Below are 144,179 nucleotides of genomic sequence, written 5' to 3' on the forward strand. Positions count from 1 at the left end.
TTTAAGATATGATTTCCACTGATGACCAGCAGAATGAATACCAAACAATGTAAAAGCTTTCTTGGCTGCATTCAACACAATATAGTCAGAAACTTTAGAATGAGCACCTTTCTGAATGGGAATGAATTCTCAATGGGTTAATGTGAATGAATTGGCTGAAAGGGCAATTATATTGTTTGCATTGCTGAGAATCCCCAACAAACTATTCATTTTAAATATATTTTATCCTGACCACCCACCTCACTGCAACATTCACCTTTCCCACTCCCTATCCTCTTAATTAGCATAGCAGCAAAGGAGCTTTATTTGGGGACCATGCCCAGGAACACAGGCTGCAGGGACTAAGGCCACCAGAGATGATTCCAGGCATTTTGGGCCCCATGCCCCTTGCAACCAACCAGCTCTGCTATGGGTCCTTCCCAGATGTAACTCCATTGCTGGATAGTCAGATCCAGGGCTCCAGCACTTCAAAGCCATTCAAGGCCATTTCATTCCCCTCCCAGAGAACTATGTTATACACCAAGAGTTTTACAAAATCCAAAATAATTTTATTCACTTTTTCAGATTTTTGCTTCCACAAGGTGTTCAGCAAACATGCTAAGGCGACAGAATGTCTAGTAGGTCACGACATGCAACGCTGACCATTCAACTGATGACAGCAGTGACCACGCCCACCTGAGCTACCAGCCCCACAGCACAAAGGGGGTTTGTGGGAACACACCGAACCACACAGCAATCAGCAACCTGAGGTAGGTCTCTTTACAGTACAAAAAACTTCTACGCCAGTGTGAGACACTGATTAGCAAGAGCTGCTTAAAGTTGCAGACTTTGGAGAGAGAAAGAGACTGTGCGACAACTGCAGTGAGAAAGGAAAACAGACCCACAAAACCCTGAACCCTGTCACTGAACTGTGGAGGTGTGGGAACAGGCAACTGAAAAAGTACCACCTAAAAAAGCAGCAGTTGGCTCCAGGGCTTGGAACCAACAGGTCTAGGAGCTGGAGAGCTCTGTGCAGTGGCCAGCGTTAGGAACCTGAGGCAGTGGGACACTCTGTGAATAGACTGATTTTTGTTTAGAAACAACAGCAAAAAGAGGAAGGCAGGAAAGAAACTCCCCCCACTCTGAGGAATGTTTCTGTGATTCTTATTCCTGTTGGAGGGAGGGAAAAGGAGCCTGGGGCTGTGCACCGATGCTCTCCTAACAGAAACATAAGTGACACCAGGACAGAAGGCAGGAGCCCTGAGAATCCACGGCGCTCTGCACGGCCTCCAGCAGCCCCGCCCTGCTCCACCTGCCCTGGAGTAGGTGGGCAGGCAGCACAGGGGCCCCGGAGAGCCCACTATTGCCACACACCTTCCTTTGGACACCCAGAAAACCTGGCACCATGAAACCACCAGCCAGAGAAGAACAAAATGCTATCCTTCCTACAGTCTAATAGCAAAACCAGATCTCTAGTACAGCAAACTGTACAAAAATGATAGAAAGGAATATGCACTGTTATTAGCACAGTGCTTATTTTAATATAAAATAAACAGCTTACATTTTCACTGTAAATATAGGCTATGTACAGAATTATATATAGATATAGCTACACGTATAAAGCTTCATTATAGGCCTCTGATACAATTATAATAATGGTTCCCTGAACCTTTTAGAGTGCAAGTAAGAACAAAAACTAAATTCTGTTTACATGAATATGGAATAAATACAATAATCAAAATAGGACTCTCCCTAAAAGTGAAACACACAAGCCAATCCTGAACTGCTGTGCGAAAGATAAAATCGGGAAAGGCAAGGTTTCGGCAGGAGGACGCGATGAGGGGCCCGCCCCAGGCAGGGAATGGCAATGCTACAAAGAAAAGGGACTTCGTCAACGAGGTGGAGTTAGCCCTTGACAGCGACTTTGTTCTCCGCAGCAGCAAACATGGCATAGAACCGGGAACTGTCATTGGACAGAAGGACCGATGGGGTGTCAAACTCCACCACCTGCAAAAGAAGGAGATGAAGTCAGGATGTGACTCTGGGACAGTCAGAGTGATTCAGAGGATCTATCACTCAGGAAGGGAGGTAGTCCCAAAGCCGCCTGAAGATGGAATCGGGACAATTCACCTAGCCCTGACATGCCTTGTTTTTTTTTTAAACTAACCAGGGTGTAAGGGAAAGGTCAGGGACAATGGCATCTAGACCTCCTTCATATAAATCCCAGTTTTCAGCCTTGGGAATGAAAGAATCAATCAACAGATTCTATAAACTACAGGGGGGAAAAGTCACAGCCAAGTTAAGGGCACACCAGATAAATGTCATTTCAGTATGCAAGGTTATCTCACCCTACAGAGAGGACCAGGGAGAGCTCAGGATGCCTGCTTGGGAGGGGAAAAAGGGAATAAGGAATGGACTCAGTCAACTGTCCATTCCTATGATGGACATCTACGCAGCCACTGCAAATCACACTGCAGTAAAAAATGATTTGCTGGCAGAACCTGCCGCCCGAGACAGGATGAAAATGCACATACTCACTTTCCCAGCCTGCCTTGCCGCAGGGCAGAGGCATGGGACACAACCCTGGCCAAGGAGACATATTATTATTAATAGAAGACAAGTTACCCATTATAAATGGCTTGTTGTTTCTGCCAAATCATTAATTTACTTTCATCCCAGGGGCACACAAAGGAGGTATTTGGCCAACATAAATTTACTTAAAATCTACTTGTGCAAAGAACTGTAGTACTAAACACTGCAGAAACCCAAAGATATGGGTATGGCCCTGCCCTTGGAGGCTTTGGGCCACATCTTCAGGGAGAGGCAGGTTGTGAGAAGGGAGATACGGGAGAGGGAACAAGGGGAAAGGGTGTTTTAGGTAGAAGAAACTGAGTAAAGACAGGTGAAAAAGCTTAGAGGATGCAAAATTGTCTACAGCCAAGAGCACCTGCAAGGGAAGAGTGGAAAATAAAGAAGGCCAGGCTGGGGCCAGTCTGTGGGAAAACCTAGAACAACAGGATAAGAAGTTTGGCACCACTGCGTGACTGCAAAATCAAACATGTGGTGGCTGGTCTCAATATGCCTCGGGTAATTCTTGCGTATGTGAATGAATCACTAAGTACATGTGCCCTCTGACTTAAGTCTGCTCATAGCAACAAGAATAAGTAGTAAAGTAAAATGAAAATCCCCTAAGAGTGTGTCTGATTCGATCTCTTGATTGGGAGAGCTGTATCCTTCCCAATAGCTGCCAGAATAGGGTTGCTGTGACAGCTTATCTGAGTGCCCAGAACCACTTGAAGATGGCAGTCAGCCCATCCCTGCCAGGGGCCAGTCTTCCTTCCAGACAAGGCTGCATGCCAAACCAAGGTCCCCGAAGAGCTAGTACCTGTCCCTGGGCCAGCACCATGATCCTATCAGAGCCTAGAACTGTGTGCAAGCGATGGGCAATGGTCAGCATGGTGCAGTCTGCAAATGCTTCTCGGATGGTCTCTTGAATCAGTAAGTCTGTCTCCGTGTCCATGGCAGCTGTGGCTTCATCTAAAATCAGAATCTGCCAGGGAAGCAGAGGAGAAAGAGAGAGCCAATAAATTCCTTAAGCATTCTGTTTAATCTAGGTTTTACTAACATGTATTTCATTATTTACATTTTATACCATATGTTGATTTCTCCAAATAGGTACACACATATGTAAAAATATCCTTTTGCTTAGAATTGATATAACTTCAAACCCACGTTTGCCTTGATTTCCGCAAACAGCATATTCGTATAATACTGATCTAGTCAAATACTTGCCCCTGCTTTCTCTGTGCTGGTGAACATGTATTATACATTAATCTTTTTGGATTTGCCTTTTCCTGTTTGTAAAATGAAGGGGCTGGATTTGATGACCTGAAAGTCTATTACAATTTTTAAATCTTCCAAGTCTATGGTTTGCAGCACTACAGCTACTTGCTGGCCAGAAACAAAAGTCATCCTTGGATGCCGAAGGCTCTGGGAAGTTAAAAATGAAACAAACAAGCCCCCACCTCCCTGCAAACCTGTATGACCAAATTGTATCAAGGTTAATTTACAAACATCTCTGGTCATACTCTTAAAAGTGCCACGGGGCTCCAAGTCAGAAGTACCTTCCGACCCGTGCCTCAGGGAAAGGCTACACTGCAATGTTCCCATTCTTCTCCGTGGCTCCCCCTTCCCTGCCAGCCGCCAAGCTGCCTTACCTTACAGTGGCGGAGCAAGGCTCTCGCTATGCACAAGAGCTGCCGCTCCCCGACTGAGAAGTTATCTCCGTTCTCCATCACTTCAGATTCAAGTTTCAGAGGTAGCTGAGCAATCTAGGGACAAGGCAAATAGAGATTAAAGGGTAAAAAACTACACTCAATTTTTCAAAACTCCAGAAACAGATGAAAGAATTCCTAGCCAAGAACCTGGCTCATCTAGAAAGAAGGTACAGGCATGATGATCACGTGTACTACGACCCCCACTTTCTAGGGTGGTCCACGTTTCAAACCCAACATTCTGTTAGCTTCATACCACCAAAATATCTCAGAAATTCCAATACGAAATGGAGTAAGGAAAACTACTCTCCTTCTGAAGTCCAAAGCTGTAGGCCTATGGCTGTCAAACTTTTCTTTTTGTAAGCTGCAGAATCTATTCTTCACCAGAGATTGTTTGAGGAAGCCCAACATGAAGGAGAGAAAAGCAGAGTTTATCTAGCTGAATTAGGGCAGGACCCTGAGCTCCAGGCACACTAGAGACCGGCGGTGCCAACTGCAGACTGCGGCTGCTGAGTTACCCTGCAAGGGCTGCGACCCAGACGCACACTGCGCCATCTTCTGCACACTCGATAAATAGCAGCTCTTTTGCATATATGTGGATGCTTCAGAAGTATATTTTATATTGTTATGATTAACAAGACAGAGATTAACTTAAAAGTATTACTGAATTCTGAGTTGTCATTACTATCTTGTCACTCGACAGATAGTACAAGGCCAAGATGACCACGGGTGGTGTGGGAGGTGGGGCCGGGAGATGTCAACTTTTCCCAAGTTTCTGAAAGGCCTGGGAAGCCTGGCTCCAGAGTCCCCTTCCACAGATGTCCTGGAAGCGGCAGCCAGTGCGGGCAGGGGAGCAGCGACAGCACCGCTGTGTCCCCCCCTTGCAATTCTAGCACAGCTCCCCTCGGCTCTTCACTTACACATTCTTTCATGTGTGTCCTTTCTAGGGCATCCCAAATCTGGTCTTCAGTGTACTGGTTGAAGGGGTCCAAATTTGATCTAGGGAGAAACACAAAAATTTCTCAGTGGTCCAGCATTTAAGTGACCTAATTCCAACAGCTGCCTGTGCACAGAGAAGGGGGACTCGAAACCCTTAAGGTCGCGGATGGCTCATTCCCCACCCTGCCAGAGACAGAGGCTGGGCCTCCCTTTCTTTTTATAAAACTTGATTGAACTTTTATTATCTTTATTATGTAAATAATATAAGTTAGTTATAGAAATGTTTAAAAATACAGATATGCAAAACACAAAACAAAAACCAGTACATGGTTTAATCACCTCTAATGATGCCCCTAGAAACAAACACTGTTAACATTCTGGCATATATTCTTCTAGATTTTTTTCTACTCATTTATATGTTAAAATACATCTATTTATGTACAAACTTAGAACTGAACCAATAGTATCTTCCTCAAGGAACTCCAGGATGGTATCAAAAGAATAGGATTTGAAATGTTAAAGACAGGAGAAAAATATCTTTGCCTAATATTAAGGATGAGGGTGGAGAATTGGTGGTAGAAAACTGGGATGTTATAGTAATTTTGAGTCTCTTGTCTTGATCTAAACATAGCATTTGCAGGCTGTCATCTGAAAAGCAGTAAGAGTAATTTGCTTTGCTCATAAAATTATGCTTGCACACGGGAGCTAGGGAAATCTATGGGAGAAACATGAACTTCAGCTCTACGGCACATTTGTCTCCATGTCTGGGGTTACTAAATACAGGCACTCAAAGGCAAGCAGGTCATCGTCACTGAACTCTTCCTGAGAGGAGAGAGGCTGTCTGTCTCTCTGCTCTGGGCCTGTCGCATGGGCTTCTCTGGATTGCCGGGAGACTGTGGCCCTGCCCTCTTGGCCTTCTTGCCCCCGTGCACATGTGGCTCCTCACCCTTCTGCTTGTGAGACTCTGGTCCCTCAAAGGCACTGGAGCCAGACTCTATCAGTTCCAAGCTGGGGCCTCGGCCAGTTAACCCAATCTTCCTATGCTTCAGTTTCCTAGTGTGTAGGACGGGGATAAGAGTACCCACCTCTCAAGGTGGCTGCGAGGACCACATCTGACCTGGATAAAGCACAGCAGCACGTGGTCCAGGTGTACTCTGGGTGTGAGAGCTATTATTGCTGTCACTATTGTTATTATGGCTACAATTCCTTCTTGTCCTTCAGGTCTTAAACAGTGTCACCTTCAGGAAGTCCCCTGCCCCTTGCAGCCTAGATCAGGTGTCCCTGTGCCCACCTGTGTTACGGCACTCGTCACTGTCATAGTCTCCCCACCCTCCACCCCCGCTGGATCTTATTCACGGCTGTGTCCCGCGCACCAGCACACTGTTTACTACTTTGTGTATGTAGAAGAATCTATTCCTCCCATCCTTATTAGACTTCTTGATAAGAGGCATTATAAGTCACAACTTATACGTCTCCTGTAATAGCACAGGCCAAGAGCAGCGCAGTGGAAGGAGAGTGTGCACACACCGGATCCAGGTAGACTGGTCTCAAATTGCGGCTCTGCCTCTGACATCTGCATGACCTTGGACAAATTACTCCTCAATCTCCTTGTCTGTACAGTGGGGACAGAGTGACACTACTAGGTAGGTTGTTGTAAACATTAAGATAGTATATGTACAGAACCTGAACACAGCAATTACTGGTATCTGTAAACTGACAAGGTACATGTGGGCATGTTAGATGCCTAGTTTTAAAGCCTGGTGGTTTTCTGACTCATACTCAATGCATTTTCCAAGTAGACACAATAATCACAGGATCCTAGATACAGGATCTGCAATAGTTCTGATAAAGTCCTGAGTCGAGTGCTCTGCACAGAGTAAAACCTCAATAAGTACATGCTCAAGACTGAAGGAGTCCATAATGTTGGTGCCCAGAATAGCAATGTGTGGATAAACTCCCTTCGACTTAGCCTGGGAAGTGTTCTCTAACACTGTACAGTGATGCCCAGTAGTATAGGTTGAATTACGTCTCCCAAAAAGATATGTTGAAGTCCTAACCCCCAAGACCTAAGAATGTGACCTTATCTGGAAATAAGGTCATCGCAAATATAATTAGTTAAGATGAGATCACATTGGAGTAGCAGAGCAGGGTAGGCCCTTATAAGAGACTGGTCCTTATAAGAGATGGCCATGTGACAGCTGAGTCACACATGGAGAACTGTCACATGACAATGCAGGCATAAACTAGAACGATACATCCATAAGCCAAGGAATGCCACTGATAGCTGCAAACTACCAGAAGCTGCAAGGCTCCTCCCCTACAGTTTTAAGAGGGAGTGTGGCCCTGCTGACACCTTGATTTCAGTCTCTGGGCCAGTGGAATTATGAGAATAAATTTCTGTTGTTTTAAGCCACCCAGTTTGTGGTACTTTGTTATGGTAGCCTTAGGAAACAAATACCTATAGTGAGTTCATCAGATACCTCTTATTAGACAAACTGCAAATACAACAGTCTCCCCTTATCTGTAGGGGACACATTCCAAGGCCCCCCAGTAGATGCCTGAAATCTCAAATAGTACCGAACACTATATACTATGTTTTTTCCTATACACAGACACCCATGACAAAGTTTAATTTATAAATTAGGTACACTAAGAGATTAACAACAATAAAATAGAACAATTCTAACAATATAGTGTAATAAAAGTTATATGAGTATGGTGTCTCTCACAAAATCTTTCTCTAGTATATCATATGTTTGGACTATAGTTGGCCATGGGTAACGGAAACCACAGGGGGTGAAACCACGGGTACGGGGAACTGCTGTATGCAAGGCTGCAGTGGCCTGCTCACAGAGACTGCCCCGTCAGATTTTCTATGGGTGAAGACTCAGCAGATACACTGACAGGCTCAACATTCAGCCCACCTAGGCCCATCACACTAGCGAAGGAGCCTCAGAAGACTCGCCAGTGGGTTCCAGATGTGAAAGGAATACTGACACGCATCAGGGCAGACCAGAATCATCTCACTCAGGGACAGAAAAAAACACACCCTCATTAGAGAAGCCAGATGGTCCTGAGTCCCACCCACAGACAGAAAGCAAAGTTATGCATCCATGGCATCAAGAGTGTTCAGTTAAGGAGATGGATAGGAAAAAAGTACCTGAACATGAGGGCAGTTATTTTTAATCATCAGAACCCCTGGAGTCCTGATGTTGCCAAAAGTACATTTTCATCTTTTGTTCTTTGCATTTTATTTTTAGCAACAGCCTAAGCTAGCCTATTGACCACTGCTAAGTGAAGCCAAGAAGCTGAGAGGACGCAGCAATTCACTCTTGGTATAGCAGACACCGTACTGAACCACGCTGTCCTCTAAGCTGCGGTGCAACTCCTCAGCAGCCTCGGTCCTCAGAGCAGATGTTGGGATTCACATACCTTCTTCTACCAGGAAGCTAAGGGAAAGCTCAGAATAGTTATTCAGAAATATTTTGGCTTTTAGTTGTTAAGAGTACAAATAAAGTGAAAAAAGTTAAGAGGAAAAAAGTAGAGTAAATGAAAAATTACTAGAGAGAGCAGCAGAAATTGTGTAAAAATTTTTTGGAGGATGTGGGAAGCAAACGATATTTTGCAGATGGTGGGAAAAGAATTATAACTAAAGGTCGAGACGCCTGAGGAGGCAAGCCTAGCTGGATTTTGGAGAGAGGGAATGTCTCTCTCAAGGTTGTGGTTAATAGTGGTGTCATGGTATTAGGTCATTAAGTATGAAATGTCCAATTTCCTTAAGCACTGAGTTTGACAGTTGTTATCTCTGACATTTGCACTTGGAGACTTCTCGTTTTATTTGTATTATGAAGGTACATCCTCATTCTTTCAAACTCAGTTTATGGCTTGTGATTATCTTTCAAATTTTTTTTTCAGCAATTTTTGTGAAACCATGGATAAGTCAAAAATCTGTGTTACTTTTGAATGTGAGTTCTGTTGTGGAACCAATGCTACACACAGAACATGAAATATCAGCAAAGTGTTTGGGAAAGATGTTAATGAACGCATAGTTTGTCGATGGTTCCAGAACTTCCGTTCTGATGCTTTTAATCTTGAAAATGAGCCATGTGGGTGACCTGAGACCAAGCTGAATAATGATGAGCTGAAAGCTGAAATGGAAACAAATCAATCTCAACCTACATGTGAATTAGCAGCAAGGTTTGGTGTTACTATTCCAACAATACTGGAGCATTTGAAACAAATGGGCAAGGTAAATAAGCTGGACAGATGGGTACTGCATTAATGAAACGAGCATCAGAAGAGAAATCTTCTCGAAGGTTGCCTTTCTTTGCTGTCACAACATAAGGGCAAACCATTTCTACATCGTATTATTATGTGTGATGAAAAATGGATTCTTTTTGACAATTGCAAGCGTTTCGCACAATGAATGGCTGGATAAAGACGAGGTGTCAAAAACACAGTCCAAAACCAAATAATTATCAAAAAAAGCTAATAGTGTCTGTCTGGTGGTCCAGTGCTGGTTTTACCCACTACAACTTCATGAAACCTGGTCAGTCCATTACAGTGGATGTCTACTGCAATGAATTGTATGGAATGGGGAGGATGCTTGCGATTAAGCAGCCAAGATTGGTCAACAGAGACAGAACAATCCTCTTGCAAGACAACGCTCGACCAATGTGGCACAAACAATGTTGCTCAAGCTACAGAGGTTGGACTTGGAAACTCTTTGTCATCCACCGTATTCACCAGACCTTGAACCATCTGACTACCACTTCTTCCAGGCTTTGGATTACTTCTTGCAAGGAAAAATATTCAATTCTGAACAAGCTGTGGAAAATGCCTTTTGCGATTTCATTGCCACTCAATCTCCAGAATTCTTGGCAACTGGCATAAACAAGCTACTGTGAAGATGTCAAAACTGTGTTGATAGTTTAGGCACATACTTTGATTAATTGTACTGCTTCTTGTTTGAGATATAAAAAACTAAACTTTTGGCCAGGTGCAGTGGCTCACACCTGTAATCCTAGCACTCTGAGAGGCGGGGGCAGGAGGATCGCTCGAGGTCAGGAGTTTGAGACCAGCCTGAGCAAGAGCAAGACCCCCATCTCTACTAAAAATAAAAAGAGGGGGTTGGGGGCAGGGGATGGGTGTATGCCTACATGATGAGTGCGTTGCACACCATCTGGGGAATGGTCATGCTTGAAGGAGCTGACTTGGGGAGGTGGGAGGTGGGGGGAGGGGATGGAGGTACGACTACATGGTGAGTGCCAGGTGCACTGTCTGGAGAATGGACACGCTTGAGGCTCTGACTCAGGGGGATGGGCAGGACATGGACAATGTATATAACCTGAACTTATGTATCCCGATGATGAGCTGGAAAAAAAAAATATATATATATATATAAATAAATAAATTAAATAAAAAATAAAATATAATGGTACTGTACGATTTCCCTCCCTGATTAATGCAATTGAAGAATTGAATAATACAAAAAAAAAAAGAAAGAAAGAAATTAGCTGGACAACTAAAAATATATATAGAAAAAATTAGCCAGGCATGGTGGCGCATGCCTGTAGTCCCAGCTACTCGGGAGGCTGAGGCAGGAGGATGGTTTGAGCCCAGGAGTTTGAGGTTGCTGTGAGCTAGGCTGACGCCATAGCACTCACTCTAGCCAGGGCAACAAAGCGACACTCTGTCTCAAAAAAAAATAAAAATAAAAAACTAAACTTCTGGTTTTAAATCGGACATTTCATATTTAATGACCTAATACCTACTTCAGAAGGCAGCGCAGTGAGTGGGTGAGCAGAGCCCACACTGCAGCCAGCCAGCACAGGTTCAAATTCTAGCTCTGCCACTTGTAGCCGTGTGTCTTCGGGCCAGTCATCGACTGTCACTCTCTGGGTTTCAGTTTCTTTGTCTATAAAATAGACATAATAGTGGTACCTACCCTTGTGAGGTTTTGAGTATTTGATGAATTAAGACAATTAAAATGCTTAGGACCATCCGTGGCACATAGTAAGTCCTCAATAAGCTTAGCAACTGTTATTGCCGCTGTGTTGTTCTTTAGAGCAGCAGTGTCTGGCACAGAATGACTTTTCAACATATGCTAGATGCCACCCAGGCCTCTTCAGACAGTTATTCTAGACTTGGCATTACCTTCTGACATAGAGACTAGAAGTTTTGCAGGATTCCCAAGTTATACAGGGACTGAGACTGCCAAAAAAGGAAAAGGGGACTCCCTTAAACAACTGAGGAAGAAAGAGTAAGTTAGAAACAACTGAAAGGCCTTGAGATGCTAAAAACCTGCTTCAGCAAACTTGGAGCAACTTCCATGCCACCTAGAGTACAGGATGCTTCTGTCTGAAGGTGTTTCGGCTCTAGGATGAACCAGTCAGTTGTGGACTCAGTTTTTTTTGCTGTGATTGTGAGTTGAGAGCTAGTGCTGTTCCTCCAAAGTAAGAAAATTTAATGAGCAGATCAAAAGGAGAGAGGGCATCCAAATAGGAAGAAATAAGAACAGTGCTTCACGCTAATGAATGGATGCCGAGCAGAAGGGCTCCTGGTGATGAGAAGGCTCCCATCAGCCCCAGGGACCAAGACTCAGAGACAGACTAGCGTGACAGCTGGGCACGGCCAGTCTCACCACCAGCCTAGCCAGGCTGCAGACAGTCCTCAGGACAGAAAGCAGGGAGGTTAGGCCAGAGGCCAGCGCTGGGCTTTCTGGGACCTCGGGGGAAAGCGAGAGGAAAGCAAAGCAGTGCCAGGGCTATGAGAGGGAGGTCAGCAAATGTGTTTAAGGCCTGGTGGAGAAGGGGCCTCTCTTCTCAGGGACAATTATCAGGGCAAAAGGCAGAGGAAAGTGACAGGCCACAGAAACACAGGGCTGAGAGCTCAAACAGAGACGGACAGAGGAGAAAGGGCTGGGATACAGGTATTGGAGTGGACTGACATTTGGGCTAATCTAGGGAGGGGTGTGGTCCCAAATCATCTGGGCCATGACTTATTTGTATGCAGAACTCAGAAATGTCTATCTTGTGACTTTCTGAGTTTTGTTTGACTTAGATTTTACTTTGCTTTCCCTCTCAGAGTTCCTTCCAAGTTTTAATAGCTGGCTGGTATCTCAAGATGCACCCGCCCCCAGTGCTGGTTAATGGTGGTAGAGATACAGTTTCCAAGTTCAGACTCTCTGGGAGGCAGGTGAGGAAACAGCTGATCTACCCTGCTGTTGCCTTGGGAAACTCATCATAGGCTTTGCATCTGCTAAGAAAATATACCACAAGCTCAATATTCTTTGGGATCTATAAAAACCTGCCCCACAGGGGTGGGGAACCTATGGCCTTCTGGATCCTTGAGTACTGCCTTTTGACTGAATCCAGATTTATTAAGAGGATATTTGTTCTGTGAAGTCTGGATTCGGTCAAGGGGCCACACTTGGGGATCTGGGCGGCCATGTGTGGCCTGGAGGCCGCAGGCTCCCCACCCCTGCCGGGGGTATAAAAGGAGAAGACAGAAGGTCTGGGATTTAATTTTTCCTCAGTGTCTACTACTGACTGAAAAGCCAAAATTAGAGCTGGCAGAAAATTAAACTTAAATGACTTTCTTAGTTTGCTGACTGCCCAAACAGCCCTCTAAGCTCAGGATCTACAAACTCAGGAGAGCAGCACACCAACTACTGAGCTGTCCATGAAGCAGCACACATTTCTCTGCAGGTAACAAACGGTCCCAATTCCACTGAAGCTACAGTTCCAGGATGTTTACAAACACCAGCTGCATATCACATGCCCATGGTCAATTCTTAACCACTAACTCCAGAAGCCCCCAGTTCACAAACCCAAATGAAGTGCTATAAAATCTTAAAATTTAACTGAGGCTTCTTGATAGCAGCATTTTCAAGGAGTCTAAAGTTGAATGTGCCTCACTTCTAAATGACGATGAAACAATTTTTAAAAATACATAGTTCTTTTGGACAGAACCAAATATTATACGGCCGATTTTTTTTCAAAGGTGTTCCCATGGCATCTAAAAACAGGATTATGGGAAGAGCAGATTTGGCAACACTTTTTAATTTCTTAATTTTAGACTTAAGTCTTTAGTAAGTTCTAATTCTCTTCTGATGTCACTTGTTTGACCTTGTTACCTCAGTACCCAAAGGGAATGATTTATTATCATCAATAGTACACGCTGTCCAAATTCAATTAGAGAAATGCCAAAATAAACACACCCAAGAGTGCTGGCTGTACATGAATACAGATGAGCATTCAGTTTATTTGCTGCTATGGACTAAACGTGTACCCCAAAAATTCATATATTGAAACCCTAATGTGATGGTATTTGGAAGTGGGGCCTTAGGGAGATACAATTAAGTATGTATGACGAGGTCATGAGGGTGGGGCCCTCATAACGGAATTCGTGCCCTTATAAGAAGAGGAAGAGACGAGCCCTCTCTCTTCTCTCTCCATGTGCACAGACTAAGATAAAGCCATGTGAGGACACAACAAGACGGTGTTTGCCAACCAGAAAGAGGGCCCTCACCAGACACCCATTTTGGAGTTTCTAGCCTCCAGAATTATAAGGAATAAATTTATGTTGTGTAAGCCACTCAGTCTATGATATTGTTATATATAGCAGCCTAAGCTGACTCTACCAAACCTTCTTGAATAAATGAGATCAAGTGCTATTTCCAAAGAAGAGGGAGGGCCTAGTTTTAAAGACAAGTCTGAATACTGCCTATGGTTATTTGAAATTAAGTTGGTACCAATTTTTCTGGAAACTACTAAAAATTAAAGAAAACATGGCAATGTAACTTTTAGAATGATTTTTTTAAAAAGTCCAATCTAGCTCAACTATATAGTTAAAGCTGTTTTTATTTCCAAAGAGTGGCACTTTGAATAGAAATGGACACAAATTATGGAAATCCATTGTTTTTAAGAGGCAGAAGCTTAAGGCTGGCCAGGTGTGGTGGCTCATGCCTGTAATCTTAGCACTCTGAGAGGCCAAGGCTGGAGGATGGCTTGAGGTTAGGAGTCCAAGACTAGCCACAGCAAGAGTGAGACCCTGTCTCTACTAAAAATAGGAAAAATTAGCTGGGCAACTAAAAAATAGAAAATATTAGCTGGGCATGGTGGTGCATGCCTGTAGTCCCAGCTACTCAGGAGGCTGAGGCAGGAGGACTACTTGACCCCAGGAGTTTGAGGTTGCTGTGAGCTAGGCTCATACCACGGCACTCTAGCCCAAAAAACAGAGTGAGACTCTGTCTCAAAAAAAAAAAAAAAAAGCCAAGTATAGTAAAGATAATAGGAATAAACAGATTTCCTTCTTAGTTACTATTTTAACAAGCCACAAAGAGGAATTTTATCTTAGGCATGCTGGCAGATTTCAGAAAGAAACATCATTCCAGAGTAAGTATCAAAGGTGGGAGAAGATACTGGACAATTCCAACACCTGAGTAGCACTATGCCTGAAAGCCATCATTAGAACTGCAACTTCAGCATACCCAGGAGAGATGACAGCATGAAGTAGGAGGCAGAGGAAGGATGATGAGGTGATGAGGCTGAGGAAGGCATTTGCCAGGCTCTGCTTGTATAATTTGTATGGATTTACTCAATCTTCACAACAATGTGCCTCTAAAGTATCCCCATCTTATGGTGAGGAAACAGGCTTAGGAGTGGGTAATTGTCTGAAGCCACAAAACAGAGCTCTGACCCCAAATCTCTTTGACCTCTTTACCACCATGCTACAGGCCTCCCTGCCCCATTTCCTTAACGAAGTGGCTCGTGCAGTGGAGCTGCTTCACACTTCTGCAACAGGAAGCACACGGTGCAGGGGGAGAGCACTGGACCGGAGTCCGCGAGAGCTCGGCTCCACGTGGAGGCTCCAGCATCGTGTGGTCCCACATGCCCAGCAGGCCTCTAGGAGAGGCACAAAGCCCGCGGTGCTCAGGACCTCACCTGACAGTGCCACTGAACAGCACGGGCTCTTGAGGAATGATGGAAAGTTTGCTTCGGAGGTCAGCAAGGCCAATGTCACTGATCCTCACTCCGTCAATCTTGATGCAGCCTCCAGATAACTCCACCAGACGGAAGAGGGCCATCCCCAGAGAGGACTTCCCTGATGGTCAGAAGACATGCAGAAAAGCCGCTCTATTAGCAAATTCTGTCAAGACAAAACTGGTTTATCCTCAGGGCAAAATCATCTATTTTTCTATTTCTCTGCAATTATTATTTCAACCGATTAACTGAGATAATGTATAAAATGATAGAAACGGCAAAAAGCGATTAACTTTCCTGAGCTACCAAGCAGATAGCTTCAAATCACAAAGCTTCAGGCTGAGAAGGAGCGGGAAGGACCATTCCACTTCCATGAGAGTAAAATGGAAAAGTGTTTCTGGTCACTTAGGAACAGGTACACAGGGTCTGATACTTCTTAGGCAAAGTCGGGAGAATACAGATCTCCCAGCAAGCAGCTGGAGGGCAAACCAGAGGACAAGATGCCTTCCCTCTCTCTGTCGCCTTATCAGAGCTGAGAGAGAGACTAAGACAAGGCCTCCCATTGCCATGGCCGCAGCTGGAGAAGTTCCAGGGACACACATGCACGGGAAGAAGGTTTTGCCTTGAGTCAATGAGCAGATGTCGATGACCCTACCATGACAGCAAACTACGGCAGAGAAGCAGGTTTCGGGGAGAGAATGATGAGTTCAGTATTAAGGAGACCAGCAACACAGGCTTTCTTAATTGAATCTTCGTTTGAAAAGTTATACAGGTAATACAAGACAGTCTCTCACAATCTCACTACCGTAATTTTTGACACATTTCCTTTCAGTCTTTTTCTCAGAATTAAGATCAAACCAGAGATACAATATTATAGTTGCTTTTTTCACTTAACATTGTATAACAAGTACTTAACTATATTATTAAAAACTTTTAAAGGTAAAATTTTAGTGGCTGCAACATTTCATCATGTGGAAGTATTCTTACTTGTTTAACCAGCCCTCTAATGTACATTTAGTTTATATAGAACTTATTATAATAATGTTGTGGCATATATCTTAGGGCTGAAACTTTACTGCTACCTCAGATGATTTCTTTGGGAAAAATTCTCATACTGAAATTATTATGTCAAAAGATACAAACATTTAAAAGGCTCCCTATATAGTGTCAAAAAGAAAAAAAAAGAGCTTCGCTATAGTCCTGTCTACCTTTCTGCAACCTGGAGCCATGGTTTAGATTTGGAACCACAGAGTCTTAACTGTTGGACCACTTTCCTTTGGCCACATGCCTAGTTCCCAATCCTTCTGCCCTTCTCCTGCCCCAAGTTCTGAAAGACCTATCACGAGAGCCTCGCTGAGATCACTATGACTCTGTCTCTTCAGCAGTCACTGAGGGTACAAATAGCCTGATTTGCCCCATGTCTACAGCCATAACCTTGCTGCTGGGATCTGTCCCCTGGGCAAACCCCTGTCAAACTACCTAATGGGAACCTGAAAACCACCCATCTTCCTAATGCAATAATCCTCACATCTATCTACCAGAAACAAGTTGGGAAACCTGGTCTATTATGTAGCAAGACAGTTTCTCTCCCAGAAATGAATGACTCTACTCAGGATTGGAGGACTTGGTTATGGACCCCTTACCCAGATATAAGGAGGGAAGAGACACTCCCCTAGGACCAAGGCAGTGCTTTGTTTTAATATCTAAGCTAAGGAAGGAATGGTGCTCGAATAAATGGGTCGGGTTGTTCCATTTTACCAAAAGGTGCCTTGGTATGGACACCCAGGCGGGAAGACTTCACAGTCCTCTGAACCTACACTGATGGAATGTACTGGTAAGAAGGGCAACAAAGTCCTCGTAGTGGTGTCCTTCATTGTGACCATGGCAGAGCCAGGGCTCATGAAACCTGGAAGTAGTTATATTAGGATTAGAGTTTAGACTTTGTAAGTCAGACTATCGTCGTTTTCTTTTTCTTATTTATTTCTCTTCTGTCTCTTAATGAAGTCCTGGTACATACTTCACTCTGTCTTATCTATGTTAACGGGAAACCACAGGAAGGGACATCAGTCAGCTTTCAGGAGAGTGGGGTATCCCTGGGGACCAATGAGGCAGCAGGGACTCAAGGGAGAGTGAAGTAAGAGCTTTGGGACAGCAACCCCTCCCCGCCCCCCGCCCAGCACCCGACACCCTTGGCTGAAGATTCTTTTCCCAGTGTGAAAAACCTGGAGACAGTGTCTTTTTTTTTTTTTTTTTTTTTTTTTTTTGAGACAGAGTCTCACTCTGTTGCCCTGGCTGGAGTGCCATGGCGTCAGCCTAGCTCACAGGAACTTCAAACTCCTGGGCTCAAGTGATCCTCCTGCCTCAGCCTCCCGAGTAGCTGGGACTACAGGCATGCACCATCACACCTGGCTAATTTTTTGTATATATTTTAGTTGTTTGGCTAATTTCTTTCTATTTTTAGTAGAGATGGGGCCTCGCTCTTGCTCAGGCTGGTCTCAAAATCCTGAGCTCAAATGATCCTCCCACCTCGGCCTCCCAGAGTGCTAGGATTACAGGCACGAGCCACCTCGCCCGGCTGAGGCAGTGTCTTGATATGAAATAATTTCCTCAAACAGAAAGCAGGAAAGGCTTTTTGCTTTTCTTCCTTAGAAGGTACTTTAAAGTAAGTTGGCCAGAAAAGATAAAAGACTTCTGTTGTTGTTAATGGCAAGAAAAAAAGCTGCATGAGTTTTGATGCCAAGGAAGCCTGGAGTCCAGAAAGCTGACAGCTGAACCAAAGAGACCTCTTATAGTAATACAAGGATAACAGGTTAGTAAAATAAGACAAGACTCAATCTTTGAAATACTATTCAGGAAGGAAAGAGGGAAAGAAATAAATCAGTCAGGTCCTGACCTTAGATATCAAAGGGCATATAGTAACACATTTCTAAGAATAAAAGTGAAGCAAAACACCTAATAGGAAAGCCAAGGCCAATTCTCTATTTCCTTTTTTTTCTTGAAACAGTCTCACTCTGTTGCCCTGGGTAGAGTGCAGTGGCATGGTCATAGCTCACTGCAACCTCAAACTCCTAGGCTCAAGTGATCCTCTTGCCTCAGCCTCCCAAGTAACTGGGACTACAGGTGTGCACCACCACACCTGGCCAATTTTTTCTATTTTTGGTAGAGACTGGGGTCTCACTCTTGCTCAGGCTGGTCTTAAACTCCTGAGCTCAAGCGATCCTCCCGCCTTGGCCTCCCAGAGTGCTAGGATTACAGGCATGACCCACTGCGCCCAGCCTCAATTCTTTACAGTTAATGTCAGACAAGAAAAATAATTTCTGCCTTCGAAGGAACACAGTTTCTGACAAATATGAGGCTATCCTTGCATTATGTCACAAAGCCCTTAAAATTATTCACAAATTTTGACTTCTTAGAAATAGGACCGCTCACTGCAGCGCTACTTATAATTGTGAAAAATTAACCTCAATTCCCTACCAACTGGTTAAATATAAATTACAGTACATCTACAAAACAGAGTTTTGTATTATGCTGCATAGCAATCATTAATTGACATGGGAAAATACTAACAGTTTTAAAACAAGGTCACAAAACAGCATGTGTAAAATGACCACATTTTTGTCAACATGTGTGCTAACAGAAAAAGCCTCAAGATATCCACCAAAACATTATAGTGCTTATCTCTGGCAGGTGGAGTTCTGGGGTGCTTCTCCCGTTGGCACTTTGCTGTATGTTCCAAGTCTTCTGCACTGATAATGTATACATTTATGATTGGAAAAAGCATTAAATGTCATCAAGGCAGGGTTAAAAATAAACCTAGAAAATTAGTTTTGGAGGGGCCTGAGACACTAAATACTAATCTAAAAGGGATCTGGTTTGAAGGGATGAAAGTGATATTCCATAAATTGCTACATTCTCTGGAACCGTTGGGTTCTCCAGAGAGGGCTTTGCACATCCTTACCCGATCCTGTCCGCCCCACAATGCCGATCTTCTCCTTAGGTTTGATGGTGAAGGACACTTTCTTCAGGACCAGAGGGAGGTTTTCTCGGTACCTCATCTCTGCATTCTCAAAGGTCACCTCTCCTTCCTGGGGCCAGTCAGGGGGAGGAGCCTTGTTCTTAATCCTGGCAGGTGCTTCCAAGGACAGCGTCTGGGGAGACAGAAGTGGCCGGTTCAGACTGACCACAGATTGCTGGGGAGCTACAAGTCTCTGTCACAGAGAAGTAAAACCAGGACAAACACAGCAGCCACACAGAGGCAGCTGCCACCCAGTCTCCTTGCAAGGAAAGAATCCCTTGGCAGTAAATGCTTATCCTCATTAAATGAGACAGAGCACAATGGCTACTGGCAGCAGCTTAGGGAGGGCAGTAATTTTCAAACTGCCTTCTGTCGTAAGGAATTCTTCCACAAACATGCCTCAGGGGCTAAGGGAGACTAAGTGGAGGCATGAGGCCTTCCACCCCTCTTCAACCACAGCAGTTTTTATTGGAATTCTTTCAAAATATTCCACTTGAAATAGGATTCTACCATTTGATTACCATTGGCATAAACCCGAAGGAAGGAAACTCACATTTATTAAACATCTAATCCGATCCTGGCATTTTGACATGTCTTGGTCAATCCAGGAGACACAGACTTACAATTCCAGTTTTGTAATAACAGCTGTGTGACCTGGACACGTCATTTCTCTCTGGGTCTTAGTTTCTTATCTGCAAATTGTAGGGACTGGATTACATGATCTTGGAAATCCAGTCCAGCTTTAAAACGCTGTGACACAGCTTTAAAATGCTGTGATATAACTGCTTGGGTAATTTTGTCACCAACAGTCACACCTCACCATGTGTTAAAACTCCATGGCAATTAGCCATGGCATAGTAGCCTTATCGGGAAGTTAGGGCCAAAGACTGCAGTGATTCGGGGAGTGGAGCCTGAAGTCTAAAACTCCAAGCTGGAAGGACTCTGTGTTGGAACAGGCAGTCATCAGAAATCTGACTGGTTTGAGAAGAGTCCACTCTGTACCACCACTGACCATAATCCTAACCCCTCCAGCCTGAGATTCTCGCCATCAGTAATATTAACTCAAACACCACACACCCATATGTACACACATGTGTTGTCTACACACCAGAACACTGGGCAAAGAGGCTAATGTCTAAACATAAAGAACAGCTACTACCAGATATATTAGATAGCTACCTGCTACTTTTTCTGAAAACAATCATTTGTAAGTTTAAGAAATATCCTACAACCGGGCTGGGTGTGGTAGCTCACACCTATAATCCTAGCACTTTGGGAGGCCGAGGTGGGAGGATTGCTTGAGCTCAGGAGTTCAAGACCAGCCTGAGCAAGAGCGAGACCCTATCTCTACTAAAAATAGAAAAATTAACTGGGTGCAAGTGGCATGCGCCTGTAGTCCCAGCTACTTGGGAGGTTGAGGCATGAGGATCGCTTGAGCCCGGGAGTTTGAGGTTGCAGTGAGGTACGATGACACCACTGCACTCTACCCAGGGCGAGAGAGCGAGATTGTCTCAAAAGAAAAAGAAATATCCTACAACTAATGAAGCTCACTGTCAAAACAAATCAGTGAAGCACGTCTCTATTGGAAAATGCAGTTTACATACACTCAGTTCTCAACCAAAAGAATAATTTTCAAAACTATGTTTCTAAGTCAATTATTGGAAACTCATAATGTATTCTTCCTATATAGACAATGACATAAATGCTGGTAAAGTCTCAGGGCAGTTCACAAAATAGGTAACTCTTGAGATCTGAGTTAAATTTGAGAATCCTAACTGCCCATGCCTCTGCTTCTTTCTATAGGAAATTGCTTTAAGAGTTCCAGGTAGGACACCAACAAGATGCTATCCCATGGCAAGACTGAAAGCGTTCTGGAGCTAGGTGGGAAGAGCTAGATAGTCTCAGTATCAACGAGATGTACTAGTTTCTAAACTGTGAATGTGGTTTAGAATTAGCTATGAAGCTTTCAAAACTGCAGAAGCCTGGGTCCCACCCCAATCTACTGCATCAGAATCTCCAGAGACGGGGCCACGTCTGTCTCTGCTGAAAGCTCAGTAGGGGATCCTGACGGCATCCCTGGTTAAGAACTGGACTAGAGTAAGAATGAAAACACGTGGTTTTTAAATACTGTAAGGAAAATGCTACATTCATCAGCTAAACTGAACCGACAAGATTCTATACATTCTAGAAATGAACCCATGAACGTAAGTTCTCAACTGGACACAATTTACAAATATATTTAGAAACCTTTATGGTACTCTTTTCTCCATTCCAAGCACGGTGGAGAGACTGCTGGTCCTCCTCTGTGGGTAACACAGGCAGAGGAAACAGGCCTTTCCCTTGCACATCCACCAAGACAGCAAAGGGTAAAACGACCCCAGGAGGGGTCGGAGCACAGTGAAAGGCCCGCGGCAGTCTGACCTTAATGTAGTGATCAATCCTCTCCACCGAGGTGAATCGGGCTTCTGTCTCCGACGCCAGTCTGACTGTAAACTGGAACAGCCCTGTTAACTGATAATGGGAATCAGAAATCCAAGAAAGAATTCATTAGCAATACACACCAGGCCAAACACGCCAGGCCAATGCTAGAAAAATTCCTTCATCTAGAGGACCACACCTCAGTCATAAGGACTGGGCACATGCAGCTGGTTTTAGGACCTAGTCATTCTCTGAACATTTAAGACAATGCCTGTCACCCTGCACTGACTGCAGTGCTCAGTGAATGCAGGTGGCATTGAGGTGCTGCTGGCAGCACTTTCTCACACCCAAAGGCTATCTTTAATTTCCAATAACACATGTTTGCAGCTGAATAACTTCTGGACTTCCTACTTGTATCTGAACCTGTTTGTGGCAGTCACAACAAATGGAGATATTAATGTGGGAGCAACTAGTGAAAATGCTTCCAGGCAAGTCAAATAAGAGATATAAGGCTGGGAAAAAAGCGAATGCAGAGCCCCTGTGCACCTCATACTGGGGATTCTAAAACACTGCACATGTTGTGTGTTGTCTTCCCACCCAGTCGTCAAGCCAGTCTGCAAATGTGGGCAGACATCTTTGGATATCTGTGAACACAAACCTCTGGGATTCCTTAGGCTACTTGTTTATCTTTCCCATATGGAAAAATGTCAAACACATACAACAGTAGTATAATGAACACCCAGGTACCAGAACTCCACTTCAAAAAATGATCAATTTACAGCCAATCCTATTACAGTCCCACCCACTCCTGCCCTCATTCCTCATATTATTTCGAAGCAAATCCCAGATAACCTATTATTTCATCCATAAATGCTTCAGCTTTCAGCTTTCTTACACATAAAGACTCTTTAAAAATACAACTCTTTACCTGATCTTTAATGTTAAAAAAAAGAGAAAAAAAAAGAAAAAATACAACTCCAATACCATTATCTTAAAAAATTAAGAATGACTTAACACATTGACTGTCACACTAAAAAAAATTTTTTCCTTGGGGCCATGATGTTTTATTACGAAAATAGAATAAAAACTTTGAAAACAAAACAATCCTTTCTAATTTAATGACAAATTTCTTATTTTTTAATTGTTTTCTGTGCGTCAGTTACATGCAACTTGAAAAATAGTTCTCTCAGCTCCCAAGATGAAGAGATGTGTCAGTTACACATGCCTCACAAGGCCCCGGGCTCAAAACTAGTGTGAGTTAAATACAACTCACATGGCAGTTAATGTGTTAACATCTTCAAATATCTAGTCAGTGCTCAAGTTCTCAATTGTTGTTTCAGCTACTTGAAGACCTTCAATCATGCCTAGGGGCCAGAAGGTTTATATATTTAACAGTATTGGGAAAATCAGTGTTGGGAAAAGAAAATGCACATAAGAAGCATATTGAGGATATATTAATAGCATTTTTTAGAAGACAAGGAAGAGGCCAGAGATGAGATGTAGTGGATACAGAAAACTACAACTAAGGAACTCTTTTCAAAATCATGTTTCTTTATGAAGAAAATAGCACCTATTTCTTAAACCTGCAACAGAGTTCAACTGCTTTATTCCTAGATTCCACCCCTCCCTGCCCTGTCAAATCCAGATTGTTACTGTCGGATCAGAGCAGGAGGGGCTCTAGGGGTCCAGAGGTGAAGCGATGGCTAGGGTGGAGCCCCCCACATCATGCCTCTTCTACGCCAGCACAGGAAGGACTCAAGCAAGCGAAGATGCCCCTGCCCCAGAGACTGACCTGGACAGCGTAGGAGATGGCCAGCCCCGCGTAGGCTGGGGGGATCTGACCGTGCATGAGAACGATCATCAGCCCTGTGGTGGTGATGAGGGCGATGCTGATGAGGTCCAGCCGCACAGCCAGCCACCGCATCGCACACGTGAACAGGAAGAAAGGAGCTTGGTTGTCATCCAGTAGCTCCTGGTACCTAGGAGGAAGACGGAATACTCACAGGCAAAGAAGTATCGCACAACCCTGCTCGGGGACGAAGGCAAAGCTTCAGTGAATCACAGAATGGAGGGCAAACATTTAAGTACTTCCTGTTTCTAACTGAGAGAATTACATGGAAACTTCAGGAAGTATGCTGGGCCTTACACAGAAGAGGACATGAGTTTTTCTATTCTTAGCTACTCTTTCAAAAAAAAACCAAAACCCATATTGAAAATGTTAGGGAAAAACGTCCACCTTAACAGTATAAAGAAAGCATAGGTAAGGAAGGAGACCAAACGAAGAGGCTGGTGCTAAGCTTTACAAGAATGTCTTAGGGCAGCGGGCATTTGCTCAAAGAAAGGTCACAAGTGCAAATAGCAGAAATGGTCCAAGGCCAAGAAAAAGAAACTCTGAGTGAATATGGGAAAGTTGCATGTATGTGCTGACACACCACCACTGGGCAGAATGGTCCTTGTTCCTCATGGCCATGGAGTTAAGAACCAGGAGAAGAGAGCCAACCCACAGCAAAAGAGACTCAAGGGACCTTTGCTATTGAAGGGGTGTGACATGGCTGCCACTGGAGGCCCTAGAGAGTAGGTCACACCCATCTGAAGGCTCAGGACACCATGTACAACTAGAACTCCAGAGCAGGAGGTTTTGCTGGACAGATGTACTGCACTTTAAAAAATCATTTTTCCTCCTTGTAATAAAATATGTACTCTTGGGAGAAAATTCAGAAAATGCAACAAAAAAGAGGAAAATGTAAAATTCCAGTAATCTCATCAACCAGTTAAAACCAGAGTTAATATTCTGCTGCACTTTCTCTCAGCATTTTTTCAAGGGACTTAAATTTACCATATCTATACACACATGTACATATTCAGTACATTTCACTTTTTTTCATCTACAGTTAGGAAGTATTTTTGAGTCATTTAACATTTTGAAAATAATTTATTTTTTTAAATAATTACCTAACTTTTGGAATAGGCAATATTCCAAACACAGGATAGAAAATTTAAAAGTTATAAAAGGTTTACCATGAAAAGTCAGTCTCGCTCCCACCTGTCCTCCAGCTATCCAGTTCCCCCTCCCAGTGGCAACTAATAGTTTCTTTCATATCCTTTCAGAGACATGCCAAATGCTATACATATGAACACATACTCAAATGTAGCATGCTCTTTCGTTCTTTTTAAGGGCCACATAATATTCCACTATATGGGTATACCACAGCTTATTTAACCAGTCCTCTACTGAAGGACATTTTGGTTAATTCCAAATTCTTGTTAATATAAATCTCCACAATGATTATGTACATAAGTTTTACAAATAAACAATATTCATTGGCTAAATAAAATGCTAGTCTAATATCAATGACTATCTTTTACTATTTGAAAAAACAAAAAAGGCAAAACTCTATTGACTATAGTTTTCCAGAACCAAAAGCCAATAGACTCCAAATCTGTGGGCTTTTTGGTTTTGTTTTATTTCTTTTGAGATGGGGTCTCGCTATGTTACCCAGCTTGGACTCAAACTCCTGTGCTCAAGAGAACCGCCTCAGCTCCCTGAGCAGCTGGGACTACAGGCAGACAACACTGCATTTGGCCCAAATCTGTGTTTCTGTCTTCTCATTTGCCCAGAAGGGAGTCCCACCAAGCAACTGAATTTTAATCAGAGACCACTCCATTAAATCACTGATGCCCTTGTTAATGAGCTTTATAATCCCAACTTTGGCCTTGAAGGGCCTCTTAGACTCTTATTAAATGCTGGGATGCTGGCTCCCCTTCGAGGCCTCTGGCCCCCATCAGCACTAACCTGTGCAGAAACTCCTGCCCTTTACCGTAGGCGTGGATGGTGGCGAGGCCCTGTATGCTGGATGTGATGTGGGAGAGGAAAGGTGACTGCGTGATATTGTCCAAACGCTTCAGTTCTCGAATCAGGACCCTGGAAAGAGAACGGGCTCTGTGTCATAATGGTAGACTCAGCCTTCTCCTCTGCACTGCGGACATAAACACTTTCTGTCTACCTGGACACGATGTGCAGAACTGAAAAGAGGATGACGAGGGGCCCCACGGCTACAAGGAACCACGGGAAAACTCCCGCGATCATTCCAACACAGAAGAACACCAGGATAACATTCTGGATGAACATCTCAGCCTGGAATGGCAGGCGCACGTCCACTGGGGAAATCATAAAGGAACAAGTGTCAGACTGTTGGGATCCAAAACCAAGAAAAATGAAACTGAAAAAAGAGGTTCCACAAAATTCCTATCTGAAGCTTATGACGATATTGTTAAACAGTATGATCAAAGAAAAATCTAGAAACTTAGAATTGCTCTAATTTTTTTTGTCCCAAGAAAATTTAAGTGATCTTCTTTCTCCATTTCCTTTTTTTTGTTCACTAGCTGCTCAACCCTTTTAAATATTTTCCCCCCTTTACAGAGTAATACATGCTAGTTGTAAGATGTTAATATTAGAAACTATGCAAAAAAGAAAGCAAAAATTATCTGTATTCTTACCAATACCAATAAACTGCTGCTAAGGTTTAAGAAATTGTCATAATGGAAATTTTTAAACATACACAAAGGTCAAGGAAAGAGTATGAACCCTTCAGTAGTTATCAACTTTTCTTCATCTCTTTCCAGCTGTCTCCCTACCCCACCCCCTTTTTCTTTTGGCTAAAGTATTTTCATGCAAATCTCAGATATGTTGATACCATTGACTTTTTTCCTTTCTTTTTTCCATTCATGTGTGTGCACGTGCATGTGTTTAACAGGAATGGGAATGTAATATCCATCAGTTCTGGTATCAGGGATGGTTCCGATTCCTTGTAACCTCTGGCCATGGCCTTACAATGGCCTATCAACACCTGAAACAAACTCCTTCCACGGAGGCAGCCACAGGGCAGTAGTTAAAAACATTAGCTTTGCAGCTTTGTTCCCCATTAGCCATTGATCTTGGGCAAGTTATTTAGCCTTTCTAGATACCAGCTTTCTCAAGTACTCATTGAGTGAAACACCACCCACCTCACCGGACTGCTGTGAGGGTTAGGCTAATGTGCATAAATGTTCAGCACACTGCTTGTTCCACAGTAACTCTCAATCAATGTCAGGTGACACTACTACTACTCTGGGCTGTGGAGAGCACCGTATTTAAGTTCTGCTACAGGCACAGCTCATGCAACATCCAGAAAACCTGTCAGAGGTTGTAGTTGTCCAGGAACCAATGCATTGCCTCAAAGTAAAAGTGTATTTTGGAGTCCCAGGTGCCCCTGGTCCAAAGCCTTTCTGCTAACTCAATCCACTGAACTTGTCTTCAGGTCAAATAAGACAATGAAAACTTAGATGAAATGTTCCCGGTGAAAACACCAGCAGCAGCTGTGCTCTGAGAATCTAAGGATGGATAGATCTGCACATCTGGGGAGCCACCTAGGAAGGCTCAAAGCACAGTGAGCTCCAGTTTGTGGTCCGAGCATAAAAGAGGATCAGAGTGAAATACCTTCATCCAAGTCTTTGGAAAACCTGTTGAGAATCCTTCCTGTCGGGGTGGTGTCAAAAAACTTCATAGGGCTTCGAAGGATCCTTCGGAAAAGCTCGTCGTGGAGCCGGGAGGAGGCTCGCAGTGTGCCCTGAGGAGCCAAGCACACAGTGATGAGGGCTCAGGGGTGGTTCAGCTCCTGTCATCCAGGTAACCACTCCACAGGACACCCACTTCCAAAGCCGGGGAAGTGCAAGTGGTCAGGAGGGATGTGGTGAGAAAAGGCTGAGGCTAACAGGATACAAGTCCTTTCAGCTAGGGCCATCCTACCTTAAGGGAGTCCCCTACTTGGAATAAACCTGGGAGATGCCATGCCGGAGCCTGAGCACACAGCCACCAGGGAGGACGAGCAGAGGCCACCCACCACTGCATACCTTGACAAAGACAACTCCTCGAATGGCTTTCAGGATCAGCATGACTGCCATGGAGAGGGCATAGACGCTGGCATAGTACTGCATGAGAGGATTGTCCTTCATGCTGTCGCTCACGGAGGTCTGGTTCCCTCGCGTCACTGTGGTGTTCTGTTTGGAGGCAAGGCTCTATGAGACAAAACTCCTAAAGACTGCCAAGAGCCCCTGCTCGGGGCCATTCTCAACTCAAGGGCAAGGTACGGGAATAATGACCCTGGGACCTGGCTGCGGCACACACAAGGCAGGCTATGCCCACCTCCTCTCTCTTCTCTAATGGACGAGAGCAGAGAGCCGCACGAGTCCTACTGACATGCTCTACTGCCCCATGGGGTGGTCACGGGTTTTTTCTGTCTTGTGAGGCTACATTAGGGACTCATCTTTTCATCCTGGAAAATCCTTCTTCATTGCTTCTTTTAAGTGAACACTAGAACAGTTTCCCTAAGAACAGTGAGGGAATATGGAGACACAGCTACATGCGTACACATACAGCTTGCCCCCTGATGAGTAAGCTTACCCCACTTCCTTGCTTGATCCAGTAACTCAACCACCAGGTGCTGAAGGCAGTGCTGCCCACATTCAGCATGAAGAGGGACATAATGACCAGGAATGCCAGGGGCCCCCCAGCAGCCTGGATATAGACACCATACACTGACCAGGGCACTGAACCCTGCCCCTTCTCTTCCAGCTGCACAAGCTGCCCTACATAAGGAAAAAAGAAACAAACTTAGTAAGAAGAGAACAGCAGAATCAAAAAGAGCCTATGGTTTCACAGGGCTCTAGATATCAGAAGCATTTGTTCATCCATTTGACATTTACCAAACACCTACCATGAACCAGGCCCAGGAGCAGTCAAGAGGATTAAGACCAAGTCCCTGTCCTTGAGGACCTGGCTGAGAAGCCTACCATGGTCTGGCAGGACAGGCAGATAAACACATCATTATAGTAAAATGTGCTACGTGAAAGAATGGAACTATGCAGGGCAGCATGGGAACACCAAGGAGGCATGCCTGACCTGCTTGGCAGGGTGGGGGTGGATAGCAGGCAGGCATCGGGGAAGACTCTGTGTAGTCTGTATCGCTTCTGGAAAGGTAAGCCGAGTCAACCAGATGGGGAGACGGCAGGCAGAGAAAACTACATGAGCACAGGCACAGAGGTGGTGAAACAGCAGAACAGTATGTACAGACAAGCACAGCAGTTCAGCACAGCTGGAACAGATGTACACGTAAGGAGTGGCAAGAAATATGATGAGGCTGATTAAACAGGCTGTGGTCAGAGGATAAAGGCATTTGAACGAACAAGAACTTCTCAAGAGAAAGGGTGATGGCGTGTGGAGACTGGACTCCTGTTGGGCTGAGACGGCTGACACTGGCAGACAGTTGCCTCTGGCAGCCAGCAGCCTGTTCCATGCCTCCCCATGTTCCACACAAATACTAGCATGTTCTATGTGCGCCACAGCAGGAAAAAGATTAGAAAGCACTGCTTTGAAAATGAGAGGCTAGCGAGAGACTCCACACAGGACAGTAAGTTGGTTGGTGTCCTGCTTTTAACTGGATCTCCCCACTGACTGTGAAAGACAGATTTGAAAGGAGGCGGCTGTAACACTGTAGGTGAGAGACGATAAGACCAGGGCAGTGGCAGTGGGATGGCGTTCAGAAGGTAAATGCAGAAGGAGGTGGTGACTAGCTGGCTGCTGGAGGAGAGAAAAGGTTCAAAGATATGGCCTCGAGTCTCCCTGGTCTGATGATTGATGCTAACACAAGAATACAGAGAAACAGCCATACAGGAAGCCTGTGCCTCTTCATCACAAACAATGTTTAAGTCTTAGAATAAGCCACCCAAGCCTTGAGTACTTTTTAAGAGTTGTGACAGCCAGGTAAATGGCTATGTAGATGAGAATAAATGTTCCCTAATGATATGCTGGTTTATATTGCCTCTGGCAAGAACTAACAAACTTAGGCTTCCAGGCTGTGTTTTTTTTGGGGGGATATGTCCTAAATCACACTTGAACAACCTCACATTTATTTTTTTTAAGGTAAGAAAGGAGGCAGAGAGTGGTGAATCAGAATGGTCAACTGCTCATACCAAATGTCTGCTGCAGTTTTAAGGACAAGGAAGTGAAAACAGGCCTATCCCCAAAGCAGTGGTAAGCCCCGGAAAGTCTCTGGATCCAAAAGGGTCAGGAAGGGAGGTGAAGTGACCAAAAGAAAGCTTTAAAACAAGACTAAGGCCGGGCGCGGTGGCTCACGCCTGTAATCCTAGCTCTGGGAGGCCGAGGCGGGTGGATCGCTCGAGGTCAGGAGTTCGAGACCAGCCTGAGCAAGAGTGAGACCCCGTCTCTACTAAAAATAGAAAGAAATTATCTGGCCAACTAAAAAATATATATACAAAAAAAAATTAGCCGGGCATGGTGGCTCATGCCTGTAGTCCCAGCTACTAGGGAGGCTGAGGCAGTAGGATCGCTTAAGCCCAGGAGTTTGAGGTTGCTGTGAGCTAGGCTGATGCCACGGCACTCACTCTAGCCCGGGCAACAAAGTGACACTCTGTCTCAAAAAAAAAAAAAAAAAAAAACAAGACTGCACACATGCTGCTTAAAATTCACAAAGGTGAAAATACCCACGTTGCTGCAAATAGGTTCTCTTAACTCTCAAGATTTGTTTCTGTTGGTAACAGCACCAAGGGCTTTAGATAGGAAAAGCCAAGCAGGAAAAACCTCTGTCTGCTACTGTCACCAGAGTCCTTGGGCAACGCTGTCAGGGGGAGGCAAGGGGGAGGCAAGCGGGAGGCAAGGGGGAGGCAAGGGGGAGGCAAGGGGGAGGCAAGGGGGAGGCAAGGGGGAGGCAAGGGGGAGGCAACGAGTCTACTGTTCTAACACAGGACACAGGTGTCCTTACAGGAAGGAGGGGTATCCCTCAGGCCACCACTCAATTCTTCCTTGCTCTGGATGACTCAGCTGAATAGGCAGAGGCCTGACCCCATCCAACACAGGGAGAGCCAGCACAGAATCACAGGTCATTCGCACTGCCCTTGCCCCAGTCTGTTTAAGAAAACAGAAGGTGTCTCATGGTCTCCCAGTATCATATAAGAATTTTGTTATTCCAGAAATATAAGACCAGATACTCTATAACATATAATGCTAGCAAAGATCACAAATTACTGCATGGCATAATTTCTGATAAACTTTAATGACAAAGCTAAAAGTCTCAAAAAAAAGAAAGTCATTACCTTCCTCTGGCTTCACTACTTTCTCCTTCTTTACTGATCCTGTTTTGGTACCCTTGTCTTGCGACTTCTTCTGTGAACCACTGGTTTCCTTTTTTGAATTAATCTAATAATATTAAAGAAAAAAAAAGTTTCTCCAGTCACGATACGGCCCCCCAGATGCCCATCCCGACGAATGTCCACAGGACACGTATTAGAGAATCATCAAGCTGCTATTGCTGAAGAAATACATTCAACTTCTTGAAAGAGCCACCTACACTCACTCTGTGTACTTCCACACCTCCTCAAATCTTTGAGATCTGGGTTCCTACCCTGTAAGTCCACTGACATTGCTCTCTCCAGAGTCACTAAACTTCCAGCACAGTAGCCTTTATTCTGTCCTCATCCACTCCAGGTTGCCCAAAGTGTCAGGGCTGGAGTCATTTCCATTCCTATCTCTGAGCTCCCACATCACTAAATCAAATCCATAGATCTGATCCTTTCCCGTTGCTACCACTAGATGAACCCCAACTTCTCAGCCTGGCTTTGCAGGACCTCCATATTCTATCCCTAGCCTAATTCTGCCCATTCCTCTCCTATTTCACTGTTTCCCATGGCCCCTACCCTCCAGCCACACTGGATTTTACACCATTCCTTATGCTATACCACAATTTCCCATTTCTGTACCTTTGTCCACGCTGGTTCCTCCACTTGGAATGCCCCTCCCCTCGTCCCAGTTGTCCCCATTCAGATGGATCCAAACCTTACATTCTTCATGAGGCTCCCCTGCAAAGCTCCCCTGTTCTCCCCTGGCACTCTTAGTATCTCTATTATAGCACATTGCAACGTATGTGACCTGCTGTTACCTGTACAGCATAAAAGCATCAGTCTTTCCTAGAACATTGTGAGTCTCTCAAGGACAGAAATAATGTTTCCCACATGGTTATAACCTACACAGGCCCTACCACCAAGACCTGTCCATAACAGGGCACACAGGGACTCAATAAACAGTCACCAGATTAAACCTGAGACAACAGAAACTACTTAATGCTCTCCTTTCCAAATTCCTTTTATATCTTTATATAGGAAATTCTCTTAATATAGTTCACTGCATTTAATTCTATGTCATAGTTAGCTTCATGCCCCCAGTTGGCTTTCCAACTGGACTTTTTAAACTGACAGTGAAAAAAAAAGATATTAATAACAAAATTGAGGCCAGGCATGGTGGCTCAGGCCTGTAATCCTAGCACTTTGTAAGGCTGAGGCAGGAGGATTGCTTGATGCCAGGAGTTCGAGACCTGCCTAAGCAACATAGTGAGACTCCGTCTCTACAAAAAAATAGAAAAATCAGCCAGGCGTGGTGGCGCACGCCTGTTGTCCCAGCTACTTGGGAGGCTGAGGCGGGAGGACAGGTTGCGCCCAGGAGTTGGAGGTTGCAGTGAGCTGTGACGATGCCACTGCACTCTAGCCTGGGCAACAGAGCATGACCTCATTTCTAAAACAAGAGAAAAAAGAAAATAATATAAAATTTATAGCCACATCTAGAACACAAGACAAGGCTCTAAATTTTATACTTACCGTAGTGCATGAATAAATGCACTCTCTAAAGAGAAAATTACCATTTGTTCACCACTTCTTTCCAGGGTAAGCACATTACATATTATTTAATTTAATCAATGAAACAGCTCCAAGAGGCAGATACCATCCCCATTTTTAAGATGAGGAAAACTGAAGTTCAGGGAAGTTACATGACATACTGAAAGTATGGTCCCTCCACTATAACACGCTGACTCTCAGTGTTCTTTGCTCCTTGGACATTTTGTATTTTAGCTTCTTTCCCTCTCATTTTCCCTCCATGTCTACATGATGAGGAAATATCCAAAGAGTCCCAAGGACCCTGAGAGTCACAGGAAAAGACTCTCTTAAAATCTAAATCTGGATTAGGGTGCCTCTATGGAAGTTACAGAACAGACCTGGAATGTCTGAGTTATATCAAAAGGCCTAAAATACATCAGTTCTGAACAGTTAGTTGTACCATACCTGAAATCAAACATGATGAAACCCAAAGACTGAAATAAGACTCCCCAGAAGAGGTCCCAACTCTTTGTTTTCATCCCTTAGATGTCAAAATGCCCTGGCAGCCAAGAAAGTAGCTTTTAGCCCAGCCTGAGAGCACCCCTGGAGCCGCGGGTGAGAGCACAGATGGTAAGCAGGAACAACCACCTCTCTGCCAGCTCCAAGTGTGCCCCTGTGTGTGCCTAACAGAGCCCAGAGTGACCTGGGAAGCTGCCATCTTTTGGTGTTGCCACAGGAGGCAGGGTGGCAGACAGACAGAGCGCTTTGCAGTCAAATCACCCTTATTGGCAAGTTGCTTAACTTTTCTGAGCTTCAGTTTCCTTACCTGTAAAAGTGAGGGATAATTGTATTTTACCATGGAGCTCTGTTAAAAGGACTAAATAGATGATATCTTATAAAGTACCTAATCCAATAATTGGAACACAGTAGGTATTAGTTAACGTTCAGTGCCAAGTCAGCAACCAAACATGGAGCATTTTCAAATCTATGCAATATTTAATTTCCCTTCCCTCGCACATTCTTCACTTGTTTATTTAAAAAAAAAAAAAGCTTCATAATGCTTCAATCAGGAAACTAAGCTATGGCAGAACAGCAGCACACATCTTCTCCACCCTCACGCAGGCCATGTCCTTCTCCCTGTCATTGTCTTATTATTAGTAAGTTCTCGGTGACAGAAGACCTCGCTCATCAGCCCCACAGTCTTGCTCTCCTAGAGCAGAATCAGCATGTGAACTAGAGCACAGCAGCCTGGTCACCAGAAAACAAGACCCCCTGCCAATAAGACACGGACACCGAATTCAGCCGAGATCTCTCCATCACTCACTATGGCTGTGTCTCCCTTGCACAGAGAAGAGACACACACAAACACCAGCAAGTCTTACCTCAACTGGCGGTGTGTCTCCCAGCAACAGGTTGTTAAAAATGGTAGCATAATCACCATTTAAATTCATCAGTTCCTCGTGGGTCCCTCTTTCTGTAATACAGCCCTCTTTCATGAAGATCACTTCATCACAATCAACCAGGTACTGGAGACAAAGGCAGAGACAAAACAATATTGCTGATATTTGTGCAAATGCATTCAAATACCCCATACCTTAATTCAGTTGTTCTCAACAGGAGGCGGTTTAGCCTCCCAGAGGACTTTTGGCAATATCTGGAGACATTTTTTGGTTGTCACAATTGGGAGGGGAGGTACTGCAGATGCTCCTTGACTTATGAGGAGGTTATGTCCCCACGAACCTAATATAAATTGAAAATATTATCATAGCTTAGCCTAGCCTAGCTTAAACATGCTCAGAACACTTACATTAGCCTACAGTTGGGCAAAATCACCTAACAGTGTGATTAAATAGCTTATGTAATTTGCTGACTACCTGCTGAAAGTGAAAAATGGAATGGTTGTATGGGTACCATCATAAAGCTGAAAAATCGTAAGTCGGGGACCATCTGTCCTGGCATCTAGTGGATAGGGGCCAGGGATGCACAGAGCAGCCCCCACAACAGACAACTATCGAGCCCAACATGTCAAGAGTGCCAAGATTGAGAACTCGCTTTAGTTTATTGTGCCTCGTGATGTAGTATAAAGAGCAGTTCCTTCAGCTTTTGACATGAATCGGCTGATGGAGCCATATGAGGCTTGCATTAAATTTGACACTCTTTCACTGCACTCAAAAGTACACAAAATTACAGATTTTCTGTGGCAGAATGGGGGGCCAGCCCCCAAAACTCAACAACATATGTGAAACAGATGGCAACATCCTTGAGCTGCTCTCCAAAGTGGCTGCTTATCATGGAATGACAGAGGGAGAAGAGCTTGTTTTCCCAAAACAGTTCCCACTTGCATGGAGATGTTAACACAATGTTTTCCAGACTAGCTCAGACCCAAATTCCATTTCTGGCCCACTCCTCCCAGCTCTTTTCCTTGCTGATGTATATGCAGAAGCTGACAATGCTCCAAGGATCTGATTCAGACGGCCAGCCGGTACATTGGGACGAGGAAAACTCGATTCCAGGAATCTCTAATTGCCCCACGAAGATACCTGGACCAAGCCCACCTCCCCGTTTCTGATCCCACAAGCCACGGTAGGCAGCCTAGGGAAGAAAGCACCATACCTGTAACTGGTGGGTAACAAACAGAACCGTCTTGGACTTGAGGTGTTTCCGGATAGCACTGTTGAAGATGTGGTTGCCCACGTGGGCGTCTAAGGCACTGAGGGGGTCATCCAGGATGTAGATGCTCCTGTCGCTGTACAAGGCCCGGGCGAGGCTGATCCTCTGGCGCTGCCCGCCGCTCAGGTTGGCTCCTCGCTCTCCAATCTACAGGAGCCCAGCAGCACAGTGAACCTCCAGCCCAACTCTGGAATGGCGCTTAGGGGTCACCCCAGTCACCTCTCCTCTCTCCCACCCAAACTGGCTTCTTCTCTGGAATTCCCCACAGATGAACTGCCACTGCGATCCTTCCAGGAACTGAGGGAGTCGGCCCAGATGCCTCCTCCTCTCCCACAACCATGGGAGACCAATGAATTCTACATCCAGCCTTGCCACCCCTCCCCCAGAGACCCCCCTCCAACCCATTCTCCACATGGCAGAAAGATCTTGCCAGAACACAAAGCTCACCAGGTCCCACCCTTGCTTAAAACTCTTCAGGAGTCCCCAGGAATGGAATTTAAATACCCAAACATAGCATACAAATCAGACCGTTTGCCACATAGCTCCCCCACAGCTCTCAGCCTCCCCTGCCCCATCCCCTTCCACACCCTGGGCTTTAAGCCATTTCAAACTCTGTGCTATGAGGAACATACACGACAATGTCATGCCTTTGCCTACAGAGTGTCTCTCAGTTCTGGCATCATCTCCTCTGAAACTTCCCCAACCTCTTCTCCACCAACACCCAAAAGAAAGGGGGTTCTTTTATTTTGTGCCTATTTATTTGTTTTGGTATCTTATCCTTTTAACTGTACACTTCTTGAGGGTGCAGATTATTGCCATATTCCTTTATATTCTCAGTGCCAAGTGGTTTCTGCACATGTCGCTGCACGTAACAGGCACCTGTTAGCTTTGTATTTTTGGAAAATCTTGCCTTTAAAAAAAAATTCATTCATTGGAAGAATCAGTGAAAAATGAGAGAATAAAAAAGGAAAAAAAAATTCAATTAATTCAGAGGTTTTCAAACTTGACATTCCATCAGAATTACCTCCAGAGTTTGTTAAAACAGATTGCTGGTCCCCACCCTTTGAGTTTCTGACTCAGTGGGTCTGGGGTGCAGCCTAAGAATCTGCATTTCTAGCAAGTTCCCAGGTAATGCTGATGTTGCTGATCTGGGGACCATGATTTGAGAACCTCTGAACTAATTAAGCCATTCACCAAATCTGCTTTGGGGATTTGACTGCTGACTAAAGGTGCCAGTCCCAGAAACCTCCAGGGCAGCTTATGGCAGGCAAGCTATAACACCAAAGAGCACAAACTAGTACAAAGACACACCTCTGAAAACTGTTCCAGGGCAGAGAACCAAAGAAAGATGGATTTGTTCTAAGGCTCTGTCCTTCTGATGGAAGTGGGCTCTCTATAGACTGTATCTGAGTAAGGAGGTTGGCAAAGCGAAGTTCAGGGAAGAAACTCAACATGTACACGTTTGACTTGTGGTTTCACTCTGATTAGAGTAAAAACCATTAACTCTGAATCAACAATGAGATTTTGCTGAAGTACTTAGATACTTAAAGCAAGTAGTGTTAATGTCCCTGACCTAGAGAATAAATGCTTTCCTAACATAAAGCCCCAATGAAAGCAAAACTCCCCGTTAGGTTCTTCCACCAAGCATTTAAGATGCACTCCTAGAAGACGGCTCTGGCCCAGCCCTCCCACTCATCCCCCAGAACGCTCTCTGCTAAACGTGCTGCCCCGTGAGGGGCATTAAGGCCTGTACCTCAGTCAGGTCGCTGTTGGGAAGAATGGCCAGGTCAGGCCTCAGGCAGCAGCTATTCAGCACAGCGTTGTATCTGGAGGACACAAGAGACAGCATCAGGGACACACTGCAGTGAAGCCTACTGACTCGGGCTGCCTTGCATCTCACGCGGCCAGGATGGAAACCAAGCATTCCTTGCCTTTCTTCATCAAATTCCTTCCCAAAGAGGATGTTGTCTCTCAGAGTGGCATTGAGGATCCAGGCCTGCTGGGCCACATAAGCGAAGGTTCCACTGATTGCAATGCTGCCCTCTAGAAGTGTCATCTAGGGGAGACAGACACCATCCAATGGCATCATAACTCAAAACCATCACCCTAAGCCAACAGAATCCCCCCACATTCCACATTGGAATCTACAAGTTTTGGCAATTTCCGTGGATGCTTTTTCAACCTAAATCTAAACCCCACCTTTGTTTCAAAGAGAGCTACAGCAGCAAAGAAAAATCAAAGTTCTCCTTGCTTATGTGTGATGAGAGCCCAGCATAACCCATAACTTGAATGAACAAACATATCACTCAGCAGCCCATTTGCCATTTTACACTTCCTCCTGATTGCAAACTGTTTAATTAGGGGAAGCAAGCACAAGCAAGAAGGCCCTTTCAGAATTCCCCTGGAGATGATGCTGTAAGGATTTGCAGCTAGTGCCTGCTTCAAGATGCAGGCAGGCCAACTCATCTACACAATTAATCCAGGTTGTTGGCTAGATCAGCTACTTCTATAAAATGTGGACCAAAGGGAAAAAAATTTCAGGTTAGATATCAACTAGTATTACACAGTATCCATATAAAGATGATGGACGTTCTCCTCCAACATGAAGGGACTACGTGAGCTGTGTGCTTTGAATTGTCTTTCCAGTCGCAGTGATTGACATGAATTGATTTATTCATTTTCTTCTCTTTCATTGTTTCTTTTGGGACTGACAGTAGTCATTTGTCTTGGGTTAGGGATGCCATAACTTTGAGGCAGTTTTGTCAACCAGCCTGTGTAGTACTCACACATATAAGCATGTCTTCTTAAAAACCATCACACACATACACTGGTGTACCTAATCACCCACAAAGTGACAAGCACTTTCATGTGCACTTCAAAGTGTTCAGGAATTCATGGAGGGTCTACTGTGGTAACACAACCCTGGCTGCTGCCGCACAAACACGTCACACTGCAGCACTGTCAACAAAGAATTAAACTCTAAAGAAGCAGGGAGGACCAACACTACCCACCTCCGTATCAGACAGGGCTGCCAGGATCTGATCCAGAAGCAAAGCCCCACTGGGTTTGCAACCTAACTCTCGGCGAGCCTACCCACCGGCTGGAAAAGGAGCATTGCACTTGACTGCTGAGTAGCACTCTGGAATTGACCTACTCTCTGCCTCTGCCCCTATCCCCGGTCTCTGTCTATCATCACTGACCCTCAAAGCAAATCCGGCTGATTATCAGAATCACCTAGGAAGCTTTTTGCTTTTTACAAAGACCAATGGCTGGGCCCAACCACTGGAGAGTGTCACAAAGCAGAAGTGAGCAAGGGGTAGGGGCTGACACCCCATGATCCGACCGCAGTCTTCCAATGCCCTGGGCGCCACAACTCACCAACTGCAACAGCTGTTGCCACACAAAACAAGAAAATATTCCATAACCTGGAGGCTGTAAGGACACCCTTCTCCACTTCCTGCCCTCATTTGTTCATTTCTATTCAGGGGAACCTCACCTTTCAGGGGTTAATCTCAAGTTTATGCTGATCTCAACGATCTAAATCAAGCTAATTTAATCAAGCTTAAAAGCACATGGGTATCCTGGGTTTTTCCTATTTGGTCCTAAAACATGCTAAAGACAATTTTGTCTCAGCTGGGTGGCCTTGCACCTCTCAGTCTATAAACCAGAGCCGGCAGCTGTCTGTTGGGCCCCTCTGCGCACTGTTCCCTCACTGCCCAGTGACATGCTGGTGTGTCCACGAGGCCTAGCCCCCCACTGGACCACGAACCCCTGAGGGCATGACTCCTTTCAGCTGTTAGGCTGAAAGCGGAGTGGGGCTTCGCTTCCAGATCAAATCCTGACCGTCCTGTCCCCGACAGAGGCTGGCAGTGCCGGCTGCCCTGCTGCTCTAGTGTAACTCTGTGTCGGCAGGGCCGCAGCGCAGGTGTCTGTTCATCTCTTATCTCTGCCTTTTCCCAACACACGGTCTGACACACCTACAGCACTCCATAAACACAGGGTGAATAAAAGAAGGCACGAGAAACAACGATCCCAGCTGGGGTATCAATCCATCATTCGTCAGGTGTCCACTGGGCCCCCTTCCAGACACAGCGCTGTCAAGGGTGGAAACGGGGTGGGGGAAGGGGCGGCAGCATGGTGCAGACCAAGGGTTCCTGCTATTTCCACCTTTCCCGGCTCTTCAGGAAATTAGTTCATTTTTCCCAAGACTTTTGTTAAGCAGCATCCAGAGAAAGAAGCAGAAAATGTCAAGGACAATAACAAAAATCTTACCTGGCCTAAAATGGCTGAAATGAGAGAGGTTTTTCCACTTCCCACACTGCCGCAGATTCCAACCAGTTTTCCCTGGACAAAGCACACGGAGAGAGGAAGGTCACTGAGACTACTGACCGCTCGTCTCTAAGGCCCGCCGTGTCTCTGAGGGAAAGCACACTAACTGTAGTCCATCACCATGGGGACTGTCATCCTGCCCACCCAACAAGTCCCTCGGCTTTGGTTTCCCCCTTGCCAGCTGCCCAGCACGTAGGGTTTCTGTGGGGAACACAGTGAGGTACAGAAACGGAAGCCCTTGGGAAAACTTAAATGTGCCACACACTTTAAGGCATCCCACAGACACTTTTAGGAAGGCTCAGCCCCTTTCCTACTTTGTTGGTAACCCATGTTTTTTGTTTGTTTTCGTTGTTTTGGGGAAGAGAAGGCAAGACTCTTAATCATTTTACTATGATTTTTCTCCAGGGCCTATAAATTATTTTCCATAAAAACTAAGTGCACTGTTGCTTCCATTTTTCTGCACGGTAACTCCAGGAATCTGAGGAATATTTATATCCACAATCCTACATAAAAGTGGAAAGTCAAGCCTGTGATTAACTGAATGTCCTCAGGCAAGATAATGAGTTCTCAATAGGTAGTGTTGAAAGTTTTCAAAGACAGGTGAGTTTAAAAGAGACACTTGTTTAGCAACCCTGTGCTGGCTCAAGCCTCCCAGGGAAGGAAGGAAGAGTGGTGGTGGGGAAAGAGCATGGGTTCTGGAGGCAGACAGGTCTTGATTTGAGTCCCAACTCCACCGGCACTTGTTACTTGTGTGATCCTGGCCTTGTTACTTAAACTAATACTGCGTCTCCCTCAGTGGACTCCAAGCACCTTGAGGGAAGGAGCTATCCTTGCAGAACCAAGTACAGTGTCTGGCAGGTGATAAAAGTCTTTTGAACAACTAGTTTCGGACGTGCTCCAGCAGTTTGAAGGACTACCACCTGGTGGTACTGAGGACGTCAATCGCAGGTTCGATCTCTGCTCGGGCCAGTCAGGGTCACACAGAGACGAACGCTGCTCTGAGGACTAATGAGACACCAGCAATGAGGTTAAGTGCCTGCTGCCCCGAAGACATTTGGTAAACACTGTCTTCCCTTCCCCCCAAAGAGGAGGCCCAGCGAGAATTACGGTCCCTCTCTTCAAATGGCTACAGGTCTGTCATGCGTCTGTGGGCTCCGAGGGGCAGGAGGATCAACAGACAAAGGAGAAGAGTAAATTTCTGCTGAATGTAGGCTATTGCCTAATGTAGGCTATTGCCAATTCTCTAACAGAGCTGATTAGCGACGTAACAGAGATGTCTCAATAACCAAGATAATAGTTATTAAATAAAAAGCCTGTTGTTAGGAGTTAACTGAAGTAAAAAACTGACTTGAGTGCCCTTCAATGATAACTACACTAACAGTTTCAGGAGGTCTAAGGACTGTCTCCCCTTCTCGCTTAGAGCTTTCAAGAATCAGACGCTTTTGTTTTCAGTCTAGCTCTAGACCTGCTTACCATGCCTCCAGTCAGCTGCTGATTTTGACACACACCTCATTAGAACCACCTCCTGCCTACTTCCGGTCACATGGACAAACGTTCTCACCACCTCCATCGCTGCCACCCGTAGTCCAAGACATCCCCACATCCCCAGCTTCCTGCTGGGTTACTGCAGTAACAGACCTTAACTGTCCTTGCTTCCCTGCCTCCCTGCACACTCTTCTGAATCCAGCAGCTACAATGATCCTCTTCATACATAAGTGGGATCACGTCATTCTGCTCCAAATCCTCCCACGGCTTCTCTTCCCAATCACAGTAAAGCCAAAGTCCCACCAGAGACTCTGGCACCCACCGCCCCTCTGTCCTCAGCACCCACCACTGTCTCCCAAGCTCGCTCCACTCCAGCGGAGCACACACCAGACTCGGGCCTTTGTGCTCTATTCTGTTTCTCCATGTGGCTCACTCCCTCACCTCTTTTAGGTCTTTGCTCAAATTATACTTTTTAAATGAGGCCCTCCCTCAGGCACCCTATGTAAACTGCAACCACACCTGCTCCCTGCCCCAGCACTCTCCGTCCCCTTCCTTCACAGCCCTATCACCACCTGACACGCAATCTATTTTACTTGTTTACCATCTGTTTTTGCCCACTAGAAAGTAAGCTCCAGGAAGGCAGGGATGTTTCTCTGTCTGGCTTTTTGCTGCTATATTCCCAGCCCTATGACACTGCCTAGCATAGAGCTGGTACTCAAAAAATGGCTGTAGAATGAATATACAGACATTTGGGACCCTCTGGATGATACGCCCCTCTGAACGTGCTGGTTCCCAGTCATATTCTGCATGTAAAAAGCCTTGAACTTGGAGTCTGTGTTCCAGGCACTCTCTGCAGGACTGCCTCTGAGACTCCAATCCTATGCTATCTGCGCAGGACATCATACACCATGATGATCCTTTACTTATATTAAAAATCAATTCACAACACAGTTGTCACTAATAGCAGCACTGAGAATACCTATTATGCACCAGGTTCTTTGTGACGCACAGCCCAGTGCTAATGGACAGCCCACACAGAGCTGCGACAACCAGAAATAATTATCACAGCTCACATACAACTGCAATAGCCAGACGCCTATTCAGGGAAAAATCCTGGAAAATCCAGTTGAAAGCTTCATTTCCTTGCTTGTAAAATGAGCATCTCACAAGATCAGTTGTTATTAAGTTATTCTGCAAAATGCTTACATATTTCTTTTAGAGTCAGGGCTGGACCAATGTGCTCTTTAGTTCAAAATCACTCATAGCCACAAAGTACTTTCCTTGCCAGATCAGAAGGGGCGTGGCATGGTAGCTGGGGCGTGGGCCCAGAGTGGGAGTGGGCAGAGGCAGGACTTACCTCCTCGATTTCCAAGTCGATGCTGTACAGCGTCCTCTGTAGGCGGAGGCTCCCCAGGTGGATGTGCTTGCCTTCTTCCTCCTCAGGGCTGGGCCGCTCGTCACTGTCCAGGAGGAGGTGGCCCTTCTGCTCTGCCAGCACCGCCTGATGCTCAGTGCGCTGCAGCTGCCTCACCTTCTCTTTCTTGCCCCTGGCAGCCCTCTTGTCTTTTTTCATTTTGGGGGTCAGCTTGGGCGAGTTCTGGACACTGGCGTGGGAGGAGTCCCATGCCAAGGTGGCATTTTTCATCTCTATCTTGATGTGAGGACTGGCTGGTTTGTTCTTTATCATGTGAACCTCTTCCATTAGAAACAAACTCTGATAGGAGTTGTGAGAGAGGTGCAAAGATGAGACACTGGATCAAGACCAGGGAGACAAGCCTAGGGCGTACACTCACGTAGCAAAACACATCAGGCTATACAGTGGAAGGAAGCTGAAGGGCAAAAGGTAGCTCATTAGTGTAGCCCAGTCTCAGGCCCATCAGGGGTCAGCGGGAGTGTGGGGACAACCTTTGGAGGTACCGGGGCCTTGTCAATCGACCCCACACTCGACACTACACATTGCATGCTAAGTTACCTTTTCCTTTTCTACCATGAACCTAAGGACAGCTCACTGGCATGCAGCTCCTTGTTCTCACTCATGAGTTGCCGAGCAGCAGGTAGGAAAACCAAAGGGCACAGATGCTCACTACCCTGTTTTCCTTCCAGACCTCTCCTGCAAAATCCCAAAGCCTGTCCATTTCCCTCACCCACACACTGCACCCATCTGGGGGCAGGCTGGACTGAGATTGTTACTAGGCTTACACTGCTAAGGTTAGAAAAGAGTATCTAAGGTGTTATTTACTACACAATACATCTTCTTGCCAAGAAATTCTTATGTCTTCCAAGCCCTGCCTTGGAACTTGTGAGAATTTAAATGACCAAAGGAATGGACCTGCATGGAAGTGAAGGGTACCTCCTGGAGAAATACCCTTTGGAACACAACAAGGCTCTTTCCTCCCACTCATTCCCAGAGTCCCAACTGAGTTATGTTAAGAGAATAAAAACGGAATTCTTGAAAAGAGAAATGTTCCTAAAATAAGATGTAAAATACTGACCATAATAAATCATAACCCAGGACTTTCCCGTAAGACTTTGAATCCACTTTTGGCAACCCTCTTAGACCAGCGACCTTCTCTACAGAATACTATCCCAGTTAGATTCCTAGTATGATAAATTTTTTTTTTTTTTTTGAGACAGAGTCTCGCTGTGTTGCCCAGGCTAGAGTGAGTGCCGTGGCATCAGCCTAGCTCACAGCAACCTCAAACTCCTGGGCTTAAGTGATCCTACTGCCTCAGCCTCCCCAGTAGCTGGGACTACAGGCATGCGCCACCATGCCCGGCTAATTTTTTTCTATATATATTTTTTAGTTGGCCAGATAATTTATTTCTATTTTTAGTAGAGACGGGGTCTCGCTCTTGCTGAGGCTGGTCTTGAACTCCTGATCTCAAGCAATCCACCCGCCTCGGCCTCCCAGAGTGCTAGGATTACAGGCGTGAGCCACCACGCCAGGCCAAAAAAAAATTTTTTAATAAAAAATTTTAAAAGATTAGAAAATCTTTAAAGAAAAGATGACTCGTAGGGTCAGGACTCTTTGCTTAGGTACTGAGAACACCTAACGATCTTAAAGTTTGCAGGTGCTACTAAATGTAGTATATAATCTCCTTCCCCAAGAACAAACCCTTTCTCTTGGATCCTAAACTTCCAAGCTTGCTCTTGTCCTCCCTTAAGTCACCACTCTCCCATTCATTCCTAATCCCTAATCTTCCCAGAAGTGCCATGTTTCTAAATTTCCTAGATAATCTTCACTCTTGGTCTACCTTAAGTTTAGCCCCTGCTGAAAACAGCTCTTGGTTTCATTTGTTCAGAGCCTTCCTGAGAGAAGGAACTAAGAATAACATGCCTAATATTTTGGTCATTTTCAGAGTAAAGCCACATGCTGACAGAATTCCCATCATTTCTCTCCCTTCAAAAGTTATTAAGAGGATGAAGATCTTTTAGGCCTCAGTAAGCTATTAAGAAACATGCCGGTACCTACAGGTTTGCACAGCTCCTTTCCCATGCTTCCTTTCCACTCCCTGCAGCCCTGCCCTCCTCCCAGGAGTTTCGGCGTCAGGTCACTCTGCGCTGACATGCTGACAGGCAGAGAAGGGCCTCACCACTCTTGAGTTTATATCTACTTGGATTTGCACCTTCCAGGGCAAAAGAATCTTAGAGGTACACAAACCATAAAAGTCAGCCTCACCACGTGACACTGACCACCAAAACGTTACCGTCATTCATAAGAAGAATCAAATCAGAAAGTATCTGTTGGGCAGAGAGGGGACTACTCACAGGGTTGCCAGCTAAAATGTAAGATGCCCGGTTAAATTTGGATTCCAGAAAAATAGTGAATAATTTTTCAGTATAATTATGCCCGTGCAGTATTTAACTGGGTGACCTGTGTTTTTCTTTGCTAGAGCTGGCCACACTGCTACACTGGTGACAATCTGACGAGGAAAGCCACAAGGTGGCTTCTTTCTGGCTTTCTGATCCTCCTAGAAATTTTATATCTCTTTTTCTATCCTTTATTCATACTACCCAACAGGAGGCAACAAGTTCTTCTGCAAGATGCACTTTCAGGGAAGGTCAGATAAAGAAAAGGCTACACTTATGTATCTATCAGATCCCCAACTCCAATAAAAAAAAAGAAGAGAAGAAGGCACAGGGTAAAAAGCAGGCTTCCACAACATCTTCACTGAATTTCCAGGTCTGCAAAAATAAAAAGGCAAGTCCCATCTTTGTTATCCTCTTGGTCCATCTCCTAGAAATGATGGGAGAGCAGGTGCTTTCTGGGAAGGCATAATCTCAGGAACAGTCTTGTTATTGTTTTGAGAAGCCTGCCTTAGATGATCCCCCAGGATTCAGGCAGATTTCCTTCAATGTACTCAGAAACATTTATTATAAACAGTTGCCTTACAGCTAAGACAAGCCCCCCCAACACCCTAGGGAAGTAAATGCAATGCTAATTAATAAGCACCTGAAGATAATAAGAAAGAACCGGCTTAGAGTTGGGGGGATTAAGGAATAAATACTTGTTATCTTCAGCCAAGTATCTAATTAAAGAAAGAAGGGCGAAAAAAGACTGCCAAGAGGAATAAGATAGAATGGGACTGACCTCTCATGGGACATATAATAGAGCCGTGGGTGATTTTGCTTCTATTGTTAACTCCAAAGCTTCCTGCACAGAGGAGAGAACTATGGTGTGAAAAGCCACCTCCTGATATAAGTCCTTACTAAGAAGTGAAGAGAACCTTCAAAAAACAAGAGAACAAACCTACACTACATACTTTTATTTCTTCATCCAAAATGCTACGAAATCCATTCACTAACAATATAAGAACAGGCCAGGTGCAGTGGCTCACGCCTGTAATCCTAGCACTCTGGGAGGACAAGGCAGGAGGATTGCTTGAGCTCAGGAGTTCGAGACCAGCCTGAGCAAGAGCAAGATCCCATCTGTACTAAGTATAGAAAAATTAGCAAAACATAGTGGCACACGCCTGTAGTTCCACCTACTCAGGAGGCTGAGGCAGGAGGATCATTTCAGGCCAGGAGTTTGAGGTTACAGTGAGCTATGATGATGCTACTGTGCTCTAGTCCCAGGCAATAGAGCCAGACTCTGTCTCAAAAAAAAAAAAAAAAAAAAACAGAATATAGGAACAAACACTGGGGAGAACTGAGGATCAAATGCTTTCTTCCATGGCTGGGTATTGTGGGTTCAGCAAAATAAAGCTCTGATTATCATTGCTCTGTTTCTTTTCACACAACCCTGACTCCTGACCTAGCAGCCAGGCTGGGGTGGGGAGAACGTGGCAACGGTGGCACATTCTTAAGGACCAGCTGTCTTGACCAAATAAAATTCACTTGGTTAACTGCAAACAAGTAGAATATAAATAAATCCTGAAAAGCTATTCTTCATTTTTCTTAAGAGGAAAATCCAGTTTGTGTTTTCTGAACCTCTAAGATGATATTCATCCCTTGAACATCTGAGCCCCAAGCCTTCACGTCACCGAAGTTGCTTTTGTATTGCTCCCACTGGCCAGGACACATAAGCAGGAGCCCAGGAGCTAATCTACACAGTGGCATCGTCAAGGAATTCCAGCCCACATGACACTCCTTTTTTTTTTTTAAAGCGTTAACCACTTTCAAATCTTTCTCTCTCTTCACTTCCCAAATATACTCCCTCCTCTTATATCATCTATTTGTATTATTATGAAGGCACAAGGAACACAGCCAAAGTATGATCAACCAACCACTTGCAAGAAAAGAAACTGATACTTAACTGACTGCACTTCTCAACATGATCTAGTTTTAGGACTATTCCAAGTCACTGCATTCCCTGCATCATGATTGGCAACCATGGAGCAAGAAAAAGTAAGTATCAAAAAGAACTTAGTTCGAGACCAGCCTGAGCAAGAGTGAGACCCCATCTCTACCAAAAAAGGAAAAATTAGCCAAGTGGGTGGCGTGTGCCTGTAGTCCCAGTTACTCAGGAAGCCAAGGCAGGAGGATCACTTGAATCCAGGAATTTGAGGTTGCTGTGAGCTATGATGACACCACCACACTCTACCCAGGGCAACAGAGTGAGACTCTGTCTCAAAAGAAAAAGAAGGGCTTAGGATGTTAACCAATCAAAGTGACAGTGGCAAAGATGCAAAGATCAAGGGGAGAAAACCCTGAGAGTCACCCAACAGTACTGTTCTTCTAGGTTTAAATCACTTCCAGGCCCAGTGAGTTATGACACATGTCCCTGTCAGGCCCAGAAGGAAGAGGCTAGCCAGCACTAAAGGGGAACACTGAAATCCTGGGAGCCCAGAGCCCGTCGTCCACAAGACGTAAAAATTCACATTAATTTAAAAAGGTGACTAGTCTCATTCCTTAATTCAGTCTCCTCCACTGCCCCTTTCTTACCAACTTGCCAAAAGGCTAACAGTAAGCCAAAGCCAAGTGCAGCCGGCTGTGTGGCCCTCGGGACAGAGGCAGTAGGTGGTTGTGCCAGGACGGCTCCCGACATGGGAGAAGGGAAAGGAGCCACTTACCTTAAATCTGTCAACGGCAACCGACGCCTCTGAGAGGGACTTTACTGAGAACGGTGTTACTTTCAAAGCAAAAGTCATGGAATTGAAGACAGTCACCACTGTGAAAGCCTGAAAACAGGAAAGAGAAGAATCTGAGCCTGATTAGGGTGTGCACCTAAAATAACAAGACATCAGCAATTTCCTTGCAGGCACTAGAACAGCTACAGCCTGACTGTCCAATGTCACTACAAGTCAGTTACATTTTTTAAAAAATGGGGTTTTTATGAGACCTTCAATTAAAATTCTCAGTAAATCTGAAACACAGGATGATCTGTATTTTCATAATTAAACCCAAACTTAGGTCGTCTAAACCAACCCACACACTATTTGCGCATAAGGGCTGGCTCTCTGCTCTCCCACTTCTGAGCTCAACTACATGTATTAAAAAACACCTTCTAATTCTTGGGGGAACCTCCAATCTATGGTACTTCTAAAATGTTCCCCAACCCTGAGGGCTCCCTGACCTGTGCTGCTGTCAGATCGAAGCCCAGGGTCATGTGAACAGAGAACGTCACCACGCTGGCGATCACCACCACGATGGGAGCCACGCCAACAGTGATGCTCTGAAAGTACCCGGCTTTTTCCAGTATCCGACGCTCCTCCTCTCGGATTTCTATGAACAAAAGCAAGCCAATTTCAAAGCAAGTTAAAAGAGACCTTGGGATATTGCTCCTCCACCACCAAATACGACTGTCGGTCTTCAGCCACACATAAATTTTTAAATGACCCTGTAACACCTATGATGCAAACACTAGGTCAAGTATGACTATCAGTTCTGCCATTAAAGCTGGTACATAGGCCTGAAGTTTGAAATGGAGCAAGTCACAGGAATGAATCTAACAGAAAGCTGTCACTACATGTGAATAAAATGATCATCTTCTGCCCTTTTCTGATTCTTCTTATAAGTTTGTTAGGTTTAGAAGGAATGAAGACATTGTTTCTACAACTGGCCGTTTGTTTTCTTACCTAGTTGTTTATTTTTTGCCTAAGGCACTATAGGAAAGACTACACAATGGCAGTGGAGAATTAAAAAGGGACTGAGATTTCCCAGAGAGCCTGCAGTATATTGGCAATGGCATAGAAGCTTCCACACCAAAAAGCTCTAGGGATGATTGGAAGAAGATGGGTGAAATACAATTTCTATAGGCGGAACGATTTTACTTAAATATCTGCAAAACCAACACTCAATATTAACAGAGCAATGATGGAGTACTAAAGACCACGGAGCAGGAAATAGAACAATAAAATAGTAATGTATTTTTAAATATAAAAGTAATTCTTCTGAGATGCTATGCACTTACCTTAAAGGTATTACCATTGCGTTGGGAACTATCTTCAGAGCTAATTTGTAAGTCTCATAAAAACACTAAACTCATTGCTCTTTCCAAATTAACACACACAGGTACAGATACCAGTCAGAGATGAAGGATGGGTGGTATCTCAGAAACGAGATCATAAAACTGTAGAATCTCAGAGCCAAAAAGGACCCCGAACAGCCCTCCTGCCATCAACATGCTGGCAAACATCCATTCGGAATCCATTTGTTCCATTCCAGTGGAAACAAACTCGCTGCTTAACAAGGCAGCCCAATCCACTGCTGGTCACCTCTGTGTGGTCACCTCCTCTAGATGCTTCTTAGCTTAACAGCCCTCATAAATAACACTGCACATAACGTTCCTGAAGGTCGAGTCAGCGAAACTAAAACAGCCGCCTTGATCTGAACACTGTATGTCTATTCCTCCTAGAACTGCATTAACTGTTTAACAGCACTGTACTCAGTCAGCTCTCTGTAAGGTTATGGTCTACTAACAGCCCATATCTTTTTTATTTAAATAAAGATGAAATGTACCTATATATTTAAACTCTCACATGCCTTTAAATATATCCTTCTTCAATTTTACCTGTCTTAAGGCCCATCATGTCAACTTCTGTTGAGAACTTTCCGAATGCCCAGTCTGTGCTGATTATTCCTCCTAGCTTTGTGACACTTACATATTGCATGTGCTTATGCCTGCATTAAATTTACAGATCAGGATGGGGCCAGGCACCGAGAACCGTGTGACCCAACATCAATCAATCATTTAAAAAAACAAAAATAAAAAATAAAACAAACAAAAAAGCTCCTCGTAAGTGGCAGATAGGACGAGGGTCCAGCCATCCTGACTCCCAGATCACCACTCAGGCCGTACCGTCGCCTCTGGTACATTTGCAACCACAGAGTAAAGGGGCAAAAGTGAAGTTCTCAGCAGTAACATGATACTGTCTTCTGTGACAGCCTCATGGCCAGGCCAGGAAATCATGGGCAGGACGAGAATATACCCATGGACTCTGAAACTGAGTTATTACTAACTAGCTGTGTTATCCTGGGAAAATCACAATTTTCCCAGGTCTCAATTTCCTCATAGGTGACATGAGGTTACAGGTACAAATCTCCAAGATGCCTCTAAACACAGAGACTGTATATTATGACCCTATGACATCACGTGTCCTAGTATCTAATGTGCTCAGGAAGCAAAGCTGTGTGAGTAATGAGACCCAAAGAATCCAAAGTCCTTCTACCATACGCACATACGAAATCTTTAAACTCACTTTGGACACTTTGAGAAAATGCTTTCACCCAGGCATACATTTTAATAAATTTAATGTAGGTAAGAACTTCATTCATCTTCTGGACACGGTCATCGGTGGCAGCCACACATTTTCTCCTAAAATATGCAGTGAGCCGTGATGCAAACATCTGAAAAGAAAAGCGATGCCACACCAAATCAAAGCTCATTCCAACTTGAGAACTGCCTAATCTGCTTAAGATCACTCTCAATAAAATGAGCATATAATTCTGTTTGGACAGGCCAGATTTCATGTAGTTATACTGTGACCTACTGACTGATAGTATTAATTCTCTTCTCTTTACAAGGCAGTGAAGACCAATATTTGTTCTCATAGTGACCACAGGTACAGAGTGCTACCAAAGGGGAAGCAGGAGAGTCACACCAGAACCAACCCGAGAGGGCGTAACTCAAACACCCCTGTGTTACATGGGGGCAGGAGGGTTCACCTGCTGGTCTTCTCCTTCACCCAGACTCTCTCTTTTTCTTTTAATAGTTTTTTTTTTGTTTTTTAAAAACTCAGTCTTGCTAAGTTGCCCAGGCTAGTCTCATACTCCTCGGCTCAAGCTATCCTCTGGCCTTAGCCTCCCAAGCAGCTGGGACCACCCCAGCTACCATGGTGTGCCACCATGCCTGGCGAGACTCTTCCTTTTTAAATGTCATTAGGAGCCACTGCCTTTATGCAGATGACACTTTACTTCCTCTCAAGTCACATTTCTGCCCATATGGACTAAGCACTGTCCAGCTCCAGATTTTTCCAAGCCAGGTAACTGCTTTGAGGAAATTTCCAATCAGAGATGTGATACCCCAGTGATGCCTACCATAACCCACTGGAAGTAACTCCTCTCCTAAGGAGAAACTGCCAAGACACAGCTAGGAGATTTACTCACCATTGCTGGATAAAAGAGGATAAAAACAGCAGATCCCAGGAAGCCTGTTGGTCCCAGGATAATTACATTATAAATCATGCCTAAGATGGCAACAATGGGTCCTCCAGCCAACAAGCTGCCAACAGCAGCTGCCTCAAACATCCTGTGCCCATCGTTGGAGCAAATGTTGATGAGCTACAAGATACAAAGAGCAGTGAGGGGGCCCTGCAAGGACACAGGTCACTTGTCTCAGGAAGATAAAGGACAAAGCAGGGCCCCAGAGGAAAGGAAGCAGCTCATGCTGGGAAGTTGGTCTTTGCCGTGAAGCAGACATCCCTCACTCACCTCACCCAGGGACTTTTCTTTAATGTTCTTTAACTTAAGGATCTTCTTAAATGCCATAGTTAGGATGGCCCCCCGCAAGCGGACACCAGTTCGGTAATTCAATGCCCAAGTGAGTGCCAGTGACCAAGACCGCACAATTTCTGTCAGGAGGAGGCCTAGGACTAACAGCAAGCTGTACTGCAGGTTAGACTCTGTTGCCTGGGTGTACTCCAAGAGGTGTTTCACCATGAAGGCCTACAGGGAGAAACATACACCACTGTCAACACCCCCACAGCACCCACACACAAGGCCATAGCTTTATGTTAAGTTAGAAAGAGTAGGCAGCTCCACTGTACAGGGACCAGTGTGCAAGCAAAGGAAAATCTTCTTGGAGGACCAAATATCACTACAATCTGCCTGATGTAATTTAGTCAGGACATTTTGCAGGAGGCAAGTCTAATTAGAGACTTTCTTCTTAAGGACACTATCAAAACCATTACTCTTTCTAATGTAACATAAACCTGTCCATGAGCTGAAATTAATTCTAAACACATGGTCATTCAAAAGTATATCTTTGACCTTATTCCAGTAACTCCACACATGGATACATTTCTTTAAATGAAATTAAGACCTTTTTTTGGGATCGTTTCAAACGTGCTTATTTGATAAAAAGGAACAGTGTACCTACAGTTGTACTGGGGAAGAGTGAGAAGTGCATTTGCAAAACATTCCTGAAAATAAACATCAGCAGTTTAATAGTACAGAAGAGAGCAAACAAAGCAGACTATCAAAAATCCAGAGACCCTCCCATGGGCCCTCCCCACTCCCGACTCCCTCCCAAAAACAAAAACATGTTACCTCAGGTAGCATATGTCTAACACCACCTGCAGAGAGGGAAGGCAGCCAGCCCCCAAGAACCACCGAGTGCCACCTCCAGCTCTGAGGTCCTGCAACGCCGGAGCACACACTCACACAAGGCACATTCAGCAACAGTATTAAATACCAGAAGTGGGAAGTAATGTACTTTTATTGAAAATGAAAAAAATATAAAAGTACCATCTTCAAAGAGCATCTCACAAACACTGTACAACAGGAGCATTGCAGTAACATACAATGGGAACATACAGAGTCGAGTTATACAGGGCTAGCCATCTAACACGTCATCTGGCCTCTGACTGTTGTTTTATCTACACACAGTGGAAATACAGAATAGAACCAGCATCTGTTTCCAGAGTCCGAAGTAGTACACCAGGCTGACAGCACTCAATCAGTTAGGGCTCCTGAGGTGGCAAGGATTCTGCAAGGGAGTAGATTCTCTAGGATTAAAGACCTTGCTGCTAAGGAAAGAGAATTAAAAACAAAACAAAACTAAAAACTCCCCCAAAGAGGTACTCTGCTCAAAATTGCTGGTGCTATTGGTGCACTAAGCTGGGAGGAATTACCTCGGCTCAGGACAGAATACAGAATTCTAGGCCTCGAGGAAAAACTGGTGGCACCCTTCTGAGTCTTTTCAAGTCCTTGTAGCTAAAATTGATCTTGACAAAAATAAAACAAAACGAACCACAACAAAAGGCGGCAAAATCAATCCCCCATCCTAAAGGAAGAAAAAAAAATGATCTCGAAACCCATCCACCCATCTATCCTGGTTCCTCATATCGGAGGTTACTGCCGCAGTAACCCAGAGCTGAATGACAGACAATGGAGGCCAGACACGATCGTCCTGGGGTAACTAATGCCGAATCCCACAACCCAGACTGTCTCCGGGTTAATTTGTATTTCTCATTTTTCCTGAGAGTAAATTAATATCAAATGACCACTAGGTCCTAGGAGAGACCCCCACCAATCAGATTTATGTCAAGTTCCAGTAAATAACCTGATCAAATGGGAGATTTCAGATTCCAAGAACTACTGTATTCCACCTCTCCCCTTCCTCAGATTTTTAGGTTTATATCCATTGCTTGGGTCACCACTGTGTACAGCTGGTTGTTGGTTTACTAGCAAGAAGATTGGCTTCTTTTCCAGTATGCAATCCAAAATGTGGAACTGAGTCACAGGGTCAAAGCCCCTTTTCCTCACGTGAAGCAACTCAGTAAGATGGCGGTGCAGTGAAGCATGTTCCCACACACCTCGGCACTGATGGAGCAGTCTCCAAAGGAAGGCTGAAGGGACAGCAGGTTGTTGTTTTGGGCTCCTTCCTTCCCATACCTTTAGAGTGCCATTTTTCAGCACCGGGTAATAGCATTAGCACCTCCCAGAGGGGAGGAGCAGGGAAGGTAAAAGACATAATGACTGTTTACACTATGCAAAACTTTCAAAGGGGGAAAAAGAGGAAACAGCAGATTAAAGAATTTCCAACACATAGGGTTTTTAAAAAGCAATGACATTTCAAACCATTTTGTATGGCATAGAAGAAAAAAAGGTTTTCATGAAAAATCCAACCAAAATTTAGTTTTTAAAAAGTTTACAAATTTATCATTTAAATCTAAACAAACTGGAAGAAAACGCAAGACTGTCAGCATAGCTGTCTGGCTGTGGAAAGCATTCCCAGTGAATAAACTTTACCTTACCTGAACTCTTGGCGAGAGATTCTGCCCAGCTTGACTCTCTCATTCTGACCGCAGAATACAGCCATCCTGAAAATTCTAAAGAACAGCTTCTGTCACTGGTTCCACTACAGAGAGACTCCCCCCAAATCCAGATCCTGACAGCACCAAGCAAGCTGCAGCTGGAGAGGGGTTGGAAGGGTGGGAAACTTACCTCTCTAGAGGCTTTACACTGTCCTTTCCCCAAAAGGCCCTGGAGCAGAGCTAGCATTCACCAAGAGATAGCACTGCAGGAGGTAGCCTTCTCTTGCAGATCTACAGGGCGGATGCTAATTCTTTGCAAACAGATCAGAGGTCAGGCCTGGTCTTTTAAAACTGTCTTAATCCAGGAAGGCCCCAAAAGCATCTCTGTAAATTTAGCAATTTGGCTACTCGATAGATTCTGGTACTCCAATAACATTATCGTGACCCTTGGGCAACCTGCACACAGCACTGGTCCACTGGCATCACCAAAACCTTGGATCACCTTGATGCATAAATGGCCAGCAGTCACAAAAAACTGAAACACAACAACTTTGATTGTGTTCCATTCATTGTGTGTGTGGCTACCAAGGTTCAGTGAGACCCGAAGGCGGACAAAAAATAATGATGCTACATTTGGGGAGCCCACATTTGGGGAGTCCATTCTTACGTAGGTTTCCAAAAGAATAGATTAAACTAGTTTGACAGTCATGCCAGGTTACAAATTTTGCAAAAATCTAAAATGGATGTTCCTCGAAAGGATAAAAGAGGTTTGCTCATTGCTAGTACTAATCTCAAACCCAGCCTGGTTCTTCAATTTCCAATTAAAAGAAATGCATTAGAACTGGAGCTCCAAAAAAAGAAGTTTGCATTGTTTACACTTTTAAATCTTTATTGTTTACACTTTCAAATCTTTTTATCAATAAGAGGGATGCATGAATCCATTGCTTTCTCAGTTGTTCTAGGATGGAATCTCATGAAATAACACTGGCCCTGAGGTGTTCTTCCCCAAAAGCGCAGAGAGAAGAAAAAGCATGTTACTGTTTTCCTGTTAAAGGAAGGCTCTCAGCTTTCCCTGGCATCTAGAAGAGTTTATTAGAAATTAGTATCCCAGTGCACTGTACCATAAATGAGAAATTAAGGAATATACAAATGCTCAAGGGAGTGACTGGAAAGCCACCACCAAGCTGAACATGCACAGGTAACTTTTTTCCCCCAAAAAATTAAAATCCCAATAATCCACGGAATTTTTTTGATTTTTATTTTTTTTTGAGGGGAGCCAATGAGGTTGTTGCACTGGCCAACTGGAAGTAAAAATGCCCATTATCGCTTTATTAAGAAAGCCTGCATATGGTGCTACCCAGATGAAAGAATTCTATGAAGGATCAGAGCAGCCACCAACCCTGTAGTGAAACAATGACAGAAGCTCTTCTTGGGGGAAGCTGGCTCTATGAAAATGTTTGCCAATTTGGTCAATAATATAACATAACATTTCAATTACATGGTCCTTCTTACTTAAAACTTATATAAAAGTATGTTAGTTGGTCAATTAATATAAAAACTCAATACCAGAAAAGTAGTGTTCTCTGCTTCATAAAAGAGATCAACACTTTAACAAGAGGCATCAAACATTTAAGGAAAACAAAAACAAAACTGCAAATTAGTTTTACCTAATCACCATGCATCGTGATTGCATACTTACCCAAACCATGAACCTCCAGCTTACCCACACACGGAAAATGCACAGTATAAGCAGTACTACTGCTCCGATGCCTCAAGGCAAATATGTAGAGAATAGATTTAATCAAAGTCTCAAGTGTAAGGCAGCACAGCAGGTGTAAGGAACAGGTGCCCAGAAAACAGCGTGAATGCCACAGGCTCTCTCACCTACTCTGCTTCAGTACAGTCTAGGAAACACCACAGCTGCCACCCCAATGCTTGCCACATAGTTCACACTATAAACCAGACTTAAAGTGGACTCCAGGTCAGACTCTTAAAAACCTCAACAGTCCTCTCGTTTCCTCAGGACTCAACTGCCACAGACTCGCCAAACACGCGACACCTCTGCCTCCAGGCACCCAGCATGTCATCGGCGCTGGCTTACCAGCCATGCCACGCAACCTTCTCTCACCCACTCACAGCACCGCAAGACACATTTGCCTGGACCAAAACTGTCATTTCATGTGGACACACAACCAAGAAGCACAGTCCTGTGCAGAACTGGAATCAGTTCAGTTTCTCCCCCAACCCAGGAAAGCAAGCCAGTTGTTTCTTCTCTGGCAACACTGTCCCCTCATCCTCCCAGCGGCTGACAAGCCACTGTTTTGCTCCAAAATCCATCGACCCCTTTCAACAGACCTGGAGGCATCTCTAAGGCTACCTAGCCCAAAGCTGAGCACAACCCCTGCAACAGAACAAGAGCGTTAGAGCTGGCCGTGGCCGGGCCCCTGGAGACTGTCAGAAAGGATGGTTAGACTTACTGGTCCGCTGAAGCCAGCCAGCTGCGTGATCATCAGGCACACGATGGACAGGACGAGCCTGGTGCGGCAGAAGATCCACACAACCCTTCGCAGGGAAGCAGCGTCTGGCCCCGCTTCATTCAGCTCTTCTTGCCACAGTCTCTCTAGTCTTAACAAGGGCACATGTCCTCGTTACACTCTCCCCAGGGGAAAAGGCACACCTAGCTTCCCTCCTGCCATCGCTCTTTGTCTCCAGGCTTTGTCACCACTCACACAAGTCTCTCCTTTAAAATTGTGCACATAGTCTTCATCTTCAGGAAGAAAATACCCTTCCGGGGTAGCTACAGATTTACCCTGTACAGGGAGCCTCTCAGGATACAGAAAATGATTCGAGCGAAAGCCTTTCCTTCCACCCAGAAAAGTCACCCCTGAATGAAATGTGTAAGGAACTCCCTTTCTCAAGGGTCCCCAACCCTTTCTGAAGGTTCCTGTAGTAAAATGTGAAGTTGTAAACTAAGTTTTAATCATGACAATCAGCTACCACAAAAATGTACTGTCACAAGGCAGCAACAGAATCTCCCTGCAGACTCAGGAAGAGAAGCGGGGCTGAGAGAGAGAGAGAAAGCCCGTGGTTAAAACAGGATCAAAGGTGAAATAGGAGTAAAGCAAAAGAGCAAAGAGAAAGAGTCATCCCCAGGCCGCCCTCCCTCCACAGGACAACGCAGCTCTTCAGAGGACACAGAGCTGCGGACTTCACACTCCTAGCTCAGGCCCCACCCACCCAGCACTGGGAGACCAGGGTGGACCAGAGACGCCTACCTTCTGCAGTTCACATCAGAGGACTCGTGCTTGGACAAAGACCATACGTCCTCCATTAAGAGCTCCCCCTTCTTGTGGGCCATGCGGGCCAGAGGAGAAAGCCATGAAAAAGTCATGCAAGAGAAGAGCCCAGCATTGTCCACTGGGTGCTGGTGTCTAAGGAGAGAAAATCGAAATCACAAAACTGTCAACACACACTGAGAGACCAGCCAGTATTTAAAATACACTGAGCAGGCCAGGCGCGGTGGCTCACACCTGTAATCCTAGCATTCTGGGAGGCTGAGGTGGGAGGATTGATCAAGGTCAGGAGTTCAAGACCAGCCTGAGCAAGAGTGGGACCCCTGTCTCTACTAAAAATAGAAAGAAATTATATGGACAACTAAAAATATACATATAGAAAAAATTAGCTGGGCATGGTGGCACATGCCTGTAGTCCCAGCTACTCGGGAGGCTAAGGCAGCAGGATCGCTTGAGTCCAGGAGTTTGAGGTTGCTGTGAGCTAGGCTGATGCCATGGCACTCTAGCCCGGGCAACAGAGCCAGACTCTGTCTCAAAATAAAATAAAATAAAATACACTGAGAAGGCCAACATGGTGGCTCATGCCTATAATTCCAGCACTTTGGGAAGCCAAGGTGAGAGGAGTTTGAGACCAGCCTGAGCAACATAGCAAGATCCTGTCTCTACAAAAAACAGAAAAATTAGCCAGGTATGGTGGTGTGTGCCTGTAGTCCCAGCTACTCAGGAGGCCGAGGCAAGAGGATCGCTTGAGCCCAGGAATTTGAGGTTGCAGTGAGCTATGATGACGCCACTGCACTCTAGCCCAGGCAACAGAGTGAGACTCTGTCTCAAAAACAAAAAACAGAAAACACTGTATAGCAAACAGAGGTCTTCCCAGCTGGTCTAATCTTAGCCTGAATTTTCAAAAATGCTTTTGATGCTTTCCTGACGAGTCATTAACCAGCAGGGCCTCTTACTTGGAAGTGGTCCGGATGGGCTTCAGAGTACTCAAGCCATGATGGTACTTTCCCTTGGGATGTTCCTCATCCAGAATTCTGAGCTGAGAATGCATAGAGACATCCAGAGAAAGGCCCTCCGCTCGGGCTGCTGTTTCCAAGGCATCTTGGCATTCCAGCTGTTCCAACAGACAGGGAGGGAGGCAAGAGCACAGTTAATGGACAGGTGAGAGGCAAATCTAACTGATGGCAGATGAAGCAAACCAGCTTCATCTTCACTGAGAAATCCCAAGGGATAGGAGGTTCAACACTAACTTTGCATGATATGAACCCACTAAAGAACATTCAGCTAGATATTTAAAATTTTTTAACAGACTTTCCTTTTTTGAACAACTTTAGGCTTACATAAAGACTGAAGAGAGCACAGAGCATTCCCATATACCTCCTCACCCCCCCATCTGTTCCCCAACCATTTTTCTTATTATTAACATCTTCCATTAGTGTGATACTTTGGTTACAATTCACATGCCAATGCTTTAAGTAAAGTCCTCAGGTTACATTAGGGTTCACTCTGAGTTGTACATTTTAAAATTTATATTTTTATCACCAAATATTTCATCTTGTTTCTCAAGATGAGAAACAAGTCAATTACTGAGAGTCAATTACTTCACTACTAACTGCAAATTCTATTGCTCATTTTCTGTGACAAAAATTTCACAATCAGCCCCAATTAAACAGGTCTGTCACACAGTAAGAGCCTCCTGTATCTCTCTCTTATCAGCAACAGGGAGAACAGAACATAGGTTCTCAGCCTGGCTGCGTAGCTAAAGAGCTCCAATCTGCCTTTCTTGCAGCACGAAGCAGAGGACCTCATGAGTTGACATATAATTACATATTACTTACTATAAAGCTTATAAATGTTAATTAATTAGATTAACAAAAGTGCATGTAATTCAAGATCTGACTGTGGCAGAAGAGGGTGGGCCAAGAATCTGAACACATCTGTCCCATTTACTGTAAAAGTGCTCAAAAAATAACTCTAAAGGTAACTCAAAATTTATGCTTTCCTGTTGCAGAAGGGGAAGCCTCAATTTCCTTATCTTCCTTTTCCCTCTGAGCAGTGAAACTCACATCATCACAAATATTTCCAGCAATTATTGCGAAATACAAAGAATGGATCCGAAAATCGAGAAAAAGTTAGATGGTACAGCATCAACACACCACATCTTACACAAAGCAGAGTCTATTTTCATACACCACCTCTTTCCCACAAAGAACAAAGGACACTCAAATAATAGCAGAACTGAAAGGGTAGCATTTGTGCACAGGCGTCACCTGGATGCGTAAGCAGATCAAATACCGTAGCTTCACTTCACAGCAGTTGCATATTTTCGGATAAGATAACTGCTTGGTATCAGGGAAGTTTACAGCCCTGGAATGTACACTTGTTTGTGAAAAGCAAGATAGACCAGGTTTCAAGAGAATAAGCACACAACGTGACAAATGAGTCAACAAGAAGAAAAGGATTCACTCTTTATGTATAAGGTGAACACTTAATTTAGTGGTTAGAGACTACTGCACTTAGTAATGAATTGAGGGCTGCTGAGATTCAAGGACAAAACAAAGGTTTTTTTTTTCCTACCTTTAAGCTGCATGTAATCACAAAGAGAAGAAAAAACAACTATTGGATTGAGAGAGAAGATACACTAAAAATATAATCACACATACTATAAGTGAGTAGAAACTTGGAATCTGTACAAAGTAGGTACAGAATGTTACAAGGACTTTATTTGGAGATCCAAAGCTTCAGAAGATGGTAAAAGATTAAAATACCACCTCAGGTACACACTGGGCATCTGCCAAAATGGATTATGTACCGGGCCATAAAGCAAACTGCGGTAAGTCTCAAAAGAATGACATCATATAGTGTATGGGCTCTGACCACTTTGGAATTTAGTCAGAATCCAGTAACAAGAAAATCACCAAATATTCAGAAGTTATACAATACAATTCTAAATAACTTAAGTTAAAAAAGACATCAAATGGAAACTAGAAAATATTTTGAGCTAAACAAACTGCAATACATCAAAATTTCTGAGATGCAAGTAAAGCAGAGCATAGAGTGAAATTTTGATTGCTTTAAAAGCGTATATAAAGCAAAGAAGATAGGAAAATCAATGCTTTAAGTTAGGGGTTGACAAACATTCTCTGTAAAGGGCCAGACTGTAAATATTTTAGGCTTTGGGGGCCAAGAAACAAAATCAAGGATATCATGTAGGTACTTCTATTACAAGAGAAAACAAATTCCCACAAAACGGTTATTGACGAAATTCAAATTGTAATGGAGTACAATTTTTTATAATACAGGTCTGTTCACAAGAAGAATGTAATTCTTTTGTGGAGGAATAATATTTCACTTAACTGGGGTTTAAAACAGTTTTCCCTTTCATCAAAATTGATTGCAAATCTTCATCTGTTAATGCTGATTTTGTAATGAGATTTTACAATTTCATCTCTGAAAATGTCTTCACAAAGATAGGTACTGCCAAATACTGAAATCAATCCATGAGTATATGATTTTAATTGAGCACATTTATCTCTTGGAAGGCATTATAGAATTCTATTAGATTTTTCTCTTGACATTTGCCTTTATCATGTCATTACATTGCTGATTAATCATTTCCAATTTAAAATAGTGTGGAAGCTACTAAATGGCACAGTTAAATGGATTTTTTTTTATTGTGGTAAAATATATATAACATAAAATTTGCTGGCTGGGCACTATGGCCATGGCTGTAATCCTAGCACTTTGGGAGGCCAAGGGCAGGAGTTCGAGACTAGTCTGAGCAACATAGTGAGACTCCTCCTGTCTCTACAAAATATAAAGAAATTAGCCAGATGTGGTGGCATATACTGTAGTCCCAGCTACTCGGAGGCTGAGGCAGGAGGACTGCTTGAACCCAAGAGTTTCAGGCTGCAGTGAACTATGATCATGCCACTGCACTCTAGCCTGGACAACAGAGTGAGACACTGTTCTCAAAAAAAAAAAAAAAAAAATTGCCATATCAACCATTATTAACTGAACAATTCAAGGGCATTAATTATATTCACAATGTTGTACAACCATTGACACTATCTATTTCCAAAACAAATGGATCTTAAGATATGGAAATTTCCTTTGTACTTCACTGAAGTCTAAAAAACACTACCGGAATCATAATTTGAGCTTGGAAAATCTATTCACTACACATTTGTATTGAAATGGAGTTCTCACATCTCATTTTAACTTTTGACAGCATAAGAAGTATATAAAGCAGCCTGACATTATTTATGATTCAAATATTAGTTATCATCAAAATTTACCATGGTACCATTTTAAATTCTCACTAGCAATATACAAGGGATACAGTTTTTCCACATCCTCACCAGCACTTGGTACTGGCATTATTTTTTATTTTAGCCATTCTAATAAACATGATATGGTATCTCACTGTGGCTTTCATTTGCAATACCCTAATGGTAAATAATGTTTAACAGCTGTGCCTACTTGCCACATGCACATCCTTGTGAAATGTCTGTTCAAGTCTTTTGCCCATTTTCTAAGTGGATTATTTTCTCATTGTTGAGTTTAGAAAGCTTTTTATACATTCTGGATTCAAGTGCTTTGTCAGACATGTGATTTGCAAATACTTTCTCCCATTTTATGGCATATTTTTATCCTCATAATAGGGCCATTCAAAAGCAAAGTTTGTAATCTTGATAAAGTCTAATTGATTGATTTTTTCTGTTATAGATTGTGCTTTTAGTGTCATGTCTAAGAACTCTTTTCTAATCTTGGTTCATGAAGATTTTCTCCTAAAGGTTTTATAGTTTTACATTTTACATTTAGATCTACAATTCATTTTGAGTTCATCTTTGTATAAAGTTCAGGCAAAGATTCATTTTCTTTTTGCCATACATGTCCAATTGGTCTAACACCATTTGTTAAAAAGACCATTTCTCCTTCAAATTATTTTGCACCTATGTCAAAAAGTTGGCCGTACTTGTGTGAGTCTATTTCCGGACTCTATTCCATTGATCTATTTGTCTATCCCTGCACTAATACCACTAACTTGATTACTGTCGCTATAAAAGAAGCCTTAAAATAGGTACTGTGATACCTCCAAATTTATTCTTTTTAAAATTGTTTTAGCTATTCTGATTCTTTTGCCTTTCCCGGTGAACTAAGTTCAAGTGTTAAAAGAGTTTTATAAACATCTTTTGATGTTTTAGAAGCATCAGAAAAGGAAAACTTGGTATGCCATCCATTAAAACGATTACATGAGAATGGCCTATTAGCACTAAGAGGAAACTAGAATATTCACATTTTCTTTCAGTCATTCTTTCAACAAATAACTTACTAAGCACCTCCTATGTACAAGACTATTCCAGATGGTGGGAACAAAAATATGCCAATTACTGTGTGTATAACACATTATTTCATTTTCTTCATCTCTAAAATGCCTAGTGACAGTTTTCACCAAAACCTATTAACAGAAATGTAAATAGACTTAATTTTAAAAACCTCTGATTGCATAAGTTTTGTTCCTTTGACTGTATATAACAATGTCATGTTCCACCACCTCCTGGGTAATAGATTACTTCCTGTACTGGAAAATACCAAATTCAAAGGCTCTTTAAAAAGATTCAAATGAGAGTTGGCAGGCAAGACTTCACTCCTCCACGTTTACTGTGAGTACTGTAGTGGCATTATCCAATGCCTGTAATACGGCAAGGACTGAGGGCTCCTGTACTGCCTTTGACTTTAGAACAAGGCTCTCAGTACAATTTTATCCTGACAATGACAAATCCTCGTAAAAGTGGTTGAAATAGCAGGGCAAAGGCAATATATGTAACTAGGTTACATATATTTAACCTATATTAACATATATTTAGTGATACATAACATTTGTACCCCTGTAATATTCTGAAATTAAAAAAAAATTTTTTAAAGTGGTTGAAATAGCACTAATCCTCAAAATTTTCATGCACTGATAAAACATGGAGTAGGAATTCTCACAGTAAGTGTATAGAGAAGTCTATACTGTTGATCTGAGAGAATCAAAACTTGCCACTGCAAACAACACACTTTCCAAGTCACATCTGATTTCTGGTATTCTTTCCTAAACATTTTTCCAAACTGTCAAAGTCATAATATGGTTACTTACTGCCCATGTCAGGAAAATGAAATATCAGATGGAAATACGAGGACCTTGATGCAGGATCCTCTCTTTAGAAGGAAACATAGTCCCATTTTTCATATTTGCACCCAGCTCCTTCAGGGAAAGTTCTCGTGAAACAATAAGCAACAGATATTTAGCTGCTGGCAACAACTCTCACGTTAACATTAAAAAAAAAAAAAAAAAAAAAAAAACCCCGCAAAGAGAAAAGAATTTTCTTACTCCAACAAAACTATTTTCTCTCATGGCCTTACTGTATTAATATCTCCATAGGGAGAATGTTCCCATAGTTGGAGGCCATAGGGAAGTACAGTGATTTCAAACGTGGATTCTACAAGACAGAGGTTTGAATGCTGACTCTGCCAACCTTCAGCATGTTACCAGATGACTATTTTAAGTTTCAGTTTACTCATTTCACAATGGTGCATGCCACATAAAGAGGAATTAACAGGATAATGAAAAGTGTTTAAGCAAAGTATTGAGTATAAAATAAAACATTTAATACATATTAACTATATTACCCAAATTTATCTATCAAAAAAAACTTAGGGTGTATCTGAACTATTTCCTCTTTCCTTTAGCTTCCCCTGATACTTTGAAGGTCAGGGAATTTATTTCCTTCCTCCTATGTCTTCCCCACAACCTATACCACTGCAGTGGGCCACTTCCGGTAAGACCTCCTAGAGGGAAAGCTGTCGGACTCTTGTTTGCCTCCCTGGCCCCTAGCACAGCCTAGAGCTTGGCAACTATTACTCAAATGTCAACTAAAATACTTTCCTGTTGCCTCACAATCTGCATTAACATCATTTAATGCTGCATTATATATCGCTAAGGAGATCTTAACCATTCCACTTCTGTTTAGATTCTCTATATGTCTGGCTTTTTATTAATATTATAATAAACAATTACTTAATAGTTTTTCTCTTTCCGGATTATTTAGGATAAACTCTATCAGTGGGATTACAAGATTAATGAGTGTAGCTCCAATTAGACCTCTAGCCAGTTTGCCCCAATTAACTTTATTACAGAATATGTACTCTAGCATTATTGCAAAAGAGAACTGCTAGCTCTAGCACTTTCATTTCTTTTTTGTTGACCAGGGGCTGCCTTTTTCTCACCTACGCTGGGCCATTACCAAGAAATAAAGGAAGTTAGGGCAATCTTCCTTGTTTATAGCCAAATCTCATTACTATGAGGTATTGGTAAAGGCAAACTGTTTACTTGAAGGCAACAAGAAAATCTGTATATATTAATTCATAACAAACCAACACAGCATTTATTATGTAATAATTCATAACAAACCAATACTATTATTATTTATTACATAATCAATGCTATGTTGGTTTGTTATAAATTAATATGACACTGTTTCAAATGCTTTATAGCAATTAACTCATTTAATCCTTGTAACAACCCTATGGGGCAGGTACTATTATCCCCATTTTACAGCTGAGGAAGCTGAGGCACACAGATGTTAAGTTGTAGCAGGGATCTGAACCAGACTCAAGTTGAGGCTCTTACTCAGTATGTTATGTGCCTTTCAAAGAAAAAAACAAGTAAATAAATCACAACTGTACAAGATGATCTCAGATGTACCTTCATAAACAGCTCTCCTCTCTTCCCGAGCATGAGTACCAGATTAAAATAAGCTCTCTGACTCTCCTAACTAACCTCATTATAAGCAAATGGTAGTTTCCAAAGTCAGTCACAATTACATGATAGAACAATACAACGTAAATAAAAAGTAAACTATTTTACTTAATTGCAAAAATGCACATCCATAATTGTTTTCAAACCAAAGATGAGCAGAGGCTGGAGGACACATACATTACAGACTTATATTTAAACAAAAAATAAATGCATTTTTATAGTAACTACACAGATGTCTCACATTTGTAACTATATGCTTAGATGTCTAACTTCTCTTCCTCTCTAGGCTTCCTTAAAAAGCTTACATGGCTGAGGCATGCCCGGAAAAAAAAGTGTGACTGTTAAAGGTAAAAATAAATATATAACGTACCACAGTTAACAGTCAAAGTGAGTTCTCAACATTCTAAGGCTGAATGAATTGAAAACGAAAATGAACCAAGAGAAAAGACTTAATATATTCAAGCAATAAGGGCTTACTGTATGGAAGCATAAATAACATAACAGGATAGGCAATCATGAGTCAATGAATATTGTTGGGACAAATAAATAACAGATTGCAGATGAATTGAGATCCAGGTTTCATACCAGACATTAATCCATCTTGAATTAATCCCCCAAAACTTACATAAAAATAATGAAATAAATAGAAGAAAATTAAATAGCATATTTAGGCCAGCTATGGAAGGGAGATAGACTTCTTTATCCCCTCAAAAGTCAGAAACTCATCAAAAGAAAGAAAGATGGGTTTTACATATAAAAAGGAAACTTTTTGCATAATGAAATTAGCATTAAAGAAAAGGGATAAAGCTAAAGAAGTGACCAGGTAACTAATAAAATACATTTCAAATACTGGGTTTACTGTAAAGTATATAATTTTTTAATCCATTCATTCAACAAGTACTTATTATTATTATATTTAGAAACAGGGTCTCACTATGTTGCCCAGGCTACAGTGCAGTGGCTATTCACAGGAGTAATCATAGCATACTGCAGCCTTGAACTCCTGGCCTCAAGCAATCCTCCCACATCAGCCTCCCAAGGAGCTGGGACTACAGGTGCACTTCACTGCCTTATTGAGGGCTTACTGTGTTCTAAACATTGTACTAGGTGCTAGGGACACAAGGGAGAACAAACAGACCCAATATCACCAATCAAGAAATATAAATTATTTAGCCTGACACAGTGGCTCAATGCCTGTAATCCTAGAACTTTGGGAGGCCAAGGAGGGAAGATCACTTGAGGCCGGCAGTTTGATACCACCCTGAGTAACATAGCGAGATCCCTTCTCTACAAAATATAGACAAATTAGCTAGGCACAGAGGTGTATATGCCTGTAGTCCCAGCTACTCAGGAGGCTGAGGTAGGAAGAGCACGTGAGCCCAGGAGTTCAAGTCTGCAGTGAGCTATGGTCACACCACTACACCCCAGCCTGGGCGACAGAGCAAGACCCTGTCTCAAAAAAAAAATAAAGAAATAGAAATTATTCCCAGATCTCAGATGTCCAAAAAAAAACCCCAAAAAAGCAATATAAATAAATTTTAAGATACAACTATATAGACCTTAATAAAAGCAGAGATAAAATTCAATATGGGAAAGAGTGAAATGTGGACATATACTACCTGAACACTCAAGTGATTTTTAATATGCTACCAACAGGCACTCAGGAGAGCAAACTGCTAATATGTAACACTTTACATATTCTGAGTCTCCATAATTTTACTGTATGAAGAAAAATCTTCCAAAGAAAAAAAATTATTTAACCCAAGGGTTTATAGATAACTAAACGTCTAATACAAGATTAATGACTAAACTACAGTAGATCAACACTCTAGCTCAGCACCGTCCAATAAAAATATAATGTAAACCACATGATATAATTTAAATTTTTCTAGTAGCCACATTTAAAAAGCAAAAGGTGAAATTAATTTTAATAATGTATTTCAAACCAAAGTAAAAAGTATTATCTTTCTCATATATAAGCAATATAAAAATTATTAATGAGATATTTTACACATGAGGGCTTTTTTTATACTATGTCTTTAAAATCTGGTGTGTATTTTAAACTTACAGCACATTTCAATTTGGACTGGCCACATTTCAAATGCTCAACAGCCACACGTGACTAGTGGCTACTGTCCTAGACAGTATAGCCCAGCAGTTATCAAGTGAGTTCTTTTGCTGGCCCAGAGGACATGTGGCAATACTTGGAGACATTTTTGGTTGTTCCCACTGGAGGGGTGCTGCTAGTTCTAGTGTGCAGAGGCCAGGGCTGCTGCTGAACATCCTACAATGCACAGGACAGTCCCCACAACAAAGAAGTATCTGGCCCAAAATGTCAATAGTACAACAGTGGCGCTAAATTGCTAACCATAGTTAGTACTTGATATAATCTGATCCAGGGGAATGTATTTTATGAGGCCATTTGTTTTTTATGTTATGATGCTTTCAATCCTTTTTAGAAGTAACTTTTCAAAGCTTCTCCTAAGATAAGATGAGGCACCTGTTTCTCTTTATTTCTTTAAAGGAACATGACAGACTGAACGGCTCTCCACGGCCAGACAGCCCTGTATACAGAAAGGCATCTGCAGCAGATGATTCATTGCAAAGGGAAAAATACTGCTTGATTCAGGAGTTGAGAAGAAAGTTAAACAAGGAACTTCTACTGCCACTGATACCTTCCCTATGACCCCGGGTTGGGAGACGCTGAGCATTATTTGTCCTGCCAGGGGGATGATGATGGGGCAGGAGTGGGGACACTGGGAGCTAAGAAGGGACAATGAAATTCAGACTCTGCCAAGGTTCAGACAAAGGCCAGGGAAACACACACTCAAATACGTGTACATCTGGTGAGGGAAACAAGAACAACTGGTCCGTAAGCACAGAGAGCTGCCATCCTCCTCTGTGGCACTAACCCCATCCTCATGTCTGTGATAATGAGTGCACCTATCACACCACACGCCCCGCGCATCTGGCTGCGCCGTCTCATTTTAACAGGCTGCCAGGGTGGAATGTTTGCTGACAGGGCAACCGCAGGCTTTCCCCCTGCATCGAGGCCCCTGGGACAAGATACCAGGGACCAGAAATCATCCCCCGGGATAAACTGTCCAATCTCCTCCTGACGCAGGACAACAGCAGGGTAGCCTTCCTAAGCCTCAGCGCGGAGGATTCATCCAAGTTGTTCCTTACGCAGAGGTTGCAGGCATCAGCTGGGAACACAGAAGTGCCTCTCAGCTTCCAAGGGGATTAAAGGCTGCAGCACTCCTGTCTGAACACCGCTCAAAGTATCACTGTATCCAGGGCACAATCAGAATCAACAGGGCTCAGATCCCACAATACAGTCTTCCTCTCCTCTCCCTAATTCATAAGATCTTAAGACAAACACAGAACAGGCAACCTCTTCTTCTAAATCCCTCCGGCCCAAGAAAAGCTTTCTGCAGATGTCCCTGTCCGTCTTTGTGACAAACATCCAGAAAGACAAGCTTTTAAGGGGAACTGCTATACCATCAGATACAGTTCTCAAGACTCAGAATATTAAAAACTAAGTGAAAAAGAAGAATTAAATGTGCTTCTAAATTTAAAAAGAAATTAAAAAGCTGACATCCTCCCAAGACCAGCTGACTTCAGGCTTTCCTATCCTCTCTATCCCCAACAAGTTAAAGAAACCTACCAAGCACATTTCCTCTCCCAACCCTTACCACATCCCCTCCCCAGTGGGTGGCTGACATGACCCTGACCTTTTTTTTTTTTTTTTTTTTGGAGACCGAGTCTTGCTCTGCTCTGTCACCCGGGCTAGAGTGCAGTGGTGTCATCATAGCTCACAGCAACCTCAAACTCCTGGGCTCAAGTGATCCTCCTGCCTCAGCCTCCCGTGTAGCTGGGACTAAAGGCGTGAGCCACCAGGCCCAGCTAATTTTTCTATTTTTTGTAGAGATGGGGTCTCACTCTTGCTCAGGCTGGTCTCAAGCTTCTGAGCTTAAGCAATTCTCCCGCCCCGGACTCCCAGAGTGCTAGGATTACAGGCATGAGCCACAATACCCGGCCTAACCCTGACCATCTTAAGCTCTTCTCTTAAGAACTTGCAAATGGCAGCCAAGAGGGTCAGCAAAATTCTAGAACCCAACCTACATGGGAAAGAAGCAGAATAGAGCCTACTATTCAAAGTCAGGGAACCTGCTAACCTCAGCCCTACCACTCAGCAGCTATGCTACACTGGGAAAATGAATTAACTTGTATATCAGCTCACTCTTCTGAAGCTGTTGTGTTAATCTCAGGCCAGTGATCAGCTAGTAATACAATTCAGAAGGGTAAATATACAAAGCCAACAGATGTAACTTACCACCGCCACCATGGTAAAACAGGTATTTTTCTGCAGTTCCTAATCTACCATTACCCCATTATCAGCAGGAATTTGAGGGTTTTCAGTTCTTTCATAAGATAAATTGCAAGGAATTCATTCAAAGTTCCTATTGTGTTGTGGGACTAAGATTTACTTTGTTAATAACATGATAAGGTTTCAAAGGATTAAACTGAAAATGGATCACAGGGGAAAAAAGGACTTGTAGGAAACATTTGGAACCCAATCACTGAGGGGATAGAACAGACTATATTCCATAAGGTCTAGAGCAGAGGTTCCCAGCACTGGCTACACACTGGAATCACCAGGGGAATGTTAAAATAATACCAATGCCTGGTTCCACTCTAGAGACTGATTTAACCGGGCTGGGATAGGGCTCCGGTACATGTTTTTTTTTTTTTTCAATGTTCTTCAAGTGGTTTTAATATGCAGCCTGGCCTGAAAATCATCGATTTAGACAGTGTAACTTGTAAATGTTGGTCTTTTGCATTTGACAAAATCCCTTCAACAAGATTTTCAGGCTTTAGCTTAAAGAAAAAGCCAAAATATAATTTTCAAATAAAACTTCCTTCAGTGCCTAGTCCAACGTGTGTTGAATGCTCAGTACATGGCACGAGGGGTTTCACCACGTGACCACTGAATGGCCGAGCAGGCCGGAACTGCTGGCCATGGTGAGAAGCAAGCACCACCATTAAGAGTTGGGCAGCATGGCTATTTTCCAGTGTGAGACACAACATTTAAGAAAACTAAGTGACGGCTCAATGCCATACCTACATAATACCAACTAAAAGTAAACAGAAGGTTGTAAAGTTCATGGGTTTCTTACAAAGTCAAACAACTATAACCATTTATCATTGGTTATAAAAGCCTGAGTGTGCCTATTTCTGTGACATATGGTAGACATCATAACAACACTCAAATCCTTCTTGGCAAGATTCGCTTTCAAAGCTCCAGGGTCAGGTACAGGTGTCAGCACTGTTGGCGTCTCTGGCTGTTCCTTGCTCCTTTCCTAGTCCAACACACTGGTACAGGGAGCGGGCAGAGAACCACCGTGCTTCAAAGAGGAGCCAAGTGCTCTGTTCTGCATCATCCAACTCCTGAAATAACATCACTGGGAGAAGCCCTAGCCCAGCCTGCCAAGTGCACTTCTCTCGTAGGCCTTACCTACGGGGAGGTAAGGCTAATCGGGAACCGGGCAGGACAGTCTTTAAGGGTCAATCCATCTTTTAAAGTACACACATTTATTTATAAAGTCAGTCTTACTTTCTGCCTCCCTGAGCAGTCTTTGGTAAAAAGAAGTTTTCATCTGTTATCTAACAACAATTAAGTTGATTCTTTGAACAGCTAATTCAGAAAATAATTAAATTATTAAAGCATATATAACATCTAATTATCTAAACAGGCTAACTCCCTAAAAGGGGGAAGGGAGGGAAGGCACAAATTTAATCCTGCTAATTAGTGGACTTCGGTGCACCAAATTAACTTAACTTCACATTAGTCTCTAAGCCTAACACTGATAGCTTCGACCACTGCAAAGACTTCCGAAGGCGCTGTTTCCTGTCCTTTGTTTTTAACTAAGAGAGAAGGAAAAATGGTGAGACATTAAAGAAAGCATTAGCAGAAGGCTACCTAACTGTGGAACCAAGATTTCATTGAAAAAGTTTTCATTAACCATTTGTAACTTCTAAGTTATCTTAACAAAATAAAGACTTAGGTACTTAAAACTGCTTTAAAAACAGGAAGCTAGTTCCAATACTATTCTTCCCTTTTGACAGAAAGCTCCTTTAACTCATGCCAACAGGCTATATTTATTTCCCTTAAGCAGCGTTTCCTAGGAAAGCAGCAGCAGTCTTATTGCAGCCGGCAATGTAAGAGAACTCATGATCTAGCAGCAGCCCAACCTCAGGAGCCCCATCGCGAGCTGCAGACGCAATCGCCGAGCATGAGAGCCACCTGGGCTCTGCACCAATGGCAGCACTGTTGTTATCTCGGCCAGAGAGCTCCAGGCTGCTATTGGAGACCAACATCTGGCACCAGGCCAGATACCTTATCACACCCAGCAGTGCCTAAGAGGCATATTTAACCTTATAAAGCTTTATGGATGCCTACAGGGAGGGGGAAAAAAAAAAGGCAAGTGTTACTCATCTTAACACTGTCCAGAAAATCTGCTGAGTCACTGAGTATCAATAGAGAAAAATAATGCAAAGTTGCAAAATACTAATCTCCTTCATCCTGCTGTCCTTCGTAACAGCAAAGTAGACTCACCGGTAATATTCTTGACTTTGAAAACACAAGGGCATAGACAAATTCACATCCCCTTAGTGTGTAAAGAAAACCTTTTGGGTAAAACTCTCTAAAAGTGTAATGTACTAAACTATTTTATGAAAACAATAGTTGTCTCTGGGTAGAGGGGTTAAGGGTGATATATGTTTTCTATAATCTTGCTTCGTATAGACTGCATAATGAGCCCCTATTTCCTTTCATAATAGTATGCCTTAGAATCATTTCTAGTAAGAGATTAGACCACATCCTTGATCCCTAGGATATAACTTCAGCTCACCCAAATCACTAATTATGAAAACTCCAACCAAGGTTAAAGAGTTAGCCCAACATAAAACTAAGGAAATACTAAATGAAAATCCCTGGATTTCATGAATACTTGCTTTGTTACCTTTCCTTGATGCAGAATATTCTAATTTAGTAGGAAGAAAATTCCACTAATGGTACACCTTAGAGAGAAGGGAAAAAATAAAGCAGTAATAATGGCACATGAACTTTAGTTGACTTCTGTTTATTTTCCATTCTTCCTCCTTTCCTAGATTAGACATGCTAGTGAAAAACAAGTCACCCTTAGCTTTGGCCTGAGAACATTAAGAAAACAAACCAGCACCACAATAAAACAAAGCTTATGAAAGCATCTGATAGCTTTGTCTTGCTTTTGCTTAAATATTAATTTAAAGCATCTAAAATCCAAACTCCTTGGCTTATTATTTAAGGACACACATAATCTGAAACTCACTGACTTATCCCTCCATATCAATGACTTCACACACTTTATGCTTAAAGACAACAGGGCCTGAGCATCCCTGCCCACAACTCTTTCTTCTGCCTGGCACGTTCTTCCTTTTTCCAAATTCTACCTATTCCTGAAGTCTCCAGTCACATGTTACCTCCCCCTGGAGTCTTTCCTGAGAGAGAAGCATTTTCTCCTTGTTATTAACTTCCATAGCACCTGAATTATAGTAATCTATGTATGGTACATGTTTGTGAGTTTAAGCTTCTATTGGAGGGGAGGCAGGCATCAATTTATCTTTACCTGCACCAGAACACTTGGTTCAGCACTGCACATGCATTCAGCGGGTGCTCAAATGCTTGCTAAATAAAAACATGAATAAACACTGCATCTTGAATAAAACAAACCAAGGCTCATGGGGTCATATAACCCACATGTGCATAGATGAACAGAATTATAAGGAAAGGGAGAACTGGAGACTATCATCCTAAGTGAAGCTATCTCAGGAATGCAAAACCAAACACCACATGCTCTCACTAATAAGTGGGAACTAATAGATGGGTATATACAGACACAAAGTGATATAAAGGACATGAGAAACCAAGAAGGGGGAGGGAAGGGGGGTGGGGGATAAGAACTCACCTATTGAGTACAATGAACACTATTCTGGTGATGCGCACACCAAAAGCCCTGACTTAAGCATTATACAAGATATCCGTGTAACCAAAATGCGTGAACCCCTTACTTAATATTTTGAAATTAAATAAATAAACAAATAAAAGGAATTATAAGGAAAGAGGCTCTGCCTGAAGAATCCTGCCTCCAGCACAGTAGCAGTGGTAAGGAGTGGCCAGGGTATAAATCTTCACATTAGCTGAATTAATGCCAGCCTAACATCAGCCAAAGTTCGCATTTCAGCTCAAAGAACTCACAGCAACAGAAGGCACCGCTATATTAACACTTCAGGATTAAAGGATGTCTGCTAAGCTTCAAATTATGTGTGGCCACAAAGCATTAGCTTTCTAGTCCCAAAGAAGGGGTAGGTGTGCAAATGCATTATTTCGACCCTAATTACCTCTAAGCATATCTGGGAAACTACACATATTTCAAGACGTGACTGATTAGAGCAATTTTCCCAAAGAGTATTTCAAAAGAAAGACTTGGTCACAATACTAAGAAATGGGCAAACTGTGGACTCTGCATCTTGGAGTACAGCTTGAGGGAAAAAAGCCCTAAGCACTGGTCTGTTTAAATCAGAACTTTATTCCTTGGTGCTTTGCTTATGACTTCTGTTTGACATAGTTTCGTGCTTCCATGTTAACTGGATCTATCAAAGCCTAACAGTGGTGAATGAAACCTTATTTTCCACTTAAGAGCCACAGATGTATCATTATCTTTTGTTACTTAAAGGTACTGTGTTTTATTTCTGATGGGTATTAGGCATACCTGGCATCTGGGAGGTCCTGTCCCAGATTTCCTCTCTAACAACTTATACAGAAATGATGGCTACGATGTTTTGACATGAAATTGCAAACTCTACTCAATTAGATCCTTAAAAAAAAACAACTGTGTGTTTATATAGGCACTCTACTTCCCAACTACTTAAACTATCCATTTTTATACCATCTCAGACTGAAAATTTTTTGTCGTGTTGCTAATTCCCTCTATCGGCAAACTCATAACACGAGACAAATTCAAGATAAACGTATCTGAGAAATTTTGTTTTTGACAGGTAGTATTCAGGAAGATTCTAGATGGTATATGAACTTTTAAAAATACTTAATAGCTATGCATTCATTTTAATGTGTATACAAAAATAGGTTGAATAAAGCTATGTGGTTTGTGTGTGTGGTTCCCCTCCCCCTTAGGTCTAGGCTAAGTAAAAGAGTAGAATAAAAAAAAAATTTAAGTTAAAAAAGTTCAGAGAGTATAGGATATAGTAAAAAAAAAAAAAAAAAAAAAATCACAAAAACAGTACTCAAATTTGAAAGTTTAGGAAATATGAAAGAATAATGAAAATAAATTCAGGTGGACTCCTAAAGTTTTATAAAAGTGATATTAGCAAGGCTTCAAGCACATGAAGGAAAACTGCTACCGTGGTGGCTAATGCCATCATTTAGGGAACAAAAGACACAGCAGTGACTCTATCTGCAGTTCTTCTCTGCCATATAGAGGAAAAGCTTGCTGCTGCTACCACACACCTTAATGTCAACTCTGCTCTAACAAGCTGGACAGGACTCTGTCCCCAGAAATTTCCCAGACCACAGTTCTACCTTTTCCTGCTCTGTAAGCCATCCTTGAGCAAGCCTGCTCACGCCCGTGGCTTAATCTACATGGACACACTAAAGGCTCCAAAAAGTTTTTCCCACCCTACTTCTTGTCTGTGCTCTATCTACCGATAATTTTACCAGGATAAACTTCAACATGTTCAAAATCAAACTCATTCTTATCTCTCAAATCCTCTCCTTTTCTTCCCATGTTTACTAATAGTTTTAAATTGTTACCACCAATCTCAGACACCCCAAGGCCTCCCTCCCCTTCCAGAGATTCATTCAATCTCTCCTCTCTCTTCCATCCTCACTTCTATGCTTTCAGACAGACACCTGGCCTGTCTCCCGTGGACAGGCCCAGTGGCCTCCTTCCTGACTGCTCCCTGTATTTTCTCTCTCCTGTAGAGGTTTTTTCCTGCATTGTTTCTATACTAATCTAAGATAAAGATCAAGTCTTAAAAGTCCCTTTTCAGTTCAACATCAGTAGCCATTAGCAAATTAAAACCACAATGAGATACCAGACACACCTATAATAAAAGCCAAAATAAAAATAATGATAACATCAAATACTGGCAAGAATGCAGAAAAACTCGGTAATTGCTGATGGGAATGTAAAATGGTCCAGCCATTCTGGGAAAAGAGTATTATAGTTTCTTATAAAACTAAATATGCACTTTTATTATATGACCCGACAATTACAGTTCTGGGCATTTATCCAGAGAAATGAAAGCTTCTGTTCACACAAAACCCTGTACCTGAATGTTCAAAGCACCTTTATTTATAATTGCCACAAACTGCAAATAACCCATGTGTCCTTAAATGAATGAATGGTTAAACAAACTGTGGTATAGCCATAACACGGAACATTCTTCAGCAACAAAAAGGAAAGAGCTACTGATGAAAACAAATTAGGTGGATCTCGAGGGAATCAGGCTGAGTGAAAAAACCAGTCTCAAAAGGTTACATACTATTAGATTCCATTTATATAGCATTCTTCAAATGACAAAACTACAGAGATAAAGATTAGTGGTTGCCAGAGATTGGAAGACAAGGGGAGGTGGCTGTGGCTATAAAAGGGTAGCATGAGAGATCCTTGTGAAAGGACTTTTGTATCTTGACTGTGGTAGTGGTCATACAAATCTACACATGTAAAAAACCTGCATAGAACACTTGCACGCACACACACACACAAATGAGCACATGTAAAACCAGGTGAAATCTTAACAAAGTCAATGGATGGTAACAATATCAATCATGATCCTGCTGCGATATTACAGTACAGTTGTACAAGATGTTACCACTGGGGGAAAGTGGATGAAGTATATATAGGACCTCTCTATATTATTGTTTACAAATGCATGTAAATCTATAGTTTTCTCAAAATAAATGTTCAAAAGAAAATCTCCTTATTAACTTCCAATAATTTCCCAATGCCCATAGTAAAAGATTCCTTAGCATGGCATGAAGAATTTTCCCTGACCTATACCCCCTTTATATATCTTACATCCTAGACAACTAGTTCTAAGAGCTAACATTTACTGAGCACTGGGCATGTGCCAGGCACCATTCTAAGTATTTTATATGTATTGTCTCACTCATTACTCAATGATCCCATGAGTTAGGTACTACTGTCAACACTACTTTATACATAAATCACTAAGGCACAAATGATACAAGTAGCTTATCCAAAGTCCCAACATGCCTTGCGCCTTTTCTATACCTCTGGGTCTTTACTTCTATTGCTACACTAACAGTGTCTAGCACTCAGAAGATATTCAATAAATGTTTAATTAACACAAGGTCTAGACAAAAGGACACAAAGAAGTTACAAAACTGGCACCAACGAAGTATTTGGCACTGATCACATTGAATCTATGTTTCTCCAAAGTTAGGCCTGAATGGGAAAGCATTCTACAGTACACAATAGGGGACAGAGAAGACTCATTAGTGAGAAAATGTTGATTAATAAAGTAACAACTTTAACAAACCAAAGAGGAACAGGTAATGTCAGCTGCAAAGTCCATTAACTTTTTCAAGCTTTCACATTAACAAATACATGAACATAAACCTTAACTTCCTAAACCTAGTCACCCCCATTCTGCCTTACTAGTTATTTTTGCAATTCAAGTAAAGGTATAGTGCTTTTTTTCCTGAGAAAAAAGATATTTCTTCCAGGTCAAAACATATCTTCATTATTTCCATCGGGCAGAAACTAGATTATCTAAAGACTGCTTTACATTCATGAATTTACTTGAAAAAACTTATGAGTGAGTCTCTCCAAAGGATTCGCATTTTAAACTACAGACAGTGGAGGCAGAAGAAAAAACCAATTTTGTTTAAGTACATAAATGAAACTTAATAGTTCACAATCCTTGTGTCCCCTCCCACCCCCATAAGTTGTCTTCTCTTAAGCAAAGCCTTTTCAGAAGGCACCAAAATGGAGTAAAAGTGAAAAAGAGGAGAATACTAAGGATGAAATGGGTGGGAGGCTGAAAGCCAACCTCTCTTCCATTTATTCAGTGCTTAATATGAACCAGTGATTCTTTCATAAGTAACCATAAATTCTCAACAGTGACCTAAAGCCAATGAAGTGTAATAAAATTTTAAATTATGTATCATATGAAAAAAGGTTTGGTCTAGTACAACAAGCAGACAAGAAAAGTGACTCTTAGGAAAGGAAACACTGACCGGTCGAGTTCTCTTGAACTTGGATTCCTCACGGTCTCTGTGCTGCCCAGAAGTGCTGGTTCTCTCCCTCACACTTCTATAACCAGGACTGGGGATAATATACTCTTTTCCTATGTCAATATCCTTCATCTTCTCTGAGTGGAGGTGCCAGGGCTCACAGACTCTTGGTTTCACTTCAGAATTTCTGAAATTAAAAATTCATCAACAACAGATATTTCCTAAATTGTGCTTAATCATACACTGAAGTGCTTTAAAATAGGAAAAAAGGACAAAAGCATTAAATAAAGCTTTATAACTACAAAAAGTTTTTCAAAAAATTTTCAAGTATTTTCAAAGATTTTCATTTTATTTAAAGAAAAAAATTCAGTATAATAGAATCAAGAACAATTACCTTGTCCTACCTCAAAGGGGAAAAAATTAGAAAAACTAAACACATTAGTAAAGAGACACCCACCCTCTTCATCTAAGCTCAAATCTGATGTATAGAGTATGTACATGGCTTTTCTTTTTAAACACTTTTTGTAAACAATTTCAGTTTGTCCCAAGCATTACAAACTCCATAATTTTAAAGCAGACATCATTTTCCCTACTAAATTTTACTAAATGAAAACTTACAAAACACTTATTCTACCAATGATATATCCCATCTCTGCAGTTTTATAATTCACTAATAGGTCAGCTGATGTTATTTTAAAGCTCCATAAAGTTACACAGCTCAAATACAAAATAATATTATAACTTAACTTGAAACACAAATTCCGCTTGGGGTACTGAAAAGGTTCTAAAATTAGATAGTGGTGATGGCTGCACAATTCTGTACAGATACTGAAGAAAACCCACTGAACTATACACTTTAAAGGGTGAATTTTATGGTATATAAATTATATCTCAATAAAACTATTATTAAAAAGCAGTAACAAACACAAATTTCCCACCCTGTACTACTAAGTTTCTATCAAACTCTGTTCTAAACCACTGCTTGCCTGGCTAACTATAATCAAGATCCTGCATCAACTCTGGTCACTTTTTCAAAAATAAACACATACATATCTCTGTAAAATGTTTCCCCTATTCTATGATGGTTCATGGCTTTCCAGATACAAGCTGAGAAAACATCTTTCATACCAACTTCACTAGAAATTAAAGAAGTAGAGCTTTGTTGCCTTTTGGATTCCATAAATCCCTGGCTTTCACTGTGACTTAAAAGCACCACTTCTGCAGTGCAAAATAGTAACAACCATAATCCATTTTTTTAGGTATCAGAAAAAAGAAGACAAACACTAATCCTCTAAATAAAAAGGACTAAATCCCCACAGAGGCATATTTCCAGCACAAAGAAAGCCTGATTTCTTGCCTTTCAGAATTCTGGTTCAAGTACCCTAAGGTGATAATGCTAAGTTACTTATCTTTAAAAAAAAAAAAAAGTCACCTTGTCCAATGACAAACTGCACCATAAAGAACACCGGCTTTACCAAGCAAGAGCGCAGCAATCGCGTCATTGAGATCTCATTAAGGTTTAAACTATAAACAGACCTGGCATCTGCCAGTGTCTCCAATGTCTGCGGATCAGAGTAACCTTCTTGTTACAGGGATCACAGAAGTCCAACCTTCCCCCCTAAAGGTTCCCTAGCCTAGCTGATTATGGAAGAGAAAAAATCAGTGCTACTTTTTACAAAGGTAGGGGGTGAGGCAAGAAGTTTGAAAGGCCAATGTAGTAACTCCTTTACAACAGGAAATGCCATGTAAAGAAGAAGGTGAGAATTCTCTCAATGATCTAACAACTCATTGTAACCAAAGATTCTTTCAATCACTTTAATTCAAAGGATAAAGCAGAATCAGTAGAGCATATGAGAAATGAAGTGACTTCCCTGCTATGATACAAGTAATGATTGTTTTGTGCCCGTCATGACTGGTGTGATGGACTGTGCTAAACTGCCCTAAGGGACCAAGTTATTCTGTGCATGAAGGGTGTGCAGAACGGTCTTCCATTATCTCCAACACCCCCATCTCTATAATTTCCTGGGAAAAGGGACACAATCATGAGGGTGGGCAGGCCCTAAGGAGGCACAAAGATACTGTTCTCTTGGCCTTGAACATAAGGAGGGCATCATCTTCTGTGGATCAGGACTATAATAAGACAGGGCACATCACGTGGAGCCCAGCGAAGAGCTAGGAACCCTGGTAGGTTTGGAAAGCAACAAGGCAACAAGCTGAAGCAAGCAAGCAGGCAAGGATCACTAGGCCAGACTTTCTATTGATTGATACTGTTTGTATTCCCCTATTTTCTTATATGTTCTCCCTTAAAGTTGTCAGAAAGTCTTTTAAAAATGCCAACTGGCCTCCGCTATCAATGGAGGAAGCGAAGATATTTTTGTTTATATTTGAGCCAGAGCTGTGCAAGGGCAGTTACAGAATAATCAAAGTGGGAACCCCAAAGAAGTGCCCAGACTCCAAATCAACAGGGCTGAAGCCACTAGGTCAGCTGCCTTTTTTTCATGAAGACTCTCTTTTCAGAGATAAAAGTGCAGACATTCTCCCTGCACAAAGATACAACTGTACGGGGGAGAGAAGGTGCACAGGATTATTAGAACTGTTAACTAGCCAAACTGGTGTTTCCAAATTGCCTGCCTCACAACATTCCTCAATAGGTTTCCAGCACCTCAGGAACCTCAGGAACCTCGCTCCAGGCCCTGAAGTTGCACAAGGAAGACACGAAGCTGAAAGGATACATGTTTACCACACAGCCTGTAATCCACTTGTTGCACCTGCAAGCCTCCTCACTTTTCACTCACGCTAGAGACCCCAGCGTAACCTTGCCATCTCCTCCTTCAAAACCTTTTGAAACTTTCCCAATCATTCCTGTGCCATCTGCCTCCAGCCTGCCCGTCTATGCAGAAACCAAATGACCCCTGTGTGACAAATACAAAGCAACACGCAGCTCTGTGCGGCAGAAGCGAAAAGGGCACTGGATGACAGTCGAGAGATCTGGGCTCCATTCCCGGCTCTGCCACGGGTTTGCTGTGCGCGCTCATGTCACGTACCTCCATTTACCCGCTTGCAAAAACGAAGAGAATGACTTACTTGGAAGGTCGCGGGCAGCTCAGTCTCGGGCTGGAGCGGTGTGCCCCAGGCCGCCCGCCCCACAACCTTCAGGATGGGTGCTTCTCTCGGGCCACCTTCGCCTGGGATGCCCCGGTCTTAGGGCGTTCCCACCGCCAGCCCCGGCCTGGCGAGGCGATCGCGACCCACACCCACGGGCTGCGAATGCAGCGCCCCCTGGTGGCTGCAACCGGGGCGGTCGCCAGTGTCCCCGATCGCTCATCCCAGCCCCACCTGCCTGCCTGCCTGCCTGCCGACGCAGGGCCTCACTCCAAGCCCCCGAGGGTCACGCACGGAGAAGGTGGCGGCGGGAGGCCAGAGGCAGGCCAGGCCCGTTCCTTGGGTCTCCAGTTTCCCCTGAACTGCTCGCATCCCCGACCACAGCCCGCCACGCCCCGAGGAAACGCAAGGGGGTGACCCCCGTGGCAATCGCGCTGCAGGCTACGGGTGCAGCAGTAGCAGCCACCTACCTGAGCCCCAGCTCCAGGACCGCCGCGCCGGCCACTCAACCACGCTCCCAAGCATCAGCCCCGGAGCAAAACAAGCCTTTATAGCGGCATCGGCCGGCACACCGCGCAGGCGCACTGCACAAAGCATGCCCCAGACTGCAGGGAATTGTAGTCCCCCTTCCCAGAGCCTGAGGCCCCGTAAGCGGCGAAGGACTACATTTCCCAGAAGCACCGTGGGCGCCCTGGAGGCGGTGCGGGCGCTTCTCTGCCACCGCGCTCCAGGCGCGGCCCCGTCCTTCCCCGAGCCTCTGCGAGCTTGTCTGGAATCTTCTGTGAGGTCGTGTTCTCTGGGGGCAGCCAAGAGACTTGACAACAGCTCTGTGTACGCACGTAGCCTGGTGTTCACAGGCAGGGCCGTCCCGACCATGCGCGGCCCTTCATGTACCAGAAAATATCGTGAAGGTCATCGTAGTCCGCTTCTGCCCGGATAAGGGTCGTCATCACCCCCAGCCAGCCCCAGATCTTATCTCTTGTGGCACTTAACATTTTACGATTGCTTGCTCATGGTTTGACCCTGCAGTTCTGCAGCTATCGCCTTTCTCCCTTTTATCCCAACTGCCCATCACCCTAATGTTGTGCTGCCTGGTTTCTGGATAATAAAATCCCAGGATCACAGTTTTAGAAGTCTGAAGAGCCTTGCAAATGGTATGCTAACTCATCCCCTTCTTTTTATAAATGAAACTGTGGCTCCCAGCGAGACTGATCCCTTGATTTCTTGTTCCATCTGTACCTCCAGCGTCATAACATAAAGGCTATTCCGTTGAATGCGTTCCTTCTCGTTTTCTGGTGCTTTACATACCATTCTTGTTTGGTTTAATCTCCATAAAAGCCCTATTAGTGGGTACTGCGATTATTTCAGAATTATTTTTTAAAAAGTGAGGTAAAGTGACCTGTCCGTCTTTATGCAGCTAGCTAGACAACTAGTGTGAAGACACTCACATATCATAAAGCTAAAAAGTACATTCTACACAGACCAATGCAGTAGAATAAAGAGCCCTGGAACAGGCTAGTGCATGTATGTATGTAGCCGCCCGGTTACAGAACGGGGGGTGAACACATAAAGAAACACACAGACACACAAAGACGGTACAAGACTGCAGTGCCGAAAAGCACCAGTCGCTTTATTTTTATACTCCTTTTGTCCAACAGCTACTTCCTGGTACGTGACTATCTTTAGAGCCCTGAGGTGACATGTTCCATTTCTTATGGAAATTGCTCAAGGAAGGCAGGCCATTTGCATCTTAACCTTTGGACCTCATTACCTCGTGCAGGACAATGAGACATGCCTTGGCTTTGTGTGCAAGACTTTAGGCCCTTGGCTATTTGCCGTAGGAACAGTTTGTTTATTCAACAGGCCATTGACCTCTAGCTCCAGGAAGCATTCAGCAGTCAATAGGCCGCGTCCAGACCTATTGACTTCTGGCCTTCAAGGAGCATTCTGGACCTATTGACCTTTGGCCCCAAGAAGTACGTCCAGCTTCGCTGACTCTGGGCTCAAGCCAATTCTTGCCCAGGGAAGGTCCCTACGATGTACCTTGATTTGTGAACAAGAAAACCTTAAAAATCAGTGGTAAAAGAAGATTCAATAAATAGTACTGGGACAATTGGTTATCCACATGAAAAAAAACAGGGATTAGCTCTTCATACCACACAGAAAAATCAATTTCAGGTAGATCAAAGGCTTAAATGTTAAGGGGAAAACTTTAAAACTTTTAGAAGGAAATAGGAAATATCTTTATGAACTTGGGAATAGGGAAGAAGTTCTTAAACAAGATACAAAAATAAATAAGAAAGATATTTTTACTATATTAAATTAAAACATGTTCAAGATGCCATGAAGTGAAAAGATAAACCACAAGTTGTAACTAACAAAGCTTTTTAATACAAAATATTCAAATAATTTCCACAACTCAATAAGAAATGACAAATAATCCAAGAGGAAGATAGGTAAATGACATGGACAGATCACAGAAGAGAAAAACCTGAGCAGCCACTCAAATATGAAAAGACCACCCAATGTCACTAATAATTAGGAAAATGAAAATTAAAATACCAATGAGATACCACCTCACCCAAGCATACTAGTACTTCCAACCTTAAACACGGTAGTACCCAAAAGCTGCAAATCTGATACCATCACATAAAAAGAAAAGCTTCTAAAATACTAGAAAAGCCATGAAATACTCCAAACATATTGATTATAGCTTTTTAAAAAGAGTGGATGAACACTAGGCAGCCCTGGTGCCAGGCTTCAATACACTGTAGTGCTATCTTGATCTGTCCAAGGATTGCCTGAGAAGAATTATATTAAGTTAGTGCAAAAGTAATTGTGGTTTTGGACCTATGAATTTTAAATCACTGTAACTGGGCTCAAACACATCTTTATTAATCAAAATAGGAACAATTACAATCAACATATTGTTGCCAATGAGAAATAAGTTATACAGACGAAAACGTGGGGCATATGTGTGGGAATGGCTATTAAGAGTGTGGATAATGGTAGCAGACCACCAAACGGTGACCGTGACCTTTTTATGGTGCAAGTTTGGCTTTGGGAAGTGCTTTGGAGCTTCTCAGTCCAACCACTGAGCTGGTTGTCGTATACAATCCACATTTTGTAGCATTTCACAATCCGATTGAGAAATAGTTTGTTGTTACGTACAATGAGAGAAGACAACACTTCAAAACAGCAATTATTTTGATTTTCGGTCAGCTCATGTGGCACCCACTTATCGAGATTTTTCACCTTTCCAATTTGCTTCAAATGCCACCATAGAATGGTCAATATTGAGTTCTTCAGCAACTTCTCGTATAGTTGTAAGAGGATCAGCTTCAATGATTGCTCTCAATTGGTTGTTAACTTCCTATGGCCAGCTACTGTGCTCCTCATTTTCAAGGCTCTCGTCTCCTTTGCAAAACTTCTTGAACCACCACTGCACTGTACGTTCACTAGCAGTTCCTGGGCCAAATGCGTTGTTGGTGTTGTAAGTTGTCTCCTCTGCTTTATGACCCATTTTGAACTTGAATAAGAAAATCACTGGAATTTTCTTTTTGTCTAACATCATTTCCATAGTCTAAAATAAATATAAACAGCAAGTTATAAGTCATTAGCACAAAAACATAAAGGGAGAAATGCTCATTAAAATGATGTATAATATAACCACGTTTATTTGAGAATGTATTCCAATATCAAATGGCACATTTCAACAATGCTAAAACTGCAGTTACTTTTGCACCAACCTAATACTTGACTTATTTACATGATATTGATTATAAAACACAGCCTCCTTGAAATGTTGGGTTGTGAAATGTTTGCGGGGATGGAGGAGTGATATTCTCCAACCCTCAGGCAAGGGGCTAGAGAATCTGTGTTGCAATACAGAGCTGTGTGTGTTGTTAAATAATATTTGTGTTGTGTAATACACTAAATATACTCATTCATTCACTATTAATGGAAATACAATGGAGCTAAAACAGACAAGTTTCCTGCCCTCATGGGGCTTAGACTCCCAAATAAACATGAATCAAAATTTAAATTATAACTGTGGTAAATCCTAGAAAAGGAGTTACATATGACATCTGAAGGATAATAAGAATTAGTGAAGTGAAGGCAGTGGATGTGGGAGAGAAGACAGCAATCCAAGCAGAGGCAATAACAAAGCCAGGTGGTGGTAGAAGGCAGGGAGCATCTCCAAAGGCCTTATAGAACATGATACAGGTCCTTAGAGGAAGAGCAAAAGGCAACCATTGAAAGATTTTAAAGGGTGAATAGCTTAAGAGTTGAGAAATCAAATTTACATTTTGAAAACTGCACTGTCATTGGCAGAGTAGAGAAAGAACTAGAGACCCAGTAGAATTGGAGAGAAGAGGCCAGCTAGGAGTGACTGTTGTCCTGCTGGAAAGAGATCATGGTGGCTTGGACTAGGATCATTAATATGTTGGAAAAGATGGAGAGAAGTAGATGGACTCAAGAGAAATTTAAGAGGTAAAATCAACAGAACATGTTGATGGATTATATAATAATAGATACAGTGGAATGAGAAAAAGAGGTTTCAAGGGTAACACCTAGGTTCCTGGTTATAGAACTGGATGGATGGCAGGCTGCTCACTGGCAGAAGTACTCCACTACAGTAGCCTCCTGACACCCTCCTCTACCCAGCTTGTCAGGAGCTAATGTCAAATGATAACGATCACCCCACATCTGCTGTGGCACTCATGTTGCCATGTTATAAAGACAAAAGTTCTCTTTTGCAGATCAATTTTGCAGTGAAAGGAATTTTCATGGAATAAGACCTTTCTTTTAAGTCATTTAATACACCAATATTTTATCTGACATCATGGAAACAATGCAGTGTGAAAGAATAAGGCAGCTCTTTAATGGTCCCAGGCAATTAGAAGAGGATTTAAGTTGTAAACAATGCCAAATGAAAGCCAGATGACATCATAGCATGTTATACAGCCAAAGGATTCACAGGATTTTCATGGAAAACTGCAATGAGAGAAACTGAGTCTTCATAAAGTACACAGTAGTATAGGCATGTTATGGTAAGTCATATCACACACTCATGTCATGAAGAGAAGTATTACACATTTCCCACTTTGTAGTAGCAACTTCTCTTGTTACTTCATTCTTACCTTATTTCATCATCAGTAAGGGTATGAAATGAAGAATTGTTTCTTAAATTTTTACGTACTATTATATTGAGATGCACTATTAGATTGATTGGCCCAACAAAAAGGTGTTCAAAAATTAGCTCCTTGTTAAAAAGAGGAAAAAAATTGCCAGCAATTATCTTATTTTAGCAAAACAATATTATCCACCACACTAAATTAGTATTGTGTAGATTTTATAGTCTTGCATGTATATAACTTATAAATTTATTTTAACTTTATGGTGGTATAAGAGCTATAAGCATAAAGACTTTGTACGTGGTTTTATAAATGGACATATTTAAGTAATATTATAATGTAAATAACAAGTCAACATCAGGGGTTTGAAAGAATTGTTCTTCTTTTAAAAGAGGTCTGAACCTTATTTGAGCTTGGGAAACACTGGGCTGTAGATTGAAACCGAATCTTAGCCTGGTATGCGACTCCTTCCGTGATCTGGCCCGACATAATACTGCAGCTTCATCTCTCACTCTCCTAGTCAAATCTGAGGTCTCCACAACACCATAATTTCCATGTTCTTACTCTAGCCGTTCCTTCCACCCAGAACAACCTTCTAAATCTACTCAGCTAAAATAATACACATCACAGCCCATAGACAGGTCTTGGGATTTTAATACTCCCAGAATGACAATTAGAAATTATTCAATAAATGACACAATTATTGAATAAAATGACATAGTATGTCTAACACCTGTAATGACAAGATGTGTACGGAGAATTCTGCCATGTTATAGTGAAGTATGGACTGGGTATCTTTCAGGCCACTACGTAGGAGGAAACAGGGTCCCTCTAAGCCAGAGAAGCCAGAACCAATAGTCTAGCCAAGATGGAGCCTTATCCAAAAAACAGATCTTAGGCAGACTTAGAAGAATGGTCACTCTCATTCATTCTCCAGAACTTCTCAAGTGTTTTGCTTTATAAATGTGGGCTTTTGATCAGAAGAAGAGATAGACAACTTTGGTCTACATTGGTGATAACAACTTATTGGCATGAATGTCAGTTGAAGAAAATTAAAAATTCATGCAGGCTACACTTACTTTTCAATCAAAATAATTCAACTCTTGAGCCCATTGAGGAAAAAATATGTATTCTTGAAACACAAATTATATGCTTTATTGAGTGTAAGAGACTACTGCTGAGAAAAATCAGCATTGCTTTTCAGCTACTAATGTTACTGAGTGGGCATATTTGAGAAGTAATGATACCAAATCATCTTTTAAAACTTTCATCCTAGGCTGGACGTGGTGGCTCACGCCTGTAAACCTAGCACTCTGGGGGGGCTGAGGTGGGAGGATCACTCAAGGTCAAGAGTTCAAGATCAGCCTGAGCAAGAGTGAGACCCCATCTCAAAAAAAAAAAAAAACAAAAAACTTTCATCCTAAAATTAGATCTAGGTAGACAACATGTGGCCTGAAGCTGGTAGGTCATTGATCTAAAGGAAAAGGAAAAAAAAAGAGTCCTGGAGTCAGTTGAAGTTTATATTGCTCAGGCATTCAGAAATAGCTTGAAACTTATATCTATTTTACTTTCTACTTGCTTATAGCTTCTTACAGTTCTAATCAATCTTCAAGTTTTAAAATACTTCTTTAGTTTTTTAAAAATTTCTTGATTTATTTACATGTATGCTACTTGCATTCTATGTTCTATCTGTAGCAAGTTTGAGACCAATTATTTGTTTTTTCTTCTAGATTTCTATTTACCTAAAGCAGTGTTTCCCAAAAATAATCTATGGAATACTAGTCCTACAAGATATCCTGAAAGTTAAGAATTTCCAAAGTCAACTAAGTTTGGGAAATTGTGTATATGGTATTCAAAATTCACATTAATATTTAACTTAATACTCTGAGAAATCCTACAACAATGAAAGCTGGTTAGCATTGTTTAATTCAACATTTCTCAGACTTATATGAACATGAAATAACAAAAATAATTTTTTAGAAACAACATTAAACATCCTATAAAACTAGTGTTCTGCAGAAAATGCTTTGGCAAATGCTAATCCAAAGTCACCTTTTTTGAAAAACGAATAAACAAAATGACAAACAAACTTGCCAAAGGGGAAGGGATTCTCCACTGATGAAGAGTGATGCTGAGATGAGCAGAAGGGTGAATCCCAACAGTATCTAGCTGAGTGAGGCTGAGAGAAAAGGGCTCTCTGCTCACAGGAACTACAGTCAACCCAGATGTTTTATGTACAGAATATTCCATTTAGTCTGGAGCAAGCTGGGCAATCTCAGGCTAGACAGGATAGCTATCACTGTCATTTTTACTGTTATGTCTGCTTCAATTTATTAATTGCTTAAGATGGGCAAGGCCCTATACATACATTATCTCAAACCACATAAGACCCCTGCAAGATAGCTTTTACCCCAATTTTAGAGATAAGGAAACTAAGGCTGAGAGAGGGTGACATGACTCTTGCAGAAAGGATTTGGTCTTAGACATTTCGTGTTGTATTATGCTACTTCAATTTGTAAAGCCTCTTCATTGAAGCAATTGCTCTCTCTTTGTTCTCTAAGCCACTGATTATCTTCCCTAAAGCCTTCCCTGCCAGAAATAGTTCTAGAACAAAACAGGTTAAACCACTGATAACTTTGGTTCTGGTTTCCACCATGAACCAAATAACTGCACAGCCCAAATCTAATAAGATCTCTGATTACCTAGGCATGGAATGGTATTTTGAAATTACTTCCCCAGGCTGTACAAGAAAATCTTAATAACCAAAGGCAAAGTCAAACACCTACAGAAGCCAAGCAGGTAACATACATGAGAGGAGCCAGCCAAGTATTAGAGAGTAGCAGGAGATGGAGACTGTGATGACCTAGAAAGAATATGCTCCTCCAAAGAGCTTAACCACTTATCTCTGGCAGATCGTTGTCAAGCAGAAATATGAGCCCACTGTTGCTAGATCTTATTTTTCAAATGAAACCAAAACTACAGTTTTTATGTGAAACCTCTCCATTTTTAAGTGTTGGACAACTAACTAATTTCTTAAAAACAATAGCAGGGTCAAAAATAACATAAGCTTTTAGGCTGATAGCTCATGATCTTTTCTTTAAAATCATAAGTCAGCCATCTCCTACCCCATTAATCACTCACTCTCTTCATTCAGTAGACTTGGGTCCAAATTGCTTCTGGTGCACACTAAGAATCAAAAGTTAAGACTTGTCAGTACTGAAGTCATGTTTAAAACCTCAGTGTCTCAAGTTGATTCTACAAAAAAACATCCCACACATACATTTTTTTTTGAAAGATGGCAGCAAGGTTAAACAACTGCACGTTCCACTTGGAGGCAGTGGTAGTTATACATGCCTTTTCAGTGATGCATTAAATATGCCAGAGTGACTTTAAAGTATGAGGAGGCCATTAACACTGCTCCAGTGACTATCTATTTTTGCTTTTTTCTTCCCAAACTGATTTGCCAGATTACTTTTGGAGACTAGATTCAGGCCCAGTTGGAGCACAGGGTGAGTTATTCCTCCATGACATTCTCTTGTCACCAAGGATGCTTGTTAGAGAGGTAGTTAATGCCACCTGACACCTGTATTATTCAAAGGTAGGGCTCAAGGTGTGGCCTGAAGTCTTTTAAGGTTAACATCATCAGCAAGTTCCCAGAGAAGAGGCAAGGAGAGGAAGATGGAAAGGGGCTGGCTCCATGGGAAAGGATTCCTCCTCTGCTTCATCCTCCACCTGCTGCTGCAAGGTAGGACAGCATAACAGCAACAGCAGAGCAGATGTATAACTCCTAGGAAACAGAGAGTTTCTATTAATATAAAACTGTTATGTAAAAATAATATGTTAATATTATACAATTAATAAGTAAAAATAATAAGCTTTTATTATACCTGGATAGTCAATGATTGGACATTAATTTTGGTAAAGATGAAAACTCATGACTTTGACAGCTTTGAACCTCTTCCTAGGATCCTAACAATGAGTTGGCTCCTCTCTTTGGCTACTTCTCCACTCCCCATGCTTCTGTTGGCCTCTTCTTCCCCACATCTCTCTTGCCATGCATATAACCTGTTCCTATGGTTTCTGAATATCAACTAATGTTAAGAAAAAGAAAATTCTTCTTTCTCAGCTCTCTTGAAGCTAAATGAAATGGACCAGAGAAGATCCTAAGGGGAAGGAGGTGGATTAGAAGATCTGTTGTGGCAGAGGGAAACTTTTTCATTATAATCTGCCCGGTCTAGAGTATTTTTCTTGTACATTAATCAAAGTGAACAATGAGGGATAGTGCAACATCAGAGAGAGATAAAAATGGACTCTACCAGAGGATGTTACCAAGCAATTATCTGTTTATACTCCACAAAGTATGACTAGGAAGGAGGTAGGTATAAAGTGGGTATCAAGGAACTGTCTTTAAGATAGTCTTGGTGATAAAGACTGCTGAGTGTTAGAGGAGAATAATCACAGCACATAGTAGAGTCACAGTAAATACTCATTAAATTGAAAAACTGGGTTGCTTCTTTAAGTTCCCATATGTCTCAGACAACCTACCAGATTACTTCCCTTATTAATTTATGACCATCTATGCCTTATTAATATAATGTGGAGGAGAACTAGGATTGAGAAATTTGTCACTGACATCGCCTACATGGCTCAAAGGCAGAGGGGAGCAATGGAAAGACACTGAGTGAAGGTGGAGAGGTTTGTGGTAAGATTATCAAGAACATAGCAGGACACTGTAAAGCGGTGGTCAGGGCTGAGTTTGCATACACATCTGGACAAGTTTTGCATGGAGACAGAAATAATGGAATTGAGAACAGATTCCTTGACTCAGCTCACCTCATCAACTTCCACCATTTGCCTACCGCCCAGCCCACTCTCCCTGGACCAGGAAGGAGGAGCTCGTATGCTTGTCCCAGTGCCCCCTGTTTTCTCTCTGGGCAGAAACTCTCCCTGGGCCCCGGCCCTGGCGCTCCTCTCACAGGGTCTCTGCTCTCTACAGGAAGAGGTGACACTTTCACCATCAATTGCTCAGGCTTTGACCAGCATGGGGTGGACCCTGCTGCCTTCCAAGCAGTGTTTGACAGAAAGGCCTTCCGTCCAGTCATCAACTACAGTGTCCCCACTCACGTCAACATCTCCTTTACCCTGTCTGCCATCCTAAAAGTGGTAAGTCTTCACCCAACATTGGAGTGGTCTAGTGGTGAGCAGTGGTCCTCTGATTAGATTTTGTAAAATTAGAGACTCAACAAAAAAACCAAACAATCCAACTAAAAAATGGGCAAAGGATTTAAATAGACATTTCTACAAATAGCCAATAAGCACATGAAAAGATGCATATTTAACATTATTAATCACTAAGGAATTGCAGATCAAAACTACAATAAGATACCATTTCACACCCATTAGGATGGCTACTATTAAAAAAAAAAAACAGAAAATAACAAGTGTTGGTGATGATATGGAGAAATTGGAATCCTCGTGCACTGCTGGTGGGGAGGTAACCTGGTGCAGCTGCTATGGAAGACAGTATGGTGGTTTGCCAAAAAAATTTAAAATAGAATTACCATACAACCCAACAATTCCACTTCTGGGTGTATACTCAAAAGAAGTGAAAGCAGGGTCTCAAAAAGTTATTTGTACCCTCATATTCATAGCAGAATTATTCACAATAGTTAAAATGTGGAAGCAATCCAAGTGTCTATCGACAAATGATAGATAAAATGTAGTACATACATACAATGGAATATTATTTAGCCTTAAGAAGGAAGAAAATTCTAACACGTGCTACAATGTGGATGAACCTTTGAGGACATTATGCTAAGTGAAATATGCCAGTCACAAAAAGACAAATACTATACGAGTCTACTTATATAAAGACATAAAGTAGAATGGTGGTTGCCAGGGGATGGTGAGAGGGCAGAATAGCGAGTTACTATTTAATGGGTACAGAGTTTCATTTTGCAAGATGAAAAGAGTTCTGGCAATGGATGGTGGTGATGGTTGCACGACGGTATGAATATATTTAATGCCACTGACCTGTGCACTTAAAATGGTTAAGATAGTAAATTTTATGTTATATATATTTTATTACAATAAAAGTAGAAAAATATGATTTTTAAAAGTGTTAAAAAATTAAAGGTGCATTCTTTGAGGTGGAGAGACATGATAAAGAATGCTGCAATGACATCACTGCAGGTAAAAACCTGTTCTTTCTTAGAACATTCCACAAGAAACATATTCTCAATGGGCCCTCATACTGGGTTTTTCACTTACATTTCCCATGTACCCTGGGTTGTTTTGATCTACATTTTTCATGTTTTGATCTACATTTTATGATTTAAAATCTTAATTGCCACGTGGAACAACCTAGGAAACAATCAAGGGGAAGGTGGTGGCATTGGACTTGTATTCCTGGAGTTAATGATCCTGAATGAAAACTGTCTTTCCAGGATGCACATCTTCAACTGATGACATCATTCCTGTGGCTCAGTATGGTATGATAAACTCAGTTTCCCCTGTATTTTACTGTGGTACCTGCCTCTTTCTACTCCTGGGTCCAACTTTGCAGATTATATTGCATAAAGCTGAGAATATCCATAAATTAGACAAGTTCAAACAGTCAGACCAACAGCAAAAACACCAAACTTTCTGATTGTTCTGCCAGTTTAGGAGGGCAGAGATGGGGCACAGGGAGAAGGTCATGGAAGCCAATCCTTCACTGGCTCCGTCCTGGAGAATCCAGAGCCAAGCTCACAGGCTCCTTTAGAACACTGAGGTAGAAGTGGAAGAAGCAAGACGGTGGCAGTATGACAGCTGACACTGGAGAGGAGATGGGAGAGTGAAGAAATGGGTGAAAAAAGGAAGATAAAGTGCAGCAGACAGAGCAAGAGTAAAACTAGTTCCCTCATCCTGTTTATCTCATGCTGTGGTTTCCTCTAGATCTGGCACAATCCATTCATCAGGTGGAACCCAGATGAATGTGGGGGCATCAAGAAGCTCAGCATAGCGACTGAGAACCTGTGGCTTCCAGATATGTTCATCCAGGAGTTGTGAGTTTCAGGGCCAAAAAAACCAAGAAGGAGACCACATCTACAGGGAAGAGCATAGTGTAACCAATAGGGGCCACCCACAGACTCAGCTTAGAAGGGAGCAGGGTCTGAACTGCAGAGCTTACAAACCCCAAGAACATGGCAGTGGGCGGGAGGTAGAAGTCATACGAGTGGAGCTGGAGCCCAGGAATGGGGTGACCTGAGAGAGAAAGAAGGCCAAGTCTGATGGGGAGCCCACAGCACCTACCTCCCTGTCCTTCTCCCATACAGCATGAATGTGGATCGGACACCTGCAGGTCTCATGGCTTATGTCAACAGTGAAGGTCACACCAAATATAATAAGCCAATGCGGGTGGACACCATCTGTAAACTGGACATCTTCTATTTCCCCTTTGATGAACAGAACTGCACGCTCTCCTTTAGCTCGTTTGCCTACACAGGTGAGTGAGGCTCATTAAAGTAGGTTGCTGAGAGGCAGAGAAAGGGTTTTGGGTGAGAGGAGGACAGAAAGCTGGGAACAGTGAGGGGATCTGGAAGCTCGGTAGTGAGGAAACTCAGTGTGGGCAAGGGACGTGGGAGAATTTGGGGAGGCTGAGTTGTCTGCGTCTCCTTTACAGTGGAGAACGTGGTCCTGAGCATGGAGACGGAAGTGCAAGAGCTCTCAAACACATCGCGGAACCTCATTCAGAGCAAGGGGGAGTGGGTACTTCTGGGTATCACCCAGAGAGCAATAAAGATGACCGTGTCCTCCAACCAATACGACCAAATCATTTTCTACGTGAGCTCAGGGGCCCTGCTTGTGATCTTCTCCTAAGAGTCATAGCTTATGTCCTCCATGAGAATGTAGGCTATCCCACAAGAAAGATGCTCCACGGAGGGAGGGATTTTTGTCACTTTTTTCACTGATAAATCTCCAGTGCTAGAACAATACCTGGTACTCAGGAAATATTCACCAAATAAATCTCTCTTTGAGGAAAAAACAACACTTCTGTGCCAATAATTCACAGTGAAGGTGAGCTTCCCATTCCTCTAGGGCTATCAGAAATTTCTAGAGAGCAGGAATGTTTGTTTATTTTTTTAAAGATATGATAGAAAGAGTTATGAAACACTATCTTAGGGATATTATGATTCCAAATCCTGATAACCCCCAAATATCTGTCACTATCTGCTTTGCCTTCGACTGGTCTTAAGTGTCCAGCTACAGAGTCGTAGAGGTTAGACCTTGATGAGAAAAGCGAGCAGATACAAAAGGATAGAATGCACATGATACCTAAGTATCTGGTCCCACAGTGTTGGTAAGAACACATCGGTAGGAATAAAAATTTAAGTGCAGAAAGTTGACAGCTTGGGCTAAGAAGGAATGAGATAGTTTCAGTGATAAACGGCATGGCAGAATCAAACCTTGAGATGTCTTTGGATGGAGAGGACAGTGAGAGGGACGGGAGGGAACATTTCCTCACTGGACACTTTGGTGCGGGACAAATCCCAGCTTTTGCTCTTACCTGGCCTGGCAGCCTCCCAGCCTTCTCCTTACTTGTCTCTCCCTTTCCTTCCTGCCAGGTAGCCATCAGGCGCAGGCCCACGCTCTACATCATAAACCTCCTGGTGCCCAGTGGCTTTCTGGTTGCCATCGACGCCCTCAGCTTCTACCTACCTGCAGAGAGTGGGAATCGCGCCCCATTCAAGATAACCCTCCTGCTGGGCTACAACGTCTTCCTGCTCATGATGAATGACTTGCTCCCTGCCAGCGGCACCCCCCTCATCAGTATGGCTCCTCCCACTCTCTGGAGAAGCAGAGGCAGCAGAGGACAGGGACCAGCTGCTGCTCTCATTAAGGAGGGAAGGGGCTCTCAGGGAAGACTGGCTTTGGGATAGAGACATAACAAGAACTTAGTTCTGTTTTATTTACAGTTTGCTTTGCCCTCAGGTGTCTACTTTGCCCTGTGCCTGTCACTGATGGTGCTCAGCCTGCTGGAGACCGTCTTCATCACCTACCTGCTGCACCTGGCCACCACCCAGCCCCCACCCATGCCAAGCTGGCTCCACTCCCTGCTGCTGCACTGCACCTGCCCAAGGAAATGCTGCCCCACTGCGCCCCACAAGGGAAATGAGGGCCTGGGTCTCCCCACCACCCAGCTGCCTGGTGAGGAAAGTCAGCCCCCCACACTTGGTCTTCCCACACCCTCACTTCTCTGCCCCTGCCTCCCTCCTTGCCTCCCTCCCTGGGTGGGTGACCTTCACAGCCCAGGGCTGAGTCTCTGTCCTTTCCAAGGCCTGAAGGAGCCAGTAGAGTTGGTGGAGAAGTCACCAGGCCCTGGAGAGGCAGAGGTGGCTGGGGGCTCAGGATGGACAAGGGCCCAGCGGGAGCAGGAGGCCCAGAAGCAGCACAGGGTGGAGCTGTGGGTGCAGTTCAGCCACATGATGGACACCCTGCTCTTCCGCCTCTACCTGCTCTTCATGGCCTCCTCCATCCTCACGGTCATCGGCCTCTGGAACACCTAGGCTGGTGCCCACCTGGAAACCTCCATCTGGAGCTTCTCTTGCCAGGCTCTCATGCCCTGGAAACCACCACATTTTTAATCCAGTCCTCTGCACAGTTTCAGACCAGACCTGGATAGTTTCCTCTGCCCTCCAAAAGTGAGGCCCTTGCTCCTGCATGCCATCAGCCCCCTCGGCCCTACCATGGGTCCTGCTGCCCTGGCGCCTCATGATTCAGGTTCCTGAAGTAAGTCCTAAATTGGATCACCCCAATAAACCCCTTTGCAGAAGGTATCCACTTTTCCCTGAGTTATGTTACAGAGTCAAAAATCTCAGGATTGAGAGTTTTCTTGCAGAAACTCCTCATTAGCCAAAGCAAGAAGGATTTTCACACGCGTGCACGTGTGTGTGTGTGTGTGTGTGTGTGTGTGTGTGTGTGTGTTAAGTCTTATCAGACAACATGTGAAGTGCAGGGAAGGGAGAGAAGGGACCAAAATCTATTAGAAGGAATTATAATAAAATAGAGATTAACCTCCTATATCCAGTTACCCTGGATTTAAGCTTCCGAAATTAATAATGTGCCAGAATTAGGCCCTTCTTTCTTAAAGAGTGAAACCTTTTGTCAAAGCCTGACATATGACTCATTCATCATTAAGCACTTAGAGTGTTAACATAATCCTGCATTATCATTAACAGTGTCTGTGTCACAATTTGAGTCAATCTACCCTAAATAATTCTAAGAAAAGAACAGTAGGCCAAAGGAAGTACATTTGAAAATGGCATCTACTTTAATTGGGAGAAACACAAATGCCTCTATATGAACTGAAAAATTCCTTTTCCTAGCACTTGTCTTTTTATTTTGGAAATCTTTGCCTAGTGGCTCACCTCTCCCAGTAGCTGCCTCGTGCAAGGAGAGGCTCCCCTGTGGCATCGTGCATGGGAGCTGTGGTATGATGTGTTGGTTCAGAAAAGCACCTATTTGAGAGCAACTTAACTACAACTCAAATGTGATTTTTTATTTTTAGCAACAATTTCTTTCCCTTTCTTTCATTTATTCGTTTATCCCTACCTTCCATCTGAAGTCTATATTTCCCAGGTCATAGCAGTCTAGGAGTAAAAATAGTGTCACAGACTTGTTCACTAAACAATATTTCTCTGGTTCCTCCCCTCCACTGCTCTTTCTCAAACTCTTCCAGCTCCCTCTGGTCACTGTAGACGCCCAAAGTGTGGCAAGGCCTCCAATGTCCACTGGAGGTGCTGCGGGTGCCTGCCACAGGGCTGCCCACCACGTGCGCTGCAAGAGCATCTGTTTGCTCAGAGCCAAAGCCGGGGGAGGGCTGGCGCCCAGCGCGGCAGATGCTGCCGACTGGATGCTGAGTCAACAGCACCAGCTGTTACTTGCTGTTTCCTTGAGTCCTCTTCTGCTGGGACTCAGAAGGGGTGCACGGGAATTTGGAGTATTGAGTCAGAAATGGCCTGCAGTCCTCTGAGTCATCCTTTCACTCAGGCCTATGAGCTTCAAACCAAATTTGTGTCCCTTCGTTCTCTTTTGAGGATGCATTTTTTGTTCTTCCAGGAAGACCTCTGGCTCCTCAGTTTCCAGAACCCTCTCATGCATTTCTCTTTCCATCACCAATCCTCCAGGCATGTCCAATACATGCCCACAACCTAGTCCATACACAATCTAGGCTCAAATGGGGGCCCTCACACTCGCCTGAATAAACTGCTGTATCTGTTTTTACTTTGGCAGTTCCTCAACTCACAGTCTTATACAAGGTGGGCATTCAGAAAAGACATAGTAATAGTAATAATAATAACCAACATTTATTAAGCTACTAATGTGTGACAGACACTATTCTAAGTGTTCTATATGAATTGACACATTTAAATCTTATATTAGCCCTATGAAGTGGGAACTATAGATCAAAAAACTCTTAGAGCCAAATGTGTTACAGAATTTGGAATATTTTAAATCTTAAAAAGGTAATAATTATCCACGTACTATATGTTACTAACACCCCAAGTTGGGTATGGAGCAGCACCCTAAAATCAAACAGTATTTCTGTAGTGAAATCTACAAACATGCACACTAGGTAACAAAAATAAAACTATGAATAGCCTTGCATCAGTTCAAATCAGATTGTGCACCAAATAATTTGTGAAAAATCACTTGGTTTTCCAAGCTCTTCAGAAATTAGAACTTTGGTTTTGTATTAATATCCTCATTTTATATAAGGAGATAACAAAGCACAGAGAGTGACTGTCAGTTAGTGTCTCTCCAGGACCCACGGCTAGTTAAGTGGAGGAGCTGTGGTTTGAACCTGGACAGGCCGACTCTAGAGGTTGGACTCCTAATCTCTCTGCTACACTTCCTTCCAAATTGAAGAGGAGACCCAGACAGGTTCTCAGGGTCCCATACTGAGGCATCAATACCGCTGTAAGTCTTTATTGGCTGACAGGCTAACATTTTAGGAGAATTAAACGGAAAGAGCAAGGCCCCAATCAGAGTCCCAAAGATGAAGTTTCTTTTGAATTTCCTTTCACTCCCTCCCCCAGTCTCTCCCAGCCTCGGCTCTACCCTTTACCCCCTACCTCCCCACCCTCATTTTAAGTCACAACACCTAAGTGCACTACTTACAATACCCTGTTCCTTTCTGGAGAGCGTATTTCCCCACATTTAATCTGGGCAATCCCTCTTTCCTCTGTGTTCCCTCCAGATTTAGTTTTTTGCTGCTGATATATATTCTACTGTCAAACCCTTTTGGATCTTCCATTCCTGTACTCTATCCTGAGACGGTTGTCTCACCTGGAAACTCATCTTTGACTTTTGCTGAGTAGCTCATTTACCCAGCATTGAAGGGCTCTGGAATTATTTAAGATCAATTTGTATCATTTTGTCCCCTTCATCTTCATGTACAATTTCTCTGCTTCTTTTCTTCACATTATCCCCCCAATATGTAGCTTTAAGTTTTATTTGAATAGAAAGTCTGAAGTTTTTCTTTTTTGACATATGGATTAAGATTCTTTTTTTGTTTGTTTTGTTTCCTTCCCAAAAGGGCTTTTTCTTTTTTTTCTTTTTTTTTTTTATTTCAGCATATTGTGGGAGTATATTGCCCTTCCCCCACCCGAGTCAGAGCTTCAAGCGTGTTCATCCCCTAGATGGTGCGCACCGCACCCATTATGTGTGTCTATACCCATCCCCCCCATCTGCCCAACACCCAGGGAATGTTATTATTATATGTGGACTTAAGTGTTCATCAGTTAAAACCAATTTGATGGTGAGTGGATTAAGATTCTGTATCTCCTTTAAGTAAAACAAGGCATGATATAATTACAGTGATTTTATTTTCTCCAAAAGCAAAATATGAACAATGTGATTTTAATGTATCACCCACTGATAAGCACACAGAACCTTTGAGACTAAAGCTCTCCCCCAAAATAAACAGGTGCAGTTGCTGCTGTGCTGTTCCACCTATAACGGAATCATATGAGAAGCACACTTTGTGCTAAAGACTTTACTCTTGTTATCTGATAAAGCTCTGCAAGGCTCTGCAAAGCAATTTATGTCCTCTTTAGCCAAACCTGCTGACAGGCGCTGGCCCTGTCCGTGCCTCCCCTGCATCTGATGGCTCATTTCTGCCTGGCAGCTCCTCACCTGGTCCCTTTCTCTGCAGTGCTACCCTGTGACTCCTGCACATATTTTTGTTCATTTTCTTGTTCTCTAAACCATTGTAAGCAGCTTTTCTCCATATCTTCTCCACTTTCTTTTGGCTCCATATTAACCTGACATGAGAATATTTCATCTCATAACCATCTCTGCCTCCCCCTTCCTCTGGTCCACTCCAGGATGTGAAGTCACAGGCTTTATTTCAAGCCTGTTCTTTTTCATCTCTCAAATTTCTGATTCTTCCTTTGATAACCTTTCTTATTTGATCATTCATTGGCACTGGTTCTTCTATCCAGTAGGGGAAAAATGGTACAGTATAGAGGCTTCGGAATCTGGCAGCCCTGGGGTTTAATCTCATGCCATTACTTGCTAGCTGGGTAACCTTGGACAAGTGGCTTAACCTCACAAGTTTACATTTCTTCATTTGTCAAGTGAAGCTAAGAATACAAATTAAGTTAGATTTGAAATATTGCTTTTGAAAAATTATTTATAAATTTATAGAAACTAAAAAACGAAATGTGAAACACTAGACAGCATCCATTTTTCATGCCAGCTGAGATCTGAAATACAAAATAGACTCCTAGGTGGGAGGCAATAGACATAAAGAATTACAGACTTTCTGGTTCAATGCTCACGTTTTTTAGATGAGAAACATGAAGTGAAATGACAAGTATGGTGTTGTCATAATTCAACAGAGCCTGGGACAAGAGCCTGGCCTGTGAAAGTGGCAGCCACAGGCCAAGGCTTGTCCATGGGCTTCTTTTCGCAGGTGCCTCCCAGAGGGCCAGGGCATTCCTACTTTCCTGCTCCCGGGCATCATGGCAGTCTGACCTCAGCCGGTGACCCACCCTGCAGTTTGGGTGCTCTGGCTGCATCCCGTGCTCCTGGCGCCTTAGCTCTGGCCAGTGGCCTCTGTGTGTGATTGCCATCCATCCAGCTGCAAAACAGTAGCCCTTACCTCCTCCTTCTACCATCTAATTCTGCCCTTGCCAGGTACAAGCTATATCCCAAATCTGATCTCCCAGAGTCCCAGATGAGCTGGGCTGCCAGGGGGCCATATAGCATAATCCTTTTGGAATAAGATGAGGAGACAGGTATTGGTGTCTGTCACTTGCAAAATTATTAATACACCTGCTCTTCTCCCACTGTTTACCTTTGGATCCAAGCATTGTCCAAGCCCAGGGATTTCACTGGGGGAAACCTAGGAGCCTAATAACCCAGTCCACAAGACTTCCTAACTATGAAGTAATGAAAAGATCAAGAAAAGAGCAATAGAATCAGTTTGGCCTGGCTTTGAATCTGGATTCTACCAATTTCCACCTGAGTGGACACCGGGCAAGATTCCTTGACACCTCTGCAAGTCAGTTTTCTAATCTGTAAGATGGGAGTACTGTAATAATACTGAGATCCCAAAACAGTCCTAAGGATGTGAATACTATTAAATATAAGAAAAGTGCCTAACACAGTATAGGGCACATGGCACTAACTCAATACATGGTAGCTTGAGGAGGCCATTCTGAGCCTGGTCTTTACTGGAAATGTAGCGGCCCGATTGCAGAATGGGGGATGAACACAGAAAGAGACACACAAAAATGGTACAAGACTGCAGTGCCGAAAAGCACCAGTTGCTTTATTTTTATACTCCTTTTGTCCAGCAGCTACTTTCTGGTATGTGACTATCTTTAGAGTCCTGAGGTGATATGTTCCATTTGTTATGGAAATTGCTCAAGGAAGGTAGACATTTGCATGTTAACCTTTGGACCTCATTACCTCGTGCAGGACAATGAGACATGCCTTGGCTTGTGTGCAAGACCTAAGGCCCTTGGCTATTTTCCATAGGGAACAGTTTGTCTGTTCAATAGGCCATTCACCTTTAGCTCCAGGGAGCATTCAGCAGTCAATAGGCCACATCCGGACCTATTGACTTCTGGTGTCAAGGAGTGTTCGGGACCTATTGACCTTTGGACCCAAGAAGCACGTCCAGCTTTGCTGACTCTGGGCTCACGCCAATTCTTGCCCAGGGACGGTCCCTACATCTCCCCCTTTTCTTTTAAGTTTGAGATTGAATATGCTTAAAGACCGTCTTGATATTTTGATTACATTCGTTGATTTTTATTTTTCGGTAGCGCCAGCATCTGTAGACTGAAAACAGGCAAAGAATAAAGACAATTAAAATTCCGGCATTAGTTCCTATGTTATTAAGGAAAGATTTAAAAGTTGTTAAAGGATTAGCTTGTGACAGGCCATTTGCCAAACCTTGAAAGAAATCTTGTTCATTAAATTCTGGCAAATTTTCCTGGAATGTACTGGTTATTTCTTGTTCTAGGCTTTGTAAATCAGCCGTCAGGTTACGCCTTCCAGCTAGCAGTTGGCGTAGAACTCGCCAATGTTTGCTACTGTTAAAAGGAATAGGCGTAACACAAAACCTGGAAGAATTCCAGTCGCAACACAAAAATGACTGAGTGGTTAGGACTTGAATTTGATCTCCCAGCCATTGGACAGTACTTTGTAAGTGCAAGATTTCTCCTTCTAAACGGCTATCAATTTCCTGTTGGTGTTGCCATAGTTGGTGGGAGTCTTCATGCCACTTACGGATGAAGTCAGTGGTTTGAACAGACTGTTGCAATGCCACTCCCGCAGTAGCAACTGTGGCAGCTGTAGATATTAATCCTGCCACAATGGCAATTATAAGACCGACAGCTCTCTTAACTTGGTGGCTCAAGGAAGTTATTTTGTTTAAAAAGGTGGTAATTAAGGCAGATTCACTCCAAGGCCTGGATAAATTAACTGGAATCCAAAGCTCTGTCCTAGCCCTTAAGACATATAAACTTTGTGAACTAGCATTGAAGTTAGCCCATGAAGAGCGGTTAAGGCAAGTATATAAAGAGCAGTTACTAAGACAGGAAATATTTCCTGTGGACTCATTCCACCGAGCAACACCAAGTAGCAGCAAATAAGGATAGGACACACAAGCCAATAAAGGCCGAGAGACATCAATATGAAGATCAACCTGAAATGGAGCAGAAGCTGAATGGTTAAGTGACGTATTACCAATCCATATATTGACTAACTCCCCAGCTGCTAATAGTTTCCATAGATGGCCCTGATTATGTGATGTTCCCAAAAGATGAGGTTGAGGGGGGGCAAGACCCTTTCCTGACCATATGATGGTTTCATATTGTTGTTGTTGGGGCCCTGAGGCTGGGGGCCCCTCTGGGAGTTTCCCAACTGCATGCCACCATTTGTCTCATTAATGGGAGGGAGCAGATTGCCATCCTTATCAAATTTTGACCTACATTCATTAGTCCAATGATGTCGTTTTCCACATCTGCCACACAGCTTTGAAGGCTGCAGTTTAGAGGCTCGTGGGGGAGGACCAGAATTATTATGTCCTCCTTGCCTGCATTCTTTCCTTATATGCCCAACCTTTCCACAGTTAAAACAGGTGGGTTTACTGTTGCCTTTCTGAATTGCTCCTGCCAGCAAGGCAGCATGATAAGCAGTGCCACCAACACCGGCACAAGCGCGGATATATTCGTCTAAGGAAGCCCCACTAGCCTTTAAAGGGCGTAAAATTTTTTGACAATCTGGATTGGCATTTTCTACAGCCAAGGACAGAATTATAAGAGAAGCTGCTTCGGTGGAGCTGACACTGCGCTGAACAGCGTCTTTTAGCCGAGACAAGAAATCAGTATAAGGTTCAGCGGGTCCTTGTATAGTTTTAGCAAAGGACGGGGCTAAAGAGCCAGAGGTCTCAATTTTTCTCCAAGCCTTTAAAAAAATCAATTTAATTTGAGTTATGGCTGGATCACCCAAGGCTGCCTGGGCTTCTAAGGTAGCATACTGTCCTGTCCCAGTGAGATGCTCCTCCGCAGGCCCCAGAGGTTGCTGTTGCGTGTTAAGGCGAGCCTGTACTCTAGCCCCCTCCAGTAGCCACTGTGGACTTTCCAAAACCGTCGTTCCCAACTGTTCCCAATCTATAGGCAACAAAATATTAGCGCCAGAATAAGCATCAATCAAGCCAATAACAAAAGGGGACTGAGGTCCATATGCTTGAACAGCCTGTTTAAGCTCCTTTAAAAATTTGTACTGCAAAGCCTGATATTGTATATTCCATCCTCCATTAGGGAGATTAGGATCTTGGCCTGGAGGCACTTCTTGTTGAATAATGGGAAATGCAAAGGATCGGGGAATAACAACGTTAGGATCTGGTTTCGGAGGATGATCATCAAAGTCAGGGGGAAGGAGGAAATCATCATCTGGCCCTTGAGTAAAAGGAATTTTAAGGTTCCGTCCTGCTGGAGGGGCAGAAGGCTGAACTGGATAAGCTGAAAAAGGAGGTGGAGGTCCCGGGGTCACCTTATTCTTTTTAAGTAAAGAGATTAATTCTCGTATGTCTGCCTGAGTGGGCAGTTCATCGGGAGGATCCTCTTCTGGTGGTTCCTCCCTATCCCCTAACTCCTCGGGGAACGGGGCGCGAGATGCTAAAGGCTGTTTCTCAGATTCTTCCCCCGCGTAAGCCTTTTCTGATTCTGTCTGCAACAAGCGTAATGCCTGAGTGATTGCACTGCAGACAGTCCAAATTTTTAAATCAATAGTCTCACCTTGCTGGTGGGCAACACGAAAGGCCTTAACTACTTGCTGCCAACTATGAAGATTTAATTGCACTTCTGACTGACATTGAAACCAATAACAATGCTGCTGCACCGGAGCAAATAATTGTTTCAAAGTACTTTCCTTAACTTCCACCTCTATAGAGTGCAAAAGTCCCTGAATTAGTTTTCTACATTTACATTCTGGTGCTGAGGGGGAATTCCCCATTTTATCCCAAAAGTCCCCTGTTGGATGCCACTTACCAATGGCCAAAGGGGTGCCTCTTCGGTCCCTCCATCCTGAACGACACAGACCCTGCTCGCTGTGCCAATTGTTGTGGCCCGATTGCAGAACGGGGAATGAACACAGAAAGAGACACACAGACACACAAAAACGGTACAAGGCTGCAGTGCCGAAAAGCACCAGTCGCTTTATTTATTTATTTTTTTTAATAAAAAAAATTGTATTTACTTAGAAGCATTCAGAATGTCAACAAAACAGCTGCAACTTTTTTTTGCAATTACAGAGTGGTATTCAGTTAACAGAACAACAATTATTTCGTATATGCTGCAACTGATTTATACTCCTTTTGTCCAGCAGCTACTTTCTGGTATGTGACTCTCTTTAGAGTCCTGAGGTGATATGTTCCATTTGTTATGGAAATTGCTCAAGGAAGGTAGACATTTGCATGTTAACCTTTGGACCTCATTACCTCGTGCAGGACAATGAGACATGCCTTGGCTTGTGTGCAAGACCTAATGCCCTTGGCTATTTTCCATAGGGAACAGTTTGTCTGTTCAATAGGCCATTCACCTTTAGCTCCAGGGAGCATTCAGCAGTCAATAGGCCACATCCGGACCTACTGACTTCTGGTGTCAAGGAGTGTTCGGGACCTATTGACCTTTGGACCCAAGAAGCACGTCCAGCTTCGCTGACTCTGGGCTCACGCCAATTCTTGCCCAGGGACGGTCCCTACAGGAAAGTTAGAGAGACAGAAATAAAAGGCTGGGCCCTGGCTTCAGGCCTCTGAATTCCACCTGCTGCTTCTACCAACCCCCATCTCTACCAGCCTGCACCCAGGATGGAGGCCCGCACCTCAGCCACACCATGGGAATAGCAGTTAACGTCTCTGATGTGGCCTCGGGACTCCCATGAGGCTCCCAACCACCTCTCTTACATCCTCCCAAGGTGCCTGTGTCCCCTCTCCCCATCCACAGTGAACTGACAGTCCAGGCACTTAACAAACATTTATTGACTACCTGCTATTGTGTGCCACACACTGGGGGTCCAAAGAAGAAGAAGATGTACTTCCTTCTCGCCAAGACATTACAGAGCAGTAGGGAAGAGGAACATGAAAAGAGATGTTTGCAGTTTAGCGGTCACGGTAGAGTTCAGGTGTGTGTGCAGGTGCGCGTGTTAATGTGAGAGGAAGACGTCACTGAAGACTGGATGCTTGGGTCAAGCTGAATGTTTAAGATTCTATCAATAGAACAGCGAACAATGGTAGAAGGTATATTTTAGGTTGAGAGAAATATAGAGGAGTAAAGTCACATTCTGTGTGGTTGGGGGTGCTGTTTAGTACACAGTGTTTCTCCATGCGTGGCCCATGCCCACCTGTATCAGAGTCACGTACAGATAGAATGTAAAGTCCTGAGCACCTCTGCCTGCAATTCTGATTTGGGGCCAAGATTCTGATTTAGGGTCAGAAGGGTGAGGGTAGGGCACATGAGGTGAGTTTGGTGCACACTAAAGATAAGAACAACTCCTTTTACAACATAATATCTGAAGCAAAAAACGTTGGAAAGACAGGTGGGAGTAAAGACAGGGAGTGTCTTATGTCATGCTAAGGAGCTAGATGTCACTGTGCAGGCCCATGGCTCTCAAAGTGTGGTCCCAGGACCAGCAGCAGAATCTGCTCGGAAATGCAGATTCTCAGGCCCATCATTCTTAACATAACTGCTATAGACAATGGGAGCCGTGGAAAGATTTTCAGTATAACAAAGACATGGTCAGATTTGTATTTCAAACAAATCACACAGGCTGCAGTGGGAAGGACAATCTAGAGAATGCCAAAGTGGGAGTGAGACCACTGAGGAGGTGATCGGGTGTGAAGCTGGAGGGTTTGGATGGTACTGCACAGTTGCCAGGAGATTCTTCACCTTGGCTTTCTACCCTCCTGGGCAGGCTGGCTGTGCTGCACAAGGCCACCTCCAAACAAGGGGCACCTAGAGGATGGGGCAGCCCTAGACTGAAGGAAATGCTTTCCCCGGCAACTCAGGGAGAGCTGCAAGCAGAGCTGCAGCCAAGGCTTAGGGAATCCCAAGGAAAAGCAAAGATTTCTAGAAACACCCATGCCTGACTTGATGATATTCTCCAACAGATCCAAGGCTGCTCCTCAAATCTGAAGGCCTCGGAAACCCAGCCCAGCAGTGTCCTTGGCACTGACTCAAACCACCTCTGCCTCTCTTGAGCCGAGGAAGGCCCAAGTGCTCCTGTGTCCAGCCTCTGGCCTTTCAGGAACTCCCTGGTCCTGACTGTGCAGCTACCCTGGGCGACCCCCAGCCAGAATAAGCTACGTGCCCTAGGCCAGGACAATACTCATCTGGGGCCTCCACAGGGCTTATGAAACTGACAGCAGGTGACACCTCCCTTCGATTCAGAGCAAGCTCTCAGACCTGCTCACACGGAGGCTGCTGGCCAGCCTGGGCGCTGAGCCCCTGCCTCTGGTCAGACTCTGTAGCTCACGTGGGCTCCTAAACCCAGGGTCTGTGCCCCTAGTCCTTCTGAAGAAGCTTCACCTTGGGATCCTGAAGCCTCAGGGAATCTACTCCCCAACCTACCTATTCCTGGTGCCCCAGGGTACAGCTAAGTGGACACCAGATACAAATATGGGCTAAAAAGTCTGAAAAGGAGTCCGGAGCGGCTGAGCACAGTACACACTGGGAGTGCCATGGAGAGAGGCGAGCAATTGTCGTGCCAGTCACAACAGGGAGTGAGAGGAGATCACATGATCACACGCTATTATCATTCGGGCTTTGAAAAAGTGCTAAATTCCTAAGATCCCAAGTTGCCACATGTTCTCAACTGCAGGTAATTTCACCGCCAAGGGGAACTTTGGCAATATCTGGAGACATTATTAATGGTTATGACTGGGGGAGGGGGTGCTACTGACATCTGGTGGGCCAGAGATGCTGCTAACCATCCTGCAGTGCATAGGACATCCGTCCAGAGAATCATCCAGCCCAAAATGTCAACAGTGCTCAGGTTGAGAAACTCTGCTCTAGGTAACCCCAGGCTCACGAGAGTCCTAACTGGCCCCAGAATTGCCCAAGAAGGCAGTTAAAGCCTAAATTTGAGCCTTCGTTTCTAGATGTTGTCCTGGCTGAGTGCCCAAGACTTCTGGGGCTATGTGAACCCAAGAGGTAGGCTCCAAAGATGCCCAGAGAAACAAGACAGTGTGGAAGAAGTCCCTGACCTTTCTACAATGACTTCTGAATCAGCTAAGAATTTCTGAACCACCATGAAAGCCCACAGCTTGCTTTAGGAGAGACATGTGCCAGGAGTTAAAATGGGAGTCCTAGAGACTCCCCAGGATATTCCAGAGAATGTAGGAGACAGGTTTTCCTAATGGCCTTAGAACATGGTATCTCAGCTGTGTCTAAATGTGGCTGACCTCCCTTTTCTGAGAGCCTGCTGGAGAAGGGAAGGAAGAGGCAGGCAGTCCTAGGAGAGACTGTCCAAGTCACATTGTAACAGGGGATTCTGTCCTGGGATGGACTCCAGATGAAAGCTAGTCTTAGCGAGCATGCCTCCTAAACAAGTGTTCCAAGTGCTTAATTATTTGTCTGAGATGAACGGCTGGCCGATACAGAAAGTAATGTGTGTTCTGTGAGTACCCTGCACACCCTAAGGATTCTGAGGGTAGAAAGGAACCTGATGTCCATGCCAAAAAACTGTATCACTCTTTTATTTTTCCAATTGTATTTTATTGTGGTAAAAACATTTAACATGAAATCTACCCTCTTAACAAAATTTTAAGCGCACAATACAGCATTCCTAACTATAGGTACAATGTTGTAGATCAGATCTCTAGAACTTACTCATCTTGCATAACTGAAACTTGATACCCGTTGAAAAGCAACTCCTCGATTCCACCTCCCCAAAGCCCCTGACAACCACCATTCTACTCTCTGTTTCTATGAGTTTGACTACTTTAGATATCTCATATAAATAGAATCATGTAGTACTTGTCCTTCTGTGACTGGCTTATTTCACTTAGGATAATGTCCTTCAGGTTCATCCATGTTGTCCTGTGTGGCAGGATTTCTTCTTGTGTAAGGCTGAATGTATGTATATACCACATTTTTTAATCCATTCATCCTTTGATAGACAATTAGGTTGCTTCCATCTCTTGGCTATTATGAAAAATGCTGCAATGAGCCAGCTACTGTAATCCTGTAATCCTAGCTACTTAGAAGGCTGAGGTAGGAGTATCACTTGGGGCCAGGAGTTGGAGACCAGCCTGGACAACATAGCAAGACCCTGTCTCCAAAAAAAAAAAAAAAAAGAATGCTGCAATGAACATGGAAGTGCATATGTCTCTTCAAGATCCTGACTTTAATTCTTTTGGATATATACCTAGAAGTGGGATTTCCGGATCTATTTTTAATTTTTTGAATGACCATACTGTTTTCCATAGAGGCTGCCCCATTTTACATTCCCACCAATAGTGTATAAGGGCTTCAATTTTTCCGCATCTTCGCCAACACTTACTTGTTATCTTTTTTTTTTTTTTTTTTTTACAGACAGTCTTGCTCTGTTGCCCAGGCTGGAATGCAGTGGCGTGATCTCCAATCTCCTGAGCTCAAGCAATCCTCCTGCTTCAGCCTCCCAAGCAGCTGGGAGGCATGCCACCACACCCAGCTAAGTTTTCTTTTGTTTTTCTGATGATAGTCGTCCTAGCAGGTATGAGGTGATATCTTGTTGTGGTTTTAATTTGCATTTTCCTGATGATTAGTGATGCTGAGCAACTTTTCATATATCAGTTGGCCATTTGTCTGTCTTCTTTGGAGAAATATCCATTTAAGTTTTTGGCCCATTTTTTAATTGGGTTTTGTTTTTTTGGTTTTGAGGGGTTTTGGGGGTGGTTTTTGTTTGGGGTTTTGGGTTCTTTTTTTCTTCTTGCTATTGAGTTGTAAGAATTCCTTGTATATTTTGGATATTAATCCTTTATCAGATATATGGCTTGCAAATATTCTCTCCCACTCTATAGATTCCCTTTTTACTCTGTTGATTGTTTCCTTTGAAAAACTATGAGATTCTTCTGGCTTGTTATGGGCCATGAACACTGTAAAATCTGCAACCCAGCTTGTTTTAAGTACTATCATTTTTATTGCTTTATGTGAAAATGGTCTCTAATACATCGTTTTAGGTGGTTTTTTGTTAAGATGATCAATTAACTGTGGGTGTTCTTTTGGCTAATGACAAAATTTATGTCTTCCTCAAATTTCCTATCTTCTAAAATATGGAAAGGAATTGCAAGGTCAAATTGCTTTCTATTTAGTTGGCTCCATTTCCTTTTTCTACATACTCCTACCCAATATCTGTATTGTAGAACTGTCAGGAGGATTAAATAAAATAAAGTAGGTAAGACACTTATCACGTATAGGAAAGTGCCTTAGCCATCACCACCAGCAGCAGCGACAGCAATAACACCTGAGATTTCCAGACCGCAGCGTTGAAACACTGACTGCTCGGGCAGTTGTGAGTCCTTGCCTTGCTGCCTTATTTCTCCTGCCTCCAATGTCTCCATCTCCTGGCAGCTGAATCTACTTTGGAGTCCAACCTATGTAGACCGAGGTCCACTCCAGCTTTTCAGCCGACTTCAATAAAAGCTAGACGTTAACCCTGCTTTCCTGGATCCCAGGTCTGGAAGCTCAGCCTACCTGCCTGTGGAACTGCAGCACTTCTCTCCTGAAAGTCCTTCACTCTTAGCCAGTCTGGGAATCCAGGGCTGCAAGGCTGTATGTCCACGTAGATAAAGACACAGCAGTACTTTGGTCCTACAGGGCATGATGGGTCAATCTGAAGCACAGATTTTGTGCTCAATTTCTGCCTGGTTATTCAGTCATACTCAGCCCGCACTGTTCCCCCTTTAAGCAGAGAATCACCCTGAATGATAGCCCATTTTTCCAGAGGTCCTAGCCCCCAAATCTCTGCCTTGTATTCTGGTCCAAAAGCAAAGGTCCTAGAATCTCATTTGCTGCCATCTCTGCTTCCATCCACTTCCTGGACCCTCCACATGCCTGGCCTTCTAGCTGTGTCCCTGATTGCACCGATGTTTGATTTGTTTTAAAGGTACACTATCTATAGGTCCAGCTTGGCAGAACATCTGTGGTCTGCCCCAGCCCTCATATTAACACCTTCCTCCTTGTGCTAGCCAGTACCTTGTGCTGCCAGATGCTGACTTGCCTCCCAGCTGAACCCCTTCAAGTCACAAAAGAGAGCCCTTAAACCTTGAACAGGTTTTCCAGCAATTCCTCTTTGCCCCTCTCTTCTTCCCTTTCCCGCTCCTTCCACCCCCAGTACTTCTAGCTACCTCTCTTCTCTTTCTCCCCTCCTTCCTTCTTCCTCTCACTGCAACCTCTACCTCCGGCTGGCCAAGTTTCCAAAGGAGGGAAGAAATTACCTGCAGAGCTGGTAGGGCTGAAGGACTGCAGATATGGCAAAGCTCAATGGCATCTATTGCAGCCCTGTCTCCTGCACTTTCCTACTTTGGGCCTCTAAGTCATTCCTGCCTTGCTCAGCACTTTCTATTTAGGGCTGTCATGATCTTCCATTCTGAACAAAGTTTCTTTTGTATTCTAGGCCTGACCCTTCACCCTTTCAGCAAAGAAAAAATTTCCAAGTCTTTCTGGAAATGTAACTAAGATACTTGATATGAAAATGCTCCAGTTCACTCATTTGATCCAATTGTTTTTTAATAGGGATTTGACATAAGACATAATATTGACACATGCCAATACTATTGATGTTAGCTGAGATTGCTAGTTTACCATAACGTGTAACACTACTGACAGCACAAAGTGTTGCTATCTTAATTTTATGACTTCTATCATCATGTAATCAGTGCATAGCATAAAAAATGTATGGAGAACATTGGTTTGGGGAGAATGAATCAGAAAGGCAGAGAGACTGGAAAGTGGAAATTTAGTTAGAGGCTACTGGAAAAACACAGACACAAGATGATGAAGGTACAAACCGAGCTTTATAATTTGGTATTTGGAATAATCCCAATGTCAAAAAAAAGCTGAAAGATACTTTAGCATTGATAACCAAATCACTAAATATTGCCACCTTTCCAAATCTGCAGATTCCCTTGCCTTGGAAGAACACAATTCCCTTGTCTCCCCAGCCCACACTCTATCATTAAGGCAGGTTATTTTGTTATTGATCTCAGTACACAGCTGCCAAATTGGTGCTTCTCCCCTAGTCTTGGCCCAACTTCCTGCCTGCCTGGAGCCCGGAAGGCATACCTGGGCCGGAGCAAAGCAGGACACTCTGCTGTGACCTCTCTGGCCACAGCCTCACTAGGTAGTGGTCACCTGACACAAGCAGTATTCAAAACCAGGAACCAAGGGTGTGGTCCGAGCTCCTTTAAGCTCAAAGGTTTGGGGGCTCCTGGTGAGTCCCCAGAGAAGAGTCCAGAAAGGAGAATGGAAGGGGGGTGGCCCGCAAGGCGGGGAGTCCTCCTCTGCCTCACTGTCAGCCTTCTGCTTCCAGGTAAGAGGGGGCAAGAACCGGGGAACCCAGAATGCGGTTCTGAGGGACACCTAGGTCTTACCTCTGGCACGTGGAACACATTCGGAACTAACCTGTTATATGTTTCTTCCTTAGTGTCTGTTCCTTGATTTCCTTTTGGTGGCAGATAGAAAGACATTTCACTCATGAGTACACACAGCCTTTCTCGATTCCTGCCTGCACAGAAATCTACCAAACTGCCCCATTTCACCACCTCTCCAATTCCAACTTTTCACTGACTTCTGATGCCCCTCCCACCACACCCCTTCCCCTGCCTTGTGTCTTTTTCTTTTGCTATGATGTCTATGACAAGAGTAGCCATTGATTTCAAATGTGCCCTGAAGGATTATGCAAAACACCAAGGGAGGGTGAGGATCAATCTGAGGTGGAAAACAGCAGATATTTGCTTCCATGAGGGAGCATTTGTTCCCAATCTGGGTACCTACCTTAAATATCACTGAAAGAGATGGAGATATAGAGAAGGAGGCAAAGAAAAAGACCATAAGAAGATGGCAGTGTGGCAAAGCTTCTGCTCCGGTACTACCCCCTTGTGGCCATGGCCAAGGGGACAGTATCTGCACAGGCCTCTCTGTGATTGGGCACATGGTGTACGCTCAGTGTGTCACCTAACAATCCCCATGCTGGAAATAACCAATAAGATATCTGAAGTCACTAAGTCTGAGAAGAACAAAATAAATGCATGGCACCGAGGTAAGCACCCATTCAGAATACCTACTTGTGTTTCCCATAGCTACCTAGTAAGTGCAGCATTTACTTCTTTTATCCTCTTGATAAATCAGTTCTTGCCTTCAGTAGATGGAAGTCCCTAACAGGAAGAGAAATACAGTAGAGCAGATTGCTAAGTGACCTGGACTACAAGTTTAGGGCAGTGCTAAGCAGTGCCACTGCTAGGTGGAACCAAGAGGATTGTGATGGGTACATTAAAGGACTCCTTGAAGTGGTTGCAAATGCACTAAGGCCAACTTTGCATATAGATTTGGGCAGATTTTGCATGAGAACGAAACAATGTGAATGAGAATAGAATGCTGACCCAGCTCACCACATCAACTTCCACCATTTGCCTACCAGCCCAGCCCATCCACCCCAACCTTGGCCTTGGGGAGTCTCGGCCCAGGAAGTTGGGGGCACACCTGCTCCTCCCAGTATGTCCCCTATTTTCTCTCTCTGCAGAGAGGGTCCAGCCCTGGAAAGAGAAGCTCTCTCTCACAGGGTCTCTCCTCTCTACAGGAAGAGGCAACACTTTCACCATCAATTGCTCAGGCTTTAACCTGCATGGGGTGGACCATGCTGCCTTCCAAGCAGTGTTTGACAAAAAGCCCTTCCGTCCGGTCATCAACTACAGTGTCCCCACTCACGTCAACGTCTCCTTCACCCTGTCTGCCATCCTGGAAGTGGTGAGACCTGGTCCCCACATTCTTCCCATTGCTTCTAATAGGGAACAAGTATCCTCTGCCCTGTCAACCCAACGTTGCACTGGTCCAGTGGTGAACAATAGGTACCCTAAAGGATTTTGTACAAGTCAGATGGTTTTCCTGTGCGAGAGAGAGGCATGAAGAAGAATACTGCAGTGAAATTTTTTTAGGACACATGTGTCCTTGAGTCCTGTTCTCTCTGAAATGCTTTCAATGTCAATTACAATCAGATTTGTACCTAGACACAGGGGAAACAAGTAAGGAAAAGACAGTTCCACAGCTAGAATTATGCCTGGACCAGCAAATTAGTAACTATTGTTGAGAATATGGGGTGGGTGTGAGCCTAATCTTTTCACACTAATAATCCTGGTGGGAATTTCTTTATCAGGATGCACAACTCCAGCTGCTGACATCATTCCTGTGGATGAATTTGGTAAGGCAGAGTCAACTCTCCCCTTGCCACTTCCATTTATAATTTTAAATTTGAGGAGTTAGAAGTGACTTAAAAGGTTTTCTACTCCAAACCTCTTCCCAAGGTATAAATCTTTCTGGGACAAAATAACTCCATATAGAATTGGACTGGCCCTGGGGACACAAACCTCCCTGGGCAGCTTTGGCAGGTAGAAATGGCAACTCCCCAAAGATAGCCAAGTGGTTGCAGGCCAATAATTGGTATGTTCCTGGCTCCAAGTGGTTTTAGGCAAATATTTGAGATGTTCCCAGCAGAAAGGATATTAAGGGGTACTTTGCTGATGAGGCTTGTTAAACAAAGGGGAGATAGGCTGTGGTCCTTAGGGTCACAAATGCAAGTGGGAGGATGAGAGTTTAAAGAAGAGTGGAAAGGGCAGGAGAGGTGGATGGGGCGAGCTCACCATCACTCTCCTCCATCCTTCACTGCCCTGGCTGCAGATGTGGGACAATCCTTTCATCAGCTGGGACCCAGAAGAGTGTGTTGGCCTCAATAAACTCACGATAGCAGCTGAAAACCTGTGGCTCCCAGACATCTTCATCGTGGAATCGTGCGTATCTGGGCTGGGGAAAGCCAGCCTGAAGCCCCATCTGCAAAGAACAGCATAGGGTCCATGCAGGGCACGGGGTCACCAAAAGACTCAGACAGGGGCACAGTCTCAATGAACTGACTTACTGGGCCCTACCTTCCCCTCCCTTTCCCAAACAGCATGGATGAGGATGAGACGCCTTCAGATCTCACTGCCTATGTCAGCAGCAAAGGTCGAATAAAGTACGACAAGCCAATGCGGGTGACCAGCATCTGTAGCCTGGACATCTTCTACTTCCCTTTCGACCAACAGAACTGTACCTTCACCTTCACTTCTTTCCTCTACACAGGTAGGTGTGACACATTTTGATAGCTATTTAAGATCAAGGGGAAGATATTTAAATGGCGTAGATATTGTTAGGGAAGGTTTTAGGTGAGTGTTTCTCAACTCCAGCTGCCCACTAAAGCTTTTCAAAAATACCAATAACTGTGCATCACCCCAGAGATTCCAGTGTAATTGTTCCAGGCGATGCAAATGTGCAGACAAGGCTAATAACCACTGCTTTACAGCGTGGGTGGCCCTTGTGCCAAATGAGGCCCATCTGACTCTGAGCTGCTGCACACCTGTAATTTTTAGCTCAAATCTTTTAACTTTAATAGCTAACACACTTAAACCAGTAAATGAATGTAACTGAATGCCATCAGGTGTCATATGGCAGATTTGGATAAATTAATCATCATAATGGGCATGAATGTAATTATAAAAATATTGAGCTAATTCAAGCTTGAGTCCACTAAAACATCATACAACTAGGGGATTGGGAAGGAAAATAGGAATGATGCCAAAAGTTCTTGACTCACGTTTGAGTCAGATTCAATATTCCCAAAACAACCTTGACTCACTCTTGTTTTCAACAACAACAACAATCAATGCTGCAGCCCACACACATAGGAATTGCTAGTCCTGTAACCCATTTCTGAGAAAACCAGGATGCCCTGCCTTAAAAGGTCAGAGAAACATTTGTTGAAGAAGCTCAGTGGGGGAGGAATCGAATTTTGTGGGCAAGAGGCTTGAGAACACTTCCGGACTGAGCCGACCGGCCTGTCTTACAGTGGATAGCATGCTCCTGGGCATGGACAAGGAAGTGTGGGAGATAACAGACACGTCTCGTGACGTCATCCTCACCCAGGGAGAGTGGGAGCTCCTGGGCATCAACAAGGCCTCCCCAAAGATGTTGGTGGGAGACAATCTGTATGACCAGATCATGTTCTACGTGAGTCCCAGGGTCCCCGTCTGACTTCTGGTCCCAGTTGGTCTGTGTTTTCCTCTTGATCTAAGGCTCTTTGGGAAGTGAAAAGAAGCCCCAGAGGGTTAAGCACCTGCTCCTCCACCTTACTGCCCTGAAGCAGGACCCGCAGGGCCCCCCTACCCCCCTGCCCCACCATTCACTCCCCCTGCTGGGCTGTTACAAGTACTGCTGCTCAGAATGGAGCAGCCAACTACTGGATGGTCCAAAAGGCCCTACTTGCCCCTAAAATTCTACAATCATTGTGCTCTGGGCAGGTTGAAAATAAATAAAAATTAGACAACAAATTGGAGGCACTTATAATTAAATATTTGTTACCTAATAAGATTGTCCCATAGCCAGCCTAACAGCACATGGCAAGGATTAGGTAGTTAAATAGACAAGTTGAGCCCTCTGGCATCAATTTATTTGCCACCTTCTCCACTCTCTCTCCAGGTAGCCATCAGGCGCAGGCCCAGACTCTACATCATAAACCTCCTGGTGCCCAGTGGCTTTCTGGTTGCCATCGACGCCCTCAGCTTCTACCTACCTGCAGAGAGTGGGAATCGTGCCCCATTCAAGATAACCCTCCTGCTGGGCTACAACGTCTTCCTGCTCATGATGAATGACTTGCTCCCTGCCAGCGGCACCCCCCTCATCAGTATGGCTCCTCCCACTCTCTGGAGAAGCAGAGGCAGCAGAGGACAGGGACCAGCTGCTGCTCTCATTAAGGAGGGAAGGGGCTCTCAGGGAAGACTGGCTTTGGGATAGAGACATAACAAGAACTTAGTTCTGTTTTATTTACAGTTTGCTTTGCCCTCAGGTGTCTACTTTGCCCTGTGCCTGTCACTGATGGTGCTCAGCCTGCTGGAGACTGTCTTCATCACCTACCTGCTGCACCTGGCCACCACCCAGCCCCCACCCATGCCAAGCTGGCTCCACTCCCTGCTGCTGCACTGCACCTGCCCAAGGAAATGCTGCCCCACTGCGCCCCACAAGGGAAATGAGGGCCTGGGTCTCCCCCAGGCCCAGCTGCCTGGTGAGGGAAGTCAGCCCCCACACTTGCTTTTCCCACACCTTGCCTTCCTCCTTGCCTCCCTCCCTGCGTGGGTGACCTTCACAGCCCAGGGCTGAGTCTCTGTCCTTTCCACAGGCCTGAAGGAGCCAGTAGAGCTGGTGAAGAAGTCACCAGGCCCTGGAGAGGCAGAGGTGGCTGGGGGCTCAGGATGGACAAGGGCCCAGTGGGAGCAGGAGGCCCAAAAGCAGCACAGGGTGGAGCTGTGGGTGCAGTTCAGCCACATGATGGACACCCTACTCTTCCGCCTCTACCTGCTCTTCATGGCCTCCTCCATCCTCACTGTCATCGGCCTCTGGAACACCTAGAGGGACATCCGCCTCTCTGCAAACCACAGCTTAGAGTTCCTCCTGGTCTTAGAGCCAGCCAGACCAGGCCACTTTCCTAACCTCAGCCACTTTTCCCCAGTGACTGCCATGTCCCCTTCTGTATTACAAAAGCTCCAACACAGCACTGCTGAGCAGGTTCAGATGACAATTTCCTGACTTCTCGTATGCCAGGGTCCTCATTCCTTCACACTTTGTGTCTCTGAGCCACACCTAAGTCCTCACTCCCTTCTCAGGGAAGTCCAGGTCAGTAGAGTCTCTCCTTGATTGATCACTCCCTTAAACAACTTTCCAGGAAGCACTGGCTCCTCAGTATATTTATTATAAGTTAAGTCCACAAACACTAGGGTGGAGAGTCCTCTTGCAGAAGCTTTGGTACTTCACTCTAAACAGGTGTAATCTGATTTGGTTTAAGTGTTTCAGATGCTTTCAGAGTTTTAGAAGAATAAAAAGGCCAAGTCTTATTTGCAAGAAATTATTTCATTTGCAATAAAATATTTACAAATGTAAATTGTTCCTTTCATCAACCATTTCTTTTTCAGTTTCCTTTACTTCTCTCATTCCTGAAATTGCTCTTTGAAATAAATAATATATTGTGTCATTTGTTTTTATTCTGACAGGTTTCTCTGATTTCATGTCAAACAGAGTGGGCCTTCTGACATTAGGAGAATGGCCAAGAAGGACCCCAGTTAAAGGGTTCAGGTTAAATAAATTGTCATTCAGCCACAGTATGGAATGCTATGCAATCATTTAAAGTGGGAATATAGATCTAGGTTAATGCTATGGAAACAGGTCCATGATATATTAAGTGAAGAAAACAGTTACAAAACAGTATGTATCCATAATTTCTGTAAAATAGATAGATCAATAAAAAGACACGCAGAGAAATACGTATGGATGACTAGACACCAAAACATTAGCAAACTTTGTTCTGGATAATGGGATTATGAATAATTGCTATTTTCTTTTATAATCTTGTCTGTGTTTTCTGAATTGTTTTCAATGAGCACTAATTACTTTTATTATTAAAAGAAAAAAAACAAAAAACAATGCAAAATTTTAAAAAAGAGTTCCCTGTTAAAGCTGTCATCAGCAGACTGCATTGTGGCGAGGGCTCTAACAGATAGTTGGGAGCAAGACCCCGAGCAGAGACAGAAACTGAAAGGGACAGTGGAAGAATACCAAAGACAAATTTCTGGATTATATTTCAGGTGAATACATTTCAGGGATTTATTTATTACATTTCTGCCTTCCCCGAGAGTGTGCTTTCATAAAGGTCAGGGACAATGTCGCATCCATTTTCACAACTGAGTACATGGCACTGTCTGACCCTTCACAGATGGTTAATACGGACTTGAATGAGTGAATGTATGAATGAACGCCAGCCGACCTAGAACGCACATTTTACTAGCTCTAGCTGTAAATGCCTTTATCCCTTCCCAGTATGTTTTATTTTCTATATCTAATGTGGAAAACCAGTAACCCATCCTCACACATCAACAACTATCTCTGAGTTCTTAGAGATGTTACCTATACACTGATAAAGGCATTTCTGTTAACAAATTCTCTTATATTTCCTTCTCCTTTCCACTACTTGGAACATATTTCTCACTCAGAAACTCGTCCTTGGTTTTCGCCAATAACTTTCAATGAAGAGTGTTTACCAAGAGTTTGAGGAATTTCAAATGTCCTAAGATTACCTTTGTATCATTTCTTTTTCCTTCCCCATCTCCACATTTATTTTTCTGCAGATGTCATCTTCAATTTTTTCAACCTTATATATATGTGACGTTAGGTTTTCTGTGTCAAGACTATCCTTTGACAATGCCCTTTGCAAAAGAACATCCTGGTGATATGTTCATGTTGAAATGAACCTTGTGGTTTAAAACACGATCTCACAATGAAGCAAAACATTTTAAGCTAAATGCTAGCCTAGACACGTCAGCAGGAATGTTATGGGTGTTTCACAACTTAAAAAGCGGGACTTCTGGTTTCTGATGTCTCTCTCTCATTAAAAAAAAATATATACATGTATATAATAGTCCTTGTGACAATAGCTTTACTTTATTTTCCTCTGTTTTCTGTTAAAAACCTCTGTTAAGGCTCTTCCAAAGGAAGTGCGTTATCTCGATTGATTGTTCACAGTCAATTACAAATCAAACTCCTTGTCATACTCTCTCCCCACTTTTCACTATTGCATTTGATGAGTCTTAACATAAATAAATTAAATAAATAAAAATAAAAACCTCTGTTAAGAGTGTACATTGAAAATTTATAAACTTTTTGTAAAAACCAGACCATTGGCCCTGGATATGTTACTCTCATCAAATGCTCACTATTTTCTAACTTCATGAGTTGTCGTTTCTACTTAACTTCTCACTCTTTCCTCTCCTTAGTAGTATCCACACTTATGCTCAAACCCTCTTCACATCTCATCGTTTGTTTTCTTACGGTTTAAACAATTCTCAGAAGACTTTCTACAAGAAGAATTTCTCCCTACTTATTCTTTTGGAAGTCCATATATCTGACCATTCTTATTATATGTTTTGGTCTCATCACTGTCTTTGATTCCTTCCACCTTCTGGAAATCCAAAATATCTATAGACTATCTATAGACAGTACCATATTTCACATTTAACGCCTCTCTTGTTTCATCTCTGCTTCTTTCTCTGAAAACCAAGCTCACCCGTCTGTTCTCCACCACCATTCCCTCCCCTTCCTGTTACTCTTCCTGTGCTTTTCCTTATACCAATCTTTTTCCCTATTATTTCTCCCTAATATTTTTACTAGCTCTTTTGCAAACCTCCCATCCATATCTGGCATTTAGAAAAACTAGTCTATGTCATCATTCTTAATAATTCAGAGTTGATGCCCCTGATATTGATTATCCCATATATATAGCATTGATGTAGAAATCTACACAAAATAAGTGGCACTTAAAATACACCACGAGGCTATTCTACTCCATGTGTAGCTATCTGTCTCGAGGAACACCAGCAAGGTTTGCAGCTTCTTACTAAGCGAGCATGAGAGCTTATAAAGGCACAGTTTAGTAGACAGAAGATAAATGCAATTAGGAAATAAGTCATTCTTCAAGATTTTCCCTTCGGGATAATTTGGTAATTCTGCTAAGTTACCCAAAGCCAACACTTTCCAGGTCCAGGTCCCTTTTTACTCCCTAGCTCCTGCTCCACCCTTCTTAAAATCATGATATTTGCTAGACACCAAGGGAACCATAGTGCCATCTGCTTGCCCAGTTCCTTCTCTGACAAAGGTGAAAGCACACCTCTTGTTCATTTCCTCATACTTTCTCAGGGAGGATCTGCTTAGATTCCCATTGTCAGGGATCTTAAGTTCACAAAGAACTTTCTTTTAACTCTTCTCTGTCTGACACCACATCCCATCTCTCATGCATCATCTGCACCAGTCTAACACATTTAGCCACTCAAAGTAGTTTCTTACTTCAATATGCAATAATTCTTAACCAGTATCTTGAATCATTAAGCCAGTCTTTTAGCATACTAAGTGCAACACACAGCAGGCATACTAAAACCTGACAATGAAAAAACGTTTTTGTTCCTTCCTTCACTTAATTGCTTTTTTTGTTTTGTTTTTTTGAGACAGGGTCTTACTCTGTTGCCCAGGCTGGAGTGCAGTGTTCATAGCTCACTGCAACCTCAAACTCCTGGGCTCAGATGATACTCCTACCTCAGCCTCCCGAGTAACTAGGACTGCAGGCACATACCACCATGCCTGGCTAATTTTTCTTATTTTTTAAATACAGATGGAGTCTTGATATATGTCAAGGCTGATCTCAAACTGCTGGCTTCAAATGATCCTCCCACCTCGGCCTCCCAAAGTGCTGGGACTACAGGCATGAGCCACCACGCCCAAACCAATTAATTATTTTTAATTAAACTTTTGTTTTGCAATATAACATATATGCAGAAGATACAGAACATACATACAAATCATATGTGTACCACTCAATGAATTGTTAAAATTGATCAGGCCAGGTGTGGTGGCTTACACTTCCCAGCACTTTGGGAGGCTGAGGCAGGAGGATCGCTTGAGCTCAGGAGTTACAGGCTGCAGTGAGCTGTGATTGGGCCACTGCTCTCCAGCCTGGGTGACAGAGCAAGACCCTATTTCTAAAAAAAATTTTTTTATTATAATAAAAAGAAAATTTACCACACCTGTATAACCACCACCCAGCTAAAAAAATAGACTAAACTCTTGGGAAATCCTTTGGGGCTCCTCACAATCATTACTCTCATTCATTCTCTCCAAAGGTGGCCACTAACCTGACTTCTAGATCAGTTTAGTCTGTTTTTGAACTTTATATAAAAGGAATTACAGTATGTATTCTTTTGTGTCTGGTTTCATTTACTCGACACTATGTGAGATTTATCCATGTTTCTGTGAGTAGAAAATTTGTTCATATTCATTGTTGTATAGTTTTTCACTTTTTTATTAGTAATTATAGTTTTATTTATGAAATGAATTGACTCAAGCTTACATTAGATTAAAATTATCACTAATTAAAATCATTGCTCATTTGCTGATGTTAAAATAACACTGGCAGATTGTGTTCGATCATGTGTTAAACTAAAGAAATTAATTTTATTTGCTTATCTCCCCTTACATTTTCAGTGCTATGAATCTGAGTATGATATCTTAAATCCTGTTTGTAACAAGAAAGGGAATAAATAAGCTAATAAATATAGACATTCAAAGACCAAAAACACTGAAAAACTACCAACTTTTAAATATTTTTGCAGTATTAGTTATTACATTCACATGATCACCAAATTTATAAATGAACCATATTCCAAATGTTAATTTATAAAATCTATAGTTTAGGATTCATAATGTACTTTTTGTAGAAACATATTTTAAACAACACTCAATAACCAAGTTAGAATTTTTTTTTTTTTTGGGGGACAAGGTCTTGCTGTGTCACCCAGTCTGGGATTACAGGTGTGAGCCACCACACAAACCCACAAGGCAGGTGAAATACCATATATGTGCAATGAAAAAAATAAATTAAATATGTCAAAGAAGTTAAAAATGCTATTTCAAAACTAGAAATGAAACAAGTCAAATCAATAAAATGGAATCAAAAATTATTGTGAATTTTTATGTTTAAGGAAAAGCAGACTTTGTTAGAGGAGACTGAGAGTTGATTGTTCTCACTTTCTAACTAAAAGAGCCACCAAAGTCAGAAGTTGGCACCCAGTGAGATAATATACGGCACACACCCTGGCAAAGTCAACTAATTAGGTTGCAAATCAGTGGTCCAGGAAACAATCCCACTCCACCTCATATACCTTAATCACATAAGGCAATTAAGCATCCACCTCAGGCTCTAGTTTGGACAAAGGCTAACCCTAAGCTGAGAGAGGTGATTAGATGTAGAATTTCTGCAACTAACTCCCACTACTCCCTCCCTCACTTCCAAGCCAAAGAGTCTGAAAATATTGTGGAGGTAAACCCAATGATGAAAACAGGAGTCAGAGGGAAACAAAACAAACGTAGAGCCAAACTTCAAGAAAGAGTCACATTCCAAAAGGAAAGACCTAGGGAAAAAGCCATAAAATCGAGATATATCAAACTTTGAAAATGAAATCATAAACATAATAGAAGAAAGCAAGAGGATGTTAAAAAGTCTTAACATGGGGCTACACATGGTGGCTCATGCCTATAATCCCAGCACTTTGGGAGGCCAAGGCAGGAGGATCACTTGAGGCCAGGAGTTCTAGACCAACGTACACAATATAGTTAGAACTCATCCCTAGGAAAAAAAAAAAAAGTAGGCGGATGTGGTGGTGTATGCCTGAAGTTCCAGCCCTGGCCTTCCTTTTGGGGATCAATCAATTCCAAAGTTTACAACTCTGTTAGCAGGGAGTTGAAAATGTGCCAGTCTGCACAGGTCTTCAGCTCATGTGCCCTTCCCTAATGACCTACAGCATTACCTCAGCCCAGAAGCTGGAAATAAATGCCCCAAGGCCCAAACACACTGAGAGAATTCCACACCTCGGCACTCACCCACCATGCAACTGAGCATAGGCTTGAAATTTTTGTGAAAACACAACCTTGGTGGTGGAAAAGCCTTATTTGCCCCTCAACCAGCCATGAGCATGAGAGAAGAAAGCTGTTAGTTTCCTCTCAATAGGTCTGGGAGCTGGGCAGGGTCAGTCAGTAGAGAGACCAGCACCACCTGCCTTTCTGCGTATATTTGATTATTAATCATCCAATGGATGAGTGGAAGAGTTCATACTTCTGTGTCAGGAAAGACTGTCAGGGAATGTATTTTCCGTTTTCCTTGAGCCCACTGTCACGAGGACAGCTTCTTGAGGATCCCCTGTGATGGTGGATCATGCTGAAAGTGGCCACAAGCGTGTGGAGAGAGCCACCCAGAGGCGGAAGTTGGTGCCTGGCTTGCTCAGATGCTGCCATGTTCATTGAGAAACAGCCCCGCTGGAGTCCCCTGGCTCTTCGTCACCAGGCACAGGCCTCTCCTCACTGGGCCCAGCCTCCCGGCCTCCAGCACAGCAGCCTCTGCACAGGCAGACTGCGGCTTAGCTGTGGCCTGAGGCCTCGCACATTGGCCTCTCCAGGACCTCCGGGCTGCCCACCTGAGGTTCCTCTCTGCCCTGGTCTATTTCACCAGTGCCCAAATGGTAGACTTGTTGGTTGTTTTTGCCTTTTGTCATACAAGCAATACTGTAATGAATAATCTTGTAAAAACCATATTTCTTCATTGTGCAGGTAAGAAAATTCCCAGAAGTGCCATCCTAGGTCAAAAAGAATATACATTTGTAATGTTAACAGATATTGCCAAGTTGTCTGCCAAAAGGCAGACAATGTGTGAACATGCCTGTTTTCCCCACAGTCTTCCCAGTGGAATGTGTGGTTAAACTTTTGGATTTTTGCCAGTTAGGAGGGTGAAATGGTGATACTAGTGCAGTTTTAATTTACATGTCTCTGATCATGGTTGAAGTTAACTTTTCATATATTTAAGGGCCATCTGTGTTTCTTTTCCTGAACTGACTGTAGCTGGACTTTGCCCATTCTTCTCCTGGGTCTTTTCTTTCTCAATTTGTAGGAGGAGCTTGCTGTATTAAGAAGATTAGTCTGCTGCTAGAATGTGAATTGCAAATACTTTTTCCCAGTTTGTCGTTTGCTTTTGATTTAGCTAATAGAATTTTTGCCATGCAAAAGGATTTCTTTTTATATATAATTGAATTTATTAATGCTTTCTGATGTGATTTCTAGATGTTGAGATGTCATTAGAAACTTTTGACTGGAAATTTGGCCCTGTATATCAAAATTAAATTTGCCCATCAATCCCATTTCTAAGAATTTATCTTACATTTATACTTATTAATAAATACACATGCACACACGCACACAAATGTTCATTGCAGTACTAATTCCAATATAAAAATTGGGACATTTCCATCAATAACATGCTGGTTAATAAATTACTGTATACCCACACAGTGGAATGCTGTGCAACTGTTAAAAAAGAATGAGAAGGCCGGGCGCGGTGGCTCACGCCTGTAATCCTAGCCCTCTGGGAGGCCGAGGCGGGTGGATCGCTCGAGGTCAGGAGTTCGAGACCAGCCTGAGCAAGACCCCGTCTCTACTAAAAATAGAAATAAATTATCTGGACAACTAAAAATATATATATAGAAAAAATTAGCCGGGCATGGTGGCACATGCCTGTAGTCCCAGCTACTCGGGAGGCTGAGGCAGTAGGATTGCTTCAGCCCAGGAGTTTGAGGTTGCTGTGAGCTAGGCTGACGCCATGGCACTCACTCTAGCCAGGGCAACAAAGTGAGACTCTGTCTCAAAAAAAAAAAAAAAAAGAATGAGAGGCTATGTGCTTCAAGCAATGTGATGAATTAGGAATTCTGAAAAAGTCTTTGGCCAGTGCAAAGTACTAGATTATTGGACACATTATAGCAAATATGCTTTTAAAAGCGTCCTTGACACCAATAGATGAATGAATAAACAAAATGTGGTATATGTACAACACAACCTTATTCAGCCTTAAAAAGGAAGGAAATTCTGACACATGCTACACAATAGATGAAACTTGAGGACCATTTTGCTGAGGGAAATAAGCCAGTCACAAAAAGATAAACACTGCATGATTCCTTTTATATGAAGTACCTAGAGTAGTCAAATTCATAGAGACAGAAAGTAGAATGATTGTAGCCAGGGGCTGGGAAAATGAGGGAAGGGGAATTTGTTGTTTAATGGGTATAGTTTTGGTTGTGCAAGATGAAAGAGTTCTGGAGACTGGCTGCACAGCAATGTGAATGTAGTTAACACCACTTAACTGTACACTTAAAAATGGTTACGATGGTAAATTTTATGTTATATGTATTTTACCACAATTAAAATATTTTTAATTTTTAAGGGTTTTAAAGATATGCACTTCAGAATAAGCATACTTTTTAGATTTACTAAGAAAAACTTGATGAGAAAAAAATCCACTGTTAATATGTTTTAAAATAAACTTGTATGTTTTTAACCAAAAAAAAAAAAAAGCATTGCTAAACCCACAAGAAAGTACAGAGGTGTTGGTTTGTGTTTCTAGAAGAGACAAGCTTATTCTAAAGTATGTATGGAAATGAAAAAGAAGAACAAAGGTAGAGGAATTACACTATTTTTGTGTGTATGTGTGAGACAGGGTCTCACTGTGTTGCCCAGGCTGGAGTGAGTGCAGTGATGTGATCACAGCTCACTGCAACCTCAAATTCCTGGGCTCAAGTGATTCTCCTGCCTCAGCCTCCTGAGTAGCTGAGACTACAGGAATGTGCCACCATGCCTGGCTACTTTTTTCTATTTTTTTGTAGAGATGGGGTCTCACTCTTGCTAAGGCTGGTCTGCAACTCCTGACCTCAAGGCATCCTCCTGCCTCGGCCTCCTAGAGTGCTAGGATTACAGATGTGAGCCACTGTGCCTGGCAGAGAGTTATTGTTTAATGGGTACAGAGTTTCAGTTTGGGATAATGAAAAAGTTCTGGAGATGAATAATGGTGATGATCACACAACATTGCAAATGTACTTAATTAATGCCACTGAAGTGTACACTTAACATGGTTAAAATGGTAAATATTATGTTGTATATATTTTACCACAATAGAAAAGAATTAAGTAAAAAAAAGCAGCTAGAGAGAAAAAACAATTTACCTAAAAAAAAGAACAATAATTACACTAACTGCTAATTTCTTAAAAATAACAACAAAAGACAGAAGACAGTAAGATAATATTTTCTATAATAAATCCTGAGAAAAAAACAAATCCATCTAAAATTCTATACCTAGCAAAATAATCTTTTAAGAATGAAGATCAAGCTAGGTATGGTGGTGCATGCCTATAATACCAGCTACTTGGGATGCTCAGGCAGGAGGATCACTTGCGCCCAGGAGTTCAAGACCAGCCAGGGCAACAGAGCAAGACCTTGTCTTGAAAAAAAAAAAAAAAGGCTTACAAATAACAGGAGATTTCCCCAGCAAGAGCTCCCTTACCAATAGAGCTCCTAAGTACATATTCCAGGAAGAAGGAAAATGATCCTCATAAGCAGGTTTAAGATACAAAAAGGAATGAGAGCAAAGAAGGTGGCAAATATGTAAGTAAATATAGAGCAACACTGATATATGAAACAGTCATATGATGCTTAAAAATACAAAATATATCTAAAATGCTGGACAAAGGTAGGTAAGTGGATTAGATAGTAATTAGAATTAAAGCATTCTAAGGTCCTTATATTTTCAGGAGGAAGGCAGAGATTTTGATTAACATTAGACATTATTATGAATGTATGCTGTGCAGGGTTAATCAGAGAAACATATCCACTAGGAATGAAATGGAATATGGGACTCATTACAGGCTTTCACCTTACACAATGTGGAAGCTGGTTAATCAGCTTATGTCAGTTGATATACAGCTATTGCCACTGCAGCTGGTGCTGGCCTGATTCCACAAGGCAGGTTGTCTGATCAGAGTCAGAGAAGCTGAAGAACAGGTGGTGGGAGCTGGAGGTGCTGCAGGCCCATTGCTGCCCCAGGAGTTGCACCTCCTGGCCCAGGGTTCACAAACAGAAATGAAGGCTACCTGGCAGGAGGGAGGAGGTCCAGGCTCCGCCGCTGTCGCAGGAGCAGCACACCGCAGTCCAGGATTTGGAAAAGCTGAAGGAGGAGAGAAGATAGGAGCACAGGGATTGTGGGACTAGTGCTGCCACTACACGAAGTGTATAAGCTGCAACAGCTTCTTGTGCTTCTAAGCAAAAAACATATATGGGTGCTACTTCACTTCTGCCTTCCTAATTTCCCACAAAATGCCTCTTTTAGCCCTGGCCAACCCAGAACTGCGCAGGGATGGGAATTCTGGGAATTGAATTTCAGCTTAGCTAAGTTGACACAATACGAATCAACAATAGTCCACCCCCTGCCACCCATATGTACCTCTTTTAGCCATACTTAACTTCCAAATAAAGACGATAGCAAAATCATACCTCACATGTGACATACACAACTGTCTCTTGTACAACCAGAAATAGGCTAACCCTCCCCAAAAGCAGATACAAAGTTCCTCTATCCGTTCTTGGGTGATATTCACTCATTTTCTGGCTGAGTCACATTTCGTTTTGATATTTTTTTTATCTTAAGTACTGAGATACAAGGTTAACTACTATTAACATCTGTTATATAGAAGGATATGGGAGAAGGAAAGAGAAAGAGAGTGACTAATACATACACAAATATAGTCATATCAAAGTAAGGAATAAATACTTATAACTATCACAGTTCTCTGTGATATCACTGTAAACTGGTTGTATGGCGATAGCTGGTACTTATAACTACCTTCTTCCACTACCTATTCCTTATTCTCTTTGCCTTCAACTAGCTCCTTGGCTGGCCATGATTCCTTGCCTGATAGGGTGACCTAAATCTTCATCCCTGAAGGCACTGAGCATTTAGCAGTCCTGTCTGTTTTAGGTTGTTGTAATTTTCCACTGATTTTAATCACAGGACCTGAGAGTGCTAAGAGGCACCTCAGGGGATCTTCTGCATTCCAGTTATATTCTTTCTTACCACCATCATATATTAATAATAACCCAATTTCTCCTTCACAGGATCAACTACCCCCTTTTTTGCCTGTTGGTTCAATAGTACATGGAGTCCAAATTGGTCAAACGGTAGTCTCAACTTCCAGTTTAATGGAACTATTGCTGCATCACCTGGTGGAAGCATTCCTCTATTGGAAACTAAGACTCCTGGAACAGCAGAGCCCAAAGCTGCAGGAATGAAAAGCAGACATTTCATTGGTGGCTTAGTAAGTAGGGACAATAGTGACAGAAAATTTTCCCATTTCCCTCCCTTGTGTAAGGCTGGTGGCAGGTACCCCTCCCTTCCCTAATGAAAAAAGAGGAAGCCCCTCCTATTCCTGAATACCCACCCTAAAGCTGAAACAAAGAAATTCCTCACTCCTCGCATGGACTTCTCCTGGCGAGGTCCTAAGAACCTATATAAACCCACTCAGACTTCTGGGCGATGCGGCCTCTCTGGTACCACTCCGTGGGTCCCATGAGGCTCGCTCGGGTCCCTCTCTCAGGGACTCATTACCCCCACCGGGAGCGCTCCAATAAATCCTCTTTACTTATCCCTTTCAACTTTGCTCATCTTTCTTTCTCTGGTGCCGGCTACTTCAAAGAAACCTTACACCTTGGTCCCCAGACCCTTGAATCCTACCTATAGGGTAAATGGGACCATATATTGATCACTAACTTCGAGTATACACTGTATTTTGGAAGACATTACTCTAGCCCCACAAGATGTTGCCATTATGGGTGAGTCTTCAAAGGGCCATTCCACTGTTTGATGCACCTAGTGTATGATAAGACCAGTGAGTCCCATGAACATGAGCCTAATACCAATACTTCACTTGCTATAAAACGAGTTCTTTGATCAAAAGTAATGTTGTATGGATTCATGATAGAATTAGGCATTTTGGAGTTCACAGTTGTTTTGGCAAAAGCATTGAAAGGAGGGAAAGTAAACCATATTCAAACTGAATGTCTATTCCAGTGAGAACAAAACTCTGGTCCTCCCACAATGAAACTGGTCCTGTGTAATCAGCTGCCACTGGGTAGCTGGCTGATTGTCCCCCGGGAAATGATGCCACACTAGAGGCTCAGTATTTGTCTCTATTCTTAGTAGGCTGGGCGCTCAGCAGTGACTATAAAAAGATGTGCCTTAGTGCACAAAAGTCAACATTGTGGAGCTTGTGAAAAACATCAATCTCTCTCACCATGGCCACCTTGTTTACAAGCCATTGAGCAAGGGCAGGGCTGCCTGGGGGGAAGAGGCTATCATTCCTGCACAGAATGAGTCATCTTGCCCATTTGCTGATTAAATCCTCATCTGCTGAGGTTGCTCTTCAGGGAGCATTCACATGGAACAAAAATATTTTCACATTTTCTGCCAATTTGATAGCACATTTTCTGCTGTCTTTTCCCTAGACCTTCTTGTCACTGATCTTCCAACTGTGTTTCCTCCAACTTCCCTGACCATCCAACTAAACCATTAGCAACTGCACGTGAAGCAGTACAAATTTGAGCCTCTAGCTGTCTCTCCTTCCAGAGAAAATGAACAACTAGATGCACTGCTCAAAGTTCTGCCCCTGGGAAGTTTTTCCTTCACTATTGTCTATCGGAGTCATCCTAGAGTGGCTGTAGTGCTACAGCTGTCCACTTTTGGGTCGTGTCAGCATATTGTACAGAGTCATGTGGAAACTATACTTCCTCAGTCAGCTGGTCATAAGGTACTTCTCATGAGGCCACTGGTGCATGCTGAGAAGGAAGAGACAATGTAGCAGAAGAATAGGCCCTGGTATCAGGACTGTTCATTTGGGTGACAATCTTCTGTGGCATGCATGAAAAAATCTAAAAGTATTCACTAAAATAACAGAAATAGAGTATATGATTTCCAAATCAGTAAAGAAGGAAAATAAAATAAGGAAAGATGATCCTAAACAAATTCAAAAGAAGGCAAGAAAGGAGGAAAAAAAGAAACAAAATATGAAATAAGATGATATTAATAGAAATAAATCCAAATATACTAGTAATCAAAATAAATGTAAATAGATTAAACTCAGCAATTTAGTCAGTATTTGTAAAATTAGATTGAAAAAAACAACACATAAGGACGTAGAAAAACTAAAGGTAAATGATTGGAAAAGGTATGTAAGACAAATACTATCCAAAAGTAAGCCAGAATGACTCTATTCATATTTTAATATCAGACAGAATTATCAAGACAAATAATTATTCGAGATAAAGAGGATCTCTATATAATGATAAAATGTTTAATCACTTGGAGGATATTAACATTCTAAACTTGAATACACCTCATAAAACAGCCTTGAAATATATAAAGCAAAAATTAAAAGAATTACAAAGAGAAAGTGATAGATCTACCATTACAATGGGAGATTTCAACACATCTCGGTGAATGATAACACATTTGTAAAAATATAATAGACTTTAGCCACACAATTACATTAGATTTAAGGAGACTATGTGGAATTCTATACACAATAATTGGAAGATAAACATTCTTTGAATGTATACATGAGATATTACAAAATTAGCTACATATAGACTACAAAACAAGTCTCAAAGCTTAGTAGCAATTAGACTGTGTTCTCTGAATATTTTATTATTATTAACAAACACTTACATGGTGTTTATTATGTACCAGCACTGTTCTAAGCATTTCATCATTATTACCTTAATTAATCGTCATAACAACACTATAGAATAGGAACTAGTATCATCTCACTTTAAAGTTGAAGAAACTATGGCAAAGAGCTTAAATAACTTAAGCCCAAAATTATACAACTTGTAAAATGGTAGATCTAGGCTTCAAACTGAGGGAGTCTAGCTTTAAAGTTCATACTCTTTTATTTTATTTTATTTTAAATTTATCTATTTATTTTAGAGACAAGGTCTAGCTCTTGCTCGGGCTGGTCTCAAACTCCTGACCTCAAGCAATCCTCCCACCTCAGCCTCCCAGAGTGCTAGGATTACAGGCCTGAGCCACCGCGCCCGGCCTAAAGTTCATACTCTTAACCACTTTGTTCTGCTGCCTCTCTAATCACAATACAATTAAACTAGAAACCAATAACAAAAGCATAACCATCTTCTTCCATGTTTGTAGATGAAAAAGTATATTTCTACTTTTTATTTTCACCCCCATCTGAAAAAGTATATTTCTAAATAATTCATAGGTCAAAGAAAAAACAAAAATTGAATTTAAAAAATTCCTAGAACTGAACCTAGTACATATGAAAACTTGTGGAAGATAAATATTTCAAAGGAAAGCATAGCTCTAAATAAATATACAAGGAAAGAAGAAAGGGTGCATGAAATTCTAGGAAGTTTGAAAGTAAGGTATAAGAACAGAAAACAGACCAGTGGTGACCTGGGGGTGACAAGTGGGGTAGGGACAAGCAGGAGGGAGGGATTACAGAGAGACGCAGAACATTTTGGAGGATGACGGATGTGTTCATTATTGCCTGTGCTGATGGTTTCACAGGCGTATACATATGTCAACATTTATGAAATTGTACTCTTTAAACAATTTATTTTATGTTAATTATACCTCAATTAAGTTGTTTTAAAAATGTGCCCATGGTTTTTTTTAATGCTTTAAACTATTTTTTAAACATTATATGAGTGTAAAGATGAAATGTGAAAGTCCTGCATTCCCCACCTACAACTACCAAGATCTTTGAAGTCTTCTGGGAGGGCCTTCCCCAGGAGATCCATGTTCCTGTCCTTGAAGAGGTAATAACTGTTCTGAATTTTGTATTTATCATTCCCTTACTTTTTGTTTTAGTTTTACTGCATATGCATACATTTTTAAACACCATATTGTTAAAATATATATACTTTTAGAATATATGCACACATATATTATGTAGTATCATACTATACATATTTTGCAATTTGTTTTTATAATCCAACATTAAGCTTTTGAGATTTAACCATATTGCCATGTAAACTGAAGTTAATTCCATTTCATTGCTGCATATTATTCCATTTACGTCATTACCTGCAGTAATCCTGTAGCCACTGGCCTCATGATGATTTCAGGGGTGGAAGAAATTACAATAATTGTAAAGACTGAGTAATGTTCAATTCCTCATTCTGAAATTAGCTTATTTTTTTTGCTTGCTCCTGTCTGTCTCTTCCACTAGCACGGAGGCCGTGCGAGGACCAACCCCTAAGTGCCCAGGAAGGCAAAGTCCCAGCCACCATCATCGCTCAGTGAAAGTAAAGCAACAGCCTCCTAACCCGCCCCACTGTTTCTGCGCTTGCCCTTTGTATTAGTTTGCTAAGGCCGCCATAATGAAGCACCACGGACTGTGGGGCTTAAAACCAAAGCAATTGATTGTCTCATAGTTCTGGAGGCTAGAAGTCTGAAATCAAAGTGTGGCAGAGCCATGATCTCTCTGAAAGTCCAGGGGAGAATCCATCCTCACCTCTTCCCGCTTCTGGTGGTTTGCTGGCAGGGAACATCCCTGGTGTGCCCTGACTTGCAGGTGCAACACTCAATCTCTGCATTGGTTGTCACATGGCATTCTGCCCTCAGACTTTTTAATTTTTGCCATCTGTTGCGTGTGAAATGGTAACATTATGATGTTAAGTTCATTTGCTTTCCCATAATTACAGATGAGGTTGGGTATCTTTTTACAGGTATATGGGCTGTTTGTATTTTCTCTTCTATAAAATGCCAATTTGTGTCTTTTGTCCATTTTTCTAGTAGACTGTTTCTCCTTTATTCATATCTAAATTTGTTTTGTATATTCTCCATTCTTTGGTCAGTTATATGTGTTGCAAAGATATTCTCCCAGTATTTGACTTGACTTTTCACATTTAGTGCCCTTTGATGAATAGTTTTACTTTTTTAATCTTTTTCTTCTTAGTTATAATCTTTAGGGTCTTCTTTTAAGAAATCCTTACTTACCCAAAGTTCGAAATTTCTAAAAATGCAGAGAAACTTGATCACTCATACTTTGCTGGTAGGAAAGTAAAATGATACAGCCACTCTAGAAAAGAGTGTTATAGTTTCTTAAAAAACTAAACATGCAATTACCATACAATCCAGCAATTGCACTTCTAGGCATTTATTCCTTAAGACTTGTGTTCACACAAAAACCTGTGTACAAATGTCTATAGCAGTTTTACAGATAATAGCTAAAAACTATAAACAGCCCAGCTGTCCTTCAACAGGTGAATGGTTAAACTATGGTACATCCATACCATGGAACATTTCTCATCAATAAAAAGAAATAGACTATTGATACATGCAACAACCTGAATGGATCTCCAGAGAACTACACTGAGTGAAAAAGCCAATCCCAAAAGGTTACATCCATATGGTTTGATTTATACAACATTTTTGAAATGGCAAATTTATAGAAATGGAGAACACATTAATGGTTGCTGGAGTTTGGAGGGTGGGGAGAAAGGTGGGTGTGGCTATAAAAGTGTGACATAAAGGATCTTGATGTTGATATCTGTATTTTGGCTGTATAAACATCAATATCCTGATAGTGATGTTGCACCACAGGCCAGCTCAAAGGTCTTCAGTGAAGTGAGTGTGAATCAGACCACCTGGGTGCTTTTAAACACACACACAAACACACCCCATGTGTTTGTGTGCAGATATTTTCAAAAAGCTCATCAAATGATCTTTTGCTAACACACCCTGCTTGATGGCCCCAGGGCAGTAGGCTTTCAGAGACATTAGATAAGGAAGGGTAAGTAGGAGAGTTCTATCTTAGGAGAATGGCAAAATAAAGGATTCCACTGGGGAGAAACTGGATAAAGGACACCTTACCAAGAGGCTTTTTGCAATAACATGAACAAGGAATGACGCAGATCTGTGCTATGGTGCTAGCTGTGGGGATCTGTTAGGTTTACGTATTAAAAATGGAGCTCAACTTCTCAACTGAGTTTCATAACTCAATATTGATGATAATTCCTAATGTCCACAGTAAAGCATATGTTTCTAGGTCTGCAAGAAAATTATTGCATGTTCTTGCCTTCTAAAATTTGTAGGAGTCCCCTACTACAAGGGGACCACAAGAGAGTATAACCATTCCTTTCCCAGTGGTCCATGCACTCTCCCTGAGGTACAGTTAGTTCCACAAGGACATGATAAGGCTGTTATTAATGGCTTCACCTGCCCCATCCCTCAGGTTCCCCTCCAGAAGGTACTTAGAACATAGATTTAAAACTGCTCATCTAGACAGGCCTGCCAAATAGGTGCTTCTCCCCTAGTCTTGGCCCAACTTCCTGCCTGCTTGGAGCCCAGAGGGCATACCTGGGCAGGGACAGCGCAGGACACTCTGCTGTGACCTCTCTGGCCACAAGCTCACTAAGGAGTGGTCACCTGACACAGCCAGTATTCAAAACCAGGAACCAAGGTGTGGTCTGAGCTCCTTTAAACTCAAGGGTTTGGGGGCTCCTAGTAGGTCCCCAGAGAAGGGTCCAGAAAGGAGAATGGAAGTGGGGTGGTCTGCAAGGCGGGGAGTCCTCCTCTGCCTCACTGTCAGCCTTCTGCTTCAAGGTAAGAGGGGGCAAGAACAGGGGAGATGGGAACACTGTTCTGAGCAACATTCAGAAAAACTTATTCTCCAAAACTGCATAACATCCAGAACCGATGGGTTAAAATTCTCTGTAGTATCGATGTTTTGGCTTTCCTTTAGGGGCAGATGGAAAACCCTTTTGACTGGTCAGTACGCACAGCCCCCCTCTCATTTGCCTTCAAAGACGTCTACCAAATTGTCTGTCCTTCCTTTTTGCCACCTGTCCATTTCCACCCTTATATATAATATCCAACTTTTCCTTTTTTACCAAGATATGGTAACTATGAACAGGGTAGCTTGGGGATTGTTGACAATAAGCTAACTCTTCTCCTATGTCACTTGGGAAGATCTTGTGCTGGAGGGAAAAAACAACATTTGCTTCCCCTGGGGTATGTTTCTCTCTGGTTTGGGAGTGACCCCTGTGAGTCAGTTGGCATGGAAATGCAGTGGAAGAGGCCTGGGAGAGGACTTGCTGAGCTACAGTTACGGGGACAATCTGTTACATGGTCGTCAGGAGTGAGGTAGACGGCAGGGCTTTTATGTTTCGTTGTATGGCTCCGCCAACCCCACGGTGAGTGATCCGGGGGAGCTTCTCGAGATGGTGATGATGCAAATGGCTCCCACAGACCTCAGAGGAAGTCACTGAATTTGGGAAGGGTACAGATCACAGCACGTGGTAAGTTGTCAACAAATGCACATTATATACAACATCCCTTAAGTCCTCACATATTTTATGTCACATTCATGTTTACTTCTCTCTAAATTTTCCTTTCAGGAAACAGAAAAACCTGCAAGTGAGAAGGAAAAATTAAGAAAAAAACATTTTAGGGGAAATTTTGGTCAGCAACTATGAGGAAGAATCGTGATAGAGCTAGAGAGAAGAAAGTATGGTCAAAGGCCAAAACTTTAGGGCTGTATAAAAGGAATAAGATTCACTGGAAGGGCTGTTTGCATACGAATTTGGATAATCTTATGTGGGAGCAAAAACACAGGAAGAAAGATCTGAGCTCTGACTCAGCTCACCACATCACCTTCCACCATTTGCCTACTGGCCGGGCCCATTCTCCCCGCCCTGGCAGGAAGGAAATCTTGGCCCAGGCAGGAGAGGTTTACATGCCTCTCCCAGTGTCCACGTTTTCCTTCTCTGCAGAGAGGTTCTCAGGCCCCAGCCCTGGTACCTCTCTCCCGTAGGAAACACAGAAGCCCTGTTCCCATCTCACAAGGCATCTGCTCTCTACAGGAAGGGCAAACACCACTTTCACCATCAATTGCTCAGGCTTTCACCGGCATGGGGTGGACCCTGCTGCCTTCCAGGCCGTATTTAACCAGAAGGCCTTCCGTCCAGTCACCAACTACAGCATCCCCACTCACGTCAACATCTCCTTCACCTTGTCTGCCATCCTGGAAGTAGTAAGTTCTGACTCCTACATTCTTTCCATAGGCTTCTAAAAAGGAACAAGGACTCTTGACATTGTCAATTCAACATTGCCCTGGTCCCATGATGAGCAATGAGTCCCCTGAATGGATTTTGTATGAGTCAGATGTCCTCCTATGGAGTCGGGAAGCATGCACAGGAATTCTGCAGTAACATTCTCCCGGGAACATGAGTCCTGCCCTTGTGGAAATATTCTACAAAAAATGCATTCCTAGGCCAGGCGCGGTGGCTCACGCCTGTAATCCTAGCCCTCTGGGAGGCCGAGGCGGGTGGATCACTCAAGGTCAGGAGTTCGAGACCAGCCTGAGCGAGACCCCGTCTCTACTAAAAATAGAAATAAAAATTATCTGGACAACTAAAAATATATATATAAAAAATTAGCCGGGCATGGTGGCACATGCCTGTAGTCCCAGCTACTGGGGAGGCTGAGGCAGTAGGATCGCTTCAGCCCAGGAGTTTGAGGTTGCTGTGAGCTAGGCTGACGCCATGGCACTCTAGCCCGGGCAACAAAGTGAGACTCTGTCTCAAAAAAAAAAAAAAAAAAATGCATTCCCAGTGGATCCCCATACTGTTTCTGCACCTATATTTTCCATGCAACCTCCATTTTCTAACCTTTCTTTTGTGACTTGTGATTGAAAAGGTAAACTGTCTCTTGAGACCACTTAGAAAACAACGGCAGGAGGTAGACTAGGTCCTGATTTCATGCCTTTAATGATCCTGGATGGGATTTTTTTTTTTTATAGAATGCACAGCTTCAGCTGCTGACATCATTTCTATGGTTCAATATGGTATGTGAGATTTGGCTTCTTCCTTCTCTCTGTCTCCTTCCCTTTCTTTCTGGCTTTGCTTGCAAAAATTACATTCATTGAAATTAACAGTGCTTGAGGGAATAGATAAATCCAACCAGAATGGGGCCAGTGTTGGTGACAAATAGCTTCCTAGGCTGCCAATCAACTTTGAAAGACACAGATGGAAAGCACAGGGAGAAGGAGGGCATCCAGGTGGAAGCCCCTAAGTGAGCTTCAGGGCCCAAATGTAACCAGCGTCCAGCTGAAGGTTTCCCTTCAGTGGAAAGTAAAGGCCAAGAAGACTTTGCTAGCTAGAGAAGGGGAAACATCACCAGACAGAGAAGAGAAATCAGAATTTAAAAGGAAATGAGATCAAAAAAGCAACATGCATAACAATGTACTTAGTCTCATTCTGTGTAATTAAAAATGAATGCTGGAATGTGCATTAATTTCTTTTTCTGGAATGATACACAAGAAACTGTTAATAATGAGACTGAGGTTAGATAGGGACTGAATTGAGGTGAATCCAGCATGGAAAACATTGCTTTTTATATTATACCTTTCTGGAATGGCTGATGTTTTATCATATGCTCATAGTACACATATTTAGAAAAAAAAAAACACATACATTTATTTACTTATTTATTTATGAAGGAATGAAAGGGCAGGAGATGCTGACCTAAACTAGCTCCAGGCTTCAGCCATAACTCGTCCCTCTGTGCCGTGTGCTCTAGATCTGGGATAACCCTTTCATCAGCTGGGACCCGGAAGAATGTGGTAATGTCAATAAACTCACTGTGACAACCGAGAACCTGTGGCTGCCAGACATCTTCATCATGGAATCGTGGGTATCAGGGCTGGGAAAGCTGGAAGGAAGCCCTGTCTGCAAGGGACAGGCCAGGGCAGTGCAGGGCAAACCCATACGGCGGGGCCACTAAACACTTACTTCAGAGAGAAGCAAGATCACAGCTGATCAACTTCTTCCCTAGAAATGAGAAAATGGTCAGCAGAAAAGATGGCAGAATGACCTTAATGAGCCCTGTCTTACAAAAGAAAACTAACCTGATGTGAACCCCAGGGCACACGCCTCTTTCCCCTTTTGCCACTTAGCATGAATGTGGATCAGACCCCAGAAGGCCTCTCTGCATATGTGACTAATGACGGTCACGTTGTGTATAGCAAGCCAATGCGGGTGACGAGCATCTGTAATCTGGACATCTTCTACTTCCCTTTTGACCAGCAGAACTGCACACTCACCTTTAGCTCTTTCCTCTACACAGGTAAGTTGCAGTAGAGGTTCTGGGATGGGGTAAATGAGATCGACTGGTGGGGCAGCAAAGAAGCACACGGAGGCAAACTCGTTTTTTTAAAATACATAAGCAGGGACAGGGGATATTTGCTGATTGGGGACATGTGGATGATTGGTGGGGGTGTTGAACTTGGAAGGGGGTGAAACTTCCTGAGAAAGCCCAGAATAGAAAGGAGGCAATTGATAGGCCAGGCTGGTGGCTCATGCCTAGAATCCTAGCACTCTGGGAGGCTGAGGGGAGGATAATTGAGGTCAGGAGTTCAAGACCAGCCTGAGCAAGAGCAAGACCCCATCTCTACTAAATATAGAAAAACTAGCTGGGCATTCGTGGCACACACCTGTAGTTCCAGCTACTTAGGAGGCTGAGGCAGGAGGATCTCTTGAGCCCAGGAGTTTGAGGTTGCAGTGAGCTGTGATGATGCCACTGCACTCTACCCAAGGCAACAGCGGGAGACTCTGTCTCACAAAAAAAGAAAGAAAGAAAAAGGAAAGGAGGCAACTGGGAGCAAGGAAGTCACTCTTTTGGGCAATCTGGAGAAGGTAGCTAAGGTGATTTGTTAATTCATCACTCTAAGCCCTGTACGGAGTGGGCGCTGGGGAGATGTGTGTTGAGTGTTTGTCTCCCCTGCAGTGGATAGCATGCTGCTGGGCATGGACAAGGAAGTGTGGGAGATGACAGATACTTCACAGGGCATCATCCGCACACAAGGGGAGTGGGAGCTCCTGGGCATCAGCAAGGCCACCCCGAGGATGGTCGTGGGCTCCAGTCTTTTTGACCAGATCATGTTCTATGTGAGTCCACGATTCTGCCATAGCTGTCCCCCACATGCTCCCATCACCACCTCCCGAGCCAGATCCATCTGAATCCCAGAGCCAGAGCCTCTTACTTCTTGCCCCAGACCAGAAAGCCCCAGGGCACCATAACCCTCACAGCCTTCCTCTCTCCCAAGTGTCCGGCAGCATCCGCCTTTTCTGATCCTGCCAGCTTTGGCCTAGGGTTTCATTAGTAAGCATGAGGGAGTCTTGTTAGTTATGTGAAAGCTGCTTCTCCTCCAGCCCCAGAAAGAGCCCTTGCTGGGGTGAGGACACCTAAGAAGGAAGAGGCTAGAACCACCCCTCCGACTCCCTTCAGTCCTAGCTTCACCCAGTTCTCTGCTCTCTCCCCACCAGGTAGCCATCAGGCGCAGGCCCAACCTCTACGTGGTAAACCTCCTGGTGCCCAGTGGTTTTCTCAAGGCCATCGACGCCCTCAGCTTCTACCTACCTGCAGAGAGTGGGAATCGTGCCCCATTCAAGATAACCCTCCTGCTGGGCTACAACGTCTTCCTGCTCATGATGAATGACTTGCTCCCTGCCAGCGGCACCCCCCTCATCAGTATGGCTCCTCCCACTCTCTGGAGAAGCAGAGGCAGCAGAGGACAGGGACCAGCTGCTGCTCTCATTAAGGAGGGAAGGGGCTCTCAGGGAAGACTGGCTTTGGGATAGAGACATAACAAGAACTTAGTTCTGTTTTATTTACAGTTTGCTTTGCCCTCAGGTGTCTACTTTGCCCTGTGCCTGTCACTGATGGTGCTCAGCCTGCTGGAGACCGTCTTCATCACCTACCTGCTGCACCTGGCCACCACCCAGCCCCCACCCATGCCAAGCTGGCTCCACTCCCTGCTGCTGCACTGCACCTGCCCAAGGAAATGCTGCCCCACTGCGCCCCACAAGGGAAATGAGGGCCTGGGTCTCCCCCAGGCCCAGCTGCCTGGTGAGGGAAGTCAGCCCCCCACACTTGCTCTTCCCACACCCCCACTTCTCCGCCCCTGCCTCCCTCTTTGCCTCCCTCTCTGGGTGGGTGACCTTCACAGCCCAGGGCTGAGTCTCTGTCCTTTCCACAGGCCTGAAGGAGCCAGTAGAGTTGGTGGAGAAGTCGCCAGGCCCTGGAGAGGCAGAGGTGGCTGGGGGCTCAGGATGGACAAGGGCCCAGCGGGAGCAGGAGGCCCAGAAGCAGCACAGGGTGGAGCTGTGGGTGCAGTTCAGCCACATGATGGACACCCTGCTCTTCCGCCTCTACCTGCTGTTCATGGCCTCCTCCATCCTCACCATCATTGGCCTCTGGAACACCTAGGTATTGAGTTCTGATCATGCAACAGCACCAGTGTTCAGTTTCCCTCAGCCTCAACTGGCCGTGTCAGACACTGCTCCTCTGCTGCAATCTGCAAGCACAGTCCCAAGTATGCCATGATCCCTGCTCCAGCACCCCCTGTGCTTAAATAGAACCACTGCCAACACTCCCAGAAACGAGAGTATATTTCCAGAATAGGATGAATTCAAAATATACATGTTTATGTTGGAAATATAATCTTTACTGGAAAAGGAAGATTTTATATTAAATGACTACAGATGTTTACCAGAAAAGCAACTCATGTTACTGGTGTGGAAGAAGGGGATTAAACTTCTTTTTTGAAAACAGGCTAACATATATTATTTCCTTTTAACAAATATTTATTGAGCACCTATTATGTATGAGGCTCTGTTCTGGGTGCTGAAGATACAGCAATGAACTAAACTGACAAAAACCTCCACCCTCGTGCAGCGTGGAGCTCACGTGGTGGGGAGGAAGAAGAGACTGACAGTAAAGAAGATAAATAAGTGAAACATAATGTGTGTGCTAAGAGGGAAGGGAGAAGGGACAAGAGGAAAGGGGGGGCTGCAAGCTTAGGTTGTGTGGCAGGACAAGGTTCAGATGCATTATTTCACAACACCCCAGGGAGAGGGTATGTAATTTGCTTGAGGTCATTCAGCTCTTTTTTTAGGAACTTTTTTTTGTAGTTTTTTTCTTAGAGCTAGGCTTCAGATATGCATTTAGCAAATGTTTATCAGGATCAGAGAGTATGTTACTTGCCTAAGGTCATGCAGCTCTTTTTAGGACTTTTTCTCTTTTGTAGTTCTCTTTTATGGCTAAGCTTCAGCTATACAGTGAACAAATGTTTATTGGGCATAGGTGATAGATAGATAGATAGATAGAAGAAAAAATGCCCTTGGCTAAGGGCCTTTGGAGACTTGAGGATGAATCAAACACAAGTTCTGTCTGTCCTCAAAGAGTTTGTAGCCCAGCAGGAGAAAGAAAATATATTAATATATGTTAAACAACTTCAATTAAATGTAGAACATGTTTTTAAAGTTCTGTTGAGTGACATTGAAGAGAAAGTGCTACAACGTTGGTGGCGGGCAGCATGCAGGGGGAGGACACTTTTAGCTGGAGCAAGGATTCTTAATTCTGGCAGCACTTTAGAATCATATGAGGAGCTTTTTAAATAATCCTAATGCCTAGGTCTCACCCCAAACCAATTAAAGCAGAACCTTTGGCACACGCCCAGGCTTTGGTATGTTTGAAAGCTCCCTAGAAATTCTCACATCTGCTTGAAGGCAAGAGTGTTGTGATTTTCACAGAGATTACAGGATTTTAGTAGAATGCCAAATTTGAATCCTGAGGATTTTAGCAGGTTGTCAGAATTGGTCCTTAGTGATATATAAAATTGAAAGGAAAACCTGAAAAAAGGACTTGGATTTGTCAGTCCTTTGGGAGGCCCTAACCCCCCTAGTGGGGACTCTACTGAAACCCTGCTGAGGTCATCAGTAATCTTAGGGTATATGCAAAAGAGCACCGTGTGTATATTAGTTGTATACCTACATTACCCACACTTTCCCAACTAAAATTTGGACATATTGTCAGATTCCTTTTCTGATTTAGAAAATAATTTACATAAACAGCCTTACAAAAATCTACAAATAAAACCACATTCATAGACTTAATGAATTGTCTTTATTTTTTTATTTTTTATTTTTTGAGACAGAGTGTCACTTTGTTGCCCTTGGCTAGAGTGAGTGCCTTGGCGTCAGCCTAGCTCACAGCAACCTCAAACTCCTGGGCTTAAGCGATCCTACTGCCTCAGCCTCCCGAGTAGCTGGGACTACAGGGATGTGCCACCATGCCCGGCTAATTTTTTCTATATATATTTTAGTTGGCCAGATAATTTCTTTCTATTTTTAGTAGAGACGGGGTCTCACTCTTGCTCAGGCTGGTCTCGAACTCCTGACCTCAAGCGATCCACCCGCCTCGGCCTCCCAGAGTGCTAGGATTACAGGCGTGAGCCACCGCGCCCGGCCTGAATTGTCTTTATTAAAAAAAAGTTACAGAAAAAGAAATATAAAAGTCTCAAAGAAAACAAGGAATACATAGCAACTAGTATGCACCTGTGATTTTCATCAGTGATCTACTGTTGAAGTTGACAAGTTGATGAAATGCTATTCCACTTGTCCTTACTGACCAAGAACTCTGTTTAAATATTAAGGGTCCTGGAGCAAAGCAGAGGCATGATGGCTTCTGCAGGTTTTCATGAAAGGTTAATCTAGGCCTCTTCCTACTGGTCTGGACATAGAAAAGTTATTTTAGTAATAATAATAATAATGAACAACATTTACTGAGTATTTTTTATATGGCAAGCCCATTACATTCATTATCTCTTTTGATCCTCACAACAATTTTATGAGGTAGATACCAATATTATTCCCACTTTACAGATAAGAACACCAAAGTAGAAAAAGGTCAACATCCTCCCCAGGATCACACAGCAAGTAAGTGGTAGAACCAAGATTTGAACTCAAATTTGTCAAACTCTTAATCCCATGTTTTAACACATCTAGACTATTGCCAAGGAGTGCAGAAATAATAATTCTTAAACATTATTAAACATGAAAAAATAAATGTTAGACTCTAAATTTAGAATGATCCCCACCAAAGAAATCCCACCTCATTCAACTTGATAATTCTTAACCTCAGAGTGTCGGTCTTCACTGTGGCTACCAGCAGGCTTTGGACTGACCTGTCTTTCCCAACTCTCACAATTTCTTTGCCTCTCACAAGAACCCTGAGAAACTGGCTTGTTTGCACACACAAATAAATGCATGTATAACTGGTGAGATCTAAATAGACTCTACGGATTGTACAGCTAAAAAAATAATTTTCAGAAAAAGAGAAGATCACTATTCTCATACAAATAAAAAAAGGAGGCCAGGCATGGTGGCTCACACCTGTAATCCGAGCATTTTTAGAGGCCAGGGTGGGAGGATGACTTGAGGCCAAGAGTTTGAGACCAGCCTGAGCAACATAGCGAGACCCTGTCTCTACAAAAAATAGAAAAATTAGCCAGGCATGGAGGCACACACCTGTAGTCTCAGCTACTCAGGAAGCTGAGGCAGGAGGATCACTTGAGCTCAGGAGTTGGAGATTGCAGTGAGCTATGATGATACCACTGCACTCTACCCTGGGCAACAGAGTGAGACCTTGTCTCAAAAATACGTATATATTAAAAAAAAAAAAAAAGGAACATGTTAAAGAATTGGGTCATAGAATATGGGAGAACCAGGAAGGTGTTAGAAAATGTTCAAAGAAAAAGTCAAGAAGCACAAATTTATATTCTATTTATAAAGACATCAAATTGCAAATGGAAGAAAAACTGCTTTTTCTGCAGGCAGGAAGGAAGTCAACTGGAACTCTACAATAGGAGATAGAGTTTGGATATTGACAATGTTGAACTTTGCCTGAGTTCTGTGTTTCCAGAAAATAGCAATCTTTAAGAAATCCTCCCATCCTTTTGTGCTCTGGGAAAGGGATTACCAAAAGGAACCACTTTTCCACATATAACATAGACAAGACTCGCTGTCTATTCTTTTTCATGGTTCCCACGGGACTCATACATAGGTGATACTCTTGACCTATATCAAACCAGACATGGACTTTTCCCCTTTTGCCTGAATTGGCCAACAAGGCCAGACACAGACCTTCTAACTCCTCATTCTTTGTCACATGCATGATTAGCTGAGATTAGAACTGTTTTTCCTCTGAAACTACCTAGACACAGAGGTCAACATTTCCTGTTCAGCTAACTGACCAAGACTTCCCCTAATTGCAAAACAATCCCAACTATAAATCACCCCACGTATAATTTGTCTATTCCTCCCTATAAAAGTCTAAGGCAAAACCCTGCCAAGATACTCTGATCTTCAGATCTGGGTCATCTCCTTATTCCTCAAATAGCCAGAAAATAGAATATTACAATATAAACAATATTTCCAACAAAAACTACAATCATAGTTTAGTTCATTCAGTCCTATATAATCAATTCTTGTTCCATGGGATCTTGGGTTAATAGTGTCATGAACCCATCAGCTTTTCAACTCTTGTTCTAGAAATCAGTCCACTAGTGTGGTTTCAAAGTTGTTTAAGCAGTGCCATCAGATACTATGCCCAGAGTATCTGGCATAGTCCTTTTCCACAGGATTCTGAGACAATCTTTTGTTGAAGACAAAGCAATCTGGCCTGTAGCTGACCATTGAGCTTTCAGGGAAGCATCAGAGTAAAACAAAAAACTATCTGTAGTTGACAAAAGATTTAAAATGGTTATGGTTAGCTTACTCACTTATTACTGTTAATTTTCAAAAGTGAAAGATCTGATGAGAGTTCATTACAAGAATTATGCAGCTGACAAGGGAATTTGGTTGTTTCTATGGAAAGCAAAACAAAGCAACAAAGTCAATCCAAAGAAAGCTTTAGAAAAAATCATTGTAAATATGATAATCAACTATATTTTCAAAGAAGACCATGAACATTACATCTAATTTATAAAAAGGGATGAACATAATCTTTAGAAAATTATTAAGAAATAATATACAATAATCCTGATTTAATATATCATATATCATGAATATACCAAGCTTATAGTAAGAACATACCAAAAACATATGAAGAATATCAAGTAAAGAAATTCGGTAAGTCTTGAGTAAGTCCTAAACATCTGTATATTAAAATCACATAGGTAAGTGATTTGAATTCCTAGAAGACGCTAGATTCAAAC

General features: G+C 43.0%; 4 protein-coding genes across 12 annotated transcripts; 3 read left to right on the top strand and 1 right to left on the bottom strand.

Annotated features, from left to right (window-relative positions):
• Positions 1 to 526: 526 nt before the first annotated feature.
• ABCC5 (ATP binding cassette subfamily C member 5) lies at positions 527 to 80,887 on the bottom strand. Of its 6 annotated transcripts, none has more exons than XM_045539784.1 (30): positions 80,702 to 80,887; positions 77,133 to 77,316; positions 57,960 to 58,117; positions 56,986 to 57,141; positions 56,188 to 56,335; positions 51,165 to 51,398; positions 50,841 to 51,014; positions 49,934 to 50,081; positions 47,809 to 47,957; positions 47,306 to 47,413; positions 42,151 to 42,507; positions 39,252 to 39,323; positions 36,911 to 37,035; positions 36,733 to 36,805; positions 34,923 to 35,126; positions 33,692 to 33,835; positions 30,759 to 30,861; positions 28,051 to 28,235; positions 27,501 to 27,647; positions 27,088 to 27,217; positions 25,616 to 25,769; positions 25,405 to 25,533; positions 23,404 to 23,590; positions 21,615 to 21,704; positions 19,137 to 19,326; positions 15,140 to 15,299; positions 5,174 to 5,252; positions 4,197 to 4,310; positions 3,365 to 3,529; positions 527 to 1,986 (listed from the first exon to the last, which is right to left on the bottom strand). In XM_045539784.1, exons 2-30 carry the CDS (start codon positions 77,259 to 77,261, stop codon positions 1,885 to 1,887), a joined length of 4,314 nt encoding a protein of 1,437 aa, XP_045395740.1. In that variant the 5' UTR covers positions 77,262 to 77,316; positions 80,702 to 80,887; the 3' UTR covers positions 527 to 1,884. The 6 variants fall into 6 exon arrangements, with proteins under 6 accessions (XP_045395740.1, XP_045395741.1, XP_045395744.1 ...); XM_045539785.1 differs by lacking the exon at positions 80,702 to 80,887 and adding an exon at positions 80,214 to 80,319; XM_045539788.1 differs by lacking the exons at positions 56,188 to 56,335; positions 56,986 to 57,141; positions 57,960 to 58,117; positions 77,133 to 77,316; positions 80,702 to 80,887 and adding exons at positions 51,832 to 51,874; positions 52,002 to 54,150.
• An 8,160-nt stretch (positions 80,888 to 89,047) lies between these two features.
• On the top strand, positions 89,048 to 94,917 carry LOC123641830 (5-hydroxytryptamine receptor 3C-like). Of its 2 annotated transcripts, XM_045556766.1 has the most exons (9): positions 89,048 to 89,114; positions 90,366 to 90,532; positions 91,816 to 91,860; positions 92,306 to 92,415; positions 92,686 to 92,855; positions 93,033 to 93,193; positions 93,976 to 94,180; positions 94,343 to 94,558; positions 94,688 to 94,917. In XM_045556766.1, the coding sequence occupies exons 1-9, from the start codon at positions 89,048 to 89,050 to the stop codon at positions 94,915 to 94,917; spliced, it is 1,371 nt and encodes a 456-aa protein (XP_045412722.1). The 2 variants fall into 2 exon arrangements, with proteins under 2 accessions (XP_045412722.1, XP_045412730.1); XM_045556774.1 differs by lacking the exons at positions 89,048 to 89,114; positions 90,366 to 90,532; positions 91,816 to 91,860; positions 92,306 to 92,415; positions 93,033 to 93,193 and having other exon boundaries at positions 92,724 to 92,855; positions 93,976 to 94,213.
• A 15,951-nt stretch (positions 94,918 to 110,868) lies between these two features.
• On the top strand, positions 110,869 to 116,052 carry LOC123641848 (5-hydroxytryptamine receptor 3C-like). 3 transcript variants are annotated; one of them, XM_045556798.1, is made up of 9 exons: positions 110,869 to 110,935; positions 112,202 to 112,368; positions 112,775 to 112,819; positions 113,296 to 113,405; positions 113,564 to 113,733; positions 114,497 to 114,657; positions 115,126 to 115,330; positions 115,493 to 115,708; positions 115,823 to 116,052. In XM_045556798.1, the coding sequence occupies exons 1-9, from the start codon at positions 110,869 to 110,871 to the stop codon at positions 116,050 to 116,052; spliced, it is 1,371 nt and encodes a 456-aa protein (XP_045412754.1). The 3 variants fall into 3 exon arrangements, with proteins under 3 accessions (XP_045412754.1, XP_045412740.1, XP_045412748.1); XM_045556784.1 differs by lacking the exon at positions 110,869 to 110,935 and having other exon boundaries at positions 111,890 to 112,368; XM_045556792.1 differs by lacking the exons at positions 110,869 to 110,935; positions 112,775 to 112,819 and having other exon boundaries at positions 111,890 to 112,368.
• Positions 116,053 to 133,659: 17,607 nt separating this feature from the next.
• On the top strand, positions 133,660 to 139,390 carry LOC123641870 (5-hydroxytryptamine receptor 3C-like). Its single transcript, XM_045556806.1, has 9 exons — positions 133,660 to 133,726; positions 134,986 to 135,155; positions 135,924 to 135,968; positions 136,703 to 136,812; positions 137,079 to 137,248; positions 137,909 to 138,069; positions 138,448 to 138,652; positions 138,815 to 139,030; positions 139,161 to 139,390. Exons 1-9 carry the CDS (start codon positions 133,660 to 133,662, stop codon positions 139,388 to 139,390), a joined length of 1,374 nt encoding a protein of 457 aa, XP_045412762.1.
• Positions 139,391 to 144,179: the final 4,789 nt, after the last annotated feature.

This window comes from Lemur catta, chromosome 1, assembly GCF_020740605.2.
Source record: "Lemur catta isolate mLemCat1 chromosome 1, mLemCat1.pri, whole genome shotgun sequence".
NCBI lineage: Eukaryota > Metazoa > Chordata > Mammalia > Primates > Lemuridae > Lemur > Lemur catta.

Bases quoted from the DNA above. Each gene is read 5' to 3' on its own strand.
- LOC123641830 (XM_045556766.1), top strand. From the start codon at position 89,048: ATGGAAAGGGGCTGGCTCCATGGGAAAGGATTCCTCCTCTGCTTCATC. The intron at 90,533-91,815 runs GTAAGTCTTCAC...CTGTCTTTCCAG, and splicing joins TGTCTGCCATCCTAAAAGTG to GATGCACATCTTCAACTGAT. The intron at 91,861-92,305 runs GTATGATAAACT...GGTTTCCTCTAG, and splicing joins CATTCCTGTGGCTCAGTATG to ATCTGGCACAATCCATTCAT.
- LOC123641870 (XM_045556806.1), top strand. From the start codon at position 133,660: ATGGAAGTGGGGTGGTCTGCAAGGCGGGGAGTCCTCCTCTGCCTCACT. The intron at 133,727-134,985 runs GTAAGAGGGGGC...TGCTCTCTACAG, and splicing joins TGTCAGCCTTCTGCTTCAAG to GAAGGGCAAACACCACTTTC. The intron at 139,031-139,160 runs GTGAGGGAAGTC...TCCTTTCCACAG, and splicing joins CCCCCAGGCCCAGCTGCCTG to GCCTGAAGGAGCCAGTAGAG.
- LOC123641848 (XM_045556784.1), top strand. From the start codon at position 111,997: ATGCTGACCCAGCTCACCACATCAACTTCCACCATTTGCCTACCAGCC. The intron at 112,369-112,774 runs GTGAGACCTGGT...TTTCTTTATCAG, and splicing joins TGTCTGCCATCCTGGAAGTG to GATGCACAACTCCAGCTGCT. The intron at 112,820-113,295 runs GTAAGGCAGAGT...CCCTGGCTGCAG, and splicing joins CATTCCTGTGGATGAATTTG to ATGTGGGACAATCCTTTCAT.
- ABCC5 (XM_045539784.1), bottom strand. From the start codon at position 77,261: ATGAAGGATATTGACATAGGAAAAGAGTATATTATCCCCAGTCCTGGT. The intron at 39,324-42,150 runs GTAAGTCCTGCC...TGCTTTGTCCAG, and splicing joins TCGACTTGGAAATCGAGGAG to GGAAAACTGGTTGGAATCTG. The intron at 3,530-4,196 runs GTAAGGCAGCTT...CTTCCCTGGCAG, and splicing joins CCTTGCTCCGCCACTGTAAG to ATTCTGATTTTAGATGAAGC.